Source organism: Chlorocebus sabaeus, chromosome 11, assembly GCF_047675955.1.
Source record: "Chlorocebus sabaeus isolate Y175 chromosome 11, mChlSab1.0.hap1, whole genome shotgun sequence".
NCBI lineage: Eukaryota > Metazoa > Chordata > Mammalia > Primates > Cercopithecidae > Chlorocebus > Chlorocebus sabaeus.
Window position 1 is genome coordinate 65,149,641 of NC_132914.1, and position 144,179 is coordinate 65,293,819.

General features: G+C 38.8%; 2 long non-coding RNA genes and 1 pseudogene across 2 annotated transcripts; all 3 read left to right on the top strand.

Moving 5' to 3' along the window:
- Nucleotides 1-624: 624 nt before the first annotated feature.
- LOC119623869 (uncharacterized) lies at nt 625-39,295 on the top strand. Its single transcript, XR_005239935.2, has 3 exons — nt 625-777; nt 3,630-3,742; nt 39,095-39,295. It is a non-coding gene; the product is annotated as an uncharacterized lncRNA (long non-coding RNA).
- A 14,581-nt stretch (nt 39,296-53,876) lies between these two features.
- LOC103238671 (uncharacterized) lies at nt 53,877-99,112 on the top strand. Its single transcript, XR_012094530.1, has 4 exons — nt 53,877-54,009; nt 60,322-60,454; nt 68,191-84,211; nt 95,985-99,112. It is a non-coding gene; the product is annotated as an uncharacterized lncRNA (long non-coding RNA).
- Nucleotides 99,113-102,433: 3,321 nt separating this feature from the next.
- On the top strand, nt 102,434-106,457 carry LOC103239507 (heterogeneous nuclear ribonucleoprotein A1-like; annotated as a pseudogene).
- The last annotated feature ends 37,722 nt before the right edge of the window (nt 106,458-144,179 follow it).

Consider the following 144,179-nt stretch of genomic DNA (forward strand, 5'->3'; position numbering starts at 1 on the left):
AGATGATATAGAAAACCTCCATAAAGACCCCAGGTTACAATGTTTACAATTTATTCTGTACTCCTTTTCTCTGGCAATTGATGACTGCTATTATTAATGAAGACATTACAAGGAATAAAAGGGCTTGCCTGCCACTTCTCACCACAAAACTGTGTGGCATCAAACAGAATGAAATCCTTCTGACACTGACAGCTGGAGAAAACCTTGTCACCACAGTGAGTGTCAAGTGTGGTGTGACATCTTTGTGTGTTTCCTTTGCACCTAATAACTTCGTTGCCAATACAGACCAAAATAATGAAAGAAAACCTGCTTTTGCCCGCCCAAAGGATTAACTGTACTGTTGAGAAAACTGCAGGAATATTTGACATGAGATCACAATTTTTAATTCTTTTCCCCCCAGGATTCTGTATGAAGTATTTTTCTATCAAGGATTTAAATAGAATTACTTTTCCTCACATTGGTCATGGAGAGAATTAAGACATTAACTGTTGATCCAATTTATACTGCCATTTGATCCCATAAGTGCTATACAGGACTCGGTTACTCATGGAAAATAGCTCCTGCCAGATCAAACACTCTCAGGGCCAAAGTCACAAGATTCTGACTTTACATGCTCTGTTCTGCCTCCTTTCATTTTGCCTCTTGGATTGTCATGAACTTCCCGAGCAAGGAGGCCATCCACCATGTAGCGTAATGTCTTGCTAAGAGAAATTAGTATTCAGTCTGCTCAGGTTCCAGCAAAGACTTTCTTTATGAAGCTCTTCAAGTGGAATCGAGGTAGGAACTGTTATCCTTTTAAACCCTTGTCCTATTCATTCACACCTTGGAACAAAAACAGAAAGCTGAACTCTGTGGAGGGGAAAATTGATACCACATGGTTTCTGGTGTATCTGCAACTTTTGGCTCTCCTTTGGAAAAGGATATGTGTGTCATGCACACGTGTCTATTTCATCCTCATATCTGACAAATACCTTTGTGAATTGCCTTGCGGACTATTTGGATGTTAGTGTAGGTTACAAATTTCTAGAAGGCTGGGAGATGTCCTTAAGTCTCGTAGGTCATGAACACTAGAAGTTTCGGATAAAAGGTGTCATTTTCAGATGAGTATGAGGAATACTTTATTTTCAGCCCTCTCTTTTAAGAGGCGTAAAATCCTTTAGTGCTGAAAACACTTGTACTACCGATAATGAAGAATTATATTTAATTTTAACTCAGTATGTTCCTAACTTGACTATGGAATTAAAAGTTCTTGTAAGATTCCACAGACCAGGTAAGACTTAAAGATTTGCCAACATTCAAAACCTATGAAAAATAACCCATTACTGGGCAGCTAAGTAATCTCCCTCCTAATTTATCTGGCTCTATTTTCTTGTCTCTACCATCACCAACAGCATCTTTCTAATCTCTCACTCAGATCTTCTCATTCCTCCATTCATTAGAACACTGGTTCATTTCTTCAATAAACATGCCAAATAGGAGAGGCTCAAACAAGATGGCAAGTTTTTTCTGATGTGACAGTCTGTATGTTTGCAGTCCAGCACCTGAATGGTAACAGCAAGAGGACAGAGGCTCCAGGTCCCTCTTTAGTGCCCTGCCATGTGTAGGGTGTTTCCCATCCAAATGTTCCAAGATGTCTTACCACTATGCCTGTATTCCAGGCAATGGGAAGGAGGGAAGGGGAAGGAGAGAGAATTTTCCTTCCTTGCAAGAGCATCATCTGCAAGTTGTGTTTCTGCTCACCCTCCATTGACCAAAGCTTTATTGCTTGACCAGAGCTAGCTGCAAGGGAGGCTAGGAGATATTGTTTTTGTCAATCTGGTAGCCTTTATCACACTACAATTTTTATGTTAGAGGAAAGAGAAAGAACATTTATTAGGGAATAGCTAACCATGTCTGCTACACCTATGACCTTCCATTTGGCTCTTACAATGATTTTGTGAAGTGAGAATTTTTATCCCAAGTTTTCCACTGAAAAAAGTAAAGCTCATAAAGCTGAAATAATTGTAATATTGTCATCATGTTAAGAATGATGAAGGGTATTAAATTTTATCTGCTTCCAAGCTAACAAGGGAGCCGCCACAATTGCGTGGATTCTTACAGAAGACACAGACTCCTGACTCAGACACAGAGGACCTTATCACTCATGGCACAGGAAGCAGCAACAGCTCCAATATTCATGTTGGTTCTTCTTGTCCTCCAAATCCTGTGGGGCATTAGGAGGTGGCCAAGGTAGATGCTGCACATGCAGTCGGTTTGCACCAAGCTTAGGAAACTACAAGCTTTTAGAGAGGCTGTCAGGAAACCTGCCCTACTTTTTCCTTAGGAGGAAAACTTTTTTTGGTATCCTAGTAAAGAAACAAATCTCTCTGCTCAAGAGAGACACATTGCCTCTAAGCTCCAAGAAGTTCACCATACAAATATTCTTGGAAGGCAGTCCCAAATAAAAGTCTCTTTGTTGACAAGGCTTGCAGAAACATGAGAGACCCGTGGACATTTTTTCCCAACACACAGATAGTCTTGCTATTTTCATTACAATAAATGCACTTCTACAAGAAGTCTACCACGTACACTCACCATGCCTCCATCAGGGCAGTTCTCACTTTTTATTGTAACTGTTTACACCTCTGGATCTCCATATTGGAATATCAATTCCTTGAAGGCAGGGGCTATGGCTTTTGCTTTTATATCCCTAGCACCTAACACATTACTTGGAATATGGAGCATGTTCAACAACTATTTTGAAGTAGATTAGAATAAGATTTACTTAAGGGATAGAACAAATCAGCAAGCATTACATGTTATTGAATCCACTTGAGATTCTCTTTGCATGGATCCTAGGGTAGGTGGCTAATTTTTATGATTCTGGCCTCAAATACCACTTCCCTGACCACTGTATTTAAAATATCATTCTAGATAAGTCTAATGATAAGCACTTGTCACTACCTGATACTATTCTGCTTGTTTATTTAGGTATCTGACTCCCCTTCTAGAATAGAAACTCATGACTTCAAGGACTTGCCTATCAAGTTCATGACTATATTGCTATACTCTAAAATAGTGTCAGGCCTAAAATAGAAGTTTCGTAAGTATTTTTGAACGAATAAGTGAATGAGTAAATTCAGCAAACATTCACTAAGTTTATACCATCTGCTAGGAACAAAATGTTTTACCGTGTCACAGTGGCCCACAAAGAATATTGTTACTTTGGGCAACTGAAATAATTCCATATCTGGGTTGAGTTGAGTGGCAGCATCACTTTTGTTGGGGTAATGAGCTTCCATTCTTCACTACAAGTATTCCACTGCTGGCTTGAACTGGGTCCTGAACACTGCCCTTTCCTGGTCTTGCTGGCAAAGGCATCCTGTGCCAGCAGGCAGCTTCATTGCCTTCCTCTCCTCTCTGAGTCCCTAGGTAGCCATCCTGCTTATCAGGTATCCACAGTTCTGGTAAGGTAGCCTCAGGGAGCCATCTGATTGGCTCTGTGGGCCCCACACCTCCAAGGACCCCATGCCCTTCATATGATGCTTAACCCTTTGTTTATCCTCATTCTCACCTGGGCAGCAGGTAGCTATCAGACCCTCTCTCACCTTTCCTTTACTCTTCTTCCACCTCTGTTTGATCTCCTGTAGCAGCCTTGCCCATAAAGTCTTTCCTGTGGCTTCACTGAGAAATTCGATTAAGTATTCCAATACTGCTCTGAAACAAAGTGATCCAATTCAGGTGAGGTAATTTGTCTTGCAAGGTGTATCAATAATCATTTTATTCATTATTTACCCATTTCCAAAAATGATGTGAAGTGGGAAAATATCAATGTTGAACAACAAAAGTAGTAAACTCTCTTTGGGGGGAAGATCATTATAATTTGTTTAAATGCTGACAAATATTGATATCAATGGTGAACATGGAGTTGGGGCATGAGGGAAATTAACAGAGGGCAATTGCTAGGATATTTTTCAAGCCATCATTGATTCAAAATGAATGAGAGTAGAGTTTTGCATGGAAAATTAAAGGCCTAATATTAAAAATAATTAAGCATTTTCTCATTTTCATAGATGAAGAAATTACCTCAGAGAAGTCAAATAATTTACCCAGAGTCACAAAATAAGCAAATGACGGAATATTCAAATCCAGGTCTTCTGACTCTACCTCCATTACACTGTCTGCCTTAGAGGTTTCCGAAGTATTGGTAAGATGGAGGCTGGAAGAGCTTGAAACAGACCATATAAAGCCAGGTCTGAGTTGGAAAAGCAAAAAGGCCCAAGGAACAGCACAGACTCTGACCAGTGGGGTATCTCTGTATTTTAAATAACAAATACAACAAAGATTCAAGTTGCACATGCACCTAGATGTTTCCATTATTGATCCATATATATATATGCCAATTTAAAATATTTAAATGGAAAACAATTTGTGTCTACTTTATTGTATAACTATGCTAGTTACAGGAATCGTCTCAGTACCAGTTATGTATCACTCATGTCAAAGAACCAGGGTCAGAAAAAAAAATCTCCAGTAAAGATCCTTGCAACTCAGAAACACTCTTTCTTCTGGATATTGCTATGAATTAGAGTTCAAAGAAAGCATTTTTAAAAGAAATATGATTTATTTGCTCCTCATGATAAACAATCAAAACATCACATTGTACCCCATAAATATATGCAATTATTTGGTTAACTGAAAATAAAATTTAAAAAGAAATAGAACGAACCTAAGTTAAACCCTGAGTTAAATGACTTTTTAACAAAATTCAATGAATTTAGTTTAAGTTCATGTTTGCCTATGTAATGAATAGAGTATTATTTATGATAACATCCAGAAGAACAGTTCTCAGGGGTTGGCTTCATTACAGTATGTTAATTTAAATTAATTCACCACTATTCCCTACAGTTAGTCTTCCCCTGAAGATTTTCTCACACACACACACACCCCCACACCACCTTCCAGAAATGTAAGAAATATCTTTACCCTCATCCTATCCTATCTTTAAGATGCCAACTTCTAGCTTTGCAGGTAGGAAGGATTAAAACATGAGAAAGAAAAGTAGGCCTAACTTGTCATGAAAGTAAAATATATGGTCAAAGCCCATACCAAATGATAATGCCTGTATTTTTCCAGATACGAAGTTCCTCTTTTTTTGCTCTTAAATGGGTTGAGAAATTGTGTTAGGTAGTTGGGGGAAAAAGCATTTGGGGCCCTGAGGTTGTCACGACGGTGTTTTTGCTACTAGAAAATACATGTCTCAATGGTGAATATTTTTAAAAAGGTACCATTTCAATTTAAGTAGACCCTTAAAAATAATAGAGGCTCATCAACAGGTGGCATAAAGAGAGGAACAACAAACACTGGGGCCTACTTGAGAATGAAGGATGGGAGAGGGAGAGGATCAGAAAGAATAACTATTGGGTACCAGGCTTAGTACCTGGGTGAAAAAATAATCTGTATAACAAGCCCCCATGAGACAAGTTTACCCATATAATAAACCTGCACATTTACCCTTGAACCTAAAATAAAAACAAACAAAAAAACCCCTAGAGGCTCACCTGCTTCCATTCCACGTGAAATGTCGAAATTTGTATTCTTTTCTCCCACTTAAGGAAAGTCTGGCGTAAAAAATCCAGAGTCCACTCTAGCATTTTTGTCATGTGTTCTAATAATGCATTTTTCACACCAGCAAAATCATAGAAAGTGTGGTGAAATACTGTTTTAAGTGACAGCCATCCTTCACCTGGTATGAAATGACCGTGCTAGATTCTGTTTCACAGCCAAAAATCATGATTATTGCACCGTGTGTATGGGGTTAACCTTGATTATTCTTATTCACCACACCAAGAAATTACTCCAAACCTAAACTGATCCAATTAATAAGACTGCAATTAAAACCAAGAAAAAAATATAAACTTATTTTCTAGTTCTCAGAAAATATATGAGAAGGAAAATTGACTCCAGAGACACAAATGGCCTAATGGAATAATTAAAATTATAATTAAATAATACCAAGTCATCCCAGGCCTACTTAGCTCTATAACTCCCTCCAGGATTATTGTGTCATTAGGGGAGGGAGGATGAAGAAATCACTTTTCAGGATTTCTCAGTGTAAGAGAGTTCTCCAGACTTTCAGAGCCTGAGAAGAGACCAAGAAATAAATAAATATCAGGACAGATGAAGCTGACATTACACCCCTGCCCAGTCATTTCTACTTTACCATTGATAGCTGTGTGGCCAAGGAAATTGACCTTGCACTTTTTATCTTTAATTTCCTCATCTCTAAAATTTCTGGGACAATAGCAACATGAATCACAGAGCTGCTATGAAGATTAACTATAACCATGTATAGTAAGTGCTATGGGCACTTATTCGGTATTGGATATCACTATTAATATGAGGAAGAGGAAGACATCAAATGGTGTAAAGAGTATTCCAGAACAGCTAAAGACGGTGACAAAATAGTGAATGCACTGAGTCAGGTGTTAATGGTAGGAGAGTTTCTGGAGAGTCGGAATTGCAAATTAGAAAAGCCTCCCTGTAAACTGAATGTGGGACTCTGGGAATGGAGGGAGGAGGTGAAGCCTCAAGCAACTTTCTCTGTCTCCCATTAAGTGCAGACCCCAGAAAGTCTATCACTGATAAGGAGTGGGGCAATGAAAATGGGGAGAAGCCTAGTAAGGAAAAGGGTTCCCTTTCCATAGGCCACATAATCTGTTCTCCCAGCTTAGCAAGTGACCCAAGGTTGGCCAGGTGTGGTGGCTCATGCCTGTAATCCCAGTACTTTGGGAGGCTGAGGTTGGCAGGTTACCTGAGGTCAGGAGTTCAAGACCAGCCTGGCCAACATGGTGAAATCCCATCTCTACTTAAAATACAAAAATTAACCAGATGTGGTGGTGTGCACCTGTAATCCCAGCTACTTGGGAGACTGAGGCAGGAGAATTGCTTGAACCTAGGAGGTGAAGGTTTCAGTGAGCTGAGACCGTACCACTCCAGCCTGGGCAACAAGAGTGAGACTATGTCTCACACACACAAAAAGAGTGACCCAAGGTCTCTAGCTTTCTATTTCTTTAAATTATTGTTTAAAAATCATTAGTGAAAAACTACCGAGGCTGGCACGGTGGCTCACGCCTGTAATCCCAGCACTCTGGGAGGCCGAGGTGGGTGGATCACGAGGTCAGGAGATCGAGACTATTCTGGTTAACATGGTGAAACCCCTTCTGTATTAAAAATACAAAAAAAAATTGGTCAGGCAAGGTGGCGGGTGCCTGTAGTCCCAGCTAATCGTGAGGCTGAGACAGGAGAATGGCGTGAACCCGGGAGGCGGACGTTGCAGTGAGCCGAGATCGCACCACTGCACTCCAGCCTGGGTGACAGAGCGAGATTCCCAGTCAAAGAGAAAAAAAAAAAAAAAAAAAGAAAGAAAAAAAACTACCTGTTTGGTACAATATATACTACTTGGGTAAAAGGTGCAATAAAATCCTATACTTTACCACTGTATAATTCATTCATGTAACCAAAACCTCTTGTACCACTAAAGCTATTGAAATATAAATTTTTTAAAATAAAAAATAAAACAAATAAAAATCATTAGCTACCACACTGATTAGGATAGCTAACCACAATGATAGAAAATAACAAGTGCTGGCAAGGATGTGGAGAAACAGGACCCCTCCTACCCTGCTGGTGGGAATGTAAAATTGGCAGCCTCTTTGTAGCACAGGTTGGCAATTCTTCAAAAGGTTAAACATGGAGTTACCATATAACTCAACAAATCTACTCCTAGGCATCAACCCAAGGTCACTGAAAACAGATTTCCACACAAAACCTTGTACAAGCATGTCCACAGAAGCATTACACATAACAGCCCCAACTCAAATGTCTATCATTGATGAGTAGATAAACAAAACCTAGTATATCCATACAATGGAATAGTATTTAGCCATAAAAGGGAATGAAGTACTCACCTTAAAAACATTATGCTAAGTGAAAAAAGCTAGTTATAAAAGGCCACATATGGTATGATTCAGTTACATGAAATGTCCAGAAAAGGCAAATCCATAGAGATAGAAAGTAGATTAATGGTTGCCAGGGGCTGGGGAAGGAAGGGTTGGGGATTGTTTGCTAATGTGTATGTGATTTCTTTTTGAAGTGATTAAAATGTTCTGAAATTAGATAGTGATTATGGTTGCACAACTGTGAATATATTAAAAATCATGGTGTGTGCTTTAAAAAGGCGAATTGTGAATTAGATGTCCAAAAAGTATGAGGAAAAAAATCAGTATCCCATTTAACAAATTATATTAAACTAAATTGAAGGCAAATAAAAGCCAAAGTTTTACAAATGGTTTAGTGAGCCTACATAAGTCATTCATTCCTGTTTCCTAATTTTCCTCAACGGGAGGAAGAACAGAACCACACTTGCCACCTACATTTGTGATAAGACCTGAGTACATTTTTAAAATGTCTGTGTTTTTCAACCAAAGGTTATATACAAATACTAGGTGTTATTATGAAACTGGCAACACTGAACACTGGGTAACTTTAAATAGAGTCACCATGTGGCAGTTGAGTCTTAAACATATGCACTGGTGTTCATTTCTCACAGCAACTGAGTGGCCCACTGGATGTACTGTGGCTCTGAGTGGGTCACCCGTGGGGGCAAAGCTTGGGATACACACACACACAGTTTTCAGATTCAAGCCCTAGTTGATTCCTCTAGTTATCATGGTGTCCAGAATATTAAGTTCTGTTTTCACAATAGACAGCCCACAAAATTGTCAACTCTGATGATCCTTTTAGAAAATAACCTAGGGCACTCATCATCGCACCTTGAAGAAGGATAGTCCTTAAGAGGTGCTGTTTACATCCCTTTTTGTGCAATCAAAAGATCTTGATTCTCTTCCTTCAGATTTCTTTCAAGGAAGTAGATAGAAAGAATAAGATTCTGGAATGTGGAAAAGGTAACTACCCCCTTTTCTTGATGGCAAATGTTGTTAGTTTAACCTTCTATGGAAAGGAAGGGCAATGTAAGAAGTGCAGTGAATCCTCAGTTCCAAACAGTCATTGCAAACTGACTGTCTACCCTTAACTCACTGTAAACAAGTGCATTTCTAACAAAATTATCTGCCTGCACCTCACTTGTGATTTACACAAATGAGTTTGGGATCCACACACTGTAGAAGCCAAAGCCACTGTCTACTCTCCCCACATTCTTTCTTTGTCCCAACCCCATCCCTTGCTGCTGGGCAGGTGCACAGGGGAGAGGGTATGTGCACATTTATACGGTGGAGAAGCACACACCTGCTTCCTGCACCCCCTGGTGTCTCTCAGAGCCACCAGCCAGAGAAGAAGTAAAGCTGAATTGCATGTTGCACTGAAAGGGCCAGGATCTAGTGACCCATCTCTCCACTCCAGTCCTTCACTCCCTTCAACACAACTAAAGAAGTGGAAATGAAAAAGAGGCAAAGACTGGTATGGAAATTTAAACTAAGCAATGAATGGTTTGTATCTTTATGGAAACTTTTGCCCTTCCCACATTTTCCTCTTATCTCAAAGAAGAAGGAATCTTCATCATGACTCTCTCAGAAACACTGTACAGGAAAGATCCACCATCTCAATTCCTCTTTATTTGCTCTTTTTTATAGAAATGGGAATAATAATGATTGGTTAATTTGCCTCAAATCAGGAGACTGGATTCTGCTGCTATCTAGGGTACTTGGAAGCAAATGGGGGCTAGGTTTGACAAACGCTGGATGCCTGTGTTCAGTGATGGTGGACATCATTGGTGGAAGGCTTCCAACCTTCATGTGACAAGCAGACCAAGCACTGGGTTTACGGGTTGGAGATAAGAAGCTACAAGGCAAGCAAAAACCAGCAGCCAAGGGTGGGAGTAGAGAGAAGGGGGAAAGAGGCAGCGTGGAGCTATTCTCGATTACATGACTTGTATACAGTTTATAACAGACTAGCTTCAGCTGGATTGAACAAAAAAACCAAATAACTATTTTAAAAACAGTTCTTTCCCTCTTCCGAAAAAGTTTGAAGATAGATGAGCAGGACGTGTAATGTTCTCCACAATCATCAGGGAATGAGAATCTTTGTTTTCCACTCTACCTACTTGGGCTGTAGCTTTTGTTTTCAAGGTCACTTCAAGGTTGAAAGATGGCCACTAGAGCTCTAGACATGGCACTGTGTCCCAGGGCAATGGGAAAATAGAAGGAGCCAGAGGAAGGACACACCTCCCGGCTGAATGAAAGTTACCCTGGGAACCCCACCCACCAACTTCTGCTTGCATTTCATTGGCCACTTCCAGCTGCCATGTAGATTGGGATGTGGAGTCTTATCTGGACACAGTGGTGGCCTAAATAACATCATCTGGGGTCACAGTGCATTAGTAAGGAAGAAATGGATGCCTGATGAGTTCCAGGGAGCAATCAGATTAACCACATCTGCTCCTATGGGGAGGAGAAAGCAGAAGATAGAGAGGTTAAGACTCACTCCATAGTACATTCATGAGAGATCAAAAGAATTAACAAAATTTTCTTTCTCTGTAATCTAAAGGTAAGCAGAGAATTAAGGGAGTTCTCTGAATAAATTAAGACCATTACCTCATTGCAAATACGTATACACACTTGAAAAAGTAGACCCACTTTTCAGGGACAAATGCCAAGAAAAGAACAAGGTTATAGAGGAAAAGGCTTCCTTCTACAGCTATATCTTCCCATAAAACATTGTGGGGTGTGTATGTGTGTGTGTGTGTGTGTGTGTGTGAGACAGAGAGAGAGAGAGAGAAAGAGGGAGAGAGAGTAATGGAGTAGTGGTACTATTTTATTCAGAGCAAGTTCTCAACTTTCTATGTACTTTTATATGTATCAACACACTCTAACCCTACTGAGCTCCCATTATAAAAATTGATCACCCAGGTTAGGGCACAGTTTGTTCTTGTGCAAGGACATTCCCAAAGAACAGATACGGGGAGGGCAGCACTTCCTCTGGGTCTTATCACTAAGTTAATGGTCAGAATTCATGCTGTGGAGTGAACAGCCCATCACAGTCTGAGGCATTACCGTGGAGGATGAGCTTTAGGGAACAATGGGGTAAAGACAGACCAGACAGGACAGGCCGTCCGGAACACTGCCCAGAAAAATTCCCACCACCTCTGCCAGCTCCTGAACTGCCCGTGTAGGGAGATTTCTGCTGTTACACAATCAGCTGGCTTATCTTGTCTGCATGGCATGTTGAGAGAAGGCTGTTTAGGGGCCAGCTAAGTCAGTTTCTCTGGCTGCTGAAATAGCAGCTTTCATAAAAATAGTTACAAAACTCATGTTAAAGCTTGGGCTGCATACTGTCTTTTTAATAAAAATAAGGATATTCTAAACAAGGAACAGTAAAGGTTTCGAGGAGAAAATATAATAGAAAAGTTGTCCTAGCACCCTTTGGAGAAGGTAATGGGACTCTCTTATGACCTTTATTTCAGAATTGCTTTGTAATTCTGGTAAGATAGACACTAAATTGTCATTTCTGGACTGTATAGACATGCTAAATTGTCATTATTGGAAGTATACACACACATGCAAAAATGGACCCATTTTAAAATGAGCAAATACAAGGGCCAAAATGTTTGATTACAGGTTCATGATGGACTTTTTTTTAATTACACAAATGCTTATATTTTTCTAACAATAATTTCATTTGAAGAAAAGTCAGTTGATAAAGTTTAAGGTTGTATTTATTACTCCCATTGGTTTTTGAAAAGTGTTCATTCAGCCTAGGTGTTTTTAGGGTATCAGCTTTTGAACTCAGGGTTCTCAATCTTGAAAGCATAATGGTAAAAGTCCTGCTTTCACGTATTTAAGTGTTCTCAGAGACTGCAATTGCCAATATAAATTTGAAAAGCAAAATTTACAGTACCATCAGTTTTTGTTAACAAATACTGTATGCAAATCCACTGTAAAACTGTCTTACAAATATTTTCTTAACAATGTTCTACAACTAGTAGTTATCTTTTGAGGTGCCCAGCAAAGAAAACAAAATCCATCCACTTTGTGCCAATCAGTAGCAACCACAACAGACCAGCTGATGTTGTTAACAATGCCCCTATTAGCTAAGGATCAGAAATTTTGTGATATTAGTTTCTGGGATCATTTCAGGATGGAATTAGACTGACTCATCTCAGGTCCTGGTGCTCTCTTAATTCTTTGGTCAGTAGGAATTAGTCCTATCAAGCTTTATCTTGGTCATACCCAACACTGTCCTCAAGCATAAGTTAAGTAGCCTTACTATAAGATCCTAATTGTCAGAAGTTTTCTTCTCTGTGCTTGGCTAAACTCCCATTTGCAAAAGGAGCTGTTTATGCAATTTGATTGCTTTTAAGAGCTGTCCCACCTCCAAATGCCGCCTCAAGGGGACTCTGACACCAACTGAGGCAAGTGAGTGCTAAGGTTTAGAGTTGCCCATGTTTGCTTTCTGATACAGGAAGAAGCTGAGTGCTGGATGAAAGTGAAAGAGATTATCAGTACCAGAAAGCCAGCTCTTTCCTTCTTCCCTGGAAATGGAGTTGTCAGCAGCCGGTTCAAAGCAGACATGTGAGAAAATCACCATGTCTATTTTAATGGAAATGACTTAAATAATTGTCTTGCAGTAAACACGTTTTAAAAACTGATCTTTCTGGGGTTGAGGGAAGCTGGCTATACCAAATGGGCCATGAGCGGGGAGTCAGCTGACTTATTACTGGTTTTACCACTTACTAGACGGGGGACCCTGATCAAATTTTTAGACTGTCTAAACCCTAAGTTTTCTCATCTCTAAAGTGGGAATCCTGCTGGATTACAGTGTTTGAAAAAAATGATCTATAGGCAGCTCTAAAACTCAGAGTAGAGTGCTTAATAACTTTTCCTTATCTCCCCTCAAGAGGAATATTCATTAGTAAATCAGAAGATGATATTATTAACTTATAGCATGCCCATGATCCATAGCATACATAGAGGCCAAATTGTACCTGATTTATCCAATTGCTTAGACAATGGTTTTAAACCAGATTCACATGGAACCCTTTATAAAAGCACATTGCCTCTCCATCCCAGGAGGTTGAGATTCTTTAAGTTTGGCGAGGAATCTGTATTTTAACAACTGTATTGATAATTTCAAAGTATGCCAAAGTCTGAAACCCTCTTAGGTTAGGAACAGGTCAATATGAGAGAAAATAGTCATTTTGATTTACTCTAATAACTTTACCATTTAGATTAAAAGATACACCCAATCCATGAATAAAAATGTTAAAACTAGGTTTTTTAAACTCTAGGTAAACATTGCCTGAATCCTTTAGTGCTTCAATTTAGCTAAACCATAAAGTAAGCAGAAACTAGAAAGCTTCCTGACTGTAAAAATGGTAAAATTCTAGTTCAAATGTCATGCCTCTCTGGGAAACCTCCCTGTAAATCTCATCGTCCTCTGTGGAACTCATCAAGTCCTCTTTTTGGTTCCTGGATAGTAGCAAATTATATTTAGATGTTTTATCCACGGCCACACCAATTGTGAACTTCTTGGGGGACAGACATGTTTCTCTCTCCTCCGTCAACAAAGCATCAAGCACACAGTAAACCTGAACAATGTGTGCTGATTTTCACTCTGTTACAGGTTTCCTAAAGTGATTTACCACTCAGTTTAGAAAATTATGGACACACAGAAGACTTAGATGGAATTACTGGTAACATTTTAAATATTTGTTTGAATTTGGAAGTACGTTAAACTCTTTAAGAAAAGATGTTTCCTAATCTCAAGTTATTTCTCTCAGGAAAGAAAAACGCAGTAATTTGCCTAAAAGCTTACCCTTAATTTAGGTGTTGATTTAGCGTCTCCTCTAAATACAATCCCCCTTCTCTGCCGTGTAACTGTTTTTAAAAGGATTGGCAATGGATGAATGAATAATAAACAACCCCTTTTACAAACATTTGAAGACCCCATCCAAACACATACACACACACAACATAAAATCTTTCCACGTCAATTTAGTAAGCCCTTAATTTTGCTTTCTAAGCACACAATATTATAAACCACAAAACACACAACCAGTTTAACTCCTGCTGAAATGACATAAGAAGATTCTACTGAAATGCTTAGGGAACTGGTAATTGTGTGCTGAATTTGCTATAGGCTGCACCACTAGAAGAGCTATAAGTAGCAACGGCAGCAAATGTTGAGCAGTCACTTTCCTCAACTTGTCCCTGTCCTTAGGGAGTTCACAGTATGTGATGAAAACAGATACATGAATCATTAATTACCATGTAAGGCAAAAAATGGCACATGGAAGAATATGCAGATGTGTTCTAGGAAGGAGGCAAAAAGAACTGCCTGGGGTCACGTTTGACAGACTAGAAAACATTTGATCTGCCTTGAAGGATGCATACGAGTTCACTCAAAGATATTCCACTAAGAAAGGTATTATGTTTATCCAGCTTGCTTTTCAGGTCGTTCAGGTTAAAACAGGCTCTAAAAATAGTTTAACAATAAAATATATGAACTAAGGAAGGATTAGATGCAAACAGCCCAGCCAGTACGTTTAGACCACATAAAATCCAGGTATGCTCATGAAAATGCAGGCAGCAGGATGTCCAATTTAATAGGAGAGGAAAAAAAGCAAGGGCACATAAAATAGAAAGGATTTATTCATTTTCCCCAATAAAGACTAAGCACCTGTGTAGGTTCTTGTTAATTCATGAACTTTCCAATTCTTATTCCAGGTACTCATCCTGCTATTCTAAAATAGCTGTTGCAGATAACGGGATTTTGTGTAGGCCACATGACCTTAATTTTTATTTCTGCCTCACTCAGCTCAATGTCTACTCAAATTTGTTGGTCATAAACCAGGTATTTAATTAGATTACTTAGCGACACCTAGTGACAGAGATCGGAATCAAGTGCTATTTTAATACAGTGGAGTGTGTGCCTCTGTTTTGTCATGCTTTAGCCCAAGACAGCCCTCATTATTCCAAGTTCTCTTTTTAACCTATTTCATTGCAATGATACTAAAGCAAACCCATGCCCAGTATGGCCTGAAAAACAACTAATTAGAGAGAGGAAGTGAGAAAGAGAACAAGGGAGAGAGGGAAGGAGGTGATTGAGGGACTGGGTTGGAATCGCAGAAGACACAAGATCAGCAATGAGGACTTCTATTTTTATGTATTTATTTGGCTGTGTTCATATCAAGAAAGGTAAGACTACCTTGAAGCGGAGGAAGCAATGAGAACCAGGGGCAGTCTAAAAAAGGGATCAATTAATATTGTGTTTCTGTCTTTTCCACTTGTATTTGAAAGGGCAGAATAAACACATTTATGATGATTTTGAAATTCAGGATACATCCAAATTTAAATGTTTTTAAACAAAAGACAGTTCTTATTGTCATAAATTATAAAATGCCTTCCTCACTTTGCAATTCCTGTTCTTGCATCCCTGTCTATTCATCTTTTCATATCAAATTTTTTCCCCACTAGGATCTATTTGGATGGAGTCATTACTGAGTTGGCATAGCTCTAAAAATAAGCTGATGATTTGCTATCAGCAGTATGTGCTATCAAAAAAAAAAAAAAATCAACCAAAGTAACAGAAAAGCAAAATAAACATAGTAATTAACATGTTAAAAATCAAAACATAACAAAAATACTAGAAGACAATGTGAGTCATGTGACAGTTTTAAATGGGTTGAAGGTGCTGATTCTAGGCAAATTATCCATCCAAGGGTTCAGCAGGAATCACACAAGAAAGCACTGCTACACATTTTTGAGAAAATACAGAGAACATGAACAATGCTAAAGGACTGAATTCTAAAACAGATTTTTAAGAATGCAGACAAGTGAGCCCTCAACTGTAAGCACGACACCGGCACAGCCAATGGAGCAGTGGTCTTTCCTTGCTGTGGTCCAGCCCCTTTGCCAACAGTGGGTTCACACCCTACAAGTTGAGACCCTTTAGGGCTCTGGGTCCACTGAAACATAAGGAGTGACTTGCTCCTTGGAGGTGGAATCCACAGATTATGTTATACAGAATAGCCCTGATTCCGAGGCCAGAGGTTCCAGGGGGCTCCACTGTTCCCAGGGTGCAGACATCGCACTGGACCATCGGTCTCCCTGTTTTCTCCCCCACCCAGTTAGCCATTATGTTTTGTTGTACTTGTACAGACATTTATATAGATTTCTACCATCCCATTGCATTATAATAATTTATTGTCATGTCTGTTTTTCTTCTGTTAAACTATGACTTTCATGGGTGGGGTCATGCTGTGTAGTCTTTGACTACTAGCCCAGCCTATTTAATTGTTAATTAAATGTTAACTGAACATCTAGTATGTGCTGTGCACTGAAGTGGGCTTTGGGGATACAATGAAGAAGATATATGTCCAGGCCTCAAACTACTTAAAATCTGGTGGAAAAATACAAGGAAGACATTACTTGGTATGTTTTAGTAAGTGCTAACATGGGGGTAAGCACAGAGTTCTGGGAGCACAGAGTAATGCCACTGGATTTACAGTTTGTAAAAGAGTGTGGGAAGGCTTCCTGGAGGAGGAGGGGCTGAGGAAAGAGCATGGGAAGGTCATTCTGGGCAGCACAAAGCCTCAAAGACATAAACTAGCACAACATACACTCTCACATGAGATCCAGTGGTCTGCCTGACTCTGGTCCCTTCCCCTACAAACCCATTCTCCACATTGTCTCCAGAGTGGTCTTATCAACATGCAGATATGCAATATGAAGATCTTTCCATGATCAAGTTTCTTTGATGCCTACCCATTACCTGCAGGAAAAAAAAAAAAAAATCAAGCTTCTTTTTTTTATTTTTTTGAGATGGAGTCTTGCTCTGTCACCAGGCTGGAGTGCAAGTGGCACGATCTGGGCTCACTGCAACCTCCACCTCCTGGGTTCAAGTGATTCTCCTGCCTCAGTCTCCCAAGTAGCTGGGACTACAGGCACGTGCCACGATGCCCAGCTCATTGTTTGTATTTTTAGTAGAGATGGGGTTTCACCATGTTGGTCAGGATAGTCTCAAACTCCAGACCTCATGATCCACCTGCCTCGGCCTTCTGAAGTGCTGGGATTACAGGCATGAGCCATCTTGCCCGGCCAAAAATCCAGCTTAAGATAACCTATAAATCCCATCTCAACTCACTGAGCCTAGGTGCCCACTGTGGTGCAGTGCAGTACATTGTACAAAATATTTTTGGATGAACAAATGAATAAAAGTTGAACGGCTCATGAATTGTAGACGGGAAGAAAATAGCAAGAATACAAGAAGATTATTCTATTTCTATAGGCCATAATCCTCCCATACCATCCTCACAGGGCTTTATCAGGTGGCCATAAAACATTAGAGTAGTAAAGGGTCAAAACATTATTAATGATAAAAGTACACTTTAGGTTATTTCTTTCTTTGCAACTCACTTTAGTTTGGAAATGGCTTTGAGTATCTGAAATGCTATTTGTACTTTATACTTTTGCTTAAGATTTCTTCAGTACTTACTGTACACCATAATATCCTAGGCATTTTCCATGTATTTATCTTAGTAAAAATCCATAAACTAGAAATGAAAGAGATGCTATGGAAACCTCAGTTTTTTCAGAGAAAGAGATGAACATTTAGAGGTTAAGGGACTGACAGAATGTCACAGTTGATAACTGGTAGAGCAGCAATTTGAACCCAGGACCGTCTAACTGTAGCACCCATGTTCTTAAATATTCAGTGTGCTGAACGGATCCACTTGATGTAAGCCCAACATGGATCAGGAGAAGGGGGCACTAAGGCTGTATAGTTATGACATGAGGACTTGCTCCCAAAGGAGCAGCAACCAGAATTCTAATCTCTACTGTTGCAAGCCCAGGCTCCATGCGAACCAGCCTCAGTATCTATATGCAGGGGAATCCAATCCAGCAGCTGGGATGCAGAATTGGAGGCAATTCAAATATAAGCGGTCTTCAAGGTCACATTAGTACTTGGGTCATGGTTTCCAGGGACACAGCTATGTGAAGTTGTGTCTCCACAGTGAACTGGGACTATGAAACCCAAGGTTTGAGACACAGAGGAAGGGGCTAGAAATAGACAGGGAACCAGCACCACCCTCCCCGTATATCATCAAGCCAACTTGAAATTCAAGGAACTGCAATAGACAGAAAGTCAGTAGGAGAGTCCAGTTCATGTAGGCACCAAGTACACAGGGGCTGGTAGAAGGCTGATTTAGTGGGTACCTTGGTGTTGTCATTTGAATGTATCCCCGAAAATTCATATGGTAAAACTTAATAATTAATGTGATCAAATGAAAAGGTACGGGGGTGAATTAGTCTTGAAAATGGAGCCTTCATGAATGGAATTGAGGGCCTTATTAAAAAAGATTTGAGGGAGCTATCTCTTCCATTTTGTCTTCCATTTTCCATCATGTGAAGACTCAGTGTTCAAGGTGCCATCTTAGAAGCCTTCAACAGACAACGAGCTTGCCAGCGCCTCTATTTTAGACTTTCCAGCCTCCAGAACTGTGAGAAATAAATGCCTACTATTTATAAATTATCCAGTTTCTGGTATTCTCTTATAGTGGCATAAGCAGACTAAGACATGAGGTGAACCAAAGTGGTTACAGACACCAAAATACCAAGTTTATGGCAGCAAAAGTAATACTAACTTCCACCTGTTGAAATGTGACATCTACTGGTTTCCCTATCCTGGTAACATAGTCCAGAAAGATGGGATAGGGCTGAGTCAGGTTACAGTGAAGGATTCAGCATCTATGGCTGAGAAGGGCTGAGAAAGGCAGAGAATGACAGTGAACATTGTTGGTGTTTAGCCAGGATCTCCCCAACAAAAAATCCCATGAAACATGACAGTGAGGTTTCAGGTGGGTGTGGGAGATATTTTGGGGAGAAAAGAACTATTCTATGGTGTCCTTAAATAATATTTGTGTAAAAGGTCCTTATTTTTGGAAGACCCACTGTTACTTGTATTTTCAACAAATGGGTCCGAAACCCCGCCATATTAACATCATATTGCACCATAGCCAGATGCTACAAACTATGACCTTTTTTTCAGTTTTATGAGTGAACATCACAAATACTTTTTTTAAAAAAAGGAAGAATAATTTTAATTCCTTGGAAAAATTCGTAAAAACGTTATCAATAAGATGAAAAGATTCAGAACACATTTACTTGTATGCAGCACACACTGAGGACCGAAGCATTGGCTAAAATGAAATACACCTGTAAACAAATGTCTTAGGGAGAATTTACAGGCGGTCAACTCCACTGTGCAAGGTATACAGCTCACACCCTCTTTCTGAATAGATTTTTGTGATAACTAAAAAGGTCCGATTTTATCTCAAAACATGTTAATACATTTTTAAAAGGCTTGAAATAGGCCAAATTATAATTACATATATTAAAATAGCACAATAATTTGCTTCACAAAAATACTGATGAAAAAATATATTAGCTCTATCTATTAAGAGAAGAAATGTTTGACACATGACTTGAAATAGGGGACATAGATATTTTGGTATAAGCTTTAAAAGATAACATATTAATTTCTGGTTCTACAAACAGACTGACATTTACACTCATCCTATTCTATTCCACAGAATGCTTTGGTACAACTTCAATAAATTCTTATATACTTTAATTTGAGCCATAAATCTATGTTGCTGCATGTTGCTTTTTAAAAGAGTGAAGTCCGGGGTTAACGCCAACCCCTCAACTCTTACACCATGTATTCACAACTACGTCTTCTGAAACCATGCAAGTTACCAGCATCAGTGATTGACATTAAAATTATTCTTATATTTGAGCAGAAAATTATTAAAAAAAAAGATGCTATGCAATTTATGGTTAGTACAATTGCTAAAATTTAAAGTAGCTTAATTGCTTTAAGATGTAAAATTCAATATCTCCCTGTATTTATATAACATCTAATGAATACTTTATCTTCTGAAAGAGATAATCCTCTGTCAAAGAACATATTGCAGTTTTCCTTATGAAAAATTAGTTTGAATATAAGTTCTCAGCCTAAAAATCATTAAATTTTAATAAATCATGGAATTTTAAATTCAGAAAGGACCTTGGAGATCACTTAGTCCAACTTATTCTTTTCAGACAGGACAAATGAGGCCAATAAAGGGGAAATGACTTGTCCAAGGTTACACAGTAGCAAAGGCTAAACCCTAGCAATCTCAACAGCAAGATATCTTGGCAAGCTATCTTTCCAAACTTCTGGTTTTGTTTGGCTCATTGATTAAATTTAAAAACATCAGGCACACAGCAATATGATAAACAGACTTTTACTCCAATTTTAAAGTCAGAACATTAAAATGATTCCTGAGAGTTTAACTACCTGCATTTTATTGAGAATGCAGTCAAGAGTAAATTATGGCTAGCTATTGTGATTGTCCTCAAATACACATATAAATTACCTTAATGTATTATATGGGGTGGCATAAATTCTGCATTTCAGGTATGTACAGTGTGGCAGCTTTTATTTATATTATGCTTGCCTGTAAAGTATTATAAGCATAACACAAATTTGACCTTTAATTCAATATCTCATGTATTAAAAATAATCAGGTAATTAGATACCAAGTAAATAAAACTAACTCAAAATCAATTTGCATCCTTTACTTTTCTGAATACTCCAGAACAGAGAGATCATTCGTTTGTTCTTATTTCTTCCAGATATGCATACTATCTGCATCTAGGATGTGTTATAAATTTGTAAACCACATTTGAGGGTACAAGGACAAAAACCAGATGCATGTTCATATTTAATAGTCCTATCTTCAACTGGTGCCTTTTCTTAAATAATACGGGACAAATAGTAACATTTTATTAATTATTTTTTGGTCAAGAGGTTAATATTTTCAAATTGCATAATACAATTAAATATTAAAATAAAAACATACATTACATTATATAGAGATTTAATACCAACCTTTAAATCCTCTTACCAGCATTTACAAGAAAAAAACAACCCCATCGAAAAGTGGGCAAAGGATATGAACAGACAGTTCTCAAAAGAAGACATTCATACAGCCAACAGACACATGAAAAAATGCTCATCATCACTGGCCATCAGAGAAATGCAAATCAAAACCACAATGAGACACCATCTCACACCAGTTAGAATGGCAATCATTAAAAAGTCAGGAAACAACAGATGCTGGAGAGGATGTGGAGAAATAGGAACACTTTACACTGTTGGTGGGATTGTAAACTAGTTCAACCATTATGGAAAACAGTATGGCAATTCCTCAAGGATCTAGAACTAGAAGTACCATATGACCCAGCCATTGCATTACTGGGTATATACCCAAAGGATTATAAATCATGCTGCTATAAAGACACATGCACACGTATGTTTATTGCGGCACTATTCACAATAGCAAAGACTTGGAATCAACCCAAATGTCCATCAGTGACAGACTGGATTAAGAAAATGTGGCACATATACACTGTGGAATACTATGCAGCCATAAAAAAGGATGAGTTTGTGTCCTTTGTAGGGACATGGATGCAGCTGGAAACCATCATTCTCAGCAAACTATCGCAAGAACAGAAAACCAAAAACCGCATGTTCTCACTCATAGGTGGGAACTGAACAATGAGATCACTTGGACTCGGGAAGGCGAACATCACACACCGGGGCCTATCACGGGGAGTGGGGAGTGGGGAGGGATTGCATTGGGAGTTATACCTGATGTAAATGACGAGTTGATGGGTGCTGACGAGTTGATGGGTGCAGCACGCCAACATGGCACAAGTATTCATATGTAACAAACCTGCACGTTATCCACATGTACCCTAGAACTTAAAGTACAATTTAAAAAAAAAAAAATCCTCTTACCAGCAAAAGATAATGTGTTCCATTATTCCTCAGAATGGAATCTGACCTGTACTGTCTTTTACCATGGAGTTATTTTGAATGAAAACTTGCTTGGTTGAATGACAATATACAGTTGAAGTATTTTGTCACCATCAATGTTAGAAACAGCCATCCATAAATAAATATATTTATACAAAAATAAATTTTTATATAAATATAAAAATCCATATATAAATATACTTTTTGAGACAGTCCTGCTCTGTCACCTAGGCTGAAGTACAGTGGCACAATCTCGGCTCACTGCAACCTCCGCCTCCAAGATTCAAGCGACTCTCCCGCCTCAGCCTCTGGAGTAGCTGGGATTACAGGTATGCACCACCAGGCCCAGCTAATTTTTTATTTTTAGTACAGATGGGATTTCACCACATTGGCCAGGCTGGTCTCGAACTCCTGACCTCAAGTGATCTGCCCACGTTAACCTCCCAAAGTGCTGGGATTACAGAGGTGAGCCACCATGCCCAGCCATAAATATACTATGAAATGCATCAGATAGGATGGATTATAGATTGATGGGGGAATGACGGATGCATAGATATGTGGTAGTGCAAGTAAAGTAAAATGTTCATAGCAGGATTGAGATGGTGGGTACTTTAACGTTTACTCTAAAATTCTTTCCACTATGCTGTATGTTTTAAAATTTTCATAATGTGTTGGAAAAAAGAATCAGTTGGAAATAAGATAGAAGCTTAAAAAATCATGGGATTTCTTCAAAATTATTTATCAGATATTTATTGTCTACAGTTTAAATAAAAATCAAGGATGGCTAAGAAGTCTCATAATCCTGAAAATAAGTCAACACAGAATGATCTTTTTATGAAAAAAGGGAGATTTTAAAATATCAAAACAATTCTGATGAACTTTATCTTGAGGTAATTCGGATAATATGCATATTACCTGATATTTTGAGGTTATACATATTTACCTAAATTGTGATTATATATATATTTTTACCTGAATTATTTTGAAACTTGATATAGATGTGTGTGTGTGTTTGTATGTATGTACAAATGTACTAGAAGCTGCAGGGAAAGAAGAGGAGTTAGAGAAAAAGTAAAAGAAACCATGAAAGAGATTGTAAATGTTTAAATAGGTCGGAGGGATAAGGTTTGATCATTTTAGATTAGAAAAACCACCAAAAAAGTTCCTGAAATATGTTGAAGAAAACCCAGGATGGATTGTTTAACTATGACACATGCAAGATATTGGTATCAATATCATGTCCATGCATGGTATCAAGATCAATATACACGTCCTTATTGCTACAAGAACAGCCTGTTAGGGTCAGGGGGATTTAATATGGATTCATTCGCCCTGGCAATGAATTAGAACCACTGGTGAGGCTCTAAAAAGAAACCCTGAAGGGTTTACCCTTCTAAGATTCTGATACCATAAGTCTGAAATGATACTCGGGCATATGAATTGTTCTTAAAGCTAGAGGAGATTGCCATGCACAGCTGGTTTCAAGTACAATTTCCTTACCCCTTAAGATGCAGACAGCAAATTATGTCTTAGTCATTAGATCAGTAGACCTATAAATTTCTCTTTAAATTATTAGTCCTTGCTGTGGTCTCCTCCCATTTTGTTCAACTCTGCTCTTAGATGAAAGGATGTTATTTCCTCGAAGGTTCCAATAAACCATTGTTTCGCACTCAAGGAATATACATTTATAAGATTTAATTGTAGTCTTTTTCCCAAAAGACTTGAAATAGACAAGAAGTTAGTCCATTGGGGTTTGCAAAGGGGCATAGGATATAAATAGAAGAAAGGAGAAGGGTAATGCCAATTCAATAAACCCTGGTGGAACACTTTTATCTTTTATCATGTGAAGAACTTTCCACAGATTTGAGGTAGAATGTCATCAGCTAGCCAGGTCCAGTATAGTGAAGGGTGGTCATGAATTCTAGCATGCCTGGGAGAGTGCTGGTTTGTGACTACTCTCCCAGTATCATTAATAATGTCTCTTTCACTCTTTAAAGTACCCTGGACTTTAGACAATAGTTACATGGTCACTGTAAGGTTAAGAGTGTTTTGAACTGGGTGCAGTGGCTCATGCCTGTAACCCCAGAACTTTGGGAGGCTGAGGCAGGCAGATCATCTGAGGTCAGGAGTTCAACATCAGCCTGGACAACATAGTGAAACCCCATCTCTACTAAAAATACAAAAATTAGCTGGGGTTGGTGGTGTGTGCCTGTAGTCCCAGCTACTCGGGAGGCTGAGGCAGGAGAATCACTTGAACCTGCAGGGTGGAGGTTGCGGGGAGATGAGATCCCACCACTTCACTCTAGTCTGGGCAACAAAATGAGACTATCTCAAAAACAACAACAAAAAAGGTTGTTTTGGAGATCAGATTATAAATATAGATCTGGCAAGTTTCTTAATCTTACTGAGCCTTTGTACCTTCAATTGTGAATTGTTAATATTATCTTGAAGGTTGTTGTAAGGGTTAAATTAAATGATCAAGGTGAAGTGCCTGGTCACGAGCCTAGATCCCTGTGAAGGCTCAGCCATCAGTAGTAGTTAATACCAGGATGGATAGTGCAGACTTGCAGTCTGCCTGGATATAAATGAAGGTACTATCTATCACTTCGTAGCAGTGTGACTTGGAACAATTTTCTTATCTTCTCTAGGCTATTCCTCAGCTTCTTCTCTGTGAAATGGATATAAGGGGAGTCCTTGCATATACTGTGTGTTGTAAGGAATAAATAAAGTAGAATATACATAGGGCTTTGAATAATACCTGGCACATAATACTCAATAATATATTATGATCAAATAAACTCAGATTTTTAAAATAGTTTTATTAGTGGACAAAAGACTGGTGGGCAATCTACTGCCTACAAAATGACATCTGACTTCATATGAAGGTGTTTCTGTGGTATAAACATATTGACAGTAAAACAGACTCACAAAATGTTGGCTCCTATTTTGACCTTTGCCATTCTATTATTTCACTTTCATGAATTATAGTTATTTTTGCTCTCTTTTTTGTTTTGGCATGAGTGGTCAGAACCTGTTCTAGTTTGTTCTCTTGCTGTCATTGTCTTAACTTCCATTCTGAGCAGGTGAGACCACGGAATTAGACTGAGGCATAACCTTGGGACTGCCTTCTGGATGAGATGAAGGGTTGGGGAAGAACCAAAAGAGCATGGACCATGTGTTAAGACAACTTGCTCAGAAGCTAACTAATAGAAAAACACTTGTTTCAACCGCAGATTCCAGTCTAAAGGAGCTACAAGGTAGCAAAGTGTAAGTACCAGGCTTGGGGTGGTAGGGAGGCGGGAGAAGGAGGCTGGCAAGTTTTTATGAAAACCTCCAAACTAAGTTTATATTTAATGTTTCCATCCCTTGATATAATAAAATAAGATGGTAGGCTAATAGCACAGAATGAAGTAGTGCTAATTTATTCATATAGGTGTATCTTTGCAGGGTCAGGTAGAAAACTAATAAAATTAAACACGATACTCTAATCTGAATGTTTGTGTCCTCCCCCAAATTTATATGTGGAAAACTAATCACCAATGTGATTGTGTTCAGAGGAGGGAAGCCATTGGGAAGTGATTAGATCATGAGGGTGGGGACTTTGTGAATGGGATTAGTGCCCTTATAACAGAGGTCCCAGAGAAATGCCCTGTCCAACCATGTGAGGTCAAAGGGAGAAGGCACCATCAATGAACCAGGAAATGTGCCCTCCCCGACACCAAATCTGCTAGTGCCTTGACCTTGGACTTCCCAGTCTTTAGAACTATGAGAAATACATGTTTGTTATTCATAAGCCACCCAGTTTATGGTATTTTGTAATTCAGCCCAAATGGACTAAGACACATGGCATTCTTTGTCTAGCAAAAAAAATTTTGTTAGCTCACACTGAAGTATCAATATAGCTACTTCTATTGAATCAAAGAAACATATGTAAACTGTAACTAGGTTATTGAAATTGCTGAAGTTGGTAAGATGCAAACAGAAAGCAACTTTATATTTCTTAAGTAATCTCTTAACTTGGTCTTCCCCACCCCTTGGTTGCTCTCAGATAAGAAATCTCATTTCTTTTTCAACACACACATACACATCCAATCAGCGTAATATGAAAATTTCAAACTCTCACCGAATTTAAACCTTTTCTCTTTCCCTGGGCTGGGTCTGCTTCATGCTTAGGAACCTGCCAAGGGGAAGGGGTGCATATAAAGCCCGTTAGTTAAGGTTCTGGAACAGATAAATCCTGAAATACAGTGGCTTGGCACAATGAAAATTTAGTTTTTCTTATAAAAAGTGGAACTAGCTATAGTGGGATAAGGGCAACTCCACCAACTGTCTGCTGCTGGAATTCTTGTGAAAGGAGAAAAATAATCCCCTATTATTTTAGGTTATTAAAATAACCAGAAAGAAGAGATCATACTGGATCATACTGTATTAACAAATAATGTGCTGGAGACAAAAGGACTGGACGGTGCTTTTGTTTTGATGTATTTTATTATTTTGTTTTTTCTGTTTTGTTCAGAAGGATGATTACTCAACTGAAAAATTATGGTAAAAGCATTTTTTGGAGCAAATCAAAAATCAGAATAAGTGGCAAGATTGTAAAGAACACTCGGTTGCCATAGATGAGTTAAAAGTATCTTAGTCTAGGGGAATTACCCAAAACACACAAGTGCGTTCTGATAGAGCCACTGAACCACCCTTTGTTTAGAGCTCAGCCAGAAGCTGATCCGTTACAGGGCCTTTGTGTCCAGTTTGCCCCCTCTGCTGGAAGCACCTATGCCCCACAATATCCTCATTCTGCTGGGTAGTTAGTAACTTATACCTAGGGCTCCGCTGAGGGTGCATCTTCTCCAGGAGGCCTTTCCTGGCTCCTGAGGCTGGTGCAGAGACTACTGCTGCACATTCCCTGAGCACTGACTGTACTGTCCTCAAGAGACTCATCACAAAACCCTGCCTGTAAATTAACTGTAAGAGGACTGTACCTCAGTCCCTGTTGCATCCCCTGGATTTGGTATAGTGCCAGGCACTACTGGAACTTAAGTGTTCAGCAAACATTTCTTAAATCAATGAATTAAACACATTATTGTATCCTTCTCTATCCTTGCTCATAGGAGAGTTTTTCTGCTCTAAGGCCAAAGCTAAATAAATCATTTTGTCTGAGCATGGAGTCATAGTCTGAATGGTAGTATACAGAGATACCTGGAGGAGGGAGTATAAACATATACTGTCCTGAAAACAAACAAACAAACAAACAAACAAAAAACAACAACAAAAAACACTTCATTAGGTCCAAAGCTGCAGCAGTGATATCTGGAAAAATATTCAATTCTTATGCCACTCAATACTCAAACAAGCAATACACACTACAATAGTTTCCCTTAACCAAGCACTTAGTTTGTCAAGATTTGTGCTAAAAATTTTAAAGTTTTAAGTCCTAACAGTCCCAAAAGATAAAATTATTCTCTCCCATTTTACAGCTGAAGAAACAGGCTCTGAGAGATAAAATGACCCGCCCAGGACCTCACAGATGGCAGCTTCCAGAGGTGATCCTCAACCCAAGATCTGCTTAATCCTCAACTCTTATACCTTGTGTTGGCTTATTAGGGCTGCAGTGATAAAGTACTGCAAATGGGTGGCTTATAAAAATAGAAATTTATTCTCTCACAGTCTGGAGGCTAGAAATTTATAATCAAACTGTTTTTCCCTGAGACTCTAAGTAGAAGCCTTCTTTGCCTCTTCCTAGCTTTTGGAGGCTGTCATCGAGGATGGGCATTCTTCGGCTTGCAGCTGTGTCTTTCAAAGCACTGCCTGTCATCACATGGCCTTTTTCCCCTGTATCTGTCTTCACATTATCTTCCCCATAAGGACACCAGTCACATTGGATCAGAGCCTACTTTAATGACCTCATCTTAACTGATTACATCTGAAACGATTCTATTTCCAAATAAGGTGACATTCTGAGGTACCGGGGGTAGGACTTCAACTGTGTGGACACAGTTCAACCTGTAACACACCTACCCACTATTACACTTCCTCTCTGAGAAATGTAGGGGTGGCATGATTTTCTTAATATTGAGAGCACAGAAAACAAATTGTTCTGAAGAGGCACAACAGAATAACAATAAAGTAGAGGGAATCCTGAAAAGCACATGTAAACACCAATTGCATTATTCCTAGTTTCCATCATGAAATTTCAGTCAATAAAATATACTCCTTAAACTGTTTCCATATTAATAAGGATGCTACTGCCATGAGGAAGTTTAACAGAAGCAGAATCTTACACTTAAAAAAATGTTAATGTTTACATTGGGGATTTGACTTCATTATACAGAAAAAAATGTTAATTTGATCAATGTAAGCAACAAAAGCAGACGTGTGAGTAGGGTTTCATGCAGCTAATTGTCTAAGTTTAATCAAAAGATTGTGTAGTATTTGTTGTCAGCAGTGGGAGATGAACCCAGCTATTCCCATACAATTTGTGCTTCCTCTTCCAGAGTGTGGAGTTGCCACTCAGAGGTTACATCACTACTCACCAATGGGATGTGAGTTGAAGTAATGCGTCACTTAAAAGTTTCATACTCTCATTTCCCATCCATTGGTTAGAGGTGAGAAGATCAAAGATGTAGAGGCTTAAGACAAAGGAGTGCCCTAAATTAGCGTGTAAAGGAAAACTGCCTAGCAACCGGGACATATATTGGTTAGGTAGAAATAACACGTTAGGGTTTATGTGTTACAGCAGTTAGCGCTATCCTAATTAACACAAAAATATATACCTTATAGAGCATCATCACAATTAAAAATATTATATTGGATTAAAGGTCAAGTGTATGCAATGAGAAAATGGATAACACAAGCTGGAAAAAATGGAAACCAGTATTATACAGAGACAAAATATTTGGCAAAATTGCCATGTGTCATAATTCAGGCAGACCATATGTCTACTGAGCATGTGGCTTTAAGAAAAGTGGTTGAAAAGACTATTAATGTAGGGTATTTTTCTTGCTACTTTTAGCAAGACATTATAAAACAAACAAAAAAGACCTTTAACAAGTCAGCAAAAATTGGCTCATTTGAAATCACAGTTGGACATATGTGACTTCACAGGGAAGGAAAAGCTAACTCCTAGAATCTGAGGAAAGAAAGACTGAAAAATAAAATCTTAAGAGGCCTATTGTGATTTCTCAGTTGAATCAAGTGATTCAGTCCCATGGCAAAAACCACCATAAGGCTATTTCTGTCCCACCCAAGCCTGTTCTTTCAAACACTCCAAAGCAGTTACTATAAAGTTGAAAGATAGGGACACAGGGAGAGGAAACAGAAAAAGCAGACGTGTGAATCTACCTTTAGGAGATAATTTGGGATATGATTATTGGTACATGGGACTGACTGAAAACAAAGAGATTAGAAGCCTACTGTATTTCTGAGGAATCTCTACTGCCAAAGACATCAGTAAAATAATATGTATTAATCTGTACTCACACTGCTAATAAAGACATACTGAGACTGGGTAATTTATAAAGAAAAAGATTTAATGGACCCACAGTTCCACATAGCTGTGCCACAGTGCCACAATCATGGCGGAAGGTGAAGGAGTAGCAAAAGCACATCTTACATGGCAGCAGGCAAGAGAGTTTGTGCAGGGGAACTGCTCTTTATAAAACTGTCAGATCTCATGATACTTATTCACTGTCATGAGAACAGCATAGGAAAACCTGCTTCCATGATTCAATTACTTCCCACAGGGTCCCTTCCAATGACATGAGAATTATGGGAACTACAGTTCAAGATGATATTTGGGTGGGGACACAGCCAAACCATATCATATGTTGATTATTCAATCTTAAAATCCATGGGACCTCAAACTTCCATAGGGAAAATATAGACAGTGAAAGCACTGCCGATCCTGTGGAGAGTATCCTTCTCAATGCCCACTTCAGATAGGCCAGGGAAAATACCCGAAAAGAAAGATTTTTCATAAAACAGAGCCAGGCTCCACAGAGAACAAATGAGAGGAATTTTCTTCCTGAGAGAGATTCAGGATCTGACCTAGGAAATTCTCTCCCCTTTAGTCTGCCTCCTATATTCTTTGACATGTCTCTTTTTTTGGGAAAACTCATGTTCAGCTTTTTCTGGTTCATCTTGTACTTTTTCTGTTCCATTTTAAAATCAGCCCTGAAATCACATATTGTTCCAAGGCATCCAGCTTTCTCTTAATGGGGAATACCTTTCAGTAATCAAGATTTAGTGTGGTGTGCTCATTGTAATTGGAATGATTTCACTTCTAGACCCTTTTGCAGACACCAAGGGTTGAGGGGGATGAGACACACACACACACACCACACACACACATCCCTATTTTTCTACATCTATTACTTCCCTGGATGGTGCCATCTCAAGAGTTTGTATTTGTAGTGATGGTTTTTGCTGCAGCTCTGGGGACTGTAGAGCCCCTCGATATCTACAGCCAGTTCCAAATGTTCTTCAGTAAGCTCATGTTTGATCTGTGATCTGAGGGACTCTGTGATCTCAGGGACTGTGGAAAGCTTGTGGGGGTAGGCTCCCTCACCTAGGCTATGATGGAGACCTCTGGTTCCTCTCTTTTATGTTGTCCTTTAGGATGAGGAAGATGCAATTTTCAAAATTCCTCAGATGGGGTATGTGGGTGATATGCTTCCTGAATCCAACCCTTACATAGCCACAGATATCTGTCACCAGGTCAGAGGAGCCATATCACATGGCTGAGTTTAGTTAGATCCCCGAGTTTAGTTCTTTTTGATGTAGATGATTTACTTCTGTCTTCTGACTTGCAGCTTTGAGATATACATATATAGCCACCACATATATTGATACTATGTACCAGGCACTGTTCTAAGCCATGTATCAATTAACTACTAGTTAATTTAATCCTCACAAAACATTATGGATTGATATCACGATCATTATTTTACTATAAGTAAACTGAAATAGAGTTAAGTAACTTACTCAAGACACACAGGCATTAAATAGAGAGATGTGAAATCAAAACTAGACTATGTGACCCAAGCCATTATTCTAAACTGGTATGATATGCTATCTCACAGGTAACTTTAATCCTTTTCTTTTAGGGGGGTATCTTGTTTTTTCTCTCTGCTAGCATACAAATTTTTCTTTTCCTTCTTGTGGTTCAAGAATTTTGCTATAATATACCCAGGTATGCTGTTTAGTTTTGTTTTTCTTACCAAACTTGCTTGGAATGTAGTATCTCCTTTCAAACTACAAATTCAGGTTTATGTTTAGTCTAGAAAATTTTCATCTATTACCTGTAAAATCATTGTCTCTTGCTTATCTTTTACATTTGTCTCTTTGTTAAAAACCTATTATTCTCACTCTAAGTCTTTGCATCCATGTGTTTCCTTCATCGCATCTGTCTCTACAATTTTGTTCATTCATTGAGGGATTTCTTTTATTTGTCATTTATGGTCACTAATGCAGATATCAACAGACTCCATTCTTTTCTTCAATACACCTATTGGCTGTTTCTTTGTTTGAAAATCATGCTTTTTTTTTTTAGTTCCAGAAAACCTTTGGGGTGGACTCTCCACTCCGATTTCCCAGGGATCTGCAGTAGTGCTCTTTATCTGGGCACCTACCTCTGTGGTTTGGTCTTTCTCTGAATGAAGGGACCACAACACTATATTCTTGCCATTTCTTTTCTTGGCTCATTTAGGCACATGACTGATATTTCTGGTACCGTAAGTGATTGTAGTTCACTTCGTGGAAGGCAAAGCATTTTCTAACTTTAGGGACAGAGAGGGGAGCCAGGAGGAAGCCTCCCTGCCCTCTGTGTCCTCACACAGTAAATGCCAAGCCCACCTGCTTAGTTTCCCTTGTGCCTCTTGGGGATCAGCAAGAAGAAACATACTCATAGTATCAGTGCCAGTTTTACCTCTGGGATCCATAAATTCCTTAGGGCCCTCTGGTTCTAATTCTTGTCCTAGCGCTCCCCAGTAAAGGTTTAGAGACTCCTCTGATGCTCAGGGAGAAAGATCCACACTTGCTTCATGAAGGGCATCACCTAGAGCCTAAGACCTGCCACCCCGATCCTGTAGACAGACGGAACTAGGAATAGAGGGAAAGTACAAAGCGCTTAGATTGTCTGCCATGTTTCCAGAATCTGTCCTTATATTCAAAACAACTGAAAGAAGAAAAAATTCAATACAGTTTCCTCAATATCAAATTTTCATGCTTCTATTATTCAAACATCAAGAAATTTCATTTTTATGTTTTAAAAAATATTAACCAATTGGAATATTCTAATTATGCATTTGATATACATACCAAAACATGTATAATTTAGCTAAAGATAATTGTGAGGGCCAAGGTCAAAGAAAAATGTGCAGGAGGAAGAGAATGCTTTCAGGGGGTGTTTTGCTTCATTCAGTTCCTCAATAACCATAAACCATTGATGTAGGCATCCCTTAATATGCAAAAGTGGTAAAAATTTTACAGGTACTAGTAGATCCAGGCAGGGCTTAATAGCAAATTGAGCTGGGGCAGAGTTGAGACTCTTGAAAATAAAGTGCATCAGGACAACCACTTGGACAGATGGTCTCTTAACTGTGTTTGGAGATGAATTAAGTTAGGGTATGTTAGGCCAAAGTTCTCCTTAGAAAACATTTACTGAGTCTACTGTAAGCTAGAGATAAATGAGAAGTCAAAGCCATAAAGTTCTATATCATGTTCATAATTTTAACCTAGAAAAATGTTGAGAAATATAAGCAGACAACCACTTTGGCTACATAAAATCTCAATGAAGCACCCACAGAATTCTTAACTTTAAACAATGATACTTCCTGATATAGTCTCTAAGATGAACTGTTCACAAAATGTGCATCATAGAAACCAAATGAAATTGTTTTCTCCTTTTCACCTTATCAGAAATGTCTTTTCTAACCACGCTACTCCTTTCTTGGCTGTTCTTTGTTCCTTGTACTTACCACCATCTGACACATATGTTTACTTGTTTATATGTCACGAGCAGTCTCCTCCCCAGTAGATTGTAAACTGAGAGTAGGGACTTTGTTTCCCTCATTGCTGCTTACCTAGTCCCTAAAAGAATACCCAAGATATGATAGATAATAAGTATCTACTGAATCAACAACCCATGGATGGACTGACTGAATTATTATTTCTATACTAGGCAAAAGCTACATAGTATCTTCACAAATAGTGATTTCACTTTTGGAATATTAGATTTGTAGCATTATCTTCTTGAACTTACTAAATGGCAAGATCATTCACCTATGAAATCCACTGCTGGATTTAGATATTAGACCCTGTCTTCTATTTATAAGGAAATTTGTGTTTTTACTCTTATTGAGGTGGGTTGGACCCAAAGATTGGGAAAGTACACATCAGGTTATCAAAAAAGAACTTTATTTCTTTTATTAAGAAATAACTTTTATAACGGCAGGCCAGAATTCATATTTTCCCTTTCTTGAAAGTATTAAATTAGCCATCCAGAATTCTTCCTATTTCTCTTCCTATTCCTCTTCCTCCCTCTCCTTTTTGAGATCTCAGACTAATGGACATTACTCAATTGATACATCTTAATTTCACCTTGGTAAGAGGTGAAGATAAGGTCCGATGTTTAGTATAATTTACTTCTAGCATAAACTTTTACTGTGTACCATAAATCTATATCAAAATTGCACATTATTCCAAAATTTTAAATAAAAACAATCTTTTTAATGTAATCAAATATCTCCAACACAAAACAGCAGTTAATGTCAAAGTCTTATGAAACTGGATGATAAGACCGTGTTCCTCAGAACAGTTGTAAGATCTGAGAGCTACAGAATAGTAAACAATAAAAAAATGAGAACAGAACATGAGCATCTGCAGGGCTTGGTTTATCACTGTCATTTTCATTGAAGTCTCAGAAATTTCAGAGATATAAGCAGTAAGAAATACAGAGAGGAGATTTGATCTCATAAAATTTGCAGATTTATTGCATCTGCCATAACACAATTACCATTATGCTCAGTAAATAACAGTGTTTCTTTTAAAAACAGTAATTTTATGCCAAGTTAATATTTTGAAAGATCTCAATTCTTGATGTGTTTGTGGTTTAATGACATACCAACTCAGTTAATACACTTAGGACACTTATCTGATAATTTCTAAGGCAGTGAAAGTAGTTGAAAATGTTGCCTTCAGAATTAGAAGGCGGGGGAACTGAATCCTGTTTCTGCCACCCATTTGCTATGCAATCTTGGGCGTGTGGTTGAACGTTTTTGTCCCCGCTGTTTCCCATCTGTACAATGGGGGTGGTAAGAAGAGCACTCACAGTATTGGATTGGATTGTTCTGAAGATTAAGAATTAATCCATCTGAAGCACCTGAGAAAATGCCTGGCACATAACGGAGCACAGGATTTTTCTGGATTCCTTTGACTTTCCAAGAGGAGTCAAAAGGATTTCTGAACTACAAAATACTGGATTTTCAGAATTAACTGTATCTGCTTCATAAAGTTTCATGGGGCATAATAGATTCTAGTTTAGGTTAACTGGCTTTGGTTGCGTTTCTATTTCCACTTAATTTCTTAAATTGTCCTACATGGCTCTCTGGAAAGCAGGAGTGACACTTCCATTCTACCATATGATTGGCAAAAGTCTTCTGGCCCTTGACCGAGTAGATTCTACTTAGAACAAGGATGTTTTGTTCCTATTTAAAAAATATATATTGTACAGCTCAAGACTAGAGCTCTAACAGAATCACTGATTTATTAATTTCTCCTTTGGCCAACCAAAGGAAAGAAAAGCAAAGTTTGAGGCTCTTGTCTCACCTCAAAGAAGTGCATTTTATAGTTCTTCAGAGCTTTCAGATGCCAATTTCAATACATTCTTCTCTGACAACAAATTAACATGCAGTGTTTTAAGATTAAAGCTTAACATTCCACAGGAGACAGAGTTTAACTCTAGAAGGCCAGGTTTCTCCCAGGGGACCTCTTACCAATATCTTTGCAAGGACATATTCATGGTAACTAGAGACCTAGATTTTGTTCTCGTGAATGTTATTGACCTTCAATTTCACTAAGCAAGTATCCTCTAAATAGCTTTATGTTTAGAATTCTGTTTTCTTTTTACACCTACAAAAACAGTGCTCTTCTCTGAGCAAAGCCCCCTTTACAAACAGTAGTTAACTAGTATGCCTAGTTTTTAGGCTACAGAAATAATTTTATTTGCCTAGATTTATTCGGAAGTACAGTTTCTAAAGATATCTAAGACTCAATAAGATAAAGACTTTTAAGGAAGGCACATTAAAGCTACTCCTCCTCTGCTTCTGTATTTTCCTTGTCTTAGAGTATGCGTCTACTGGTGTGCCATTGGTCTGAAATAGGTCATGTGGAGACAGGAAACTGAAATATTGACCATGGAGCTGCCAATGATATACTCTTTAGAGGTGATGCATGAGATGTTGTCTGTTGCTGACCCAAGTCATTTCTGCCTCTTTCCAGCTAATAGAATCCCAATTTGTTCAGATAGGGACCTTCGCCAGGGATGAACCATGATTGAGCTAAGTAAACCAGGCTTTCTACTGTCATCTCTCTTGGATGTAATTGGTCAGATGATGAGCAGGTGACCTAGTTCAACTGCAGGTGGAGCCACCTGGGGAGGACTTCTTTTCCCGACTAAAAAGACAAAGCTGTGCAAAAAGGAAAGCTTTAACTTTCTCCCCTTCTTTCTTCCTGGAATATGGCTCTGGTTCCTGAGATGCAACAGATGTTTTGTGACATGAGCAAAAAGTCGAAGGATGAAAGGTAAAGATGAAGATGGTAAAACAGAAAGACAGAAAAGCCCTGATTCCTTGGTGGGATCATGGAGCAGTTGAACCTCCTCTAGCAACTGTAGGCCACTGGAATTCTCCTTATAGAAGAAAAATAATCCCCTATTCTATTAGGTTACTGAAGTTTGGGTTGCCGTTTCTTGCAACTGAATGCCTGACATAGATGGGTTCTCCTGAGGCTTGTTGTGAGACTCTATTGCTAACATAGTAAGTAATTTGGGTGTTTTCATTTGGGTTCCCTCAATAATAGACCTTATGACAAGGATTAGGGTGCAAGTGGTTCACTTGAGAGGCGAAGGAAATATCAATAAGCAGTTAGGGAAGTGAAACAGACAAAAAGCAGCCAATAAAGGGTGCATTATCAAGTCGGCTACCACTGTGAAGAAACTCTACAAAAAAATGGAAAACACATGCCTCAGGGGTAAAGTGGCTAGGGTATTTGCATACCAATTCATTTATCAGTTGAGGAATGCTTCCAGGGAACATTAACTCCCTGGCGTATCTGTCTACCATGTAGGAGGCAAACTGGGCTTTAACAGTCAGAGAAACCCTCAGGAGAAGAAATGCAGGGATTGATCTTTGAAAGTACAGATAGCATGCATTGAAAAACTAGGAGATATGGAAGGACAATCAAGAGCATCTGCCGCAACTAATGAGCTGCTGTTACAGGCAAACACAGGTATTAACAGCTATAATCGCTGCATTCATCTCTAATAAGAGACATTTTAAAAGTACCTTACAGACACATGTGTCTCCCTGCTAACTCCAAGTCTAAGTATAATCAGACTCCTCCTTCCCTGATAAATCCCCATAAACGTGCCTTAAAAGTCATTGACTATTTCTTCCTGAAGTCAAAATTGATAGTAAAATAAAAAAGGTATGCATTCAACATGCCCTTTGGCTCTGACTTATGTTGGCCAAGGAAGGAAAGAGGATTGGGATTTAAGTGAAAGGTGAACAAACAGTATTCATCTTCCATCTGTATTTAGTCTCATATTTCCTCCCTACCCTTCCCATTCTGGTTTCGAGAAGTAACACCTGCCAGGCGCGGTGGCTCATGCCTGTAATCCCAGCACTGTGGGAGGCCGAAGCGGGTGGATCACCTGAGTTTAGGAGTTTGAGACCAGCCTGACCAATATGGTGAAACCCCATCTCTACTAAAAATACAAAAATGAGCCAGGCATGGTGGTGTACGCCTGTAGTCCCAGCTACTTAGGAGGCTGAGGCAGGAGAACTGCTTGAACCCAGGAGGCGGAGGTTGCAGTGAGCCGAGATAGCCCTCCAGCCTGGGGACAGAGACTCTGTCTCAAAAACAAAAAAGTTACACCCTACTCTATTTTAAAGGTTTACTCATTTCTCTTCTCTTTCTCCACCTTCCTGCAATAAATCCATAAGACCTGACTCACCTGTTTCATAATTCCTACTCCATGTTAAAAATAAAACATTATGATATGCTCCATGTATCAGTTCATTTTCATGCTGCTATAAAGAACTGCCTGTGACTGGGTAACTTATAAAGGAAATAGGTTTAATTGACTCACAGTTCAGCACGGCTGGGGAAGGTCTCAAGAAACGTACAACCATGGTGGCAGGTGAAGGGGAAGCAAGAGACCATCTTCACAAAGCGGCTGGAAGGAGCAGTGCCGAGCGAAGGGGGAAGAGCTCCTTATTAAACCATCAGATCTCGTGAGAACTCACTCACTATCACGAGAACAGTGTGGGGGGAAGGGCCCCATGATTCGATTACCTCCACCTGGTCTCTCCCTTGACAGGTGGGGATTATGGGGATTACAATTCAAGATGAGATTTGGGTGGGGAGGCAAAACCTAACCATATCATTCCACTTATGTTTTATTGGATTTACATATTTGTTGGAGGTGGGTTAATATGGTTGATAAAAGTAGCATTGGACTAGAAATTTTATGAGACCTGAATTCTTGTACCAAATGCATAAATAGACTAGCTGAAAGAACATGTGCAATGCACTTACCTTTTCCATGGCTCAGTTTCCAGATGAAGAAAATTCAGGGTTTGACAAAACCAGCTCTAATGACCCTTCTTACTCTGAAGGTCTAATTCTTCAGTTGACTTGGAGGCTGGCTGCCTCTGTCTATGTTGTGTTTGTTTTATGACTCAGATTATTTCCTCCTAGAAGGCTTTCTATGGAGCTAGTCTAACTAGGCAGTGAAATAGGAAGCTAGCCCCATGGTCCTATTGAGATGAAACTAAGAGAAGGAATCCTTTCCCAAGTTCAAACCCTACTGCCTGTTATTCTACCAGTATAGTTTTATTTTATCATGTAAAGGATTAGCCAGTTTTACTAAGTATCATTCTGGAGAATGGGGATTACTCTTTAATGAACAGATATCATATCAATTAACACTACAGCAGAAAATAATGGGGGTGGGAAGGGTAATGGCAGATAGAGTAATAAAGACAAGAAGAGAAAAATAAAGAATGAGGCTAAGAGGGAAGATGGAGGATTTAGAAAGACCAACTTTGCTTACTTTGTCATTTTATTCTGCCTGACACCTCCTTTATACAATGTCCAGCATAGCCCCAAGTCATGTGCGGGTGAGTGATTTTGATGGGAAAATGACATGACACTTTTAGTTAATGGTATTTATGGAGGACAGAATTACTTGGGAAGAAGAATGAAATTAAATCAAAACAAAAATGAGTTCCTTTTTTCAAAAATAGAATCTTATTTTCATACTGAATGGATCAGCATCCATACTTTGAACTTTTAATAAATACATGAGAATGTAAAAAACATAACTTACAGCAAAATTCTACATTTGTTAGCTTTAAAGTTATTACCGAGTTCTCACCTTCACTTATATAACACCTGTCATTTTTCAATCTAAATCAGCCATATGTGCTTCAAAGGAGAATAGCCTGCTATTTAGAGCTTCCTAGCCATTATCACAAAATCAGACCACCACTCAGCATGCTGTCACTCAGACAGAAAAGAAATGCCATCTTATCTGTGCAATTTGTCACCCGAATGCTCTGAAGCTCCTTTGCTTCACAGCTAGGGTGCAAGTTAATTCATCCAACAAGTCAGACATCATTTTCCTAAAAAGGTCAGCTTGATACACTCAGAGACCATAAGCATGTATGCAGCAAGCTTCCAACAGCCACCTTGATATCTTTTCAGCACTGTCACATTTGCACATGATATAAGGAACTAGCTCAAGAATTGGTGGTGAGTCTATGGGCTGCCAGATTCTCCTATCTGTGCTGAAAGAAACAATGGAATGCCTCTTTGATCCAAATTCTGTTCATGCAGTTGGTGTGAATTTTCATTTGGCCTCTGTTCCCCAACTATAGCCTGAAATCTTAGAAACACTGTATCTTAGAAACATAGAAACTATGATCATGAACATGACATTTCTTTTGCTCTTTAGCATAGCCCATCTGTATTCTTTACACTAAGGCAAGAGGCAAGCAGAAGACAGAGAGAAAGAAAGACGCTTTCCGGGAAAAGAAACCCCCTTTTCAGTCTGCCCAGGCAAAAGTGGATTTACTCTGAGGATTCACTTCAAGGGTGAAGCTTTAGGAGTCCTTCACTTGCTCTGGTTTCATAAATATTCACCTTCTTACATACATTTGGATTAAATTTTCATGTTTTTTCTAAAAGAAGTTGTACAAACCTGAGGACCCATGAACTTAGCTTCACCCCTCCTACTAGGGAATCCAAGCAACTCCAAATGGCCTTTGTCACCATCTGATTCTTCAATTCCAATTTCCACATTGTTGTGTAAAAACAAGAAGCTATAGACAACAGTTGAGTTGTAAAGTTATCTGGTGTACTTTATTAATAGCAGTGATTGATGTGGATAATTGACAATCTGGAAAATCCTGAATACTTAACAAATAATATTATTTATATCTATCCATTTTACTTTACTTACATAGATGGAGGCTTTTTTAAAGAGTGTTACTTGTGAAACATGTTTTTAAAATTATTTTATCCTATTTAATGTTATTAGACCCCTGAGAACTCAAGTTAATAGAGATTAGCAATATGATTTTTATAAATATTTTTAAGTATTTACCTTCCAGACCATTGTAAATGGGATGGGCAATAATTATAAATTTATCATTACAATAAAAAGAATGTTAAGAAGAATATAAAAATTACAAAATCCCAATCCATCTTTTCACAAATTGACTGTCAAATGCATTCTAATGGGAAAATGATTAGTAAAAAAAGACATAATATACTGACATTGAGCCTATTTTATACTGAACAAGACTGTTTAAAATTCTTCACATAGCATGTTCAGGCTGCATTTTAATTAAATGCCATGCGGAAGTGCTCAGCTTTTAAACCTGCAATATTCCCAGGACAATAGTAAATTTCCAGGGAAAATTTGAGCTGCTAAAAAGTTATTTCTGAAAATGTCCTCTGTTCCTTATGATTTCAATGTAATGACCTTGCCACTCAAAAAAATCCATTAAAATATTTTCTCTCATAAATGATAACTTTATTTGATAGCAAATGTCTTGGAAGCATAATAAAAACTAATATTCACATCACATCATGTTATTTAAAATTATTTTCATGTACTTTGTCTCATTTAAACAACATATCAACCCTATCAGTTTTATTTTTTATTTTTGTATTTTACTTTAAGTTCCAGGATACATGTGCAGAACGTGCAGGTTTGTTACATAGGTATACATGTGCCATGGTGGTTTGCCGCACCTGTCAACCCATCATCTAGGTTTTAAGTCCTGCATGCACTAGGTATTTGTCCTAATGCTCTCCCTCCCCTTGCCACCCAACACCTGACAGGCCCTGGTATTGTTGTTCCCCTCCCTGTGCCCACGTGTTCTCATTGCTCAACTCCCACTTATGAGTCAGAACATGCAGTGTTCGGTTTTCTGTTCATGTGTTAGTTTGCTGAGGATGATGGCTTCCAACTTCATCCATGTCCCTGCAAAGGACATGATCTCATTCTTTTTTATGGCTGCATTGTATTTGTACCACATTCTCTTCATCCAGTCTATCATTGATGGGCATTTGGCTTGGTTCCATGCCTTTGCTATTGTAAATAGTGGTGCAATAAACATATGTGTGCATGTGTCTTTATAGTAGAATGATCTATATTCCTTTGGGTATATACTCGGTAATGGGATTGCTGGGTCAAATGGTATTTCTGGTTCTAGATCCTTGAGGAATCGCCACACTGTCTTCCACAATTCCACAATTTACATTGCCACCAACAGTGTAAAAGTGTTCCTATTTCTTCATAGCTTTGCCAGCATCCATGGAAGTGGATGCTGGGCTCCATGGAAGTGGGACCCATTGAGTGAGACCACATGGTTCCCTGGCTTCAGCCCCCTTTCCAGAGGAGTGGACAGTTCTCCCGTCTCACTGGAGTTCCAGGCACCACTGGAGTATGAAAAAACTCTTACAACTCAGTGCATGCCCGAACAGCCGCCCAGTTTTGTGCTTGAAATCCAGGGCCCTGGTGGTGGTGGCTCATGAGGGAATCTCCTAATCCATGGATTGCCAGAATCTGTAGGAAAAGTAGTGCTCTGGGCAGGTAGCACAGTCCCTCACTGCTTCCCTTAGCTGGGGGAGGGAGGTCCCCTGGCTCCTTGCACTTCCTGGGTAAAGCAATGCCTCACCTTGCTTCTGCTTGTTCTCCATTTGCACCCAGTGCCTAACCAGTCCCAGTGAGATGAACTGGACACCTCAGATAGAAATGCAGAAATCACCTGCCTTCTGCATTGGTCTTGTTGGGAGCTGCAGACGGGAGCTGTTTCTATTTGGTCACCTTGGCCTTTCCCGCCCATCAGTTTTATTACCCTTGGTTTTCAGATAAGAACATTGAGACACAGAGTGGTTAACTAGTCCTAATTTTTAAGTCACGGGATCAGAATTACACAATTCCAAAACTTTCTTTTTCTTTCTTTTTATGAAATAATGTTAAAATTTATTATTTAAAACACTTGAACTCTAACACATTTTGAATAAGAGTAACAAATTGTTATGCTAACAGTTAAAATGTGAATCCTACTCAAGAACATGCCGTTCTAGGCCGGGCGCGGTGGCTCAAGCTTGTAATCCCAGCACTTTGGGAGGCCGAGACGGGTGGATCATGAGGTCAGGAGATCGAGACCATCCTGGCTAACACGGTGAAACCCCGTCTCTACTAAAAAAATACAAAAAACTAGCCGGGCGAGGTGGCGGGCGCCTGTAGTCCCAGCTACTCGGGAGGCTGAGGCAGGAGAATGGCTTAAACCCGGGAGGCGGAGCTTGCAGTGAGCTGAGATCTGGCCACTGCACTCCAGCCTGGGCGACAGAGCGAGACTCCGTCTCAAAAAACAAAACAAAAAAAAAAGAACATGCCGTTCTAGTCTTTGAAATTGAACTCTCCACCCTGATAACTGTTCTTTCTTCAATTTCAAAAATGAGATCAATTTTTCATCAACCTTTGCTATACAATTATTATTGCCCTTCCGTGGAGAATGTGGTCATTTTTTCCTGCATTATTTCTACCACATAATCAGTACCTAATAACTTGTTACTCTACCCCCCATAAAAATCCCAGAGTCCTGAGGGTTTGGCCTGTTCTATATCATGGTCAGCTGGTAGATAATTTCTTTCCTTTAACCCACAGTGCCCTCCTGTGAGGAGAAAGGCACCCTGAACACAATAAGCACGATGAATGGCATCATCAATTTTGTTCTCAACCTCTCTCAAGTGCTCTCTCATTCAGACAATATTTAATTTTCAAAGGTAGAGTCTTTCTTCTTCCAGGAACCTGGATAGAAACAATGCTCACCTAATGAAATGGGTCATATCATACAATTGGTTCTTTACCAGAGACCAGAAGGAAAGGCCTGTGATCACACATTTGATCCATTCTCACCCATTTCAGTTTCTTGCTATTTGCACTTGGCTCTCTACAGTCCAAGGCTCTTCCCCTTGCTCCAACATGGAGATACTACCCAGGTCAAAAAGAGAGATTCACAGGAAGATAAAGTACCTGTAGTTCTCCAACATCACATCTCTGCATAAAGCTCTCTGAGGAGAGGCTCCAGGCATGACCACTTCTCCCAAGAGGATTCCATGGCCACATCCCTAAGCGTCAGCAGTCCCGGAGTAGGAGTCATCCCTGACTTCTTTTGTTTTCTCTTCCTCCTCTTCTAAGCTGCTTTCTGATGTGGAGGGGGTGGTGTGGGGATTTTATGGAAGCAGGGGTTGGTGAAGCACAGGTTTAATCTAGACAGAGGGACACTCAAGCCCCCTGGTGTCACCCTCACTCCATGCAATTCGTTTCCCGGACTATCCTGAAACTTTCTATCAAACCTCAAACCACCTTTAAGTTACATTACGTACGATCTCATAGTAAAAATATAAATTTTCAAAACTTGCCACCATAACCACTCTTGACAGTTCTTCTATAAGACTTTTGTTACTGTCCCTTCATTACTCCAAATAGCAGGACTCAAAAAATAACTTTTATTTCTAATATCGATAGAAAAGCACCAAATGAAAAGAGCCAGGAAATGTAAAACCGAAATAAATACTATGTAACTGATATGGTTTGGCTCTGTGACCCCACCCAAATCTCACCTTGAATTGTAATCCTCATAATCCCCACATGTCAAGGGCAGGACCAGGTGAAGGCAATTGGATTATGAGGTGGTTTCCCTCATGCTATTCTCACGATAGTAAGTGAGTTCTCATGAGATCTGATGGGTTTATAAGGGGCTCTTCCCCTTCGCTTTGCACTTCCTCTTGCTGCCTTGTGAAGAAGGTGCCTACTTCTCCTTTGCCCTCTACCATGATTGTAAGTTACCTTAGGCCTCCCCAGCAATGCAGAACTCTGAGTCCATTAAACTTCTTTCGTTTATAAATTACCCAGTCTCGGGCAGTTCTTTATAGCAGCGTGAGAATGGACTAATACAATGACGATTCAAAATTATGCTTTTAGTTGAAAGGGTAGAATGGGGAGTTATTGTTCGATGGGTACAAAGTTTCATTTTTTTTCAAGATGAAAAGAGTTCCACATGGATGGAGCTGGAGGTCATTATCCTTAGCAAACTAACATAGGAACAGAAAACCAAATACTGCATGTACTCATTTATAAGCGGGAGCTAAATGATGAGAACACATGGACATATAGAAGGAAACGACACACATTGGGGCCTATCAGAGGGTGGAGGATGGGAGGAGGGAGAGGATCAGGAAACATAACCATGGGTGCTAGGCTTAGTACCTGAGCAATGAAATAATCTGTACAATAAACCCCAATGACACAAGTTTACCTATATAACAACTCTGCACATGTACCCTTGAACTTAAAATAAAAGTTAAACAGAAAAAAAAAGAAAAAAAGAAGAGTTCTAGAGAAGAATGGTGGAGGTGGAGATGACTGCATAACAATGTGAATGTGAATGTACTTAACCTCACTGCACTGCACACTTAAAAATGCCTAAAGTGGTATATTTTGTTATTTAAAAGATAAATAGATTAAAATATTAAACTCATGGGGAAATAGGACTAACTACTAAGGGCACTGTCCCATAAATGTAGTTGTTTACATTTGACTTGTACAAATGTAAATGGACTTTCATTTTTTTTAAATTTAATGACTTGGGAAAATATTCATGATGTAATATTAAAGTGGAAAAAAACCACAAGATACAAAACTATATAGAACAATGTTGGTTGGAATGTAAACCAGTACAGCCACCATGGAAAACATTACAGAGAGATTTCTCAAAGAACTAAAAATAGAACTACCATACAATCCAGCAATCCTACTGCTGTCTATTCACACCCCCAATAAAAGGAAATCAGTATATCAAAGAGACACCTGCACCCCTATGTTTATTGCAGCAGTATACAGAATAGCAAAGATATGGAATCAACTAAATTGTCCATCAAGAGATGAATGGATAAAGAAAAGAAAATGTGCTATTATATACAATGGAATAGTATTCAGCCATAAAAAAGAATGAAATCATGTCACTTGCAGCAACATGGATGGTAGTGCAGGACAATATGTTCAGTGAAATAAGCCAAGCACAGAAAGACAAATATTATAGGCTCTCATTCATATATGGTAGCTAAAAAAAGGTTATCTCAGGGAGGTAGAGAGTAGAATGACAGATACCAGAGGTTGGGAAGTGTGTATGTGGAGGTGGAGGAAAGAAGAGAGGCTGGTTAACGGCACAAACACACAGTTAGATAGAAGGAATGAGTTCTAACATTCAATAGCAGAGTAGGGTGACTGTAGTTAACAATCATGTATTGTATTTTTCAAAATAGCTAGAAGAGAAGACTTGAAAGGTTTCCAACACATAGAAATGATAAAGAAGGTGGTGGATATTCTAAGTATCCTGACTTAATCATTACATATTCCATACATTTAACAAAATATCACATTTTTTATAAATATGCACAAATATTATATGTCAATAAAAACTATAAACAGCAGTATCACAGCCTTTGTTTTCTTACACATTTGCACTAGTGCTCAATAGAGATTGGAAAGAAGAGGCACCAAAATAATGGTGGTTATTTCTGGATTAAGGATCAACCAAATTTTTCTGTAAAAGTTCAGATAGCAAATATTTTAGGATTTGTGAGCTGCATAAGGTCTGCAGAGAGGGGCGTCCCTCTAATTTTGGCTATATCTTGTAGATCAAAGTTCATGTTCCCTCTGCCTTCATAGAAGGTATAGACAACTCAGTTTATTTTTTAGTTTACATTAGTTCATTTTTGTCTTCTTGAACCTTCCAGTAAAACTCTGATTCTCCTCAACAACTTTCTTGCTTTTTTACATTTTTTTGTTATCAGTCCTCATTTTCTACTTCTTCTGTCAATCCCAGTACAAGTGATCAGAAATTCTTGTGCCCTAGAACCGAAATGTCTGTGCCTGCCAATCAAGTTTTACAAAGGCATTTTCCTGAATATCTGAATTCCATGAAACAAAAATGTGACAGGAATGGAATACCGTCTTTGAGACCTTTTGGGAACATGAGAGTGATCGTCTGGTTTTGTGGTGATGCTAACCAAGCAGTGGCAGAGCTTTCCCAAGTCGCCACTGCAGCAGCAGGGGGTTTAATCACAGCTCCGAGTAAGTCAGGAGTCATCTGACTTGGACAATGACTAGGCCTTTTACTCACAGGTTCCACAGACATTTTAAAATAGTAATCAAAATAATAGAGAAGATACTTATCTAGACTACCATTTTTGCCAAGTCATGGCTTCTTGATTATTGAATTCTTGTTCTTCAGAGGAGACAGGGAGAGCTGCCTGAATTAGCCACTAAGTATCACCTTCTCATACGCTTTGGTTGTGTAGAATCTGCCCCAATTAAAAATGATTCTTGGAAATGCTTCTAGGATCAGAGACTTCGAAGGGGATTGCATTAGTAGGAAATAAATTAAAGCAGCTGCCAAACAAAGATATGTTCCCATTTGTCTTTCTCCTTGACCATTCCATTCCCATTAAAATTAACTCTCAATGCTTTTAAAAGGGTTTGTTCCTGGCCTTGCTTTTAGAGAACATGCCCTTTGTTGTTGCGCTCTGAAAAGATAGCAAGGGGGTATTCAAGGATAACTCAAACAAATGAATCAGCCTTGTATTCAAGCAGGCATGGGGGCAGGAAAGCTCCAAAGTACACGGAGAACACTCTAAGCATAGTCAGATGGGCTGAACTCAGGGTTTTACAGACTCATTCACAATTTGGAAGTCATTATCTCAAGCACATCTCTGTTGTCATCTCATTAAATAGCAGTCTAAGCACATCTCTGTTGTCATCTCATTAAATAGCAGTCTCATGCTCTCTATTTTTCTTTTTTCTGTTTTTAAACTTTGCATTACAGCTTTGAAAGGGAAGTCAGCTTTATCACCAACAGATATACCTATAGAACTCAACATTTTACTGCCTTTCTTTTCAATTCATCTTGGCTGTGCTGGCCTAGTGGGGCCGTGTTCTCTGGCGATGCTCCAGGGGATCCCAGGACTGACCCCATCTACCTGTCATTGCTTCCTTGGTGGTTTGATGATTTCCCTCTGGTTTTTCCTGGCAGCAGCTGCTCTCCTAATTGAAGCCACCTGTTTGGTTGCACGTCCTCCATTCCCCAAGAGGAGCTAAAACTCCACATGCTGCTCTATTGTCAGTTCACCGCTGTCTATATTTGAATTAGATTGCAGAAGAGGAGCACAGTGTCAGCCTGAATCCAAATTAATCCTGCTGTGAGCAAGTGTATATACGTATTGCCCTGTGTTACAAGTGTGCCTTGATTTAAACAAATTGAAGTACTCAAAAGTATAATTTTAAAAACTGAAATATCCAAGGTGATAGTTCTTAGGAACATACTTTTTGAGGCTGAAGGAAACTTAAAAGTCACATAATTCAACCTTTTATCTAATATATAAATTCCTCTTACAACACCCCCTATAAGTGGCTCTCAAGATATTACTTGGCACATCCAGTAATAAGGTACATATTCTCTCAAGAAGTAGTCCTTGCCATTTTCAGAGAGAGAATGGAATTTCCCCTGTATGTCAAACCAAAATCAGTCCTATTTAGCTCATTTTCTTAAATGCTGACACCTGCAACCAGATAGAAAAAAATTTCTGCCCCAAACTTCAACCATTTAAAGACAACTATAATGCTCCACAAATATTCTTTTCTCCAGGATATTTGTGGAGTGTTATAGTTTTCAATGTTTTCTGATAATATCACGATTTGCAGATCTTTCCTTCCTTCATCATAATGTTTTTTTTCTTCAACAAAATTGTCTCTCTTAAAGTGTGGAGCTTAGAAGCAAACCAGCAATCTAAATGCTTAGTGTAGAAGGGAGTTACCATTTCCCTTCACCAGAGACCGTCTTCCGTGATGGTGGTCTAAGATCCTGTACTGGTTAGAGAAAGCCATGTGTGTTGCCTGCTATAGTTTGGATATTTGACTCTTCAAACCTCATGTTGAAATTTGATCTCTAATGTTGGAGGAGGGGCCTAATGAGAGGTGTTTGGGCCATGGGGACAGATCTCTCCTGAATGGCTTTGTGCCTTCCTCCTGTTAATGAGTGAGTTCTTGTTGTATTAGTTCCCAAGAGAGTTCTCCGAGAGCTGGTTTTTAAAAAGAGTCTGACACCTTCCATCTCTCTCTTGTTCTGTCACCATGTGACCTCTGCACACTCTGGCTCCCCTCCACCTTCTGCCATAAGTGGAAGCAGCCTGAAACCCTCACCAGAAAGCAGATGCTGGTACCATGCCTCTTGTACAACCTGCAGAACTGTGAGCCAAACAAACCTCTTTTCTTTATAAGTTACCCAGCCTCAGGTATTCCTTTATAGCAATACAAAGGGACTAAAACATTGCCCCAACAAACAAACCCCCAAAACTCAACCATAGTAAAAGTTTATTTGCTAACCCTACAGTTGGATGAGAGTCTGAAAACCATTCTCCATCTCATAGCCAAGCCAGTAGGTCCCCATGGCTCCAAGGGTCACTTGGAGCTGTGGAAGTGAGGACTGGAGGGTCGCTCTGATTTTAAAGGCCAATTTGGGGAGTGGCTTACATATTTCATTAGCTAAAACAGTAGATTTCCATGAATTTCCAGAAAGAGGAAATGCTATGGGAAACACATAACTGTCTCCACCGCCGATCTTGTTAGCTTTCTTGCCATTACAGCCTGAAGACATCTTTGAAAACTGAACCCAGCTTATCTACTGTCATTCTCACTTAACATGATAATAAATTTTATACCCACAGGAATCCTTATAAGTCAATATTATTATTTTCATGTTATAAACGAGGAAACTGAGGTTTAGGAAAGTTAAATAACACAATTGAGTTCACATTTGGGTATTTTACAAAAATTTTTAAATAACCAACTTTCTTTCCATACTGAAAATTTAAGATACTAAAGCTCTTATTGCATTCAACATTTAAGAGCCCAAGATATACAGATATTGCAGAAACTCTAAGAGATCATTCAGTACATTAGTGCTTATCTCTATCTGACCCAATGCCCTCTTTTAATAATTAATACTTTGTAGTACCTTCTTGGTAAACATGAAATAAAATTAATAATAAAATATAATATTCAATAGGCAAAACTAGACTAGAAGAAAATAAGAAAATGAAAGTAGCTGAATTAGTCAATGATTGTTGCATTACAAACCTCAAAATCTCAATGGTTTTTAAAAGTAAGTATTTATTTTTCATAAACTTGAGAGTTAATGGAGACACCTTTGCTGAGGTGACTCCTCTCCAGGAGATTCTCATGCTTTTCCTGAGACCAACAGACAAAATGGAGCACTGTCGTCTGTTGACTATGGAAACAGAAAAAGTAGGAACAAACAAGGCCTCTCAAGGTGGCATGTGCCACCCTGCTTGGCTAATATTTAAATTGTTTTGTAGAGACAATGCCTCACTATATTGCCTTTGTTGGTCTTGAACTCATGGGCTCAAGTGATCTTCCTGCCTTGGCCTCCCAAAGTGCTGGGATTACAGGAATGAGCTACCATGGCCTGGCCCAGCTTGGTATTCTCTGGCTTGTAGATATATCACTCCAATCGCTGCCTTTATCACTAGGCTCAGGACCAATGCCATATCATGTCTGCTCACATTTCATGGTCCAAAGCAAGTCACTAAGTCAAGGGGCAGAGAAAGTTACTACCTCGAGTTGGAGGAGTGGCACAGTTACGTGGCAAAAAATATGGATACAGGGAGGGATGGAGAACTGGGTCCTCTAATTGATCTAACTCAATACGTGGAGTATTACTAGTCTTTCAAGACCCTGATCCCCATGCATCCAGCTTCTGTTGGAGCCCTGTATTAGTTGCTAGGGCTGCCATAACTAAGTACCACAAACTTGGTGGCACAAACAACAGAAATGTACCCTCTCACAGTTTTGGAATCCAGATATCTGAAATCAAAGTGGCAACAGGTTTCATTCCTTCTAAGGACTGTAAGAATCTGTTCCATGCCTTGCCCCTAGCTTCTGATGATTTGCTGACCATCTTATCATTCTTTTTTTTTCTTTTCTTTGAGACAGGATCTCTCTCTGTCACCCAGGGAGGAGTGCAGTGGCACGATCTCAGTTCACTGCAACTCCTGCCTTCTGGGCTCAAGCAATCCTCCCACATCAGCCTCCTGAGTAGCTGGAACTACAGGTGTGCACCACCATGCTTGGCTGATTTTTAAATTTTTTTGTACAGATTATATCTCACTATAACCCTTTCACGGGTTTTAAACTCATGGGCTGAAGCAATCCTCCTGCCTCAGCCTCCCAAAGTGCTGGGATTACAGGCCATGAGCTACCTTGGCCTGGCCCAGCTTGACATTCTTTGGCTTATAGACACATCGCTCCAGTCACTGCCTTTATCTTTCCATGGCATTCTTCCTGCATGTGTGTCTGCAAACTCATTACCCCTTTATGTAAGAACATCAGTCATATTAGATTAGGAGTCCTCCATACTCCAGTGTGACCTTAATATAATTACATAGCCAATGATCCTATTTCCAAATAAGGTCACATTCAGAGGCACGGGTGTTAAAAACTTGTGATGGCTAATTTTTTGTGTCAACTTGGCTGAGCTAAGGGATGCCCAGATAGCTGGAAAATTTATTTCTGGTTGTGTTCATGATGGTATTTTTGGAAGAGATTAACATTTGAATTCATAAACTGAGCAAAGAAGAACCACTCTCCCCAGTGTGGTTGGGCATCCAATCCACTGAGGGCCCAAGTAGGACAAAAAGGCAAAGGAAGAGTGAATTCACTGTCTCTTCCTGAGTTGGGACATCCATCTTCTGCCCTTGGACATCAGTGCTCCTAGTTTTCGGGCCTTCAAACTCAGATTGGGACTTACACCATTGGCTATCCTGGTTCTATGGGCTGTGGGCTTGAACTGGAACTATACCATTAGCTTTCTGGGCCTCCAACTTGCAGATGGCAGATGGTGAGATTTCTTATCCTTCATAATCACACAAGCCAGGCCCTCATAATAAAGCTGTTTTTATATATCTATATTTTAATCTACATCTTATTGTTTCTGTTTCTCTGGAGAACCCTGACCAACACAGACTTTAGCATATAAATCTGCAGGGCAGGAGGTGGGACACAATTCAGCCCCTAATAACCCCCAACTAATTTTGAAGTGTGAAGGGAATGAGATGGTGGAGGGGAAGTAAAGGCAGGATCACTGTGCTAGTACATACTAGTCATAAGCCTGGTCAAAAATAAAATGAAGGAAATGTTTGCGTAGCAGAGTCCAGAGGAGATAAGAGGAGGTGAAATCACATGCGTCGGTGAAAGATTTGTCTTTACAAGCAAAACAAATTTTAAAAACCTAATCAAACACAAATTTTAAAAAACCCTTTATATTCTCTGACGGGACAACTTTTATCTTACATGAAATATTCATTAACACATACTGGGTGCCTACTGTGTGTCAGGCATATTATCTCATATCCCACAATAACCTGAAAGGCTGGCACCACTATCTCCACTTTATATGTGAGAAACCTGAAACCGAGAGAAATTAGAAACATAGTTTGACTCACAGTTTATAAAGCACCAGGTTGTCCAACCCCAAGCATGCCTGTTTCATCTCAACCACTTGTCTGTTGTTGAGTTACTGCTGCTTTTACAGAACTTGAGAAAATCCCAGATGTCATTGATTAGGGAATGATGTACTGAAATCCCTCCTGTTTGGTCAGTGTTTCCCATGGGATAAGAAATAAGAGGACAGCTTGATTACCCTTTTTTTTTTTTTTTTTTTTTTTTTTTTGCCTCTGAGGTCCACCTTTAGGAACACCTTTAATCATAAATTCTTAACACTTTACCTCATCCAGGTAGAATAGTAAAATTTCTCCTCTTGTTCTTGAGACCTTTTCCAGGCTTTCCTTATAACATTCATCATGTACTAATCAATTTGCTCATTTGTGCTTTCCTTTCTCATTCAACTGAAGTCCAGAATTTTCTTTTGTCTTCGTATCTTCAATGCCTAATATAGTGACTGACACATGTTGGGGGAGGGACTTAGTGGGAGATGATTGGATCATAGAGGCAGTTTCCCCATGCTGCTCTCCTGATAGCGAGTGAGTTCTCACAAGATCTGATGGTTTTCTAAGGGACTCTTCCCCCTTCACTCTCTCTCTTCCCTGCTGCCTTGTGAAGAAGGTGCTGGCTTCCCCTTCTCCTTCCACCATGATTGTAGATTTACCCAGCCATGTGGAACTGTGAGTCAATTAAACCTCTTTCCTTTTAAATTACCCAGTCTTGGGTGTTTATAGCAGTGAGAAAACAGACTAATGTATCAACATATGCAAACAGAATTTGCATATGTTGGAGACAGAAAATCTCTCTCTCTCTCTCTTTCTCTCCTATTAATTCAATTAATTTTCTCAAGAACCCTGTCAGGAACATGCTCCTATTGTCCACATTTTGAAAAAAAACACTGAGATTTAGCAGAACAAAGTATCTTGCCCAAAGTTACCCACGTAATAAGTGGAAAAGCCACTCAAGGCCCTTGGTCTGCCCGTGCCTGCCAGTGCTCTTGATAACACAACATGGAAAGTGCCCTTTAACAATGATTGGCAGTCAATTAATTACTTTAGAATTTCATTCTAACCTTAGAAAATCTTCCTTTCCCTTTTCCAATAACGGATATAAGATAGAGGAACCTCATTTGTGTTGAGGACAGGAACCCGACACTTCTGTCTGTGTCAATAGTCTCTGGCTTGGTGACTCCCATATATGGGTGCTCAGTAAATGTGTAGGAGCCCAATACAGGACATGTTCAGTCTTTATGCTAGAGGTGTCTTGGGCACAGAGGGCCAGGGTGACCTTTCCAAGATCAATCCCATGCCTCTTGGCTCAAACACTGATCCATCTCTAGAACCTGGGGATATGTATTATATAATGTTCTATATACTTTACATAATTTGTTCTCATGATACTTGCTTGGGTAAGTATGAGAATTATTTCCATTCACATGAAAAAAGGTGGTCTTGGAGAAAGGCTAAATGACTTGCCCAAGTTCACACAGCTAGTAAGTGGCAGAGCTAAACTTTAGACTCAGTCTTCTTTTTCCCCAGCCCCTCTGCATTTTCTCCAGCATAGCCTACCAAAAAATCAGAACTGTTTACTTGGAGATTTTCAAACTGGCCGTGACGTGACTTGTTGAGGCCACACACATATAAAAGAGGGAGGGAGCTGTATTCTTTACTCTGTGCCAGATTTTGCTCAGATATGAAAATAAAGCTACTGAAAAACTAGAACAGAAGCTGTTGAAACTTTTTCCTCAAAGACGGGTAATAGGTCTTTAACAATCCAGACACATGTTGCAGTCCAGTTGATCTACAGCCAAGAGTATATTTGCAGGATAGCAGCTAGCTATGGTCTCTCCAGTCAAGGAACAGGATTAACCTAATTAGCCACTAATGTCACCAAATGCATGACCTGAAAAGGCAGGCAGGGGCTGCCCAAGCTGGAATAGCCAGCCACCAACAGTCATTTAGAGTACCTCATACAGAGGAGGGGACTTATTTCAGTGGGATTTCAATTGAACACATCAGTAAATCATACAGACACATGCAAATATAAAAATGCAAATTTGAAATACAACATTTTCTTGTAGGTGATTTTGGGACTGAAACAGGTGAATGAAACTTCACACAACCACTGTTTTGTCCCCGGTGGATTCCTAGGGAGTATCTCAGTGCCTTGCACTCAATACTGTTTATTGAGTAAAGGAATCAATGAGTACAAACATGTTCTTATGAAAGCAATCACCCATAAGGCTACACACATCTCTAATTCTCATTTGGTTTTAACTTCCCCATTGCAATTAAAAGTCTACCTTCATTTACATGCATATCAACCAACATCCCCCAACAAAAAAAAGAAAGTTGCATGAAAAAAAAAATAGAAAAGCTATGAATTTCCACCATGTCCCAGATTTTCCAAATAATCCTGCCGTTCGGAAGCCTGTTCATAGCCCCCAAAGTACTGAAAGGCCTTGCAAAATGCTCATAGGTGAAACAGCGGAAAGCATCTAGAGCCATCTCAGAGGGAGCCTTCTGCTTCCAGAAATAAAGTCACACATTCACAGGTGCTTCCTGTTTTTTCAAACACCTTGCCCACCTTCTGCACACCAAGCGTGGATTCTGCAAAACGTGAGCCCAACAGGAAGCTGTCTGCAATTTCAGGTAGCTTTTCTGACTCTTAAAGAGATCTCAAGTATACTTTCAGAGAAATGCCAGCAAAAACTGAAGTCATTCGGGAAGGAGTAAGTCTGGAAGAAAAAGATACAGTGAACTAGCACAACGAGGGTGAGAACATTTTTCATGAAACTGCTGTCTGTAAATTACATTTTTAAAAAAGTAAATGTGTTTTCTTTAGGTTTTTAGCTCCTGTGGGTGGAATTAGGAGAACCGACTGTAAGCGGGTGGTGTTTGTCATATCTGCTGTGAGGGAGGAAGAAGAAGGAGGAAGGCTGGGGTGGAGAGGAGGAAGGAGACCGGAGACCCACGTGGCTGGAATGTCTCCACTGAGCTCAGGGGGATGAATTCCTCTGAGACTTCTTGCATTTGAGGAAGCTCACAAACCCTTCCTGAGATCTCAGAATAACCTTGAAATGAACATGTAGAACACTGATTAAGTTGTGTGTTCACAGTAAGCTTTGATTGAACTATTCTAGTGAATTTCTTCTTAACATGGTCACAGGTGGATGAGTTGGGAAGAAAATGCCACGGGGGCTGTACTCAGTTTTAAAATGAATTCAGAGAAGTTGTTCAAGGTGATAAGCGCCATGTCACATATCATAGGTCTTAGATAATTTAGGGTGATTTTAAAAATGTAATTATAACTGCTAATTGCATAATTACTGCTAACAGTACTGGTTCAGTTCCAAGTATGTATTCTCACATTTGCTTTTGTTTTCTTCTATATTTTCCCATCTGTCTTGCCAAATTAAGTTAAATCATGTAAATAATTTTGCTCATTAAATTGACTTCTTAATGTTCTTTTTATCTGAAATGAAATTAAAAACAATATCTACAAAGTTAAGTTTCTTCAACTTAACTGGTAAAAGGGCTGCATGGGAGAATGTTTCTCCGCTGAAATTCAAAGAAATGTCTTTAATCTACAATGGTCAGAACTGGTCCATATAAATCCTCCCTGAGCTTACCCTTAGCAGGGAATTAAGGGAACAAAGTTAAGAGCAATTAACTTTGTTTTGCTTGTAGTAACAAAAACAGAAACACCTGAACATCTTATATGACCAACAGAAGTTTTATAATCCTTTTTTAAAGGAAACTTTATACACCTAAAGGTTTGAAATACATTAATACTTTTTTTTTTTTTTTTTTTTGAGACAGAGTCTCGCACCGTTGCCAGGGCTGGAGTGCAGTGGCGCGTCTCGGCTCACTGCAACCTCCACCTCCCGGCTTCAAGCGATTCTCCTGCCTCAGACTCCCAAGTAGCTGGGATTACAGGCACCCGTCACCACGCCCAGCTCATTTTTTGTATTTTTAGTAGAGACGGGGTTTCACTACATTGGCCAAGCTGGTCTCAAACTCCTGACCTCATGATCTGCCGCCTCGGCCTCCCAAAGTGCTGGGATTACAGATACGAGCCACCGCTACATTAATAATTTTTAAAAAACTTTAAACTCTGTTCTACACAAGAAACTATTTCTCTTCTACCTGTCCTATGTGGTTTGGTGAAGCACCATGTCACCATGTGCATATGGCTATTGAAGATCCAATATGCACATGCTATAGATTCAAACAAGTTGCTCTCCAGAAAGAACCTGACACCTTCTCAGGACACACACATGTCACAGTGAAATGATACCAGATACTGGCAAAGGAGGGGTAGAGTCTAGTCTTGGTTCCATTATTTACCAAGTGTCTCTAGGTTTCCATTTTCTCATTAGCAAAAAGAGCAAATTGGACTATGTGTTCTGTAAAACCGCTCCTAGCTTTAAAGTGTATTGATTCTTGGGTTTTAAGAAGACCTGAAATAAAAGACAGCACATACTAAATGGCAGGTAAGCTGCTATAATGGATCTGAAAAGGAAGCGACTGCATAGGTTTGGAGCATCTGGGAAAGCCTCCGTGGGGCTGAGAGGTGTGGCTGGCTCTAGAGAATGGGTGGAACTTAAGAAGGTAGAGATGAGGGGGAGCAGGTCACAGGGCACACTCAGGAGACCGGGAGATGCTCGACTGTGGCTAGATCCAGACAGACCCCCGATGCACATATGAGTGCTAGAGAAAATCTTGTTCTTTGCCACCTTAATGAATGAGGATATTAAGATCACTTGTGGGAAAGTTTTAGTAGCTGAGACTGCTGATCCAATGGGCACAGCATCTTCAAAGGAAAGCCAGCAGGATGGGCCGTGTTAAACCCAAAACTTTCGCCAAGGCTCTTTGGCTGTTCCGCACTGGGGAGGTCTCAGTCAGTGCTCTGTACTGCAACTATGCCCTCACATGACTCCTCTCTTTTAAATAGCTGGAAGGCCCTTAAATAGGTTCAAAAAACAAGACTTCCTAAAAGAAAACTAGGCAAATTCTGCCACCTCTGAGCTCTGTGACCTTGAAAAGTTTGTTTTAAATGAAATAGCTCAAGGATAGAGAGAATCATCTAGATTGAAAGAATAAGTGTCCATGTGCTTGTCATCCAGCTTTGTTACATGTTATCGCTCGTATTTTCTCATAGTTATTTCAGATTTTTCACAAGGAATGAAAGGTTAAAGTTGACGCTAATTATGTACTACCTTTCAAGCCAATTCTCTTTCTCTCCCTCTCTTTCTCTTTCTCTCTGTCTCTGTATCCAGGAGCAAACACATTTTGAATTTGATGTTTATCTTCCCGTGATGTTTCTGTATTTATGCTACCTAGACATCTACAAATAATATTGAGTATTGTTTTGTGTTCCTAGATGTTATATGAATGATATCGTACTTTGCATATCTTTTAATATCTTGCTTTGGTAATTCACCATTAAATTTTTGAGGTTTATCCATGCTGATACACATTATTTTCACTGCTACATAGAATTCCATTGAAACATTATTCTAAAATTTATCAATCTATTGTCTTGTTAGTGGCATCTTGGGTTGTTTAAAAGATCTTTCTATCTCGAATAATGTTGCAACATTGCCCTCACACGTGTTTCCTCCACATAGGTCAAAGGTTCCCTAGGAGCCGTTGGAGGACACATTTACTGTTGGTTTTAGAAGGTATTATATAACTGCTCTGTGCTTTTCTAACAGTGAGGACTTCCAATTCTGTATATCCTTGCCCACGTGCAACATTTTAATCCTTTTCAATTTGATAGGGATGCTGTTTTAATGTTCATTTACATGCCATAAAAGCCTTTATGCTCCATTGTACAGAATACTAAAGTGAAATCTTTATTTCTCTTGCTACATACCCCAGTCTAGTTTCTTTTAGGACTAATCTACTTCCTTTCAGTTTATGGTATTTTGGTTACCAAACTAGACACTGTTTTTCTTTGAGTAAATATAACTCAAAGCAGGTGTTGACTTTACACAGTAACAAAGAAAGGTAAATTGTTTGCAAAAGTAGAGATAATATAACAGTGCCAACTTTAAGGTTCAGAAAACATCCCTTGATTTTATATCCAATTTTCTTTCCCTTTGGTCCTCCCACCAGTTGATAACCACCATGAACAGCCAAAATACGGCATGCAAAATTATATTTGTGATATTTGCAGCTTGACTTAAGAAACTGAAGTAGCTGAAAATCTGACAAATATGTCCTCTTGTCACTTTCCTGTCCTTGTGCAGTGGTGAGGGATTTCAGACACAAACAGGTCCCCATTAGGCTTGAATCACTTTGATAAAGCTCTGATAAGCATCAAGGTTCTGGGGCTTTTTACAGAAAAGAATTTCTTTTTCTTTATTTTTTAATTTTCTGAATTTCAATGGGCAGATTAAAGTTCTTCTGTTTCTTTAGAAAATCACTCTCTGTTTTTTATGCAGTTCACGATGTACTTTCTTCTTTCACTCAGACAGGATTTAGAAGAGCAATCTGGCATTCATCTCAGTGAAAGCATCAAAATATCTAACACTGTCAGATCATTAAATAGAACACTATATAGTTATAAAATATACATCCTAAACCATTTCTAAAAGGTCATTGAGGAATCTTAAGTGATCAGAAAAATGTTCATGAGATAAGGCTCAGTCTGTGGAAATAAACTATATGTATATGGGCATATCAAAAATAGTTCCATCTCTATCTTTCAATCTATTTATTATCAATCTATCTAGATAAAGGGAATATACCAAAATCTTAACAGTGAATATCTTCCAGTGAAGAGACCATGAATTATTAAACACTTAAAAACATATTTCTGATTTTCCAATAGTTCTACCATGAGCATATATTATTTTTATAACCTAAAATGGTTAGAACAAAAGGCACTTATTAATAAAAAATATAATGTACCGAAGTTCTAAGAAGACAGTCTTATAGTATGGAGGCTTGATAAAGAAATTTAATATAGTCGTTATTTTTCTTTTGACTTTCCTTTTATTTTTCTTTTTGCAAACTCTTTCTGAGTTGAACACAGGTTTGGGAAAATAACAGAATTGTAACTTTCCACATATATTTTTTAAACATACATTTAGTAAATATAGACATGTACAAGCATGTCTAAATGGTAGCCTGTTGGGGTTTATTTGCATAAAGGGCAGAGGGTCTCAGTAATAACAAGTTATTATTTTCTTAAGGTTGATGGTTAGTACCACCGTACTCCCCCCAAAACCCCACTCACTGTGGCATGGGAGAATAATTTAACCTTCCAAGCATTGGGAGGCATGTCAGTAGAGGAAGGCAGTCATCATCACAGGAGAGTTGTTGTACACAGGTTGAACTGGGGTTATCCTTGGGCTAAAGAAGAACTCAGTTGTACCTTCATACAGCGACAACAAGCTTCCTACCCCTCCTTCAGAGAAGAGCCATGGCCCTCAGTAGAGGGAGCTATAATAGAGAATGAGTTAAATGAATGCTTTATTAACCAGTGTTTGTGCAAATCAGTAAGTCACAGAGCACCCAGTTTCATTTGTATCCATCAATGCATCATTATATCCACATGGAAGCACAGCAAAGAAGGACAGTAGGTGGATGATGCTGTGGGGATCTCCTACCCCTTCTGAGTTCCTATTACATCTAGTATAATCACAATCATACATTTATTTCTTGAGTAAACAAATTTGGAGATTTTAAAATATGCTGCTTTATCCTAACTTGGTAAAACCCCTATATACAATTACCTAAAACTAGGAGGAGAATTTAAATACAGCTTTCAAAGCAATTTAGCAAGTGTGTATGAAATGGCCACACAATATGTCTGGCACTATTCGAAACATTGTAAGGCTGAAGAAATAAGACACTCCTCCAAAGAGAACATCTTAGGATCTTATCTGGATGATGAAATAGATGTACATGAAGCACACAAACAACATTACATGTTCTAGGAGGTACAGTAAAATTAAGCATCATAAGTGATGAAAGTGATCTACTGCAGATTTAAAGTATGAACTCTGGAATTGGCTCCCCTGAATTCCAATCTTAGTTCATTTGATTATTGGCTGGGTTTAAAGAAACTTAGGCAAGTTACCTAACCTCTTTATGTCTCAGTTTCCTCATCCATAAAGTGGTGAAACTAATATCTGTTTCATAAAGTAAATTACATATAATATGCTTACAAGAGGGTCTAATACACAGATGAAGCTCAAGAAACAATTACTTTTATTACTATCAAATGTCAAGAAAACTAGTTTAGAGACTACGTATGATACTTATAAAATATTTATTGCCAGGGTTGGACCAGACTTTTGAGAGAAAGTGCCTTTTAGAAATGGCAGAATGGGCCGAGCGCTGTCTCAGGCCTGTCATCCCAGCACTTTGGGAGGCCGAGGTGGGTGGATCACGAGGTCAAGAGATCGAGACCATCTTGGTCAACATGGTGAAACCCCGTCTCTAGTAAAAATACAAAAACTATTTGGGCGTGGTGGTGCACACCTGTAGTCCCAGCTACTCGGGAGGCTGAGGCAGAAGAATCACTTGAACTCAGGAGGTGGAGGCTGCAGTGAGCTGAGATTGTGCCACTGCACTCCAGCCTGGCAGCAGAGCGAGACTCCGTTTCAAAAAAAAAAAAAACAAACAAAAAAAAAGGCCACGCGCCTGTAATCCTCACACTTGGGGAGGTCAAGGCAGGCAGATCACAAGCTCAGGAGATTGAGACCATCCTAGATAACATGGTGAAACCCTGTCTCTACTAAAAATACAAAAAATTAGCAAGGCATGGTGGCACGTGCCTGTATTCACAGCTACTCGGGAGGCTGAGTCAGGAGAATCACTTGAACCCGGGAGGCGGAGCTTGCAGTGAGCCGAGGTGGCGCCACCGCACTCCAGCCTGGGCGACAGAGCGAGACTCCGTCTCCAAAACTTTCAGGTTGCATTTTATAAAAGACTGAGGATTATTTATCCCAACAAATGCAAAATAATTTCCATAAAGAGTAGAAAATATAAGTGGTAGGAAAAAATATATCAGTTGATTATTTTCTTTAAAAAAAGAATTCAGATCACTCATTTGATGTTTCTCTTCAGAGTTTGAAAAGTTCATGACAGCTCACAACTCACGATGGTGGCGATCTTAAGGATACAGAAAGCTCATTCCTCATGCAGGGAAGAAGAAAATATTCTAAAGAAGAGATAAGCATATTCCGCGAAATCAAAAAAGGTAGGAAAACAGTATTTATTCATTCACTCCTTCACTCACTCAACAAACGTATATTTAATGCCTACTATGCGTTAGGCATAGTACCAGAATCTGGAATCCAAAATTAAATGAGTCTCTGTCCTCAAGAGTTTACAAGACAGAGCAGTAAATAAGTGATCAAAATACTGTATGATAACAATTAGTACAAGGCATGGAGCTGAGCCTGGATAGTAAAGCAGAGGTCATGTGAGTGAGTTCTGTCTTTAGTCTGATACAAATGGGAATCCATTGAAAGATTTAAACAAGGAGAATGCTATCTAACTATTTTCATTCTTAAAAGGTTACACGTTTTATAGTGGGAACAAATTGAATGGTGAATCAGAGCTGAGATTTTGTTATTTTTATAACTGCAAAATCTTGTATAGTTTTCTATGTCTATAAAGTACAATGAGTTCACACCCTCTTAAATCTATGTAGCTGTGGGTCCCCTCCAATGCTATTATTCATCTAGCAGTTTCCCTTCTGCTCCCACTCATTTCTCTACAATGAATAACAGAACTGCAAGTAGACAAAGAAGGATGGAGAATGAACTTGGTTTCTCTCTTTCAAATGCAAGCTAACAGAGAAGCTCAGGAACTCACACCTTGAGGAGAGGGTAATATGCAGTGGTTAATAACATAGAATATTGATTTAAAAACTAGTGTTGTCCATTGCTCATTCTGTGACCTGAGGCAAACTTGTCGATATTTCTGGTCTTAATATCTTTACTTTAAGATGGTAATAAAATTATTTCTATCTTTTATTTGTCAACTCGGCTAACTGCTATAACAAATAAATCAAATCTCAGAGGCTTAACACAATAAAAATATATTTCTGGTTCAAGTTAAGAAAAGGCATTAGCTAAAACAATAAGATAAGTTATTATAATATAAAATTGCAGGATAAAAACATTACATAGATAACTTATTATTTTAGATACATAAACAATGTTTATTTAGATGTTATAACAGAAAAATCATCATTTATAATAACAACAAAGAACATGAAACACTTTTAAATACACTTAAAAGGAAATGTGCAAAAATTGTGTAAGGAAAGCATTTGTGAAAGATATAAAAACACTGAAGAAGAGCCAAGAAAACACTTACAAAGAAAAACTAGGAGGAAGAACTAGCCCTATCACACATTAAAACATACTACAAAGTCTTCATAATTAAGATTCTGGTATGTAGGTGCATGACTAGAAAAATAAACTGAGAGAATAAATTAGAAAGCCCAGAAATCAACTCAAGTACATATGGAGATGTAGTATATGATAAGTGACATCACAAAATTACTGGGGCAAGCAAATTTTAATAGATAGTTCTGGGACAACTGGATAGCTATTGGGAATGAAATAAGTTTAGATCTGTATCTCACACCATATATAAGCATAAAGACCCAATGAAAAATAGATATAATATAAATGTAAAACAAAAAAGATTTTTTAAACATACTGGAAGAAAACAAGGGTGAATATTTCTATTTAACGTTGGTATAGGGAAAGATTTTCTAAACATGACTCAAAATCCAGAGGCAATTAAAAAAAAAAGATTGACAAGTGGCCAAATAAAAATAAAAATTTTTATGCATGACAAAAACACCATAAACAAAGTCAAACAACAAACAAACTTTTAAAAAATGCCTGCAACATTAATCTTTCTATAATAAAGCACATATACTGCTAATATATTAAAAACTTCTAAAATTGAAAGAAAAGGGATTTAAAAAAAATTGAACTAGGTAAAGAAACAAGAGTAGACAATTCACAAAAAGATATATTAAAAAACCTTGTAAGATAGCAAAAAATGTTTGATATCATTCATAACTAGTGAAATGCAAATTAAAACTTTATAGGAATATTATTTTCCACCTATCAGATTAGCAAAAAATTAAAACCATGGCAGTCATCTGTAGGGAAAGAGATACTCTCACACACTGCTGGTGAGAATGTCAAGTGGTACAAGCCTTTCAGAGGGAAATTTGGTAATGCCTAAGAAACTACATATACACTTATTTTTTAATTCAGCAATTCCACTTCTAAGAATTTACCCAGAAGATACACCTCCCATAAGGCAAAAATACATTTGCACAAGGTTATTAATTGTGACGTTGTTACTGCAAAATATTGGAAACAGTGTACATATCTGAATATAAGAGAGTAAACAAATTGTGTACCTCTACAGGCTCTAAGAGAAAATAAAATAGAAGAGGATTCCTGTGAAACAATTTGGATTGTTTTTCACAACACATTAAGTAAAAAAGAAAAAAGACAAAGTGCAAAAGAGTATCTATTATGTGTCAACTTTTATGAAAGAGAGATTGAAAAAAAAAAAAAACAAAAACGCAAAAAGGTTAACCCAGGAACTAAGATTGCTTATATATAGGGATAAGAGGAAGGAGTAGAGGTACAAGGGATGATGGGGGTGGGAAAGGAACACCTCTCTGAGTATAACTCTTTGTACAGTTCTGACTTTTAGAAACCATGGTAATATTTCTTTTCTTTTTTTCTTTTTTTTTTTTTTTGAGACGGAGTCTCACTCTGTCGCCCAGGCTGGAATGCAGTGGCCGGATCTCAGCTCACTGCAAGCTCCGCCTCCTGGGTTTACGCCATTCTCCTGCCTCAGCCTCTCGAGTAGCTACAGGCGCCTGCCACCACGCCCGGCTAGTTTTTTGTATTTTTTAGTAGAGACGAGGTTTCACCGTGTTCGCCAGGATGGTCTCGATCTCCTGACCTCGTGATCCGCCCGTCTCGGCCTCCCAAAGTGCTGGGATTACAGGCTTGAGCCACCGCGCCCGGCCGGTAATATTTCACATACCAAAAATATAAATAAATGACAAAAATCAAGCAGGATGAAGGGAGAACCCAAAATTCAATACGAACAATAACAAATAAGCCTAACTCGATTACAAACCACACTGGAGGGGATGAGGAAGAAAAGAATGAACTAAAGGCAACTTTGAAACCCAATGTATTATTACATACGTGTATTATTAATACAATGTATATATTATATGCTCTAAGACCAAAGACCAACAGGCATGTACACAAGCAATGTTCCCCAGACCCAAAGTTCCCCAGACCCAAAGAGGAATCGGTTAGTAATTATAAAACAAGTTCATGTATATTTTAGGATTGTGCAAATAAGTAAATAATATTTGGATAACAAGAGGGATATTTCTCACTTTTAGAGAAATGAGTTACTAGTAGGGAAAGGAGGAAGGCTAGAATTAACCCTGTAGTATTGTATTGAAATCAAATGTATTGGTATGAACTGATGGTGATAGATAGATAGATGGTACATAGATAGGCAGATAGATAGGAGATAGATAGATAGATAGATAGATAGATAGATAGATAGATAGATAGATGATACAGAGATAGAGACTTAGATTGTGTATATGTACACATGTTTATTAATAGATTTTCATCTAGCTTTGTCTGATGAGAGGGCCTAAAAGTAATGACACCAGTAGCAATGAACACAGCACCTAGATCTTGCTTTCTAGATGACATTATTTAATAAAAGAAACCAAGGATCCTTGAGAAATGACTGAGCTCACGGCTGGGGCAGGGGAAGTACTGTGTAAGATCATCCTGGAACAACTTGTGCTAGAAAGAAAAGTAGTAAGAACAAAGTGGTGGACACGTATTGAAAGATCACAGAAGCCAACTTGAAGGGGACCCCATTGGTCAATTCTGAGCCAATTTGAAGAACAAAGTAAATTATGATAATAATGGATTATAGCATACAGAATAAAATAAGTATTCATGACTCCATACTGATATACTTCAATAATGAAATAACTAGCAAATGGGAGAAAAGGGAAAGTTCTTCTTTACAGTAGAATTATAATTAATAAGTGTCAAATAAATTATTAAAGTAAAAAAAATCACGAGTTGGTGATGAGTGGGGCAATATATAAGAAACAGGATATTTACATAGTCCTAAAGTCTCTCTCTACAAAGTCCTTATTAAATACAAAGGTAAACACAGTTCCTTTACAGTGGAGCAGCCTGCCAGACACCACCTAAACAGAGTGTTCAAGGCTAATATCACCAATAATAAGAAATATTCAACAAAAAGTACCCCTGATATATTAAGAAGCCCACAGTACCACTTCTGTGATAGTCTTACCAAATATGTATAAGCTGAATTAAATAATTATTAACTTAATCATCATCTGGATCCTGGCTATAAAACAGGCATTAATGTGATACTTGGCAAATGTTGAATAAGGTCTGGGGTTAGTTAATGGCATAATATCAATGTTAGTTTCTCGCTTTTGAAAATTATCCTGTGGTTAAGTAAAATACTAACACTTGGAGACGTTCGGTAAAAGGTATATGGGAGTTCTGTGTGCTACTGGCAACTTTTTTTAGTCTGACATTGTTTCAAAATAAAAAGGCAATAAAAATATTAAAAAGAAAGAAAAAGTATTTTAAAACATTTCTACCTATGATTACAAAACTTCATTTTAAAAGACACTCTCAAAATATATTTTCTTCTCAAAATAAAAATGTTGGCTGCATGCAGTGAATCATGCCTGTAATCTCAGCATTTTGGGACGCTAAGTTCGGAAAATGGAGAATAGCTTGAGGCCAGGAGTTCGAGACCAGCCTGGACAACATAGTGAGACCCTATCTCTATAGAAAAAAATAAAAATAAAAAACTAACCAGGCATCATGGTGCACACCTGTAAGTCCCAGCTATTCAGAAGGCTGAGATGAGAGGATCACTTGAGCCCAGGAGTTCCAGACTGCAGTGAGCTATGATTGCACTACTGCACTCCAGACTAGGCCGCAGAAGAAGAACTCGTCTCTTAAAAAATAATTAAATACATTCTTATAAAATACACATGGAAAAACATATTTATTCCATAAATTATCCCCCAGATCAATACTTTCCTTGCTCTGACCCATTGTTTTAATTTTTTCTGCTATTGTTCATATTTTCAGAAGATATTACCTGGGTAATGAAGTAATTTTTTTGTAAATTAATCCTAGTTATATTACCTCGGTGAATTTGAGCATCTTACAGTTTAATTTTATGTACAGATATATGTTTTTCTAGGCAACAGATTTAGGGAGCTTCATTTCTATTCAAAAAGGCCTGGCATCCAGTTTGAGACCAGCCTGACCAACATAGTGAAACCCCGTCTCTACTAAAAAAAAAAAAAAAAAAAAGAAAGAAAGAAAGAAAAATTAGCCAGGCGAGGTGGTGTGTGCCTATAATCCCAGTTACTCGGCAGGCTGAGGCAGGAGAATGGCATGAACCCGGGAGGCGGAGCCTGCAGTGAGCTGAGATCACGCCACTGCACTCCAGCCTGGGCGACAGGGCGAGACTCTGTCTCAAAAAAAAAAAAAAAAAAAAAGGCGGCAGGTGGGGGCCTGGCATCCTTACTCTATAAAGGATAGGCACATTTTATAGACCACAAGACTCATCACTACTCAATAGTTACCTCAAATTCCTAGTGTCAAACCCGAGCACACGCATTCACACACATATATACTCGCACATACACACACACACACGTATAATGTATATATATGTGTGTGTGTATATATACATTTTCAATAACTTGCTAACCATGATAAATGCTGTCTTAACTTTTTTTTCAAACAAAAGTTTTCACATATTTATTACTGAACCAACCTAGTGCAGAGCACAGAAACAAAGATAAAACATTTTTTCCATTAAAACATGTCCAACAGGACAGATAGTGGCAACGTTTCCAAGTTGATAAGGTAAGAGGCCAGTGACCCCAGTATAGCGTGAATCTGAGTGCCATCTCATGTGCAAGTCCTTATAGACCCAGCAGAGTCTTCTTCAATGTCTCCTCTTGGAGTCGTACGTGTTCTTATTACCAGTTTTCATCTGATTCCACTAGGGAATGGGATGATTTTGCTTTTGTTTCTTGGCCAGAAATCGCTTGATACTGAAAAACTTGCGAGCAGACATGGTGAGGAATGGAGTCAACCACATACACCACAATGGCAGAGAAAGGGAGAGAGCCATCTTATTTTATTTTAATGAAATATTTTGCTTTGGAGAATTCAAAGAAAAATATAGGAGGTCACCTGATTTTACCACCAGAGGGCATAAGACATTAAGAAATAGGGCAAACAATGCCCACTTGCTTGTGAGATTCTCTGATTTCATGATTTGAAATCTCTAGGTGGCCACTTCAAAAAATGAACTCAAACCCTAACCTGAACCAGAACACAGACCTAAAAACAAAGGTTTAATATTCTGCTACTGAAACATACCAGGAGGGAAAGCAGTTCACAGCATGCACTGAGGGCCAAAGACAAACAAGCTACCTGCAAACGAGGATAGGAAAAGGTTAGGAGGGGAAAACTATCTTTTTAAAATCCTCAACTATGTTCTCAAAAATGTAATTTATTTACATTTTTTAATTCCATTACTGATTTAGGTTAAACATTGAAATGAGTTGGCAGTGTTAAATTTCGTGTTTCCTCTCCTGTTGATGTTTGAGAAAAATATTACCTGGTTAATGCAATCTCACCTAGCAAAACAGGGATGAGCTGATCTAGAATCAATGAGACCAAAGTCTTGAGTTCAAATTGTGTGTGAGTCAGTGAACCTCTCTCTAAAACAGGGCCAAGCCCTTCTCCTAAACCAGCAAATGCACATGGTGGGTCACAGGGGGAGTGGTGACAGAGCACGCATGTGCATAGCACAGACCCAGCATTGCCCTGGAGAACTGAAAATCAAACTGCACATTCTGCTGATGTTGTGTCAATGGACTCTCCCCATAAACAGTATTTTGATCTCAGAGTCAGATAATTTAAATTTATCCTATCCCTCTCACCACCCTCCCCTCAACTCCCACCTTTTACATTTCTATGTTCTTCCCCACCTAAGCCCTTACCCTTTTAAAAATCTTTGCTAGGGTGCATACATGGAAAAGGGGGTGAATTACTTATTTTCATGATTTAAAAATTATTTTAATTCTGCCAATAGTTTTCCAAAGTAGAAGCAACTTGGATGGGCAGGAGATTTTAATCTTAGACATAGACCCAATTGGTCTATCTCTATTCTCTGCATGAGATGGCACCTTATCCATTACAAGGATATCATTTCCTACCTGCCCCCCCCTTGCTTAAAAAACTCTGGAGTTCATTTCATAGATGAGGATTTTTGAGGGAAACTGCATCTTATTTGGAATTAACATGATATTACTATATCCAAAGGAGCCCTCCTGGGTTTGAGGATAATCATGACTGATGCTGCATTTGTGCAGCAGAAAGTATCAGTGAGCCATGTGTTGTCATGTGCTGCGTTCAAGTATCTCTAAGTAGGTAAAAGTAAACTGGAGAACTGAGATAATCATCCTGACAAGTCTGTCAAAATACTCCATATTTATTCTAGATGTAAGGACTGAGGGTGTGTGTTATTTAGTATGTTGCTTTACACTTCTAAAATACTTGAGATAATTGCAATGTTTCTTTTTCACTTTTTAATAATAGTACTAGGTATAATTGCATTACATAAATGTTCTGTTATCTTAAAATTACTAGAGTCCATTTCTGACTAAAATATCTCATTGTTTCATTTCTACTTCCTCACCTCCAGCTTTTTAATCAGTCTTTTATTGTCAGATTTCATTTTCCTCTTTAGAAATGGGTGAGGTGGAGCCCCAGTTGTGCTTAATGGGTATATGAAAACAATCTTTTGAATCTTCCAATCCAGGCTGTTCTTATTGTTGTGATACCTTGCGGAACACAAATGGAGTTCAGTGGGTCCCAGAGGAAAAGCCTACCCAGAACCTGCTCAATGTGAGTTCATAGTTCACAGATTCACAGAAGCTGATCCTATTCCTTTTTTTCTTTTTTTTTTTTTTTTTTTGCACTGGGCACCTGATTAACCTCCATGAGTCCACACTAGAAGTGACACTGAGAAAGAGTTCAACTTCTCATTTCCCATGTGTCCCTTAAGGGTCCCTCATCACCTTCCCTTCCTGAATTCGGGTCAGATGGATTTCCTCGTTTCCCAACCTTGAATGCCTCCATTGCGCTAATGCTTACAGAATCCACATTAATTTGGGCATTATCTGAGGCTGTGTTTGTTTATATGTGGCAACAGTTTGTAAGTTTTTCTGACATTCAAAAACAGGACCCTTGGGTATACTGGAAAAAGTATCCTAGGGATCTGGATAGAGGTTGAAGCCATACGCCCTCACACCTGGGTGGGCTTGGGTAAGCCCCTGGGGTAGTAGGGATAAAAACTTCAAATGTTTGAAGAAAATGCAGCTCCTCTGTTTTCTATAATAGATCTACTCTTCCTCATAAACATCTACCTCATTGAGTACCAGTGCATGGACAGCACCCTTTTATACTTGTCAATATTCAGTATTAAAGTCTCTTCTCTTTTAAATGGGCTCCCCCATGATGCATTTACTTTTGCATCTTCCCAGCTTTCTCTCTCTCCCCAGAGGGTCTTCCCAGCTTCCTCTGGATCTTCCCAGATTCCTCTCTTCCCAATGCTGGGTCTTCCCAGCTTCCTCTCTCTTCTCAGAGACTGGGGCTAATATAATCATGTGACAGCAAGGGAAAGACATGCCAGAGCCCTCTGGATCCTCAGTGCATGGACTAGTCCCCTCCCAGCTGATATGTCACTCAGTCTACATGGGTTTTTGGAGTATTTTTCTGGCACGCCCTCTGGTCCTGACCATTTGCCTCTGGTTGTGCCTTCCTTCTCTACAGCCTCTGTGTATCTTCAGACCTCTGCCAATTCCCTGGTCTTCTTAGCACCAGTATGTCTGCTTGTTAAGGCTCGAGGAAGTTTTCAGAACCCATACGATCAAGACTGTCACCACTATCTCACCTCACATATTAACAAAGAGTCTTCCAATATGGTCTTTTTCCCCCAGTGCTCCAAACAGTGATGGGGAAAAATTGGACTCTTCTTTGGGCTTTTCTTAGCAGGATGCATATACTAAAAACCTGCCTCTCCAATTCTCTTTTCTGTCTCCTTTTTTGCAGTCCACTGGCATGGAAGGATAAACATCCCACTTCTTTTTTAACACCTATAAGGGACTTCTTTATATATATATCCTCTTTACATATCCTCTTTTCATATCCTTTCTGAGGTGACATTTGTAGTCTCCTAAAGAAATCATGGTGGACAAGTTGCAGAGACAGAAATCTAGTTCACCCACAAAGCAAGATGTATCTGGAGAAATTCCAAAAATATTATCCCTCTTGCACCTAATTTTTCTAATTCTCAGTTTCCTCAGAAAAATTAAAGGTGGGGGCAGGTAATAATGCCTGCATGTACTCTCTAGAGGGAAGATCTCTGTGTGCCTCTTGAAATGAATTTGGGTTAAAACTGCAGGAACTAGAATTTCTCCAGATGCATTTATTCCTTGGAGGGTTTATACCCTCAGAAGGCCTATACTGACAGACAATCCTGTCTTCTGACTTAGCCACGATACAGCATGTAAAAATGTGCATACGCATGCATGCACACATGCATGTGTATACACACACACACACACACACAGAGCCATTCTCCCCTTGTGCCCTCCTTCTCTTTGGAAATGTCCTCCAATCTGTGTTAGGCTCAAACAGGAAAAAATCCCAAAAACCAAACCAAACCAAAACAATGATCTTTAAAGTCTCAGTGTAATTACAAATCCAATATGTTAACTTTTCTTAAATGATTCAAAAATCCTAAGAACAGACCACAGTTATTTATGTATTCATTCAATAACTTGTCCTGGATGCTTGAATACCTCAGTAATCAAAATAGACCATGACCCTTGCCCTTACACTTGACAGGATGGGAAAGAGTGGGAAGAAGGGAGGCAGATAATAAGCAATATGCTAAATAAATAAGTAAATAATATTGTACATTAGAAGCAGAGGAATGGAATAATATAAACAGAATACACAGGATGGAAATATTTATTATTATACCTTTGCTTCTCATATTTAAAGTAATTCATTTATTCATGTTTCTCTAGTTAGTTTATACCTTCCCAGGGTTAAAATAACCTTTAACCTCCAAGAAAAGGAATATTATCTCAGATCAGCTAAGACGTAGGTTGTGGGTTGCTGATCAATGAATTCTTAGGGCCTGGGGTCTGCCTGAAACTTCTTGAGGGATTCAAATTTAATCCAGTAACCATCTCTCTACCTTTTCCCCCTCCTTCCCTTCTTCCTTTCCACTTTCTGGAGTAAAATGTTGGAGGAGAAGTCAGTAGCAAGCAGCTAAGACAACATGGTATATTTGCTGAATGCATAAGATACTTGGTTTGTCACACACTAAGGAATTTGATTTTTACCCAACAGGTCATCAAAGGACAAAAGTAACAAGGTGGTTTTAAGAAATGTCTCAGGAAACTAATCAGCAGAGTAAATTTACAAGATAATTTTCAAAAAATTTCCTAACTTATTTATGACATCAACCTTGTATAAAGAGTTCTAGAAAAAAGTTAAAGAAGGAAATTTTTATGTATAAAACATTGAAAAACAAATTCCAGATTTTTTTTATAAGCTAAGATTAATGAGTCAGATTCTAATGAAACCATCAGTATTTAGCCATCTCCCTCACTCATGGAGGAAGGGATCAGACATACCCATTATGCTATTGTCTGGGAAGAATTCTAAGACAGCCCCATGATCTCTGCCCAGGTGTTTCATCCATAATTGGGTTACATTACAGGTGAAAGTAAAGAGATTTGGAAAATATCATTAAGGCCCCAAATCAATTGAAAAGTTCATCAAAAAGGAAGATTATACTTGCTGGGTCTGACTTAATTAGCTGGAAGCCTTTTTAAAGAGGGTTTGGACTTCACTGAGTCAGAAAGAGATTCTCCTGCTGGCACTGAAGGAACAAGCTGCCATTGGTTCTGCAACTGCAAGGAACTGAATTTTGCCATTAAGCATGAGTGCTTGAAAGAAGACTTTGAAACTCAGATGAGACCCTAGACCCAGCTGATTCCTTGACTGCAGCTTTGTGAGACCCTGTCCTGACGACCCAGTCAGGCCAAGCCTGGACTCCTGACCCATGGAAACTGTGAAATAATAAGAGCATGTTGTTTCAAGATTCTAAAATAGTGATAACTTGTTACAAAGCAATAGAAAATGAATATACCCTTAGAATGATTTTTAAAAATCACATGGAACAGTGCTTATCTATAAAAACAGTCAGTGTGTGTAGTAAAGGCACAGAGCCTAAAGCCAGACTACATGGGTTCATGTTCCAACACCACCCCTCCTTGTTGTGTGACCTTGGGCATGTTCCCGTGTGCTTCCATGTCTTAATTTCCACATTATGAAATGAAGATAAACACAGGACTCCACTCAGGATTATTCTGAGAATTAAAGGACTTAAGTTATACAAAGTCCTTAGAAGGGCAACTGGCACACAGTAAGTACTCTGTGAATCATTAACTATCCTTATATGATGCAGCTCTACTAATTATTGGTGGATCTAGATACATCAAAGACTTTCTTCACATACTCCCTTGACAAATAAGAATGTCATCCTATTATAAACACTCAAGGCATTTGACGAGATCAAATTTATCCCTGTGTTGAGTTTCAATAATCTATTTTAGTCAGGAAAAATAAATAATGGATGAAACGATACAAGAAATACAATCTCAATTTTAAACTGAAAAAATAGCTGGTGGAGACCTAATCATTCCTGAGAGTCTCTTAATGCCCTCTCTCCTCTAAGATTTAAATAGCAGACACAGTTTCAAATTAATCACTATAAAACATGAACAGCTGATGAAATCTCATGGTGTAATTGCCACATGTTATTTTCAAGGAACTGCACAATGCAAAACCTCTATATTTATACAATAAAATAGAAGGAAAATACTTTAGGGAAGGCTACTTAGCCATGATAGATAGATAGAAAGACAGAAGAATAGGAAGGCAGAGATAAAGAGAGAGAGGAAGGGGGAGATGGAAGAAAGAAGGAAATAGATGACTTGGTATGCTCATCATGAGATGATACATCTTGAATCCCCTGGGTCAAATGGGTTGAATCTTAAAGAAATAAGTGAAGCTTCTTCTGAAGCAATAGAAATTGTTGAGCTATAGCTTTAAAAAAAAAATCAGGCAAACTAAAAATAGAAAACCATTTTCTTACGATATCCAACTAGAAGAATTTAGCTAGGAAAAGGAAAAAGTCAGTTGTGATATGAAGTGCAATACTGCTAAAGACTAGCCACCTCAGAATTGCATGGGGGATCTTTTAAAAATTAGAGATACATAGTCTTTATCCCAGAGATTCTGACCTAGGAAGTCTGGAGTTCACACCAGTAAACTGTATTTTTAGAAAGCTCTTTATTAATTAAGGTAAGTTTTAGAAACAATCAAATTCCCAGGTGTCAGTAGATTAGCACAATAGAAATTAATTTCTTGCTCATGGGATGGCTCATGGTGAGATTGGTAGGAGTCTTCTCCACATGCAGTCATTCAGTGATCCAGACTCTTTCCATCAGTGGCTCTCCCATATGCTAGTGTTTCACAGTCATCTGCATCTACCAAGTAGAAGGGGAAATAGCATGGAGGAACACTATGGGAACTTGTAATGGACCAGACTGAAAGTAGCATGAATTTTCCTTTTTCCTCTCTTTCTGTTAAGGAGATCTCAGTCACAGGGTGACAACTACCTACAAGGGAGGAAGGGAAATACCATCCAGATGGTGTTTCAATAAGAAGAGGCAGTAGATTTTGGTGAACAGGATGCAGTCTCTGCTACAAGCACTCCATGTGATTTTATGTACAACTGGTGCATGATTAAAAGTTCACAGTCGAAAATACAACTTTTGAGTTCAAGTAATCTAAATTCCAAACGTGGCCATTTGACAGCTATGTGCTCTTAGGCAAAATATCTCCCCTCCTTGTGCCTTGGTTTCTTCAGTTATTCATCTTTTAAGTAAAGATTAAAAACATCGTACATCATAAGGTTCTTGTGAGACTGAAATAAGACAATATGTTTAAAATAATTAGAACCATAACTGGCACTTAATAGTAACACATATTTTATTTTAACTGTATTGTTTAGGAATCAAGGTGTTCTGCTATTTGAGATAAGAACTCAGATGCATCAGTATCAGAATATATATTTTGTCCCAGCTGAATTATTAGATTGGAACAGTTTTTTGTGTTTTTGTCTTGTTTTGTTTTTTGAGTCAGTCTCACCCAGGCTGGAGTACAGTGGCCCAATCTCAGCTCACTGCAACCTCTGCCTCCTGGGTTCACTGCCATCTGACTTTCCTGATTCCATCCAAGTTTACCTTTAAGGTCTTGTTCTTGGTTAACGAACTCTTGATGACCATAAAGCTGATCAGAGCCTGGCTCCTCATGTGCTCAATTTACAATATGGTAGTCAATGTTCTGAACATAAGAATATAACCTCCTTCCGTGTTCTTGCGTTGGGCTGAACCATTCTCCTGCCTCGGCCTCCCAAGTTGCTGGGACTACAGGTGCCTGCCACCACGCCCGGCTAATTTTTTGTGTTTTTAGTAGAGACAGGGTTTCACCATATTCGCCAGGATGGTCTCGATCTCTTGACCTCGTGATCTACCCACCTCGGCCTCCCAAAATTCTGGGATTACAGGAGTGAGCCACCGTTCCTGGCCTGGAACAGTTTTTAAAGGTAGAATTTTAACACACTAGAAGTTGGTTTCTTGCTCTTATAAAAGTTCCTGGGCAAGTGGGCAGCTCTCCTCCATGCAGTCATTCCAAGATCTTGTCTTTTTCCATCTGGTGGCTCCCCCATCCCTAGGTTTTATCATCATCTCCTCCAGTGTGTAGAGATACACTAGGGAAGCAGTACTCACTGTGGTCAGAGCTAAGAATTTGGTGCTGCAGTATTAAAATATTTGAAGCCCACTGAAAGAAGAATTGCTGTGTTTTTAAAATAAAATAAAAGCAACTTCCAAAATTAAGAAATTCAAAGTGTTGATAGTTGATATCTCAAGCTGATCTTTATAATAATCTGATTATTTTAATTCAGAGTGTTTCAGATATTTTTAGATTTAACTTTGCCACATACAAATGTTTACCACTACACCCAAGGAACTCTATGAACACCTATGGAATAGGACCTAAGTTTTATGGTGCTAATCATTTGAAGCAAGCGAAACCATCATTGATGAGCTTGATGCTGTGTCATTGAAAGGATTAATTTACAGAGTGGTTCTGAAGGCTGGACCACTATGAAGGCACTGTCCAATCAGTGAAGTTATCTATTTGAAGTAGAGATGACCTTTGTTCAGCATTTTCAAAGCTGAGTCATGTATAGGCCTCTTTAAAGAAAAATAATTTTCACTAAGCCACATGAATATATCCATGGTTTTCTGGTCTTCAGATGCCAATTTGAGGAATACATCCCTAGTCAAAATAATTCAGCACAAAATAAGTCTCTGCATGCCTCATCTTCTTACCTCCCCCACCCCTTGCCATAATCACACACTTTTTGTGCTGCCCTCCCCAGTAAGCATCTCAGAACATGTTGCCTTCCATCTGACTTTCCCGATTCCATCCAAGTTTACCTTTAAGATCTTGTTCTTGTTTAATGAACTCTTGCTGACCATAAAGCTGACCAGAGCCTGGCTCCCCATGTGCTCAGTTTACAATATGGTAGTCAATGTTCTGAACATAAGAATACAACCTCCTTCTGTGTTCTTGCCTTGGGCTGAACCACATGTTAGGGAAGTGGGAGAAAAAAAATGTTTCGGATACCCTTCATGTGCCAGGCCTCATAGAATCATTTCATTTTTTTACCCTTGTGCCCTTGGGAAATCATTCCAGCATTTCAGCTTCCTTTTACTCCTATGCAAAAGGAGGATGGTGACAATGTCCTAGGTTCAAATAATAGTTACTCTTTCTTTAGTTCCTTACTGTGTTCCTGGTTCTTTGTCAGGGGTTAGATGTATTATCTCATTGAATCTTCAGACACTGCTATGAAGTAGGTTTTTAGATGAGAAAACAGGCCAGAAAAGGTTTTGTAAATGGATCAGTCCATTTGGGCACAGTCCTTGGAGCTTTGGAGTTTTTCAGGTGATATTGGCTCAGCTGATATACTTGCTTCCTAAGGCACAGTAACAACAGGAAACTGTCATGACTAGAGGCATATATACAATAAATAACCATCTCATCATGCTCTCAGTTTAGCAGCACTTGTTTGGTGGTTCTTTGCCACATCAGCCCACTTTACAAGTAGTCAAGTAAGGTAAACTTAAATTTGACCTAGTTTAATCAAACTGTGGGTTGTGGTTCAATTATTCAACAATTGACTACTAAGAATTTAAACAGTTTTAACAACCACTATAAGTGCAGTCTTTCTTTTGTGGTCTCTCTCAGAAGCTAATGTTGCTATTTCTGACCACCATGTATATACTGTAACTCCTCCAAAATAACCTGAAAATGCAAAATGAGTTACATTTTCACAGACACCATATTTCAAAGAGCATGAATAGAAAGAAGGACCACGGAACTGATCTTGAGATAACGTTCCAGCGAATTCATGCTCCAAATATCATCCTCGATTTTGCTCAATAATAACCTATATTGTTTGCTTCCCACTTAATGAGAAAACTCAAGTACAGACTGAACTTGGGAGTGCTGGTGTCAAGAGAACCATCAGACCGCAGCATGCTGAGACCAGTTGGTCTCCACTACTAGTACCATGCAGCCAAAGTGAGAGGATTGGCAAGGGCCAAAATCAGTGGTATTGGGGACTCACCAAGGCAGCCCAACCTTATGAGAGCCAAAAGTCACCCCTGCTCAGCCTACGAGGAAAGAGGCACTTCTTGTAGGTAAGGATTAGAGAGAATAGAGAAGCTTCTCCAGCAGATTCCAATGCTGTTGCCTTCCAGTTTCCTGGCTTGGATTTTGCAAGCCTCCTTTAGTTACCCTGGAATGTCAGAACAAGCAATCTGCTTTGAGTTGGGGAAGGTTTGATTTTTTTTTTTTTTTCATGTGGGGGTGTTAGTTCATCAGAAAGAAAAATGAAAAAAGCCCGCCTCCTGCACTCGGTAGTGTGGCATGGAAATGTAGCACATCCTACTCTGATGTTTCTTTCCTGCCTCCCTTAGCCCTAGTTACTAGATTGCGGTTTACAGGTTGTTTTGTTTTTTCTTTCCTTTTAATTGGTTTTACTCTTCATGCCAAGTTGCTTTAAGGATCTAAACTTTTTTAAGTATAGGGAAAGCTTTGATCCACCACCTGCCAGGACTGGAGAGACGAGTTTGCAAATGTTCCACCTTCATGCTTTGCCCCACATGAGGCTCTCTTCTATCCCATTTGCATTCAGGGGAGTTACTCTAAGTTTGGTCCATGACAGCCACTGGCCAGGAAAGGAAACGAGGACATGCAGCTATGTTAGCCTCAACAGAGAAGTTGTTCTGGAAGGCAGGAATAGACTATGCTCAACCAGAGGAATGCTGCCTTCACTTCTCCCTAAAATGAGGAGAGGAAAGGAGAGTAAAGGAATGAGAGGAGCACATGCAACCAGCTTCCTTCTCCCAAACACTTTGCACAAGAAGTCATGTCAAAGCCACAGACACAACCTGGGCCAGTGGTTTGAGGGGGTGAAGAATCTGGATTCCCTCTGTTGGTTTGACTTGTATGAACTCAATTCAATTCAACAAGCTTAAGTTTATATATCACTAATTATATCTATTATCATCACTTCACAGGCATACCATAGTTCCAGCCTTTAATTAAGGAAAGACAGCTAGCAATGCATAGAGTACAGGATTACGAGGTCTTTGCCATCAAGTGCAGAAAGAGAACAGCAAGCATTCTATAAAAACAACAACAGCTTTGCTCTTTCTGTGGTTTACCTCCTTTTGGTTTTGTTTAGAGGTCCCTTGGGGATAGAGAGGATGCATGAAGTGGCAAAAGAGGGAGGTTAAATGGCATGAAGCAGATAAATGAAAACAAAAGCGGAAAGAACTCTCAAGAGAGCAAAGTGATAGAACTGGAAAGACCAAGCCTTGTCCAGGGCATCTCAGCTCACTGCAATACAGAGGCTTTAACCATTTTGCCTGGGATTTATTCAAAAACCCGTGAACCACTGAATATATCGTTATCCGGTTTTATTGAATTAGCTCGCAGCACATATTTTCAGCACTTAGACAAACATTTCTGTGCAATTTAGATCTGAAAGTCGGGGTTTAGGATTTGGGATTTGTAGGAAAACAACCCTAGCCCCACTTTCTCTCAATGCATTGGTGGAGGTTGGGGCTGCAAGGTGAAGGACCACCTAATACAAGCTGCCCTGCCTTCCTCTGGCAGCAATTACACAAAGCCAAGCAGTTGTCTTGACCTCAGAAATTCTCAGTCTTTAGCAGATGAATGTGCAATATGGCACTCCAAGAGGGAGGTACAGTAGGTTACATGTCACAAATACATTTAACCTTTGAATTCTTCCCCCTTAATTTCACTTAAACCTCTTAATACCTTCTACAGGGTCCAATTTGAAAAACATTAGGTGGGATGGTTAATTTTATGTGTCCCCTTGGTTGGACCACGATGGCAGCTATTTGGTCAAACATTATTCTGGATGTTTCTGTAAAGGAGTTTTTGGGTAAGATTTGCAATTAAATTGGTGGACTTTGAGTAAAGTAGATTGCCCTCCATTTCATAGGTGGGCCTCATTCAATCGGTTGATGCCTTGATCAGAACCAAAGGTTGACTGTCCCCAAGTAAAAAGGAATTCTGCCAGCAGATGGCTTTCTTTTTCCCATAGGACATTGGGGTACAGGTGGTGTTTGGTTACATGATTAAGTTCTTTAGTGGTGATTTGTGAGATTTTGGTGCACCCATCACCTGAGCAGTATGTACTGCACCATATTTGTAGTCTTTTACCCCTCGCTCCCCTCCCACTCTTCCTCCCAAGTCCCCAAAGTCCATTGTATCATTCTTATGCCTTTGCACCCTCATAGCTTAGCTTCCACGTATCAGTGAGAACATACGATGTTTGGTTTTCCATTCCTCAGTTACCTCACTTAGAATAATAGTCTCCAATCTCATCCAGGTCTCTGAGAATGTCATTAATTCATTCCGTTTTATGACTGAGTAGTATTCCATCATAATGTTTACCACAGTTTCTTTATCCATTTGTTGATTGATGGGCATTTGGGTTGGTTCTGTGATTTTGCAATTGCGAGTTGTCCTGCTATAAACATGTGTGTGCAAGTATGTTTTTGTATAATGACATCTTGTCCTCTGGGTTAGATACCCACTACTGGGATTGCTGGATCAAATGGTAGCTGTACTTTTAGTTCTTTAAGGAACCTCCACACTGTTTTCCATAGTGGCTGTACAAGTTTACATTCCTACCAGTAGTGTAGAAGTGTTCGCTGATCACTGCATCCACACCAACATCTACTGGTTTTGTTTTGTTTTGTTATTGTCATGGCCATTCTTGCAGGGGTAAGGTGGTATCATATTGTGGTTTTGATATTGCATTTCCCTGATCATTGGTGATGTTGAGCATTTTTTCATATGTTTGTTGACCATTTGTATATCTTCTTTTGAGAATTGAGCAGACAGCTTTTGAACTTCATTTACAACATTAGCTCTTCCTGGTTTGCCAGCAGACTGCTTTTGCACTTGAACTGCAACTCTTTCCTGAGTCTTCAGTCTGCCAACCATCTCCATCAGATTTTGAATTGGCCAAACCTCCACAATCACATACACCAGTTCCTTAAAATAAATGTACTATACACACACACACACACACCCCCTATTTCTTTGGAGAACCCTAATACATTACATTAATGTAAATTTGGAAAATAGAGTGGAGTCTATTTTCAGATGGTCAGATTAATTGTAATTCTTGGTGAAAAGAGCAATGCACATTTCTAATGTACTATACAAACAGATTTTGAGATAAAGGGCAACTAAAAACCCAGGAACCAAGATCGAATGAATATAAAACATGTTAGAACAAACACAATTTTTGAGAAAAGCATTTTCCTAGCCCAGGGCATGGCCCAGGGCAGAGCAAAAGCACCTGGAGAAGAAGAAAGGGCTCAAAATACCAATCAATACCAATCAAAAACCTCAGTAAGAGGTCTTATCTAAGGCAAGCCAGATGGACACAAAGCTTTTAGCTGACAATGCAGGCAGGGGCTTCAACTCAGGGCTGGATTATGTGTTCACATTCTAAAAGTAAGGCCACAGAAGGAGGGATGTGGGGTCACATGCTTCTCCATGATAAAGACATAGGCAGAGGAAAGCTGCAAACAAGCCACCCCTAAAGGGTAGAGTACATGTAAGGTTTGAAAGGGAAGGACCAAGACAAGATCCCAGGACACTTGCTGATCTTTTCACCCAGGGTGAGATAAGGTGTCAGAAGCAAGCAATCTCACCCCTCTGGCAGAGGTTTCACCTTCTCATCACCTCATATGTGCTACTTTGAAGCCTCTAAAGTTCTTGAAGCTTCTGCTAGAGATTTCCCATTTCCAAGTATCCCAAACAGTGCAATTTTTCCTTAACTATTGACTACCTCAAATATTGACTACATTTATTTGATTTTAATACTATGTAGTCTCCCAAAAAGACTTGATGTTTATAGTAAAAATAAAAGGACATATCTTAAAGAAGAGTCAAAAACCAAAGTCAACAAATAAAGGGGAAAGAAAAGGTCGTAAGAACAAAGCAATAGAAAGATCAGCCAAGTTTGAAATTCAATTCAACAAGTGTTGACTACAGATGTGTTTCCAAATCTAACTTACCCACCAGCGTAGCATGGAGGTTAAGAGGGCTGCCACTTACTAGCTGTGACCCGAGGACAAGTTACTTCACTGTTTAGTGCCTCCATTTTCCTATCTGAAAACTAGAGATAGGAAAAAATAAATAATTAAATAAAATAAAAATAACCTTTCCCAGAAATTGACAGAACTTCAAATTATTGTCTATCTCGCTCATTCCTAATCTAGTAAAAGTTCTTGAAAGAGAAGTCTAGGAGAGGGGAAAGAAACCAACATTTATTGTGTACCTACTGTATATTAACTCTATAAATTATGCATTTAGTTATCATAGACTTGTGAGAAAACATTTTTATCAATTATATAGACAAAATGGAGTCATGGAGTCTCCAAGGCTTAGATCAGAAGCTACAGGAGACCTCAGATTTCCTCTCTTGTGATGCACACTATGGAGTGATGCTTCGCACAGTGGGACTCCTGGGCTCTCTGCCTCAGAATCACTCAAAACCAATCACTTGTTAAAACCAATGATTTCCAGGCCCACACCCAGACCTATTTAATTACAGTTGCTTGATGGTAGTGGTTTTAATAAGTCACCCACCACCATGATTCCCCTGTACACTCAAGAGCCATTGACTCTGTGGTTACGAGCATGGACTCTGAAGTTGGGCCTGGTCCTGGTGTCACTATGTTCGAGGTATGTGACATTGGGCACATTACTCAACCTCTCTGAGATTCTTTACTTCATTCCAAACATGGAGATTACAGAACATCCTTCATATGGTTGCTGCAGTGATGAAATAATGAATGTCAGGTGCCAGGTTCAGAGTCTGGCACTTAGTAACTATGATCATTTCCTTCACATGAGAATAACTTAATTTCCTCTTTGCTTTCTCATTCAACTTCACAGTTCACTGTATTTGCTTTTTTCTCCACCATTTAAGTGAAATCAGCTGAACAAATATGACCTTCTTGCTAAATCCAATCGCCTCTTTTCTGTTCTCATGCAGTTTTGTAGCCACTCTGTCTATCGCTTAATCATTTAGAAATGTATTGTGGCTCTGCCCTGGGCCATGCCCTGGGTTAGGCATAAGGAATGCCATGGTGAATGCAGCAGGCATAATCCCTATCCTCATGGAACTTTCAAGCTTGTGTTGGGGCCATGGATCGCTATAAGTAACCACATATGAGTGTAACAAGTTTTGATATGAAAGAAAAGAACAAAGTGCCCTACAAGCGAATGACAGAAGGGACCTTTTGTCAAAGAGGATCAGGGAAGGTCTGAGACCTGAGAAAGAGCCAAATGGAAACTGTCATTCACACAGAAGGAACAGCAGCAGGTAGGAAGACCCTGAGGTGGAAAAGAGCTTGTCATATTGGAGGAAGCGAAAGAACATCCATATGGCAGGACAAGAGGAAGGGTGGTATGCAGTAAACCTGTAAATAGGCATGGGCTTAACTGCACAGAGCCTTGTAAACCATGGTGAAGGTTTGGATTGAATTCCAAGGGCAACTGGAGGCCATGGGAAGACTTTGAGCCAGAGTATGATCCCATCACTGTAGTGGTGATTTGGAGAAAGGATTAGAAGGGGGTTAGAAGGGAAGGTGTGAGATCATTTGGTTTGCGGAGGCTTGGATTTGAGGCCTGGAAGCTGAGATGAGAACTAGTGAAAGGATTGGACGTGAATTTTTGGTGGAGAATTGAGAAAATTTGGAGATAAACTGGATGTAGAAGATAAAGAAAGAAGAGGTGCCAGGAATTACTCTCAGGGTTCAGTTTTGAATAATGAGCCATTTACCATTTTTGGTGGAGCCGTTTACCAAGGGAAGGCACTAAATCCCTCTCTGGGGAATATAATATAATCTTTACATTTCTAGAAATCTTCCAGATGACTCTGATGGCTAACCCTAGTTAAGAAGGCTCAATCTAGAGAAGTGGCATAGAGAATAATGGTTACATTTAATGGCTAGTCATTATATCTTTCTTTGGAGGTAGCTTGTCTTGTTCAAACCTAGTCATGAACTGGCCATATCACTGGAAAAGTTAGTTTAATCGTCTATGAAATGGAAATAACTGGTTCATATGGCTATTGTAATCTTATAAAACATTTGGAGTACTTCCAAGCTACTATTTTAGATTATTCAGTTGAATAAGCCAGGTGTTTTCACATCTGTAAGCTTTAGCTCATTCCCTGCCTTTTGCTTGATGTGTTCATCTCCCCTTGTGATAATTTTCTATTTCTTATCCAGAGATAGCTTTCCTCTGACTGGTACCTCAAACCACCACCCGCCCAAGCCAGTCATCTGGGCCATTTCTCCTGCTTGCCTGGGCTCACAGTTCTCTATGGATTCTTCTACCATAGAACTTACCACATGGGTTAGAGTTATGTATTTATTTATTTATTTTTGGTCTCCTGAACAAGACTTAGAACTTTTGGACGTTGCTGATCTTGTCTTATACGAATTTATATCCACAGAACCTAGTCTGTTGTAGCTTGAGGCACACAATGAATTAGATGGATTTAATTGAATTTAACTAAATTAAAAGCATGATACCCTCAGGGAACTCATCGCACAAGCTAAGCCTCTTGCTTAATTAAAGTAGCCTATGAATGCAGTCACAGCGAGCTATAGCCAGCAGCCAGCGTATAGAAAACCTTCACCCTACATGGCTATTTAGGGTGCCCAAACTTAAGCCTAAACCAGTCATGCCAGACATAACACCTTTCTTATCTGTCTCTCACCTCTGCTGTGCTCTTCCTGAGCAATGTGGGGCCCATGCCTTTCTGAGGAACAGAGGAAGGAGGAAGGTGGGGTGGAGAGGAAGAAATACTCCTACAACTTTGCAAAACCTTCCTTCACCCCTCAATGAGGGACAGAAGATAGAGTGGCTGTATGTGCTGTATTAACAGGCATGCTCAGGCTGGTTTGAGTCTTTTCTAACCACCTGACTTTGTGTAGAAGGTCCGAACACCATTAGGCAAACCCCAATAATGTTACAAGCACAGTGAACCATCCCAGAGCAAGTTTTCTAAGAGGATCCATGGTTTTTACCATGCCTTTGAATGGAAGCAGAATTTGAACTCTCTCATACTAATTCTTGTGGAGCCTTCAAGAATTGAAGTACCCATAAAGTGTGAGGGAAGTACTGATCATACATTTTAAACTAAAATAATTTGATTAAGGGTTTGGGTCTCGGAGAAAAAAGTTGAAGAGGACTATTCACTCTATAATCTCGAGGCAAATGGACACAGCAAGAGGTAATCTGACATGTAAAAATGGAAACCTTTGCAGCCAAGCAGATCTGGATCTAAATTCTGACTCATTTACTCTTTAGTTCTGTGCTCATTAAAGTTAATAATGATGACAATGATGATAATCGCTAACACGTTACATGTGCTTACTACGTTTCAGGCTCTGTTGCAAGTGCCTTGCATGTATCAACTTATTGAAGATACCACCATCATATTTTATAGCAAAGGAATCTGAGGCACAGAAAAGTTTTGCAATGGATACAAGTTACTAAAGAGCTGAGCCAGAATTCAAACCCAGGCAGCTGGGCTGCAGATATCCATGCTAATAGCCACTCTGCTTCCCTGCCTCCCACGTGCCTCTGGAGCACAGCGTCTGGCTTTCAGAATCTGAGTTTCCTTCCCTGTAAAGTGCATATGATGACGCCAACCTTGGTGAGGTCTGAAGGAGATAGTGTACCTCGAACCCTAGACACCAGAGGGGCACCCACACTAGAGTAGGTGCCTCTAATTTCAACATGTACACTCACAATGTCCTCTCAGATTTCTAAGTAAACTCTAATAAAATTCTGAGATATCTAGAGTCCCCAAGAACAGCAAATGTGTGGGTGGACTGAACAAATTGGAGGCTTTAAAATTTACTGTTTAGAATCTTCCATTGATCCAGAAGGCAGTCATAGTCTGTGATGCCCGCTATCTCAATATTTCTAAATTAACTATGGCTTTTGTTACAGGCTAGAAGCTCAGCAACTGCTAACAACCAGCTGGAGGGGTAAGTCAAAAGCTATGAGAGCCCAGAAGGAGAACAATTATTTAGAACTGGAGGGGCCAGTTGGGAAAGTCTTTGAAGGGTCTTCAGAAGATGGCCCAAAAGAAAAGAGGAAAAGTCATTCTACTGAGAGGTGTTTGTGTAATCAAAGCAACCGAGGTCTAAGAACTCACACAAGATTTGAAAAGGGTGAAGGATGCCTGGAAAGCTGGACTAGGAAAAGGTTGTGAAGGGCCCTGAATGTTGCTTGTCACATGTTGCCTACAGCATGCAGAATCAAAACATGATAAATCATATCTTGAATTATGACATATGAAGCATGACACATGAATCATGGCATGTGACATGTTGAATGTCACATGTCACATGCCATAGGCAGCCATCAAGAGTATTTGAAAGGGAAGTATATAATCATGCCTGTTCTTTAGTAAGACAATTTGTATAGTGTTCAGTGTGGATTAAAATGGAGAACACAGGTATCAGTTTGACATCGACAGCACAGGAAACCATTTGGGTTTCTTGTACACCAAAATATTAAAACATACATGCAAACACACCAACACATTAAAATCTTGAGAGAGAAGGGCCAAAAGTTCTTTGTCACTGGACTACAAGTGGAAATAAATGTTTACAACCTCTAAGGTGGATTAAGCTAAGAATTTGGAGTTATTGGCAAAACTGCCACATAAAATTTCAGACATGCAAAGAAATGCAATTGTAGACTTATGCACATACTTCCATCAGAGAAGGGAATCTGGGCAGAGTGAGTGAAGCAAAAAGCATGTTCAAAGGTTAAGAAATGCCTTGCTCTTACCAAGAAGAGCTAACAGCATTTTCTTTGAATCAGCTCTCATATTCCTTTAAAAAGAAATTGATAGTGTTGTGGAAAACTAACCTATTGAAGAGAAAACAAAATCAGCAACCCAGTATGAGTTAACTGGTATTATGTTATAGGGACAAGTAACTGTACTTTTGACACACACCGTCTAAAAGGTAGGGTGGCAGTGTTTCAAAGAATCAAGTCTGAGTAATAGAAAAGCATATACCACTTCCCCATATACACATTTGAGCATGGGGGACCGGGAGGCAGGGTAATTGAATGCAGTTGTGCACATTGGCCATTCTCCCATCATGTACCATTTCTTCGATGTCTCTACCAAAATTCTCCTTCTAAGTGACACATCCCTTTATTGATCATCTTTCCCCATGCTGATCATCCTCAGCAATCATGTGAGTTATTAGTCTAAGTATTTGTTTTTCTCAAATATGGTCTTTTAACTACTCCTTAAATATATTATGCATACATAGTTTGTTTTCCAATGTAACTACAAGCATTTAAAAAATGGAAATATTTGTCTATATTTCTGTAATTTTTCATCATGCCTTGTGTGGTATATAAAAATCAACAGCAATAAAACAACAACAGTAATAATAGCTAAGACATTTTGAATGCTAACTGTATGTTCAGCATTATTTCAATAGCTTTACAGGTATTAACTGATTTAATTATTACAACAACTGCATGAAGTAGATACTATTGTTGTCATCAGTTTGTACTTGAGGAAACTGAGTCATGGGAAGTTTAATTATCTTTTCCATAGTCACAAAGCCATTAAGTGTATGATCAGACAGTCTGACACCTGAGCTGTGCTTCAATGTACCTGTTAAGATATTCTTTTTCTTGAATTCAAATTCTGAAAGGAAAACAGAGTTGAAAATCAGAGGCCCTAGCTAATCAAGTAAAGTTTTGCTTTAAAAACATCGAGAAGCAATCTTCCTAAGGTCTCTGCACGATTTCGTGGCCCATCACAGAACAGGGTCATCTTTGACTTCCACACCAAGGAAAATGTGGCTTTTGGATTCTTGGATAGAACCTACTGCATGGCCTCTATCTTCATACACCCTTGCTGGGATTTGAAGATAATATGAATCAAGTAGACTTAGTGGAAGTGAGGAGAAGAAACATCCTGAACAAAAAGCACTTGTTCCACTTGGCCAGCTACCTATATTCTCATCAAGGGAGAGTTGGCCACAGTTAATACCACATCAAAGTGCAAACTCCGTACCAGCTTGCACCTTTACTTATTCCTACCTTTAACACACACATTGCATAACATGTATAATTCTTATTCTGGGTATAGTTGGTGGTAGGAAGGTTTTCATACATTTGAGATTCTATTTGGTGAGTATATAGTAACAACATAAGAAATGTGCCATGAGACTACTGTTCAGCAGTTTACAAAGATGGCTACAACAATTCTTGTGATTCTTATGCACATGTTTTTGCTATGTAACTTTGTCACCCTTTCCCATCAAGATATACAGTCTATTTCTTTTTCCGTTTAATTTGGCCCTGTGACTTGCCTAAAACCAACAGAAGGCTGCAGAAGGGACATCATATGACTTCAGAGTCTCAGCAGCAAAAGGCCTTTCAGCTTCTGCTTTCAGGCTGTCATTGCTGTGAGATAGGAAGCCTGGGCTAGCCTCTATGAGAATGAGAGACCACACCTGGTCAACAAGGAGAGCCAACCTGCAGCCATGTGAGTGAGACCATCCAGCCTCAGTTAAGCTGCCAGATGACTGCAGCCAGATAAGTGGCTACAGGCAAGACCAGTAAAAGAACAAACTGGCTGAGCCCAGCCCAAATTGCTAAGGCATAGCAATTTAGGACAAGATAAATTATTGTGTTTTAAATCAGGATTTGTTATGGAGAAATTGATAACTGACAAAGCTCCAAATCCTAACTGAGACGAGAAATTCAACATCTTTTATATTACCATGATACAAACATTATTTTCTTAGTAGTCATCATTAAAGCTTTGTATGTTTAACTGCCCTTCCACTACGGCAACAGCTACAGTGCTGGTGCATTCACATGCATGCATACACATAAAGACACATTCTCCAGTTTCCCAACTAGTTACTCATATACTCTTACAGGCTTTCATTTCTCAATATTGCTATACTTCCAGCTCAGTCCATTTAACTAGCTTCATTCCCATATCTAACTCTTCCTGTCTATGAAGAGTAGCTTACCGTTACTTACTATGTGCCAGGAACTATTTCTGACTATCACTTTATCAGGCAGATAGTTCTCTATCAATAACTACTGAACAGGTGACTTCATCTAGTCAACCATGACATTAAAATCAATTGCAAGATAGAGATAGGAATCAAAGATAAGAGATAAATATGTTACCCTTATTACTTATTTTTAAAACATTTATATTGGAAAATATGATTGAGACACCTACTAACCCACACAAACACAGGAACATTTGGGCAGCCACAGGCCTCCTCCAGTGCCGATTGGTGTGTGAAAAACTCACAGCATGGAGGATTAAAAAATGTATATTCTCTGAAGGCAGATATGCCTTTCCAGATACAAGAAAACAAATGAACCATTAATACTGAGTTCTTTCTCCCAAGCTGACCAATCAGTTATGACAATTCTTCTCCCCTAGCAAGAGTCACTCTTGAGAAGTCACAATTGTAACATTGATGGAGGTTTCCTATACAAACATAAAGACTGGGGAATATGTGTTTCCCCTATAACAAATGGTGACTTTCCATTATGTCTCCAGCCTCAACATCTTTCCTGAGCCTCAGAATTATATGTACACCTGTCTATTCAGTCTTTGCTTGGAAGCCTAACGGGTATTTCAAACTCAACATGTCAAAGAGGATACTCCTCATTTTTTTAAAACTATCTCTTCACTCCTGTTTTGTTTGCTAGGGTTGCCATAACAAAATAAGTCTGGGAAACTTAAACAGCAGAATTTTGTCCTCTCACAGTTCTGGAGGCTGGAAGTCCAAGATCAAGCAGTAGTTTCTCCTGGTATCTCTCTCCTTGGATACCTTCTCACTATGTCCTCACATGGCCTTTTCTTTGCACACACACATCTCTGGTGTCTATCCCTTCTTATAAGGAATCAGTCATATTGAATTACAGACCCACTCTTATGATCTCATTTAACCTTAATTACCTCCTTAAAGGCCCTCTCTCAAAATATAGTCACATTAGAGGTTAGAGCTTCAGTACAGGAATTTTAGGGGTAGGGCACAATTCAGTTCCATACCACCCCTCTCACAATCTTTCCTATTTTAGGAAATGGCACCACCACTGATTAATTTCTTAGGCTAAATTTTAGGAATCATCTAAGATTCCTCTTCCCCTCATACCTCACATCCAGTGCATTAGGAAGTCATGTGTGTTTTACCAATTCCATATCCCACCACCTCCACTATGGACTCCAGGTTTTGCCGTCTTGTTCTGCCTGCTCTACTGTAATAGTCTCCTAAATGTTTATACTGGTTCCTTTCCTGTCCTGCTACAGTCTATTTCTCATACATCCATCAGAGTCAGTCAGATACTGTTGAAAGTAAATCAGATACCATTGCTTCCCTAGTTTGCATTCTCTAGTGACTTCTCATTACACTTAGAATAAAACTCAACTCCAGTTTACAACCCACCTTCATCTACCCTTGCCCACCTCACCATCCTTACTACATATCACTCTTCCCCATCATTCACTCAACTCCAGTCACTTTGGCTGCCTTGACTTTCTTCAAGCATCCAAAGCTGTTTTCAGTGTCACAACCATTGCATGTGTTCATCCTTGTCCGTCTACCTGGAACTCTCTGGATGTGTCTCCCCACTTTTCATTTCACTGATACCTCTGCTCAAATGTAACTTTCTTAATAGAGCTTTCCTAACTCTATTTTAAACACACCTCATGACTTTCAACTCCTTTACCCTCCTTTATTTACTTTCAAAACATTTACAACTGCTTGAAATTGCATTGTATTTTTATTTGATTGTTTATTGTCTAGTCTTCTCCACTAGGTTGTAAACTTCCCGAGGCTTTTTGTTTCTTGCTGTACCTGTAGCACTGAGAAAGGTCCTTGAAACAAAATAAACCCTCAACACATATGCATTGAATGAAAATAATTTATGCAATCTAAATCATTCTGATTTGGAAATTTGATCATGCCACTTCCCGTCTTAAGCTCTCCAATGACTTCTCATTGCTCTGTGGATAGACTCGAAGCATCTAACATGGTATAGAAGACCTTCCTACTTTTCAGTTTTACCTCTAGCTACACCCACCATGCAGCTTGAGCTCCAGCCCTCCCTAACCTTTTTCATGACAAGAACCGTGCCGCTTCATTTTGTAATCGTTGGATTCTAGCACAATATCTGGCACAAAATGGTCACAAAGCAGCTGGCATTAAGTGACAGGAATTATGCTATAAAACAGAGAGTGTACAGAGTCTTCATTTTACATTTCACTAGACGGTTACTATATTGACAAAATGGTGATAATAAAATCAGCCCTAGCTATTTGTCACAGGTACTTTAAAAATCAAATTTATATAAAAAATATTTATAGAGCACCTACTATGTGCTGGGCACTGTCCTATTTGTTGAGGGTACATTAATGATTGAAATAGACAATGATTTCTGCCTTCATGGAATTTATATTCTAGTAGGTAAAAGACTACACACACACACACATACACACACACACACACACACACAGGTAATAAGTTCAATAGAACTAATTTAGAGAAGGAGAGTGAGGAGGGCCTGGTGCAATGCATATGCACATTTTATACTTGGTGGTCAGGAAAGGCCTCATAAAGATGATGACATTTGAATAGAGACTAAAGGGGTTGAGGGAATGAACCATGTAGACATTTGGGGAAAGAATATTCCAGTCAGAGGGAACAATAAATGCAAAAACCCTCAGGCAAGAACATGTCTATAGTGTTCAAGACCATATATTCTGGGCCATAAAATAAATCTCAATAAATTTAAAAGAATTCACACAATATAAAGTGTGCCCTTAGATCACAACAGAATTAAATGAAGCTCAATTTAATAAATAAAAGTAAGTAACAGAAAGCATCTCTGGATAATCCTCAAATATTTGGAAACTAAAAAACACATCTCTGAATACCTCATGAATCACAGGATAAATCAAAGACAATGAATTGAATGAAATTGAAAACAGAAATTACTGAAATTTGTAAGATACATCTAAATTTATGAAACTCAAACACCCATATCAGAAAATAAGAAAGGTTTGAAATTAACAACCTTAGCTTCTGCTTTAAGAAATTAGAAAAAGAAGAGAAAATAAAACCTGACCTAAGGAGAAGAAAGAAAATGATAAAGATTAGAGTGGAAAACGATGAAATAGAAAATAGAAAGTGATAGAGAAAATCAATAAAATTAAAAACTTGTTCTTGAGAAAATCAAACCTGATAAACCTTTCGCAAGACAGATCAGAAAAAGAGAAAGAGAAAACACCAACTACCTACATTAGGAATGTGAGAAGTGACAGTCGAGATTTGACCTGGAAAATAAAAGGAAAATAAAGAAATACTATGAACAACGTTATGCCAATAAACTTGACAACTTTGATGAAAATGTACACATATCTTGAGTAGTATAAGCTATCAACATGGTTTTGACCCACGTCCCCATCTGAATCTCAAGTTCAACTGTAATCTCCAATGTTGGAGGGAGGGCCTGGTGGGAGGTGATTGGATCATGGAGGTGGGTCCTTCATGAGTGGTTTAGCACCATCTTTTTAGTGCTGTTCTTGTGACAGTGAGTTCTCATGAGATCTGGTTGTTTAAAAGTGTGTGGCACCTCACACATCATCCTTTCTTGCTGCTCTGGCCATGTGATCTACCTGCTCCCTCTTCGCCTTCCACCATGATTCTGTTTCCTGAGGCCTCCCCAGAAGCTGAACAGATGCCAGCACCATAACTCCAGTACAGCCCGTCGAACCGTGAGCCAATTAAACCTCTTATTTTATTTATTTTAAAAAATGTTTAATTTATAAATTACCCAGTCTCAGGTATTTCTTTACAGCAATGGGAGGACTGACTAATACAGCTATCATAATGCATTTAAGAAGGAACAGAAGACATTAAATAGCCCTGTACCTATTAAGGAAATTAAGTTTATTTTTTTAAGTTCAATTTATAAAGAAATATATGAATGAAAATACTTTCCACGAAGTAAATTCTAGGCCTGAATTATTTCATCTGTGAATGCTAACAAACACTTAAGCATGATATAATACCCATTCTATGTGAACTCTTCTAGGAAGCTGAAGAGGAGTAAATACTTCCCAACTCATTCCACAAGGCTAGCATTACTCTGATACCAAAAGCAAAGGCATAACTAATGAAAACCATGGACCAATTTCCCCTGTGAGCGCAGATGAAAAATTCTTAGCAAATTTTAACAAGTTGAATGTGAAATATCTAAAAGAAGACCAAGTAGAGTTTATCCCAAGAGTGCAGAGTTGGAGGATAAACAGGGGACACTGTGGCTAGGCTGGAATGAGCCAGGGAAGTGAGATGAGATTTGAGAACTAATGAGAACTAGATCATGTGGGCCAGAGGATTTGTTCCAGATCATCATGACCCTGAACTCAAACAATTAATACTAGTAGTGTGAATTTTAGGCCTGTCTACAGGAGAACAGGGAAAATTGAGGGGCGGGGGGGACTGGTAAATACCACAGAGAGAATTGTCAGCCTCATTGCAAGGACTTGATTTTTAATCTGAGTGAAATATAGGAAAACCATTAAAGAGTTTTGAGTAGAGGAGTGATATCATCATTTTACTGCATTTTAGCAATCTATTTTATTGACAATATATTTTAGTGAAGTGAGACTGGAATCAGGAAGACCAAATAATAATATGTAAGTCAAAGTATTCAGTAAATTAATAAACAATTCACATACCAATAGTTACTCAAATATTGCAATAACTTCATCATTCTTTGTCATAGTTTAGTGTACCATTTCTGACAAGCTGCTTTATGTATACTTACTTTTTTACAGATAACAGTCTTTTGATAAAATACATTTTGCTAGAGAGGACTCTCAGAAGAATGTGGGGAACTCTGCTTGGTTATAGGATGATCACTGAAGCCCAGTGGAATTTTACCCAACCCTTTTATTACACATCCCTCAGTTTTATTGTCAGAAATAAAATGTTATGCTGAATGGTAAGAGCCTAAAATAATACAACATTCCTTTATGCGAGGTACTTGGTCCCAACTTGATTGTGATGCCAGAAATACACAATATTTAACCTTTTTCCAAGGAGCTGGTCTCCCTTGAACCAGCCCCCTGCAGTCATTGTTCTCCTGACTGATGTTATTAGAGATCCTATGCAGGATCTAATTCCTACTCATGCCAGAGCAAGCCAGAAGAAGCTCTACAAATTCCTGGGAGCTACAAAGCAATAGGTACCCAGAGCCTAAAACTATTGGAAATGATGTTTGTCTAAAATGGCCAGAGACAACTTTTATAAGCTTCCAGGAAGTGGAGAACCATAAAAACTGACCAAAAAAAAAAAAAAAAAAAAAAAAGCAAGCCAAAGCACACAAGGTCAAGGGAGCTGAGAATCAAAGACTGTGATCACAGGCAAGGCTGTGGATATGGAGTGCACACGAGAATTCTCTTTCATAAGGGATTGATGATGTGCTTGGGGGGCGGGGTGGCCATTTGCACTGAGTGGTTCAAAAAACGTACAAAGTCCAACCCATGCCTAAGTGAGTGTTGTAGCTCATAGCAATTTAATTTGTTTTGCCACACTTGAAAGTGCAGTATGATAGTGAGAGTATTAGGTGCCTTTGAAGGCGGGCAGGGAAGATTATTTTGGAGGAAGTGAACACCATGTAAAGAATTGTCGACCTCATCCACACTTCAAGTCAATTCTGCTGACATGAAAATGTTTTTCACAGGTCGAGTGTGCGGTTTCCATTTAGCACACAGGCCTTCCACCTGGGAAAGTCCAGCTTGGCAGCAGCATTTCCATCCATCTCACCAAGTTACCTATCCACGGCTGAGTGCTTTTAGCGTGATGTTTCTACAGCTGAGAATTATTCAGAAAACTATGTATGTTCATCTGTACTGAAGCAATAGTGATAGATCAACTACCTCATACACGTCATCTTGAAATCTCAGGAGGAAATTACTGCCTACAGCACACACACACACGACTAGCTTTTAGAGTTTTGAGGTTTCAAAAAGTTCTATTAAATGGCTTCGGAATGTTTGAAATGTACAAAACATTTCCTAGGAATTTTTGTATCAATGTTTTTCCTACAGAAATGTCTGTGAACTAGAATTGTTTTCTTCTATTCTCTGTATATTCATTTGGTAAACATGTATTCAAGTCTATCCTTGATACTCAGCATTCAGATATTTATAACAATGAAAAACTGAAGTCCCTGTGCTCAAGGACTTTGATTTAGTGAGGGATAGAAGTACATGCAAGTAGTTACAATTCAAAAAGGCAAGCTGATCAGAGAAGTACAAATAAAGCACTAGGAGTTAAAGAGAAGGAGGTCACTAACTGCCAGGGTCATTAGAGACCAACAGAGAAAATTATATATGATCTGGATCTTGATGGACTAAAATAAATTTATGATGGGGAGAAGCAGAAAGAGTAACATTTTAGGCAGAAAGAATAAAACCTGGAAGTATATAATAATGCTAAGACTTATATGCTGTATTAGTCCGTTTTCATGCTGCTGATAAAGACATACCAGAGACTGGGAAGAAAAGGAGGTTTAATTGGACTTACAGTTCCACATGGCTGGGAAGGCTTCAGAATCATGGCGGGAAGTGAAAGGCACTTCTTACATGGTGGCAGCAAGAGAAGATGAGGAAGCAGCAAAAGCAGAAACCCCTGATAAACTCATCAGATCTCATGAGACGTATTCACTCTGACGAGAATAGCACAAGAAAGACCAGCTCCCATGATTTAATTACTTCCCGCTGGGTCCACAACACATGAGAATTCTGGGAGATATGATTCAAGTTTAGATTTGGGTGGGGACACAGCCAAACCATATCATAGGCCATACTGAGGAAGTCTGCTTTTGATAGTCTCAATATCAAGCACCTCGCGAGTGCTTAATTTTGACCTGTTCTTTGTGGGTGAAAATGATGGGATCAGTTTATGTTCATGAAACTGATGGTGATAATAATGATTAAAAATAGGATCTTTCTATGGATCTTGGCCAACATGTCCATGTGGCTGTGCTAACCAATTATTTACTATTTTATCAACCTGCTTGCATTTTCCTATTTCTAAACCCCTTAGTATTCTTTGAGAAAGGACTATCATACATCATGACTGTTAGTAGAGCCTAGAAGATTAAAGATTTTCTCCTTTGACGGTCTTAAATATAACAGTTCTTCTGAAATAAATTCATATATTCAACTTAATTCCTGCCAAAATTTCAGACACACACACACACACACACACACACACACACACACACGGCAAAATTGTTATAAAATAAACTTGGAAAATAATAGAGATGAGAAAATTATGAAAACTAGTGCAAATACTAAAATCGAATTAGTACTAACAGATATAACATATTGCAACATGTTACATAGACTCTGAAATAAAAACGATTTGTTACTAGGCTAAAAATAAAACCTGCAGCCCAGAAGTAGAATGTATTACATATAGCACTATAGTTTCATAAAGGAGATACCACTGGTCAATCAGAAACCTGAAGGTTTAGTCAGTAAGTGTTCTATGAGGGATCAGTTAGCAATTTGCAAAGAAAAATTAATTTAGAGTCTCATCTCATTTCATAGGTCAAAATATATTTTAGATAAAGAAGTAAACATTAAAAATGAAACAACAGAAACTAGTAAAAAAAGTGAAATAAATATTTATCAAATGTCTAGATTCAAAAGGACTTAGCCTAGAAATGATAAAAGACTTAAGAGAGAAAAATAAAGATTGAGCCATATACAAATTTAAAACTTTAATATCTAAACTCTAAAAACCATAAGACAAGTATCAAATTTGGAAATGGCTACAGAAAATACTAAAAACATTAATAACTATTGTATTATGAACTTGTATTAACTGACAAAAAAACATAAGAAAAACAGGGGAAAATACAAATAAATACAAAATTAACTAACTACAAAGGGAAATTAAAAATAATTATGGTTTTTTATTATATAACTAATCAACAAACATAAAAAACCTATATTCATTCTCAGTTGTGATGGAAATTCAAAATAAAACAACATTAAGATATAATTGTTTTACTGGCATAAGTAGTATTTTTCTCATTGATAATATTCAATGTAAATGCAAAGACAGTACAGTGTAGAGTTTGTGTTGGATAATTGGCTGGTCATTACTTTTATCTTCTTGATTTTATTTTTTTAAATGTCTTTAATGGTTTTTTTTTACTTTTATAATTGAAAAAAATTAAAAGTGACAAAATATATGTATAGTAATTAAGAAAAATATCTTCTCGAATTGGAGTGAATTTGTAATCCTACACACTGGGCCAACTGGCATCAGAACTTCCACTGACTATTGTTAAAGAATCTGCTCAAAAACAATAAGATTTTTCAGTGAAGAAGGGTTATTTCACTTATCAGGATCTGCTGAGGCAGCAGAACAGAGAAATATCTGTTGTCAATCAGCTCAAAATGCTTAATAACAAAATAGGTGTTATTCAGTCATCACGAGTCAAAGGCAGACTTTTTTATAGAAAAGAACAACTAATGATTGAAACCTGCATATTCAGCAGACATTTACTCCACAGAATTCTAGGCAGCAAGATAAAAAACAAACAAACAAACAAACAAACAAACAAAAAAACCAGCGTTGCTAAATTACTAAAAGCCTAGAGGTGAATCGTGTGTGTGATAAGTGCTTCAGAAAATGTTATCATCTATTTTTCTTGTCTTTGCAGAGAAAGTCCCTGACGTACAATGGTTTGACTTGTGATTTTTCAGCTTTGCCGTGAGTTTAATGGGACATAACCCCATTGTAGATTGAGGAACATCTGTACTTATGAAACACCTCCACCTCTACACAATTTGTTGTTGGTGGTAGCAGTAGTGGGGGCATGTTATGGGGGTGATTCTTGACAGCTCACTGATATCTATATGAAGGGGTGGATAGAATGATAAATGGTAGGTGTGATGTGTTGATGGGACAAAGGGCCAAAAAGTTCAGCAGAGAGGTTGGGAAGAGAAGTGTCATGAAAGGTGACAGAAAGCTCCACATGCCAGCTTATTCCCTGGGCTAAAAACCATTAATGACTTTCCCTCTGTCCTCTCAGCTTGTGTAAAATACCTAAGAAATAAAATCAAGGTTCCTCTTTTGAAATTATTGTGCTAAACTCTTGAGTCAGCAATGCTGTATGAATTTGCATCTCTACTTTTGCAAGAACTATTTATTTAGAGAGCACTATCTTGTGAAGATGTTTTGTGGGATGTATGACCATCAAGATCAAGTCACTGTAATCCTGATGATAACCAGTCAGGGGTATGAAAGTGGGAAGGTTGGCCCCTAGGTGTATTCTGACTGCTCAAATCAGTCCTGTAAAATTGAAACTAACCTACCTGAGCCAGCTCCTATCTACCTGATAGGATACAAAGACGACTCACGGGCCTGTGGGTTCTTACATACAAGCTGCTGTTTTTCCCCTCTACTGATCGTGGGAATTTCCAGCTCAGGAGTTGTGTTGGCATGCTGTCCTGGACAGAGTGAAAGCAGGAGGACCTGGCCACACATGTGCTTAGATACTGCTTTCCTTTGTCCAGTGAGAGGTTGGAAAGGTGCTTACAGAATCACAAAAATAGAAAATAAGAATGAAACTAATTTGAACTTGGTTGTAAGAGGATTTGTCATTTACTATATCCTTCCTGTGTCTAACTCAGAGTTAAAAGAAACCACAACATTTTCCCCCAAACCTGATGAAGACTAAATAAAACACTAAACAAGAAAATAATCAGAACAAATAAGAGTTCATTAAGTGGCTTCATACAAAACAAATAAAAATTGATGGTTTTCCTCTATACTAGCAATAACCAGTTAGAAAACGAATACAGAAATAGCACATTCCCCCCAAAATAGGAGTGGGAATATTGAAAACCTATAAGAAGAAGATTATACTGAGAGAAAGTAAGTAGAAAGATATTTTTATAAAATGGTCACTCCTCCCCCAAATTAATCAATATTTAATTCAATTTAAATCTGATACAAATGTTTTTGGTTTTTTCAAACAAACTGAAGTTGTAACATTAATGTAAAAATTGGTATGGGAGATTGCCTGGAAACTTTTACAAAAAATAAAATTGAGCAAGGTAGAGTTGGGTACTTGCTATGAAGCTCTTAAAACTGTAAAGGTACCATGTTTAGATAATTTTGATGTCACTAAAAGAAGAGTCAAATCAATAGCATTCAGAAAAAGATTCATTTATCTATGGCGACTGGATATATAGCAAAATTAACATGTTCAATTTAGTGGAGTAAATTCAGACTATTTCATAAATGATGTTAAGATTGTTGATCCATCTAGAAGAAAGCAATTTTTTTAAATTTTACTTTAAGTTCTAGGGTACATGTGCACAGCATGCAGGTTTGTTACATATGTACACATGTGCCATGTTGGTGTGCTGCACCCATTAACTCCTCATTTACACTAGGTATATCTCCTAATGCTATCCCTCCCCCCCCCCTCCCACCCCACAACACGCCCTGGTGCATGATGTTCCCCACCCTGTGTCCATGTGTTATTGTTCAATTTACACCTGAGTGAGAAAATGCGGTGTTTGGTTTTCTGTCCTAGTGATAGTTTGCTCAGAATGATGGTTTCCAGCTTCATCCATGTCCCTATAAAGGACAAGAACTCATCCTTTTTTATGGCTGCATAGTATTCCATGGGGTATATGTGCCATATTTTCTTAATCCAGTCTATTATTGATGGATATTTGAGTTAGTTCCAAGTCTTTGCTATTGTGAATAGTGCCACAATAAACATACGTGTGCATGTGTCTTTATAGCAGCATGATTTATAATCCTTTGGGTATATGCCCAGTAATTGGATGGCTGGGTCAAATGGCATTTCTAGTTCTAGATCTTTAAGGAACTGCCACACTGTCTTCCACAATGGTGGAACTAGTTTACAGTCCCACCAACAGTGTAAAAGCATTCCTATTTCTCCACATCCTCTCCAGCACCTGTTGGAGTCTTTAATCCATCTTGAATTGATTTTTGTATAAGGTGTAAGGAAGGGATCCAGTTTCAGCTTTCTACATATGGCTAGCCAGTTTCCCCAGCACCATTTATTGAATAGGGAATCCTTTCCCCATTTCTTGTTTTTGTCAGGTTTGTCAAAGATCAGATGGTTGTAGATATGTGGTATTATTTCCGAGGGCTCTATTCTATTCCATTGTTCTATATCTCTGATTCGGTACCAGTACCATGCTGTTTTGGTTACTGTAGCCTTGTAGTATAGTTTGAAGTCAGGTAGTGTGATGCCTCCAGCTTTGTTCTTTTTGCTTAGGATTGTCTTGGCAATGCTGGCTCTTTTTTGGTTCCATATGAACTTTAAAGTAGCTTTTTCCAGTTCTGTAAAGAAGGTCATTGGTAGCTTGATGGGGATGGCATTGAATCTATAAATTACTTTGGGCAGTATGCCATTTTCACAATATTGATTCTTCCTATCCATGAGCATCGAAAGTTTTTCCATTTCTTTGTGTCCTCTTTTATTTCTCTGAGCAGTGGTTTGTAGTTCTCCTTGAAGAGGTCCTTCACATCCCTTGTAATTTGGATTCCTAGGTATTTTATTCTCTTCAAAGCAATTGTGAATGGGAGTTCACTCATGATTTGGCTCTCTGTTTGTCTGTTATTGGTGTATATGAATGCTTGTGACTTTTGCACATTGATTTTGTATCCTGAGACTTTGCTGAAGTTGCTTATCAACTTAAGGAGATTTTGGGCTGAGACGATGGGGTTTTCTAAATATACAATCATGTCATCTGCAAACAGGGACAATTTGACTTCCTCTTTTCCTAACTGAATACCCTTTATTTCTTTCTCTTGCCTGATTGCCCTAGCCAGAACTTCCAACACTATGTTGAATAGAAGTGGTGAGAGAGGGCATCCTTGCCTTGTGCCAGTTTTCAAAGGGAATGCTTCCAGTTTTTGCCCATTCAATATGATATTGGCTGTGGGTTTGTCATAAATAGCTCTTATTATTTTGAGATACGTCCCATCAATACCTAGTTTATTGAGAGTTTTTAGCATGAAGGGCTGTTGAATTTTGTCGAAGGCCTTTTCTGCATCTATTGAGATAATCATGTGGTTTTTGTCTTTGGTTCTGTTTATGTGATGGTTTACATTTATTGATTTGCATATGTTGAACCAGGCTTGCATCTGAGGGATGAAGCCAACTTGATGGTGGTGGATAAGCTTTTTGATGTGCTGCTGGATTTGGTTTGCCAGTATTTTATCGAGGATTTTTGCATCGATGGTCATCAGGGTTCTTGGTCTAAAATTCTCTTTTTTTGTTGTGTCTCTGCTAGGCTTTGGTATCAGGATGATGTTGGCCTCATAAAATTAATTAGGGAGGATTCCCTCTTTTTCTATTGATTGAAATAGTTTCAGAAGGAATGGAACCAGTTCCTCTTTGTACCTCAGGTAGAATTTGGCTGAGTCCATTTGGTCCTAGACTTTTTTTGGTTGGTAGGCTATTAATTATTGCCTCTGTTTCAGAACCTGTTATTGGTCTATTCAGGGATTCAACTTCTTCCTGGTTTAGTCTTGGGAGGCTGTATGTGTCCAGGAATTTATCCATTTCTTCTAGATTTTCTAGTTTATTTGCATAGAGGTGTTTATAGTATTATCTGATGGTAGTTTGTATTTCTGTGGGATCGGTGGTGATATCCCCTTTATCATTTTTTATTGCACCTATTTGATGAGGAAAGTAAAATTTAATTTCTACATCACAACTAAATAAAAAGTTTCAATTGGGCATGTGTATATGTGTGTGTGTGTTATAATTTGTTTTTTCTTGTATATTGGCTTTTTAAGTAAGTCTATATACATCTAACTCCTTGTTTAATGGAATTTGTATATAACAATAAATTTTGAATGCAAGAATTTATTTAACTATTTTTTGATGGACATCTGAAGTGGTTCCAGTTTTTTAAGGATGCATTCATAAAAGTACAGTTGCTGAAATAAGAAAATCTGAGCATTTAAAATATTACTAGTTGTTGCTATTATATTTGTGGCACAAAATTCTGGAAGGAATTTCTCATTTATTTATTAAGGGGTTATTCTTAGTTGATTCATGGATGTCATAACTTGCTCACTACTGTGCTTGATCAGGATAACAAGCATTAACTTGGCACTTTCTTTGCTCCTGACAGCGAGCAAAGATCAGGATCAGGAGGCATAGGAATGGTGGAGGGGTACAATAGAAACTCCTTACCCTTATGCTCTTTCAAAAAAAAAGTAGGGAAAAGTGCAGATTTATAAGTACTAAATTGGGTGATAGTGCCTATTACATGTGCTTTAAAAGAACCAGAGATTAAAAAAAAAAAGATTTTTACAAGATAAAATTAGGCTATTTTCTGCAACTGTATTCCCCCCAAAATGATTATGACTCCAAATCCATTTGAAACATAATATTTATGGTGATTATTGTGAATATTAATGTCCCTAATAATTAACTGGATAAAATAAATTCTTCTGCACCATAAGAAAACTCAAATGATCCTGGGACAAAGCTAATGAAAGGGAAGGAAGAAATGTAACCAAAACTTATTTATTATGTACGTGTACCATGTGTTAGGTGCTTTGATTACATTCTCTTCTATTTTGTCCACCTCCGGCCTGACTTGGAAGGACAATGCATTGCCAGGAATTCTCCAAAATGAAGGACAGTTTTAGGGGCAGGAGATTTTTTTTAAAAAAGAGCTAGCATCTATAGAGTTCCTGCTATATGCCAAATACTGTGCCAGAATCTTGAAGCACACTGCTTCTGTTTCATACATGCTCAATCCTCTAAAGTGAGCTCAAAGATGCCTTCTAACCACATGCCAAAGTAGGAAGTCCTAAGGAGAGAACAAAGTCCTCAGGCACACAGTCTTAAGGGATGAAAGTTTTTAAGTGAAGTTTAGAAGTTAAAAGTATGTGAAAATGAACCTTGGCTGACAGAAGCCTCCTCACCCAGATATGCCAAGGAGATTACCCTCCCACCAGCACAACCACCACCTGCCCCACCACTTCCCAACAGTGAATGGCTGACTTATGAATGCAGAAGTCCAGTCTGCTTCAAATCATGATAACTCTGCTATACTATTTATGTTCCAGAGTCCCCTGTTGATCAGGCCAAGGCTAGACTTCATTAGATGATATCCTTGATTGGTAATTTGCCCTTTCCTATGTCACTTCTCTTTTTCTGTTATAGGTTTGGCCTGAAGAACACATCCTCCATAAATCCCTTGTCCTCAGTTTCTGACTCAGGCTCTGCTTCTGGAGAACCCAACATAAAATGAAGAAAATTTGAGTTCCTGACCATACTTCGATTTATCACACCTAATGATTTCTAATCTTCACAATGACTCTTCAAGGTAGGGATTATTAATCCCATTTTATGAATTATTAAGATAGGTACACTGAGCTAGATTCAGCAAAAAGGTAGGTCCCAGGAAGATAGTTCAGATAGACACTGAACTGCTTCAGTAGTTCCTAAGGAGAAGCTGATCAAGGCTGCCTTTAGTAGGAAGGTACTTGGGGACCCAACTCCAGGGCCCTAGGCTCTAACTTCCCACAAACCGATCCCTTCAGAGGGAAGGCAGAGGTGAGAGGACAGAAACTGTATCTTTTTTCAATCCATGTTATATGGTCACTGTTCTAAATCTCTGAAAATTAATCTTAGTCATTCCCGATGCCTGGCAGGTGGAATACGTTAAATATGTTTTCAAATTAACATACACCTAAGGAGTCCAGGGTCCAGATCGCAGTGCAGTTTCTCTCAGTTTGGAGTCTTCATTATGTGTCTGTTTCCCCGGAGCTAGGATTCATCCCTGTAGTGAGCCTTCTGACTGCAGCTGATAGCATTCCTCTACCTCACCTTCCGATGGGGTGGTTCAGGACCAGTAGTAGATTCATAAGTACACAAGCCTGGACATCTGAATGAGTTGGGACTTTCTGGATCAATTATCCAGGCTTGAGGTAAGCTTTCAAGTGACTAACAAACATGGCAAGCATGTGCTGCATGGGAACCTACTGACCAGATGGAAGAAAACTTAATTGAACACAGAGTCGATTTTCAAAGTTTAGAATATGGCGTGTTGAGATACATTTGTTAGCTTTCTCCTTTCTGCTAGGGGATGCTGTTGAGGAAGCATTGTCAAAGTTTCTCTTCCCACTGCTGTCGTGTCTAAGCCGGAGTCTCCTAAACAGCCTGAATGGCTGTGGAAGCTCCTCATTGGAGGGTTGAGCTTTGAAACGACTGCTGAGAGCCTGAGGAGCCATTTTGAGCAATGGGGAACACTCACGAACTGTGTGGAAGTGAGATCCAAACACCAAGCGCTCCAGGGCCTTTGGGGTTGTCACAAATGCCACTGTGGAGGAGGCAGATGCTGCCATGCATACAAGGCCAAACATGGGGATGGAAGAATTGTACAATCAAAGAGTTGTCTCAGGAGAAGATTCTCAGAGACCAAGTGCCCACTTAGCTGTGAAGAAGATATTTGTTGGTGGCATTAAAGAAGACACTGAAGAACACCACCTAAGAGATTATTTTGAACAGCATGGGAAAATTGAAGTGATTGAAACTATGACTGACCAAGGCAGTGGCAAGTAAAAGGGCTTTGCTTTTGTCACCTTTGATGATCATGACTCCATGGATAAGATTGTCATTTAGAAATACCACATTGGGAATGGCCACAACTGTGAAGTTAGAAAAGCCCTGTCGAAGCCAGAGGTGGCTAGTGCTTCATCCAGCCAAAGAGGCCAAAATGGTTCTGGAAACTTTGGTGGCAGTCATGGAGGCAGTTTTGATGGGATAGACAACTTTGGTCATGGAGGAAACTTCAGGGGTCATGGTGGCTTTGGCGGCAGCTGTGATAGTAGTGGATATGGTGGCAGTGAGGATGACTCTAATGGATTTGGTAATGATGGTGGTTATGGAGGAGGTGGCCCCGGTTACTCTGAAGAAAGCAGAGGCTATGGAAGTGGTGGAGAAGGTTGTAGAAACCAGGGCAGTGGCTTCTGTGACAGCTATAACAACGGAGACAGAGGCGGCTTTGGCAGTGGTAGTAGAAACAATTGCAGAAGTAGTAGAAGATACAATGATTTTGGCAAGTACAACAGTCAGTCTTCAGATTTTGAACCCATGAAGGCAGGAAACTTTGAAGGCAGAAACTCTGACCCCTATCGTGGTGGAGGCCAATATTTTGCCAAACCACGAAACCAAGGTGGCTATGGTGGTTCTAGTAGCAACAGTAGCTACGGCCATTGCTACTGTTTTGTTTTGTCTTTGTTTCTGTTTTTGTTTTGTCATTGTTGTTGTTTTGAGATGGATTCTTGCACTGTTGCCTCCAGGCTGGAGTGCGGTGGTGTGATCTTGGCTCACTGCAACCTCTGCCTCCTGGGTTCACACAATTTTCATGCCTCAGCCTCCTAAGTAGCTGGGATTACAGGTGCCCACCACCACACCCAGCTAATTTTTTGTATTTTTAGTAGAGATAGGTTTCACTCTGTTGGCCAGACTGATCTCAAACTCCTGACCTCGTGATCCGCCCACCTTGGCCTCCCAAAGTGCTGGGATTACAGGCATGAGCCACTGTGCCCGGCCAGAAGATTTTAATTACTGCCACGAGACAAAACTTAGCAGGAGAGGACAGCTGGAAACGTGACAAGGAAACTACAGGTTACAACAGATTTTTGAATTCAGTCAAGCACAGTAGTAGCAGGACCTAGCTGCTACAAAGAAGACATGTTTTTGACAATATTCATGTGTATGGGCAAAAATCTCAAGGACTGTAGTTGTGACCAATTGTACAACAGTTTATTTTAATTTCTGTTCTGTAGAAAGTGTAAAGCTTGTCTATAAAAGGTTTTAATGTCAATTACTTTTTGCACCCATGCTGTTGATTGCTAAATGTAATAGTCTGATCATGATGCTAAATAGATGTGTCCTTTAAAAAACAATACAATGTGTTTGTTGTAGTACATTGGTTGGCTGACATTAATGAAAAGACCCACCTATTAACCTTGATAACTCAATCTGGACTTCTCTCTATAAAGCTACCCGATTGAGTCCTACTGGCCGAACTTTATATGCCTCAGTGGCCTCTTAACAAAAGACTGTCTCTAAATTAGACTAAGTGTCTTAGAACCCTGTGGTCCAGAGAAATGAAGTGAAATGTAGTAGCTGGGAGAAACGGGACATTATACGTCAAAGAGAAGAACTATCTTTCAAAGTAAACTAGCACCCCATTCTAGCCCAGCGTCATGGCTAACTCTCAGAGCATCATATTTTCCACTGATGGGCTGGAGATTCATAAATGTAGTAAAACACTAAAAAGTCTTCATAAGACTTCTTTAGAAAATTCCTCATGGTACTACATTTACAAGGTAGAGGGCTTGTCTTCCGCTCCCTCAACATCTCAAATTTTTTGACACATTCGGTACATGCCTGTTATGTCTTTAATCCCAGAACACGTGTGTTTTCCCCTTCCAAATGATTTCTTTGCAGATGTCACAATGGAGAAGAGCTGTCAGAGGTGGAAGTAATTATGCTGTCACAAAGATATTACTTTTTTCTTCCAGGCCTGGAAGGCAGTCAGGAACAAGCTATGCATTAGTCTAAGAGCCATGAGATGTATAACTCCAGGTTTTTAAAGCTTAGAGTAGAAAATGAAGAGGGGGCAATGGCATAGCAGGTGAATGCATTTGGGGTGTATTACAGACCAAGCAAGAATCAATCACTTATGTCTGTCAGACCAGATGGCTCTGGAAATAGTTCAATCCTCAGGGCCAATGTGATATGTTGTGATATGTGATATGTCACAATAATATGTTTTCCCGCAGGTTTCAAGCCTATGTTTTTTCAAAAAAAAAAATTTAAAACTTGAAAGGAAGACAAGTGATCAATATTATAAGATTAATACAGAAAATAATGGTAATCGTATTTAATAAACTTCAATTTATCCAATAAACCTGTATGTCAGTCTTTCTTGCTTCAGGCCTGTTTGCATCAGAATTATCCTGGAAGCTTCTTAAAACAACAAAAATGAACACACAAACATCTATTTAACCATAAGGGAATTTTCACCTAAAATCATCTCCCCCTGTGATGTAGATTCACACTGGAGTTGAGTATAATAATTTTGCTCTCATCAAAAATAATTGGAAAGAGAGGAGCTTTGGGATATGTCATTTTGATCTAAGAAAATGTATTGGCTTTCTTGCTGCTTCTTTGGATTCTTTTTTGCATCTCATCTGGCAAGTGAGCAGGTGCACAGCTCTGATAACCAGGAAAGAACCCCCGACCCGCTACCACTGCCTTAAAGCAAACACTCAATAAACAGTCACCGCATTTCCACCCCCGTCCCTACTCCCACCCACCAGGCAAGAAAGCTTAAACCTACTAAAGTCTCTGAGTGCTCAACATGAAATGGAAAACCCAGAAGAGCAAGGTTGGAAATCGTGACTGGGAAGTCCCAGGTTCTCTAGTTCCTCCTGGAAGAGGGCATGAAGGTCGCTTTTTGTAAATATGGGCATATTAATTTTTATTTGATGAGCCATAGAAAATTGGACAGTCCAGAGATAAATAAAGGAACTGGGAATGTTGGAATCCAGAAATATTGACCATCAGTTTGGGATTGGCAGTTTCTCTCCTCCCCATCTTTATTACCAGTTATAGAACTGTTACCTTAGATGCACACATGCTTTACAATAATGTTTTTGAAGCTGAGCCCTAGAGATTTCTCAGATATGCTTCCTATGTCTTTCTAGAGGCCCAAGCACATACCTCCCTCATTTATTGCCTCCTATTCAACTTGCACGGCTTTTATGTGGTTTACATATTAGCCTTCTGCTTAAGATTGTGTTTACAGGGTTTCACTGCACATCTCATTCAGGTTTTGAAAAATATTTAGATTTTAGGAGTTGCATTCTACTCTAAGTAACAACTCCAACCCTGCACCATATTTATTTATTGGGCGGTTTTTAGGCCACAGTACCATTTTGTACAGGAAGGTATCTTCTTATGAAACAGAGAAGATATGCTTTACTTCCTTAGAGGGTACATAATGTGATGCTGAATCAGACAAAGGTAAAGTTACTAAGAGACAAACACTGCATGTTAAGTGTTATAACCACACATCAGAAGACCATTTTAGATTGTGGTTTCAGAGTGCTAGAATATTTGAACCCTGTTTGCTTAGGTGACTAATCTAACTTTTTGGTAAGACTGGTTATATTTTTTTTCTGTATAGAGAAGAGGTGATGAGAGAAAGCATTCTTTAGTTTATTGATTCACAATTTTTTAAAAAGATCTCTCTAGTTACTACATAGAGAACAGACCTGGTGGGGGATCTGTTCATGCCTGGGGAGGCCATTTAGGCACCTGCTGCCATCATCAAGGCAAAAGATAAATACCTCAGTTTAAAAGCAAATTTATTTTTACAAGTTATAGATGTAAACAAGTCTCATATGCATGCATAATAGATCTACTTTATCCTACCAAAGGAGAAGGAGGATAATGCAGACATAGACACTAGAACAAGACTGCCTTGGTTCAAATTCCAGCTTTGTCATTCATTGTAGGACCTTGCTTGGACAAATTGCTTAATTTTTTAAAAGATCTCTATTGTCTTATCTTTAAAAGGAGGCTAATAGTAGTATCTGTCTTATAGGATTGTCAAGAATAAAGGAGTAAGTATATATCAAATGTTTAGAATAGTTCCTTCCAGTCAATCAATGGTAACTTTTTTCTTTTTTCTTTTTTTTTTTTGCCCACGCATAAAGAATTTAAATGGTGCAATGTGGCTAATGGCTCCTAGAGGGCAGCAGAGGCATAAGAACAGAGTGGACGAAAGGTTCACAGAAAGATGTCCTGTCTGATGGAAAAACAGGGAGAAGGGCACTGAATCATACAAAATGGAGACTGAGCTCAGGGCCATTTATGGCCTGCTTTGGGGACGTTTTCTAACAGTTCACAACGTCTTGTAGATAAAAAATCAAGGACTGGAATAAGTGTAGTAATGACAAGGATCCAGGCATGCATCTGAGAGCATACGTCCAGTAAACCTCACTTAAAAGCTAGCAAGAAAATCATGGCTGTTGGCAGGAATCACAGTTGATACTGAGGGCGGGGGCCTGGGTTCCTTTCCACTTGGCCCTCTCCATGCGACCTGGGCTTCCTCATAGCATGGTAGCTGGGTTACAGCATGAGTGTCCCAGTGAAATCAGGCAGAAGTGGGATCACGTTTTAATGACTCAGAAAAGACATGTATCACTTCTGCCATATTTTAATAGTTAAAAGTCTAAGAAAAGCCCTCTTAGTTCCAAGGGGATAGGACACAGACTCCATCTCTTGATGAGGGAGTAGCAAGTTTCTGGAAAACTATATAAACAGGAAATATTGTAGCCATTTGCATAGAATACAATCAGTCACAAAGTGCTTTCCCAGAAGTTCATACTGGATTCTTTCTGCCTCATTTTCACATGCAAAGCATCAGCAAATCCTAACAGACCAGGCTGCAAAATACTTTCCAAACCTGATCTGATCTCACCACCTGCACTGCTCCCACCCTCGTCCAACCCGACATGTTTCTCTGCCTGGATCACAGCAAAGTCTAGTGAGAGGTTCCTCACCTCCAATTTAAAACCCCATAACCTACTATTTATAGGGCAGCCAGTGAGAACTTCGAAAAAATGTAAGTCTAATCCTATTACTACTGCTCATCTTAGAACTATCCAATGGCTTTCAATTATGCTTAGAATAAAGGCCAAACTCCTAATGGTGACCCACAAGACCCTCCATATTTTGGCCCTATATATCTGTCTCATTTCATCTTCAGGCTTCTTTCCACCCACTCACTCTGACCTTCTTCCTCTCACTTTAGCTCCTGGGTATGTTTTCATCTCAGGCACCTCTGATCCCAAATCTCTTCATATCACCCTGTTCCATGATTCAGATCTGCTCGAACCTCACCTTCCCAGACCACCCAATATGAACGAGCATTGGTCCCATCACCGGCTATTCCTTAACCCTCCTTTATTTTCCTTAATGTACTTATCACTGTCTGAGCTTCCGTTGCGTATGCATTTAAGTCCTTGTTCATACTCTGCGTCTCCCTCTAGAATATTAACACTTTATGGGCAGGGTTTTGTTTACTACTTTATTAACAGTGCTTAGATCCATTCAATAGTTAAGTTGAATATTGAATAAAGAACGAAAGAAGAAACAAAACAAATAGTATAGCCTTTCAAATCAGTGGTGGTGTAAACGAAGATCTATTTTCACTGTTGTGAAAACATGTTTGTGTTCTTTACTGGATCTAAGCTATCCTTTCCTAGTGTCCTGTGGTTTCATGGACAAGTTTAGGAATGGTTGGTTGTTTCCAATGTGTAGCACTTAAGAAACTTTCAGCTTGAGCCTAAGTGTTTCCAGTGCTGAGGTTCAGTCATGTCTGGGCATGTTTGGTGAGTTGGTGGTGACAGACCTCAAATAATTCAATTCTAGCGAAATATTTGGCTTTAAGTGGATGAGGAGGAAAGGTACTGTGGCTTTGGCGTGGGTGTAGTTGGGGGTAGGTATAGAGGAGAGGAAGAGAACCTGAGGACAGCGATGTTCAAGTGAACATGTTATCACTCGTCTGGGCTTCTCAACACTGTTGAACACACTGCCTATATTTGGAGAATTCCCCACCTCCTCTGCAGCCAGTACACTGGTCTGTGACACAGACCCAGACAATGGCGTGTACCTCAGCAAGTTTTCTAATCACAAGCATGTGTTGCAAAGAAACAAGTGCCACCTAGAGCCCACCCTGGTGAGAATGGCAGCTGGTGAATTCGATTTCCAGAGGGAAGGGTGGCCAAGGTGACACCAGGACCCAGCACCAGCAGGAGTCTGTCCCTGGTGGAGTCAGCAGAGTTATTCCCACCTGGTCAGTTCCTTACTGTGACTCTGAGAATTGATCCTGGCTGGGAAACCTCCCAGCCTGCTTTCCAGCCTCCTGGGAAATCTTACATTGTTTAATAAATTCCTTTTCTGCTCCTACTAGATTTTAATTGGTGACAACTGAGAACTCTGACAGAAAAAGATGGGGTGCTTAATTCCAGTCTACTTCACCGATTAGTCCTGACACCTAGGGAGAAAAGGTGTAGAAGCCAAAATGTCAGGAATTATTTTAATAAGCAATTTTGTAAGACTTGGAGTTTGAACAGCAGTACTTTGCTCCCTAGGCAACAAAGTTCTGCAACAAGCAGGAAAATGAACACTTGCCCACTTTTCCCTAAAACACAGCAGGGTCCTGGTTCTGTGGAAGCTCTGGTGAAATCATCTTCAAACATATTTTAGAAGGCTGAATACTTTTGCATTGATATACACAGGACCCTTTATAAAACAGATGAAAGTGGACTGCTTTGATCAACGTGGCACTTGGAGCCCCTAAAGCCAGGATGGCCTGATAAAACTCTCAGTGGTGAGGCTCAGTGGCAATGCCTGGCCACAGGCTCCCCAAGTCTGTGACACCGAGCAGGAAAGGGACAATCTCCTGAGATGACACCTGAGAGATGCATGCCAGGAAGGTAACAGGTGCCACGTGAGCAGATTTATCTCTGAGCGTATGCTCTGATGGCTCCAAAAAGGCTGGCGGGGAGGCAACTTTGCAAGGACTTTGGGCTTTGTTTCAGGAATGAAGACAATTAACAACAGGATTTGAATATCCTATAATTAATGTATTTTCTAATATAATCTAGTGAAGCCTGGGGAATTTTTAGTTGCTTACCCTCTTTGCTCAACTATGTCTTAGCAGTGGCACATTATGCATATTCAAGTCACTGAAGTTGCCTAAACTTTCGTAAACTTGCTCATTAGTTCTGTTGCTCATTAATTTCTCCCAGCGTTGTGGGACAGCAGCTAAAGTTAATCATCACTACCTCTCCACCTGGCTCTCCAAGCGTTGTCCATGCCTATCCCCAACCCTTCACTCATCTCTCAACACCTCCCAGAGAGCTCTGGACATCTCTGGCATAATGTTCTGATCCAATCTTTGCCTATTGGACTTCATGTCCTCGCATCATTTTAGCTGCCTTTGTTAACCAAATTCCCGCAGGTATTTTATATACAAAGGACATGAGCTTTGGAAGATGAGTGAGAAGCTAATGATGATCTGTCATTGTCTCCCATCACCCCCAGATGGGACCATCTGGTTGCAGGAAAACAAGCTCTGGAGGCTGGGTGTGGTGGCTCATGCTTGTAATCCCAGCACTTTGGGAGGCCGAGGCTGGTGGATCACTTGAGGTCAGGAGTTCGAGACCAGCCTGGCCAACATGGTGAAACCCCATCTCTACCAAAAATACAAAAATTAGCCAGGCGTGGTGGCGTGCACCTGTAATCCCAGCTACTTGGGAGGCTGAGGCAGGAGAATTGCTTGAATCTGGGAGGCAGAGGTTGCAGTGAGCTGAGAACGTGCCATTGCACTCTGGCCTGGGTGACAGAGCGAGACTCCATCAAAAACAACAACAACAACAACAAAAAACAAGCTCAGGGCTCCCACTGATTCTATATTATAAGTTGTATAGTTATTTCATTATATATTACAATGTAGTCACAGAATAAAGTACACAATAAGTGTAATGCACTTGAATCATCCCAAAACCATCCCTACTACACAGTCTGTGGAAAAATCGTCTTCCAGGAAACCAGTCCCTGGCACCAAAAACATTGGGGACCACTGAGTTAAAGAAGGCTGTAATCTAGACAAAGGCTGGAAACTAGACAAAGATGTGAGATCAGGCCAGGATATGCTATACTAAAAGTGCAGACATTGAAAAATGAAGCAGTTTGTGCCTCGGCCAGGAAGACTTTTATATCATTCCTTTAGCAGTAGAAAGTGGTCCAGGAGACACTTAAAGAAGCGAGTGTGAGGACAGAGCTAGAACTCTCACAGCTCCCCACTGCCTTATCACCAAGTCCAAACTCTGTAGCAAGGCATGATCCAGCTCCTGCCTACTGCTTCAACATTCGTTTATGAGTTTGTGTCCTTTGTAGGAACATGGATGCAGCTGGAAACCATCATTCTCAGCAAACTATCGCAAGAACAGAAAACCAAACACCGCATGTTCTCTCACTCATAGGTGGGAACTGAACTGAACAATGAGATCACTTGGACTCGGGAAGGGGAACATCACACACCGGGGCCTATCACGGGGAGGGGGGAGGGGGGAGGGATTGCATTGGGAGTTATACCTGATGTAAATGACGAGTTGATGGGTGCTGACGAGTTGATGGGTGCAGCACACCAACATGGCACAAGTATACATATGTAACCAACCTGCACGTTGTGCACATGTATCCTAGAACTTAAAGTATAATAATAATAAAAAAATAAAATAAAATATCTCAATTATCCTGATTTGATCATTATGCATGATATGAATGTATCAAAATAGCAAATGTACCCTCCAAATATGTACATCTATTATGTATTAATAATAAAATGTTTCTTACACAGAGCCACGTACCGGCCACACACACACACACACACAAAATGCAGTTTCTCTACTGCAGCAGGCTCATTACTCATCCTTGTGTTGCCATAATTTGTATTCTTAATTCTGAAAGAGCTTTTCTACCATTTCTTCTCCCGGATAACTCCTGCTTTTCAAAATTGGGATGCTCAGGCATTCCTCTCCTCCCTAAGGTCTCCGTCAGACTGGATTAGGTGCTCCCGGTCTGCACCTCTAAGCACCCTTCCTGATTTCCCCATCATCATGCTGGTGGGACAGTACTATAGCTATCAGTAGCTTGATTGTTTCTCCTTTAATTGTAAGATTCTTTTATTATTATTATTATTATTATACTTTAAGTTCTAAGGTACATGTGCACAAAGTGAAGTTTGTTACATAGGTATACATGTGCCATGTTGGTTTGCTGCACCCATCGACTTATCATTTACATCAGGTATTTCTCCTAATGCTATCCCTCCCCCAGCCCCCCACCCCCCAAACAGGCCCCGGTGTGTGATGTTCACTGCTCTGTGTCCAAGTGATCTCATTGTCCAATTCCCAGCTATGAGTGAGAACATGTGGTGTTTGGTTTTCTGTCCTTGTGATAGTTTGCTTAGAATGATGGTTTCCAGCTTCATCCATGTCCCTGCAAAGGACATGAACTCTTTCTTTTTTATGGCTGCATAGTATTCCATGGTGTATATGTGCCACATTTTCTTAATCCAGTTTATCATTGATGGACATTTGGGTTGGTTCCAAGTTTTTGCTACTGTGAATAGTGCCACAATAAACATACGTGTACATGCGTCTTTATAGTAACATGATTTATAATCCTTTGGGTATATACCCAGTAATGGGATGGCTGGGTTAAATGGTATTTCTAGTTCTAGATCCTTGAGGAATTGCCACACTGTCTTCCACAATGGTTGAACTAATTTACACTCCCACCAACAGTGTAAAAGCATTCCTATTTCTCCACATCCTCTCCAGCATCTGTAGTTTCCTGACTTTTTAATGATCGCCATTCTAACTGGCGTGAGATGGCATCTCATTGTGGTTTTGATTTGCATTTCTCTGATGACCAGTGATGATGAACATTTTTTCATATGTCTGTTGGCTGCATAAATGTCATCTTTGAGAAGTGTCTGTTCATATCCTTTGTGCACTTTTTGATGGGGTTGTTTTTTCCTGTAAATTTGTTTAAGTTCTTTGTAAATTCTGGATATTAGCCCTTTGTCAGATGGATAGATTGCAAAGATTTTCTCCCATTCTGTAGGTTGCCTGTTCACTCTGATGATAGGTTTTTTTTTTTTTTTTTCTGTGCAGAAGCTCTTTAGTTTAAATTAGATCCCATTTGTCAATTTTGGCTTTTGTTGCCATTGCTTTTGTTGTTTTCATCATGAAGTCTTTGCCCATGCCTATGTCCTGAATGGTATTGCCTAGGTTTTCTTCTAGAATTTTTATGTCATTAGGTCTTACATTTAAGTCTTTAATCCATCTTGAATTGATTTTTGTATAAGGTGTAAGGAAGGGATCCAGTTTCAGCTTTCTACATATGGCTAGCCAGTTTTCCCAGAATCATTTATTGAATAGGGAATCCTTTCCCCGTTTCTTGTTTTTGTCAGGTTTGTCAAAGATCAGATGGTTGCTGATGTGTGGCTTTATTTCTGAGGACACTGTTCTGTTCCATTGGTTTATATATCTGTTTTGGTACCAGTACCATGCTATTTTGGTTACTGTAGCCTTGTAGTATAGTTTGAAGTAACATGATGCTTCCAGCTTTGTTCTTTTTGCCTAGGATTGTCTTGGCTATGTGGGCTTTTTTTGTTTCCATATGAACTTTAAAGTATTTTTTTTCAATTCTGTGAAGAAAGTAAATGATAGCTTGATGGGGATAGCATTGAATCTATAAATTACCTTGGGCAGTATGGCCATTTTCATGCTATCGATTCTTCCTATCCATGAGCATGGAATGTTCTTCCATTTGTTTGTGTCTTCTTTTATTTCATTGAGCAGTGGTTTGTAGTTCTCCTTGAAGAGATCCTTCACATCCCTTGTAAGTTGGACTCCTAAGTATTTTATTCTCTTTGTAGTAATTGTGAATGGGAGTTCACTCATGATTTGGCTCTCTGTTTGTCTATTATTGGTATATAGGAATGCTTGTGATATTTGCATATTGATTATGTATCCTGAGACTTTGCTGAAATTGCCTATCAGCTTAAGGAGATTTTGGGCTGAGATTCGGTTTGCCAGTATTTTACTGAGGGTTTTCACGTCGATGTTCATCAGGGATATTGGTCTAAAATTATCTTTTGTTGTTGTGTCTCTGCCAGGCTCTGGTATCAGGATGATGCTAGCCTCATAAAATGAGTTAGGGAGGACTCTGTCTTTTTCTATTGATTGAAATAGTTTCAGAAGAAATAGTACCAGCTCCTCTTTGTACCTCTCATAGAATTCAACTGTGAATCGATCTGGTCCTGGCCTTTTTTTGGTTGGTAGGCTATCAATTATTGCCTGAATTTCAGAACCTGTTATTGGTCTATTCAGAGATTCAACTTCTTCTTGATTTAGTCTTGGGAGGGTGTATGTTTCCTGAAGAAACTTCAGGTCACTGTGTGTTTCATATTTATATTCTCTTTTCTTAACATACGCTATGCTTGACATGTAGTCCGTTCTCAATATATTTTTACTATATGAATAAATGATTTTGGCTCAGGCTAAAGATGCTGGAGTGATTTCTAACTTTCCAGCACACTTAATAACCAAATACAATGACCAAAATAATTGATCACCAAGTTCACCCCTTATCATCCAAATTAGGATTTTGATTCAAATCTGAACTACTCTAACAGTCTCCTTATTGAATTTCCCAATATAACTCTCTACTTCAAATCTATCGTGCATGTAAATATCATATTTCTGTTCCCCAAATGTCATTTTTTTCTCAGCCATTTCACTGCTTCCAACTCTTAAAGAAGACTCAAAATCTTAAAAACTGTAGTGAGATAATAAAATTATAACATTCACTTTGGAAAACTATTTTGCACTATCTCATAAAGGTGAATAGACACATACCCTATTTCCTAGCAATCCCACTCCTAGATGTATAGCTTAGAGAAACTCTTACACAGGGCATGAAGAGGGAAATACAAGAAGGCATATGGGAACATTTTTGCAATGTGAAGAATCTCAACAAATTTGAATGTGCTTCAATAGAACAGAAAATAAAAAGTGGTATAGTCACAAAACGATATATCATACAATGGTAAAAATATACTTCAGTGACACAGACATAAATATGTCTTAGAAAAGTAATACAAAACAAGCAAGTTCCAAAAGCCTACAAACAGTATGACATCATTTTAGTAAAGCTCAAGACAAGCAAAATTTTATGGTTGTATATGCATGTGTGCTAAAATTATCAAGTAAAAGATGGAGGGGAATAACCCCAACTTACAGAATAACAGTTGCCTCTTAGGGAGAGGCAGAATTAGAAAAACACATGATATATTCAATGCATAGGTAATATGTCATTTCCCATCATTCATCATTCATTGATCATGGTGTTTTTTTTCCAAGGATTGTCTCATGATCCTTCTCAAAGCACTCCAGACAGCCATTGTCCATTGGGTTGGAACAGGAACTAAAAGTTATTGCTTGTAATTCTGGATTAACAGGATTATAGTCCTGTCATAAAGGCCTTCTAAAATCTGACCAAAAATTACCCTAACTCCCTCAGCTCCATTTGGAGTAGTCTACTCACTGCTCCTGAAATTTTCCATACTATTCCCACATGCTCATCTCTCTGAGCTCATTAAAGCAGCCCCTACCCATGCACACACACTCACCTACACACACACACCTGAAATGTCCTTTCTTTGTTTCTCTCTCCTGCTTGTATCCAACCATTTTCATAAAGCTTCCCTGACTCTCCCTGCCAGAACTGCTACTTCCCTCTTCTGAGGGCCTGATATTGACATGTCCTTTGGCATTCACGGTCTTGCATGAGTAGTTCTATTTTTAAGTATGTCTGTGTTATAATCTATGTGTTTTTTAAGCTTCTTGAGGACAGGGCTACACTTCTTTGGAGTCTCTACAAAATTAGCATGGTTTCTCACACTGTAGATGTCCACTGATATTTTCCTGTACTTAACACTCAGCCTAAAACATTAAAAAGACTCTTTAACTATAAGAAAGTCCCATGTAGTCCTCTGCTATAAAAAGAACAGAAAGAAGTAAGTGAATAAAGTGGTAGAACAGTTCAGAGAATATATGTTCTAATCGCATTTTTAATTGAATTATTCATTAGTAAATTAGTGTTGGTGTTGGGGGAGAGCATGGTGGGTACCAGGTATATTAAAGCAAGCAAGAGGATTAATGGGTGAAGTCCCAGAAAATTTTTGCATAATTTCCACATTTTCTCTCCTACCTATAATATATTTTGAGTGAAAACATCAGGGATAAATCATATAAGAGGAATTAATGCTTATCCTTTTGTATTTACAAAGATTTATTATCTTTATAATGCTCATAATAGAAAATTTTTAGAAACAGAAAATAATGGGGAAATAAACAGGAGTCCTTGAAAATCGTATTACGCAAAGATGACCACAGTTTGGCATCTATCCTTCCATTCTTTTCTAAATGCATATATGTATTCACAATACATGCTATTGACATTTTATATAACAGGGTCGTGTTTATTTACAACTTGCTTTTCTACCCAGGAAATCTGTCATAGAGACTCTTCTAAGTCGATGAATGTTACTATGCAACATCTGCCCTGATACCTAGATTGTACTCTGTTGTATGTGTATTTGGTTTCAAGTGATAGAACCCCAATATGAATGGACTTTGACAAAAAAAGGAGGCAAATCAGATTGTGAAATCCAAAAAAGGTTGAATAATTGAGGAAAAGATAAGAATGCAGTGGAATTTCAGGAAATACTAGAACCAGGGACCCAGACAACATTAAGACTGTTCTCATCTGTGTTTTTCCCTGGATCCATCTCAAGTTCTTTTACTATGGCGTGGCTCTCTCCACACAGCAGGTAAACTTTCTCTGACTGCACTGACTGTAATTTTGGGGATACAATGTTCATAATTTCAGGACACAGGCTCATTACTTAATTCCCACCCTGTGCTAATTAGCTGTTAAAGTATGGCAACTATTATAGTACATGTGACCGGGCAAAGCAGTTCCTATGAGAACATAGCTACTGGGCAGATAAAACTGTAGATGTTCACCATGATTTGCTTAACTAATATCCTATTAATAGACGTAAAGGAGGCTTAAAGTTTTTATTACTGAGAAGGTTTTTTTTTTTCTACTATTAATGCTTAATAAATATTTTAAGGATGCTATGAACTTTTCGTACATCTGATTGTTAGCATGTATCTGATAATATTCTTATTATATATTCCTAAAAGTTGGATTCATTTAATTAATGTATTCATTTAATCAATTTTTTAAGTATTTACTATATACAAGGCTCTACTCTAGGCACTAGGAATACAGCCATGAATAAAATAGAGAAACCTCTACTTTTTCAGAGTTTACATGCTAGAATGTGAAAACAGACAATAAACTAAAATACTTGGGAGGGGCAAGGATTGCTACTTTAAATAGATTCTAAGGGAGGGCAGCACTGAAAAGAGGCATCTAACCTGTGCACTGAGGGACATAAGGATGAGCCATGTGACTTTCTGAGGATAATGCATCCCAAGCAGAGGAAACTGCAAGCTCAAAGCTGTGGGGTGAGGAGATAGTTGGCCTATTCAGGGAAGGGGAGAAGCCAGAGAAGAGCTCAACAAGGTGAGGGGAGACCAGGCCATGGAGAGCCTTTCTGGCCCCTGCGAGGCCTTTGACTGCTACTGTGCAGGGTTTAAAAGCCACTGGGAGGTTTGAGGATGGAGCTGACAAGATCACATCCAACCTAGCACTGCCCAAAATGTGATGTGTACATCTATGCCAGTGCATGAGCAGTTTGTTACAGGTTCCAGACAAAACAAGGAGAGAAACTATGAGCAAGCATTTAGAACATAAGAAATTTAGGTTTCTTTTCATCATTTAAATGTAATTTTCTACCTGTTGAACCTGTAATAAAATGTCTTGTATTTTGCATGTCTTTTGAAATTTAATTTTTCTAGTAGTTTATTTTGTACCATATCTTTAAAAAGCTTCAATCCATGATGGAATGGAAATTATTAAAATCATTCTTTATCACAGATAAGTTTGAGAAGTACTGCCTTAATTTGCATTTTAAAATCATTCTGGCTTGCCCTATTGAGAACAAGCAGGGATGGAAGAAAGGAGAATAATAAGTAGTTGTAAGTTTGGGTGGATGGTGAGGGAAGGTGTTGTGTAAAAAAAAAATGAAGAAGAAGAAGAAGAAGAAGAAGAAGAAGAAGAAGAAGAAGAAGAAGAAGAAGAAGAAGAAGAAGAAGAAGAAGAAGAAGAAGAAGAAGAAGAAGAAGAAGAAGTTGGCAGATGCTGTGTATATTTTGAAGGTAGAGCTTTCAGGATTTGTTAAGGAGTTGGACATTGTGTAAGAGAGCGAGAAGAGAGTCAGAGTAACTCAAGGGTATTTGGCTTGAGTAATGGGGAAGACGAGGAGAGGAGCAAGTTAGAGGAGTTCGTTTTGGTGATGTTAAATTTGAGATACATGTTAGACTCCCAAGTGGAGCTTGAATTCAGGGGAGAATTCAAATACATGGAGGCTTGGAGATTGGTGCAACACAGAATATCCAGCCACAGAGCCTGAGATGGCCACAGAGGTAAGGAGAAAACCAGGAGAGTGATGCCTTCCAGGAAAGTAAAAAAAAAAAAAAAAATCAAGAAGCAAAGATAGACCAATTATGTTCAATGCTGATGATAAATAGAATGAGTATGGAGAGATGACCGCTGGATTTAGAGAAACTGGCAGTTCTTGGTGAACTTGGGAAGAGCAACTTCTGCGGCATTGGGTGGGAGGAAAACACCATTAGAATAGATTCAAGAAGGAATGGAAAGAAAAGAATTGGGACAATGAGCATAAACAATTCCACTAGGTTTTTCTTCCAAGGTGAACAAAGAAATGGGGACAGTGATAAAGGGAGAGAGGTGATTAAGAATTTTTTTTAAGATGGTAAAAATGAAATGCTTGCATGCTAGTGAGAATAAGCTACTATTAAGGAAAAATTGATAATGAAGGAGGATGAAACAATTGCTGGAGCACATCCTTGAGTAGGCAAGAGGGGAAAGGGTTCAGAGCACAAGGTGAGTATTTGGGCACAGAGGTAGATGAGTGGGGGGATAGGTGTGGGAGCAAGTGGAAGTTCACTTCTGATTCTCCAGCTGCCACAGTGAAGTAGCAAACAAGTTCATGGTTGAGCATGGTGTTTGAGGATGAGATGTTGGAGACGGGTAAAGAAAGGAAAATGTGTACACTGGTCATCTAAGAGAGTAGGAGAATTAATGGACTAGACAAGCATAGTATGTCTGCCAGACAGTACTAAGATACCTTTGAGATTCGTGATCATGGACTTCAAGTGAGCCCAGCCAGCCGAGTTGTTTTTCTCCAGCAATGTTCAGCTGTGCTGGTGAAGAAGTGAAGTACGAGAGAGTAGAATTTTACCAGGACTTTGGTTTTCTTAGGTGACAATAGCAACAGGAGAGAGAGGGAAGAGAGCTGAGTGTGGATACTAGAAGGAGATTCTAGTAATGGCTCATGGACTGCTATCTCAAATACCGCGCCTTTTTAAAGACTTTTAAAAGCCAAAATTTATGTTTCCATCACTGCTGTAACAAATTACCACAAACTGAGTGGCTTAAATGCATTAATTTATTACTTTACAGTTTTGTAGGTTAGTAGAAGCTGGACACAGGTCTCACTGGGATAAAAATACTGTGTCAGCAATGTTGTGTCCTTCTCAAGAGGCTCTAGGGGAAAATCTGTTTCCATATCTTTTCTAGTTTTTGGAGACCACCCGCACTCTTTGACCCATGATCTCCTTCCACGATCTTCAAAGCCAGCAACAGCAGATCAAGTCCTTCTCATATGTAATCATTCAGGCCTCTCCGTCTGCCTCCCTCTCTCACTTTTGAAAACTGCTGTGATTACTTGGGTTCACTTGAGTATTCCAAAATAATTCCCCTATATTTTAAATTTTTTAACTAATTAATTTTTTAAAATTTCAGCTAATCCCATACTTCTTGGAGGCTTTGTTCATTTCTTTTTACTCTTTTTTCTCTACTCTTCTTGCTTCATTTCATTCATTTGATCTTCAATCGCTGATACTCTTTCTTCCAGTTGATCCAGTCGGTTACTGAAGCTTGTGCATTTGTCACGTAGTTCCTGTGTTATGGTTTTCATCTCTATTAGTTCTTTTAAGATATTCTCTGCATTGATTATTCTAGTTATCCATTCATCCATTCTTTTTTCAAGGTTTTTAGTTTCTTTGCGCTGGTTACATAGCTCCTCCTTTAGCTCTGAGAAGTATGATCGACTGAAGCCTTCTACTCTCAACTCGTCAAAGTCATTCTCCATTCATGTGTCTGTTGGCTGTATGAATGTCTTCTTTTGAGAAGTGTCTGTTCATATCCCTTGCCCACTTTTTGATGGGGTTGTTTTTTTTCTTGTAAATTTGATTGAGTTCGTTATAGGTTCTGGATATCAGCCTTTGTCAGATGAGTAGATTGCAAAAATTTTCTCCCATTCTGTAGGTTGCCTGTTCACTCTGATGGTAGTTTCTTTTGCTGTGCAAAAGCTCTTTAGTTTAATTAGATCCATTTGTCAATTTTGGCTTTTGTTGCCATTGCTTTTGGTGTTTTAGACATGAAGTCCTTGCCCATGTCTATGTCCTGAATGGTATTACCTAGGTTTTCTTGTAGGGTTTTTATGGTTTTAGGTCTAACATTTAAGTCTCTAATCCATCTTGAATTAATTTTCATATAAGGAGTAAGGAAAGGAAATGGTGCTAGCCAATTTTCCCAGCACCATTTATTAAATAGGGAATCCTTTCCCCATTTCTTGTTTTTGTCAGGTTTGTGAAAGATCAGATGGCTGTAGATGTGTGGTATTATTTCTGAGGGCTCTGTTCTGTTCCATTGGTCTATATCTCTGTTTTGGTACCAGTACTATGCTGTTTTGGTTACTGTAGCCTTGTAGTATAGTTTGAAGTCAGGTAGCGTGATGCCTCCAGCTTTGTTCTTTTGACTTAGGATTGTCTTGGCAATGTGGGTTCTTTTTTGGTTCCATATGAAATTTAAAGCAGTTTTTTCCAATTCTGTGAAGAAAGTCATTGGTAGCTTAATGGAGTATGGCCATTTTCACAATATTGATTCTTCCTATCCATGAGCATGGTATGTTCTTCCATTTGTTTGTGTCCTCTTTTATTTCACTGAGCAGTGGTTTATAGTTCTCCTTGAAGAGGTCATTTACATCCCTTGTAAGTTGGATTCCTAGGTATTTTATTCTCTTTGAAGCTATTGTGAATGTGAGTTCATCCATGATTTGGCTCTCTGTTTGTCTGTTACTGGTGTACAAGAATGCTTGTGATTTTTGCACATTGATTTTGTATTCTGAGACTTTGCTGAAGTTGCTTATCAGCTTAAGGAGATTTTGGGCTGAGACGATGGGGTTTTCTAAATATACAATCATGTCATCTGCAAACAGGGACAACTTGACTTCTTCTTTTCCTAACTGAATACCCTTTATTTCTTTCTCTTGCCTGATTGCCCTAGCCAGAACTTCCAACACTATGTTGAATAGGAGTGGTAAGAGACGGCATCCCTGTCTTGTGCCAGTTTTCAAAGGGAATGCTTCCAGTTTTTGCCCATTCAGTATGATATTGGCTGTGGGTTTGTCATAAATAGCTCTTATTATTTTGAGATACATTCCATCAAAACCAAATTTATTGAGACTTTTTAGCATGAAGGGCTGTTGAATTTTGTCGAAGGCCTTTTCTGCATCTATTGAGATAATCATGTGGTTTTTGTTTTTGGTTCTGTTTATATGCTGGATTACATTATGTTGCTGCAAAGGACATGATTTCGTTCTTCTTTATGGCTAGTATATACATGATAGTATTCCACAGTGTATATATACCACATTTTCTTTATTCAGTCCACCACTGATGAGCACCTGTGTTGCTTTCATGTCTTTACAATTGTGAATAGTGCTGCAATAAATATACAAGTGCAGGTGTCTGTTTTGTAGAAAGATTTATTTTCCTTTGGGTAGATACCCAGTAATAAGATTGCTGGATCAAATGATAAATCTATTTTTAGTTCTTTGAGAAATCTCCTAACTGCTTTCCACAGGGGCTGAACTAATTTGCATTCCCACCAACAGTGTATAAGCATTCCCTTTTCTCTGCAACGTCACCAACATCTGTTCTTTTTGACTTTTTAATAATAGCCATCTGACTGGTGTGAGATGGTATCACACTGTGGTTTTGATTTGCATCTCTCTGATGATGCGTCATGTTGAGCATTTTTCATATGTTTGTTGGCTGTTTGTATGTCTTCTTTTGAGAAGTGTCTGTTCATGCCCTTTGCCCACTTTTTAATGAGATTGTCTTTTTTTCTGGTTGATTTAAGTTCCTTATAGATTCTATGTATTAGTCCTTTGTCAGATGCATAGTTTACAAATATTTTCTCCCATTCTGAAGGCTGTCTGTTTACTCTGTTGATAGTTTCTTTCATTGTGCAGAAGCTCTTTCATTTAATTAGGTCCCAATTATCCATTTTTGTTTTTGTTGCATTTGCTTTTAAGGACTTAGTCATAAATTCTTTGTCTAGACCAATGTATAGAAAAGTATTTCCTAGGTTTTCTTTTTGGAGTTTTATACTTTGAGGTCTTACATTTAAGTCTTTAATCCATCTTGAGTAAATTTTTGCATATGGTGAGAAGTAGGGGCCCAGTTTCATTCTCCCATATAGGGTCAGCCAGTTTTCTCAGAATCATCTATTGAATAGGGCATCCTTAGCCATTATTTATTTTTGTTGACTTTGTTAAAGGTCAGTTGGTTGTAGGTGTGTAGCTTTTTTTAAGGATTCTCTATTCTGTTCCTTTGGTCTATGTGTTTCTTTTTGTCTGAGTACCATGCTGTTTTGGTTACTATAGTCTTGTAGTATAGTTTGAAGCTGGATAATGTGACGCATCTGACTTTACTCTTTTTGCTTTGGATTGCTTTGGCTATGCAGGCTCTTCTTTTGGTTCTATATGCATTTTAGAATAGTTTTTTCTTATTCTATGAAAAATGACATTGGTAATTTGATAGGAATAGACTTGATCTATAGATTGCTTTGGGCAGTATGGACATTTTAACAATATTAATTCTTCCAATCTATAAGCATAGAATGCTTTTCCATTTGTTTGTGTCATCTATGATTTCTTTCAGCATTGTTTTGTAGTTCTCCTTGTAGAAATCTTTCACCTCCTTGGTTAGATGTATTCTTAGATATCATATTTTTGTGTGGCTATTGCAAATGAAATTGTGTTCTTGATGGGTTTCTCTGCTCGCATGTTATTGGTGTATAGAACTGTTAGTGATTATTTTTATATGTGAATTTTGTATCCTGAAACTTTACTGAAGTCATTTATTAGGTCTAGATGTCTTTTGGAGGAATTTTTAGGGCTTCCTAAGTATAGGATTATATCATCAGTAAACAGAGATAATTTCATATCCTCTTTTCCTATTTGGATGCCCTCTATTTCTTTCTCTTGACTGATTGCTCTGGCTAGGATTTCCAGTACTATATTGTATTAGTCCATTTTCATGCTGCTGATAATGACATAGCTGAGATTTGGCAATTTATAAAAGAAAGAGGTTTATTGGACTTACAATTCCACATGGCTGGGGAGGCATCACAATCATGATGGAAGGCAAGGAGGAGCAAGTCATATCTTACATGGATAGCTGCAGGCAAAGAGAGAACTTGTGCAGAGAAACTTCCATTCTTAAAACCATCATATCTCCTGAGACCCATTCACTATCATGAGAACAGCACAGGTAAGACCTGCCCCCATGATTCAACCATCTCCCACTGGGTCCCTCCCACAACACATGGGAATTATGGGTGCTACAAGATGAGTTTTGCATTGAGACACAGAGTCAAATCATATCATATCTTGAATAGGAGTGGTGACAGAGGACATCCTTGTCTTGTTCTAGTTCTTAAGGGGAATGCTTCCAACTATTGCCTATTCAGTGTGACGTTGGCTGTGGGTTTGTCATAGAATGGTGGTATATTCCTTTGATTCCTAATTTGCTGAAGGTTTTTAGCATGAAGGGATGTTGGATTTTATCAACTGCACTTTCTGCATCTATTCAGATAATCATGTGATTTTTGTTTTGAAATTCTGTTTATGTGGTGAATCATATTTATTGATTTGAATATATTGAAACATCCTTGCATCCCAGTAATAAAGTTTACTTGATTGTGGTGAATTAACTTTTTTATTTTAAGTTCCTGGATGCACGTGCAAGACATGCAGGTTTGTTATGTAGGACATGTGCCATGGTGGTTTGCTGCACCTATCAACCCATCAACTAGGTATTAAGGCCTGCATGCATTAGCTATGTATCCTAATGCTCTCCCTCTCCCCAACCTTCCAGCAGGCCCCGCTATGTGTTGTTCCCCTCCCTGGATTCGTGTGTTCTCATTGTTCAGCTCCCACTTATGAGTGAGAACATGTGATGTTTGGTTTTCTGTTCCTGTGTTAGTTTGCTGAGGATGATGGCTTCCAGCTTCATCCATGTCCTTGCAAAGGAGATCTTGTTCCTTTTTATGGCTGCGTAGTAGTCCATGGTGTATATGTATTACATTTTCTTTATCCAGTCTATCATTGATGGGGATTTGAGCTGATTCCATGTCTTTGGTATTGTGAGTAGTGCTGCAATAAACATACACGTGCATGTATCTTTATAACAGAATGATTTATATTCCTTTGGTTATATATCCAGTAATGGGATTGCTGGGTCAAATGGTATTTCTTGTTCTAGATCCTTAAGGAATCACCACTCTGGTTTCCACAATGATTGAACAAATTTATATTCCCATCAACAGTGTAAAAGTGTTCCTATTTCTCCATGGCCTTGCCAGCATCTGTTGTTTCTTCACCTTTTAATAACCGTCATTCTGACTGGTATGAGATGGTATCTCATTGAGGTTTTGATTTACATTTCTCTAATTATCAGTGATGTTGAGCATTTATATGTTTGCTGGCCGTATAAATGTCTTCTTTTGAGAAGTGTCTGTTCATGTCCTTTGTCCACTCTTTCATGAGGTTATCTCTTTTTTTCTTGTAAATTATTTTAAGTTCCTTGAAGATTCTGGATATTAGACCTTTATCAGATGGGTAGATTGCAAAGATTTTCTCCCATTCTGTAGGTTGCCTATTTGTTCTGATGATAGTTTCTTTTGCTGTGCAGAAGCTCTTTAGTTTAATTAGATTCCATTTGTCAATGTTTGCTTTTGTTGCCATTGCTTTTGGTGATTCCATCATAAAATCTTTACCTATGATATCCTGAATGGTATTCCCTAGATTTTTCTTTCTGGGGTTTTGATGGCTTGGGGTTTTACATTTAAGTCTTTAATCCATCTTGAGTTAATTTTTGTAGAAGGTGTAAGGAAGGGATCCAGTTTCAGCTTTCTGCATATGGCTAACCAGTTTTCCCAGCACCATTTATTAAATAGGGAATCCTTTTCCCAGTGCTTGTTTTTGTCAGGTTTTTCAAAGATCAGATGGTTATATATCTGAGATCTCTATTCTGTTCCATTGGTCTATGTGTCTGTTTTGGTACCAGTACCATGCTATTTTGGTTACTATAGCCTTGTAGTATAGTTTGAAGTTGGGTAGTGTGATGTCTCCAGCTTTGTTCTTTTTGCTTAGGATTGTTTTGACTATATGAGCTCTTTTTTGGTTCCATATGAATTTTAAAGTAGTTTTCTTTTTAATTCTGTAAAGAATGTCAATAATAGTTTAATGGGAATATCATTGAATTTATAAATTACTTCGGGCAGTATGACCATGTTCATGATATTGATTATTCCTGTTCATGAGCATGGAATGTTTTTCCATTTGTTTGTGTCCTCTCTTATTTCTTTGAGCAGTGGTTTGCAGTTCTCCATGAAGAGGTCCTTCATATCCCTTGTTAGCTGTATTCCTAGGTATTTTATTCTCTTTGTAGCAATTGAGAATGGGAGTTCATTCATGATTTGACTGTCTGCCTGTCTGTTGTTAGTGTATAGAAATGCTTGTGATTTTTGCACATTGATTTTGTATCCTGAGACTTTGCTAAAGTTGCTTATCAGCTTAAGGAGTTTTTGGGCCGAGACAATGGGGTTTTCTAGATATAGGATCATGTCATCTGCAGAGATGATTTGACTTCCTGTCTTCCTATTTGAATACCCTTTATTTCTTTCTCTTGCCTAATTGCCATGGCCAGAACTTCCAATACTATGTCAAATAGGAGTGGTGAGAGAGGGCATTCTTGTCTTGTGCCAGTTTTCAAAGGGAATGCTTCCAGCTTTTGCCCATTTAGTATGATATTGGCTGTGGGTTTGTCATAAATGGCCCTCATTATTTTGAGATATGTTCCATCAATACCTAGTTTATTGAGAGATTTTGACATGAAGGGATGTTGAATTTTATTGAAGGTCTTTTCTGCATCTATTGAGATAATCATGTAGTTTTTGTCACTAGTTCTGTTTATATGATGAATTATGTTTATTGATTTGCGTATGTTGAACCAGCCTTGTATTCCAGGGATGAAGCCAACTTGATCATGGTGGATAAGCTTTTTGACGTACTGCTGGATTTGGTTTGCCAGAGGACTTTCATATTGAAGTCCATTGGGGATATTGGACTGAAGTTTTCTTTTCTGATAGTGTCTCTGTCAGATTTTGGTATCAGGATGATGCAAACCTCATAAAATGAGTTAGGGAGAGGGCCTCATTTTCAATTGTTTGAAATAATTTTAGAAGGAATGGTAACAGATCCTCTTTGTACCTCTGGTAGAATCCAACTGTAATTCTGTCTGGGCCTTTTTTTTTTTTTTTTTTTTTTTTTTTTTTTTTTTTTTTTGGTTGGTTAGTTATTAATTACTGCCTCAATTTCAGACCTTGTTATTGGTCTATTCAAGGATTCCACTTCTTCCTGGTTTGGTATTGGGAGGGTGTATGTGTCCAGGAATTTATCCATTTCTTCTAGATTTTCTACTTTATTTGCATACAGGTGTTTATAGTATTATCTGATGGTTGTATTTCTTTGGGGTCAGTGGTGATATCCCCTTTATCATTTTTTATTGTATCTATTTGATACTTCTCTCTTTTCTTCTTTATTAGTCTAGTTAGCAGTCTATCTGATTTACTAATTTTTTCAGAAAACCAGCTCCTGGATTCATTGATTTTTTAAAGGGTTTTTCATGTTTCTATCTCCTTCAGTTTCACTCTAATCTTAGTTGTTTCTTGTCTTCTGCTAGCTTTTGGATTTGTTTGCTCTTGCTTCTCTAGTTCTTTTAGTTGTGATGTTAGGGTATCAATTTGAGATCCTTCCAACTTTCTGATGTGGGCATTTAGTGCTATAAATTTCCCTCCTAACACTGCTTTAGCTGTGTCCCAGAGATTCTTGTACATTGTCTCTTTGTTCTCATTGGTTTCAAATAACTTCTTGATTTCTGCCTTAATTTCATTATTTACCCAGGAGCCATTCAGGAGCAGGTTGCTCCATTTCCATGTAGTTGTGTGGTTTTGAGTGAGTTTCTTGAGTTTTAATTTGATTTCTCTGTGGTCTGAGCGACTGTTTGTTATGATTTCAGTTATTTTGCATTTGCTGAGTAGTCTTTTACTCCCAATTATATGATTCATTTTAGAGTAAGTGCCATGTAGCACTGAGAAGAATGTATATTCTGTTGTTTTGGGGTACAGAGTTCTGTAGAGATCTATCAGGTCCACTTGATCCAGAGCTGAGTTAAAGTACTGAATATCCTTGTTAATTTTCTGTCTCGATGCTCTAATACTGACAGTGGGGTGTTAAAGTCTCCCACTATTATTGTGTGGGAGTCTAAGTCTCTTTGTAGGTCTCAAAGAACTTGTTTTATGAATCTGGGTGCTCCTGTATTGGGTGCATATATATTTAAGATTGTTAGCTCTTCTTGTTGAATTGATCCCTTTACCATTATATATGTGCTTCTTTGTCTTTTTTGATTTTGGTTGGTTTAAAGTCTGTTCTGTCAGAGACTAGGATTGCAACCCCTGCTTTTTTTCTACTTCCCATTTGCTTGGTAAGTTTTCCTCCATCCCTTTATTTTGAGCCTATGTGTGTCTTTCACATGAAATGGTCTCCTGAATACAGCACAACAATGGGTCTTGACTCTATCCAATTTGCCAGTCTGTGTCTTTTAATTGGGGCATTTAACCCATCTACATTTAAGGTTAATATTGTTATGTGTGAATTTGATCTTTTCATCATGATGCTAGCTGGTTATTTTGCATACTAGTTGATGCGGTTTCTTCATAGTGTCATTGGCCTTTATATTTTGGTGTGTTTTTGCAGTGGCTCATACCAGTTTTTCCTTTCCCTATTTAGTGCTTCCTTTGGGTGCTCTTGAAAGGCAGGCATGGTGGAAGTAAATTCCCTCAGCATTTGCTTGTCTGAAAAGGATTTTATTTCTCCTTCGCTTATGAAGCTTAATTTGGTCAGATATGAAATTCTAAGTTGGAAAATTTTTTTCATTTAAGAATGTTGAACATTGGTTTCCACTCTTTTCTGACTTGTAGGGTTTCTGCTGAGAGGTCCATTGTTAGTCTGATGGGCTTCCCTTTGTAGGCAACCTGGCCTTTCTTTCCGGCTGCCCTTAACATTTTTTCCTTCATTTCAACCTTGGAGAATCTGATGATTATGTGTCTTGGAGTCGACTTTCTCATGGAGTATCTTACTGAAGTTCTCTGTATTTCCTGCATTTGAATGTTGGCCTGTCTTGCTAGGTTGAGGAAGTTCTCCTGGATGATATCCTGAAATGTGTTTTCCAACTTGGTTCCATTCTTCCTATCTTCTTCAGGTACTCCATCAGTCATAGGTTTGTTCTTTTTACATAGTGCCATATTTCTTGGTGGTTTTGTTAGTTCTTTTTCATTATTTTTTCTCTAATCTTGTCTGCCTGCCTTATTTCAGCAAGACAGTCTTCAAGCTCTGATATTCTTTCTCCTGCTTGATCGATTCAGCTATAGATACTTGTGTTTACATCACAAAGTTCTCATGTTGTGTTTTTCAGCTCCATCAGGTCATTTATGTTCCTCTCTAAACGGGTTATTTTAGTTAGCAGCTCCTGTAACCTTTTATCAAGGTTCTTAGCTTCTTTGCATTGAGTTAAAAATGCTCCTTCAGCTCAGTGAAGTTTGTTATTACCCACCTTCTGAAGCTTACTTCTGACAATTTGTCCATCTCAGCCTCTGACCAGTTCTCTGCCCTTGCTGGAGAGGTATTGCCATCATTTGAAGGAGAAGAGGCACTCTGACCTTTCGAGTTTTCAGTGTGTTTTCATTGATTCTTTCTCATCTTCATGAGTTTGTCTAGTTTCAATCTTTGAGGCTGCTGACCTGTGGATGGGGTTTTAGTGGGAACTTTTTGTTGATACTGTTGTTGTTCCTTTCTGTTTGTTTGTTTTTCTTTCAACAGCCAGGTCCCTCTTCTGTAGGACTGCTGCAGCTTGCTGGGGGTTCACTTCAGGCCCTATTCACCCGGGGTTCCTCCTGTACCTCTAGGTGTCACATGAGGAGGCTGAAGAACAGCAAAGATGGGTGCCTACTCCTTCCTCTGGGATCTCTGTCCTCCAGGGGCACCAACCTGTTGCCAGTAAGAACACTCCTGTATAAGGTGTCTGGCGACCCCTGCTGGGGGAGTCTCACCCAGTCAGGGTACATCGGATCCAGGACCCATTTAATGAAGCACTCTGATTGCCCCTTGGTGGAGTGGGTATACTGTGCTGGGGGAAACCCACTCATCTGGGATGCCCAGATTCCTCAGAACTAGTGGGAAAATACTAAATCTGCTGATTCATGGAGATCACATCCAACATCCACCCCTCCCCTTAGGGTCTCAGGCTCAGGGAGATCAGAGTCTGCCCCTAAGTCCCTGGCTGGGGTTGCTATAGTTCCTTCAGAGAGGCCCCGCCCAGTGAGGAGGGATGGGTCAGGGTTCAGCCTAAAGAGGCAGTCTGGCCACAATCTCCCACAGCTGGTCTGCTGTGCTCTGGGGAATACCTCTTGGGACCAAGCTGTCCAGCATCTTAGGTAGCTAGCAGCCCCAGTGATGGCTGCTGTTCTTCCCCCAGGGAGCTCAGACAGCTTAGGCAGCAGACAGCTGCAATGATGATGGATGCCCCTGCCCTCAGGAACTCGGTAGTTCGTGGCAGACTCCAGCCTAGTGACTGTTGAGAATCTGTGCAGCTCTGTGGTTGGGGCCCAAGGCCCTGGTGGTGTGGGCTGACAAGTGGAATCTCCTGATCTTCAGGTTGAACAAATCTGTGAAAAAAAACACGATTTCTCAGGCTGGGTAGCATGCTCACTCACTGCCTCCCTTGGCTGGAGGTGGGGGTGCCCTTGCCCCATGTGGCTCTCGGGTGGGCCGACGCACCACCCTACTTTTCCTTGCTCTCCGTGGGTCACACCTAGTCAGTCGTGATAATAGAACCTTCATACCTCGGTTGCTGGTGCAGGATTCACATGTTGTTTTGGTTCTCAGTGGAAGCCTCCAACTGCAGCTGCTTCTAGTGCTGAATTAATGTGCTGCTGGATTCGATTTGCTAGTATTTTGTTAAGGATTTTTTGTGTCTGTGTTCATCAGGGAAATTAGTCTGTAGTTTTCTTTCTCTGTTGTGACTTTGCCAGATTATTGTATCAGAATGAGACTGGTTTTTTAGAATGAGTCAATACCATTGTATCAGATAAAATAGACTTTAAATGAGTTAAGGAGGAGCCCCTCCTCCTTGATTTTTTGAAACTGTTTCGGTGGGATTGGTACCAAATCTTTGTAGATCTGGTAGAATTTGGCTATGAACCCGTATAGTCCACAGCTTTTTTTTTTTTTTGGTTGGTAAGATTTTTATTACTGATTCAATTGTATTACTCATTGTTTCTCAGTTCAGAATTTCTGTTTCTTCCTGATTCAATCTTGGGAGGCTTTGTGTTTCTAGGGAATTTATCCATTTCTTCTAGATTTTCTAGTTTGTGTGCATAGAGTTGTTCATAGTAGTCTCTGAGAATCTTTTGTATTTCTGTAGGATTAATTACGATATCACCTTTGTCATTTCTGATTGTGCTTATTCGGATGTTTTCTTTTTTTCCTTTGTTAATTTAGCTAGCAGCCTATTGATTTTATTTATTTTTTCAAAAAAATCAACTTTTTGTTTCATTGATCCTTTTGTATGTCTTTTTGAGGTCTTAATTTCATTTAGTTCTGCTCTAATTTTAGTTGTTTATTTTCTTCTGCTAGCTATAGGTTTAGTTTTTTCTTGTTGTTTTAGTTTCTTTAGGTGTGAGATTAGGGATCTTTCTATCTTTGACATCTTTCTTCCTTTTTTTTTTCCTAGCCACTGGACAACCAGGGAACTAAATTTAGCACTATAAACTTCCCTCTTAACACTGCTTTTGCCACATCTCAGAGGTTGTGGTATATTGTGTCTGTATTTGCATTTGTTTCAAAAAAATTTTTATTTCTGCCTTTTGTTGTTTACCCAGAGGTATTCAGGAGCTGCTGTTTAGTTTCCATGTGTTTGTGGTTTTGAGAGTTCCTCTTCATATTGATTTCTATTTTTATTCCACTGTGGTCTAAGAAGATGGTTGGTATGACTGAAATTGTTAAAAAAAAATTGTGACTTACTTTAGAACTGAGCATGTGGTCAATCTGATAGTATGTTCTGTGTGCAGATACGAAGAATGTTCATTCTGTTGTTGTTGGGTGGAGTATTCTACAGATGTGTATTAGGTCCAATTGGTCAAGGGCTGAATTTAAGTCCAGAATTTCTTTGTTAGTTTTCTGCCTTGATGATCTGTCTAATCCTGTCAGTTGGGTGCTGAAGTCATCCATTATTATTGGGTGGCTGTCAAAGTCTTTTCTTAGGTGTAGAAGTAATTGTTGGTTGTTTTACCCTCCAAATCTCATGTTAAATAGAAGAATTGTTTTATAAATCTGGGTACTTCAATATTTAGTGCATATATATTTAGAATAGTTAAGTCTTCCTGTTGAAATGAACCCTTTATCATTATGTAATGCTCTTCTTTGTCCATCTTTACTGTTGTTGGTTTAAAGTCTATTTTATCTGCTAAAAGAAGACTGACTTCTGCTTTTTGTTTGTTTGTTTTCCATTTGCATTATAGATCTTTCTCCATCTCTTTACTTTGAGCCTATGAGTGTCATTAAATGTAAGATGGATCTCTTCAAGACAGCAGAGGATGGGTTTGGTTTTTATCCAATTTGCCACTCTATGTCTTTTAAGTGGAGTGCTAAGGCCATCTATGTTCAAGATCAATATTGATATGTGAGGTTTTGTTCCTGTTATAGTGTTGTTAGCTAGCTCCTTTGTAGTCTTAATTATGTACTTGCTTTACAGAGTCCATGGGCTGTGTGCTTTTGTGCCCTTTTGTGGTAGCAAGTGTCATTACTTTGTTCCCATGTTTTAGTCTCTGTTAAGCATCTCTTGTAGGACTGGGCTGGTGGTGACCAATTATCTTAGCAATTGCTTGTCTGCAAAAGACTATTTCTATTTTGTTTGTGGAGCTTAGTTTGGCAGGGTATGGAATTCTTGGCTGGCATTTCTTTACTTTAAGAATGCTAAAAACAGACCCCCAATGTTTTCTGGCTTGTAAGGTTTTTGCTGAGAAGTCTGCTGTTAATCTTAAGGGTTCTCCTTTATAGGTAATAATAGCCCTTTTCTCTAGCTGCCTTTAATATTTTTTCTTTCATATTGATCGTGGATAGTGTGATGACTATGTGCCTTGGGGATGATTGCTTTGTGTAGTATCTCACAGGAGTTCTCTGGATTTCTTCTCTCTGTGTGCTGACATCTCTAGCAAGATTGGGAAAAATTGTCCCTAAAATATGTTTTTCAAGTGCTTGCTTTCTCTTGTTCTCTCTCAGGAAGGCCAATAAGTAATAGATTTGGTTGCTTTACATAATCCCATATTTCTTGAAGGCTTTGTTCATTTTTTAAATTCTTTTTTCTTTATTTTTGTTGGACTGGGTTAATTCAAAGGTCTGGTCTTCAAGCTCTGAAATTATTTCTTTTGCTTGTTCCAGTCTGTTGTCAAAGATTCCAATTGTGTTTTCAAACAACATTAGTGAATTTTTCAATTCCAGGGGTTTTATTTGGTTCTTTCTCAATATAGCTATGTTATTTTTCAAATCTTGGGTCATTTTTCTGGCCTCTTTGGGTTGGATTTGAACTTTCTCTTGAACTTTGTTGAGTTTCTTTTCCATCCATATCCTGAATTCTGTATCTGTCATTTTAGACACTCATTTTCTGGTTAGAATTCATTGCTTGGGAGCTAGTTGGAGCCTTTGGAGATGATTAAATACTCTTGGCTTTTTGTATTGCAGGAGTTCTTATTATGATTTCTTCTCATTTGAGAGCTGACACTTCTTTTTTTCTTGAATTTGCTATAGTTTGGATGGGGATTTTTTATTGTTGTATTCTTTTTCCCCTAGGGGTATGACTGTGGTGTATATTGTGTATGATTGGTAGGCTTCATTTCTGGGTGCTTTCAGGGGCTAAGGCTCTGTACAGGTTTCTTGGCTACAGACAGGTTTGTGCAGTGACTTTCTCAGGTGTTGCTTGTAGCGATGTAATTTTGTTTTGTGGTGTAATTCAGGCTGCATTCCAGTAGACGGCACTTAAGAGTAAGAGCCTACAGGTAGGAGCAGGAGTGGAGGCAATGGATTAATGAGAAAGTGCCCTTCTTTAGTATGCATTCATCTTCAGTGGGGGTGGAGCCTCTGGAGAAGCCCAAGAAGTGGTCTCTTTTGGCCCACACTCCCCAGGCCGGAATGGGAAGAACTTGCTGAATTCATAACAGTGCACTGAGGAAGAGTGTGGGGAGATGAGAGATGATCCCTTTCCACATTCATTCCTGGCGTTGGTGGTATTGCCTTCAGCAGCTGGTTCTGCCCTTATTTTCTTTGACCCTAGCGGGGCTTTGGCAGGCTGCACTCCCCACTCCCTTGGAGTGAACCACATTGAGTGTTATGTTTCCAGGGCAGTGGGGCCCACCTCCCTCCCACTCCTCAGAGGTGATGGGGCACTGTCCCCTAAATGACCAGGGGAGTAGGCTGAGGCACCCAGAAATAACACATGCAGACTGGTTTCAGGTCACAAAGCTGTCCCTGGATGCAAGTCTCACTGCCCAGGAGAAACCTAGGCTTCAGCAACTCTCCTCCTGCTCCAGTACTGCAATGGGAGAGAACCTAATTCCAATTCCTACTGCTGGAGCAATCTCCACATTCACTGCTCAATTCTGGCTGTGGGGGGTCCTTGCCCCATTCCAGAGAAAGTACTCTGGTCTGTGGCCTAAAACTAAAATAGTTACTGTGGCCACCAAAATTGCCAGGTCACGAAACAATGTCTCTAAACTCTCAAAATGGTGCCAGCTGTGGGCTTGTGACCAAAGAGGGTGGGACCTCTCTCAGGTGAGCAGCATGGGTGAGAAGCTGTGAAGTGTACTCAAATCTCGGTCTCACAGTAGCTCATAGCAAGGCAATGAGTATTAACTGAGGTATATGTAGGAGAGCCTGACTTCCCTCCCCCTCCTTGGCTTGGCAGCAGCTGCAGCTGCATCAGCCCAAATTCAGGTAGAGGGTGGGGCACAGCTCAGCATTAAACTCTCAAAATAGCAAATCTCTTGGGCCTGAGATCAGAGAGAGCAGGGCATCTCCCAGGTGAGTAGCATGAGCAATATACCATGGGGAATGTGGTTGACTTGTGTGTCAGTCTCATAGCATCTTAGAGCAGGGCAGCAGGGACCGTCTCAGGGGTGCATTGGCATGCACATCTTCCCCTCTCCCTCCTTGGGGCAGTGCAGCAGTGGCTGCAGCCATGTCCGCAGATCCCCAGTGTGTGGGGTCTCAAAATGGCCCAGCTGATGCTGCTCCAGGCACAGATGCCTGTGGAATTCTGTGTGGGTTTCCTTTCTGGAGCAATATCTCCATGCAATCTTTAGGCAGCTCTCTACGTCAGGCACAATGACCTAGTGGGTCCAAGGTTTCTCCCATAGCCAAGATCACAAAACCCTATTTCAGAGCTTGGGGGATTTCTCTGACTGTTTCCCTGCATCCAAGGGTCTTTCCCAGCTCTTAGTCACTTCCTGCTAAGTAAGCTGCCTCAAACCCTCTGTTTACTTAATTCTGGTGTTTCCCATCTCTTCTCTGGTGAATCCAAGCATTCTTTCCTAGATGATCTGTTAGAAATATGAGTATCTACTTACGATTCTGGCTCTTCTCCATGGAGCAGTCACACACTACCTGTGTCTAGTCAGCCATCTTGATCTGTTCTTGTCTTCAAGCCAGCTGATTAGCAACCTTAATTCCATCTGCAACCTTAGTTTTCTCCCTTGCTCTGGAGCATAACATATTCACAGGTTTGCAGGAATAGAATGTGGATACCTTTGGGTTCAGGATTCTGTCTACTGCAATACGTGATGGCAAAGTGGCCCAAAGAAGCACCACATTCCCTCTACCACAATATGAAAGGGCTTATCATCACGGCTTTGCTAGCTCTAGGCATTGTTTTCCTTCATTTTGCCAATTTGTCAAGACAATAATATCACAGATGATCTTTGTTTGTGCTTATTTGATTACTAATGAGCCTGAGCAACTATCTTATAGGTGAGAACTTTTTGCTTTGTCTTCTTTGGTGAAGAAAATCCACGACTTTTGCACAGATTTTAAAGGTCTTTTTTGCTTTCTTTTTTTTTTTATGAGTTAAGAGACATTAACTCTGCGTATGTGCTATAAATGTGGTTTTTTTTTTTCAGCTCATCATTTGTCACTCAATTCTTTTTATAGTTTTTTTACTACACCAATTTTTAATTATGATTACACAGTCAAATCTGTCAATGATTTTCTTTAGGTTCCTAGTCTTTTTATTCTGTTTGGAAAAATATTCTGTACTATGAAGAAAGAAAATTTCACCGGACTTTTCAGTATTCTTGTAAAGAGTTCTAACCTCCTGAAACATAGAAATGTTTATGGTCTAAAGATAGGAAATGTTTGCTTTCACTTCCCCTAGAAGGATTTCATACCATGACAATTAAATCTGTAACTGTTTATCTAGTTAATTGTTCTGCTCCAAGAAAGCCAAATGGTTACAGGCTGCACTAGGTCCCTAAGTTAGGCCTCAAGGTAAGCGGAAGATGGGCGCACTGTCTCCCTAAATATTTACACTTAAAAGGGATGAAATCCAGACTTTGGACACATATCTAGGTGAAAACAGCTGGATCTTTGGTCTTTGGAAGAATATATTTACATTCCAAAGTTAGAGAAAGAACCCAGGATCCTTCCCATGCTTTCTCTAAGGAGCGAAAGGATTTTTTTCTCTCTTTCTCCTTTCCGGAGGGAAGAGAGATGATTCTCTGTCTCTCTCCTATACATAAATGGAGAAAATCTGTTGTTCTCTCTCCCTGGCTAGCTGGAGTATCCAGCTACTCTTGTAGGGTATTCAATCTGTCTTTTATCACATCATCTCAGGGGTAAGGCCTGGGGAAAAGGGAAGTAGCTCACTCAGTATTTACTGTGAAGTAATCATAAGACATCTGTCTCAAACCCAGATTACTTCATATGTGCATTTAAGATGAAATTAATAAAGACGAATATTGAAAACCCAACAGCCACTCCAAAGTTATATGAATATCCTATCTTTTCCTGGTAATTTATAGTTTCATTTGCTACATTTAAATATTGATCCATCTGTATTTTATTTGGTGTATGGATGGAGTGAAATATAGATTTCGTTTTTCCCTACAAATGGCTCTCCAATGCCATAATGCCATTTCTGAAAATAAGCTTTTCCTCTATGATTTGAAGTCTCAGTGGGGTGGGAGGTATGGCAGAGACATCTTAGTTTCATTTTATAATTAGGAAATCCAAGAGCCAGAATGGTTAAATGACTTGAGTTTATTGAGAAATATTGGTGAGCCAGGACTTAAGTTTTTGTCAAAGTCCTCCTTTTCGACACCCCACCTCCCCCAGAAAGAGTGTTTTTGTAGTTTCTTTCTGGAAATCAATGACTTCTTATACCTAAAAATCATCTATAGGGGAAAATGATCATTAAGGCTATAGATATATAAAGTGATGATTAAGGCTATATATCACACTGTATCATCTTGAACAAAACACAGTATCAGTGGCAATTTCTCCTTACTGCAGATTCTCAGAATCAGTTCCGAAGTGACTTTGTGTGTTTTTCCTATCAATAGGCTGTCTCTGCCAATAATCTATGGTAAAAGTTTAAGAAATTTTTAAAGATATGAATAAACCACTATGCTTGCTTAAATACCAAATTAAAGAAGAAAACTGGTGCTTTTAGAGGCCAAGGCAGGAAGATTGCTTGAGCCCAGGAGCTTGAGACCAGCCTAGGTAAAATAGGGAGACCCCTATCTTTACAAAAAATAAAAAATTAGCTGGGCATACTAGCATGCACCTGTGGTCCCAGCTATTTAGGAGGCTGATGTGGGAGAATCACTTGAGCCTGGGAGGTCGAGGCTGCAGTGAACTGTGATTGAGCCACTGCACTCCAGCCTGGGCCACAGAGTGAAACCCTGTTTCTAAAAAAAAATAAAAAATAAAAAGAAAGAAAGAAAGAAAAGAAAAAAGAAGAAGAAAACTGTTGTAACTCTTGTCAAAAACAAAAACTTTGACTTCTTCCATGTGAAAAACTAAGGAATTTTAAAAATAACTAACCTATGAATGACTTTTCTCCAAGGACCATTATTCAAACTCCCTAAGAAGATGGAATTTTCTCTATGACTAACTTCACACAATCACTAGCACTTTATTTTTTTTTATTTTTAATCTTTAAAAATGTATTTAATACCTTGGAGTGATTTGTTTGCATCTTTTCCTGAAGGACTATCTATGCTTTCAACTGAAATGGAAAAAAATATCTGGAAAATGTTTCTGCCTCAAGCTGAACACAAAATTTGTAAGGGATCACTTACAGAGCGAACACTGAGATATGTGTGTACTCAAAAATACCAAAGTCTGGGTCACTGGCAATATGAGCTATGGATGTGTGAAGACTACCGCCCATTGATACCTCTATTCTGTCTGCTTAACTTTAAGTCACCAGTAAAGGCATGCTTGATGAGGGTTTTTTTTTTTTTTCCTTTTCTATTTCTTCAGGAAACATTATAATACATTAAGAAATATTAAAGTAAATGGAAAAAGATACATGCATACCATCTTTATGATGTCATAAGACTTTTTTTTGCTTTGTTTTTAACTCATTTAACCAATGTTATTAAACATGTTTTGAGTTTCCTATTTGTTATATATTTTATATAGTAGAAATCATAGAATACAAACAAAAATGTTTTAGTCATTTCCACTTAACATTACTTTGAATATTACATTTTCCATGTAGTCAGATTTTTTATTTTATCATACATTCAGTGGTGATAAAATAGTCCATTTAGTTATAACATATAATTGGCTTAACTGTTTTCCATTGATGTTCATTTAAATTTTTGTCAGGTTTTTGCTAGTAAAAAAAAAAATGTTACAGTATGCATGGAGCATATTGGCCCATATAAGTTCTTATTAAAATAATTAATTTAGAATAAATCTCCAGAACTGATATCAAAGTGTCAAAAGTTCTGCACATTTTTAGGACTCTTACTACCAAATTATTTCCCAAGGATTGCTACCTACTTACACAGCTATCAACAAGGTATAAATATACCCACTTCCCTGGATAATAACTGACCTTGGTTTTTTAATATTAACTCTTGGGCGCGGTGGCTCAAGCCTGTAATCCCAGCACTTTGGGAGGCCGAGACAGGCGGATCACGAGGTCAGGAGATCGAGACCATCTTGGCTAACACGGTGAAACCCCGTCTCTACTAAAAAATACAAAAAACTAGCCGGGCGAGGTGGCGGGCGCCTGTAGTCCCAGCTACTCGGGAGGCTGAGGCAGGAGAATGGCGTAAACCCGGGAGGCGGAGCTCGCAGTGAGCTGAGATCCGGCCACTGCACTCCATCCTGGGCGACAGAGCGAGACTCCGTCTCAAAAAAAAAAAAAAATTTAACTCTCTTGAATGATTCTTCATTGTCCAAATTAATTTTTTTTAGTGGCAAATGTGAATGCTTTCTCAAATACTTCTTATCTGAACTTCTTTTTAAATGAACAGTTCGTGTGCCTTTTTTCATGTACCTATTGGGATACTGTTGGAGTTCTTGTAAAGCTGTAAAAACTTTTTACATACCATCATGTAGAGTTTCTCATCCTTGGCTCTACTGACATTTGGGGCCAGATGATTCTTTATTGTGGTGGGCTGTCCTGTGATTGTGGGATGTTCAGTAGGTCTCTACCTACTCAACTGGCAGCAACCCAAGCAGTGACATCCAAAAATGTCTCCAGACATTGCCAAGTGTTCTCTGGATGCAAAATTGCCCCCGGTAAAGAAGCACTATTATAGATCCCAATAACAATAATAAATAGAAATGCTGCCATTGATAATAATAACAACTACCAATTAATTGAGTGGTTACTATATGTCAGACAATGTTCTAAGTGCTTTATCATGCATCTCATACCTACAGCAATACTATAAGCGAGGTACTATTGGCCTCCCTTCACAAAAGGAGGAACTGAGGTACAGATAAGTAACTTATGCATGTTCACATGTGTGGTGGAGGCAGGATTTGGACTCAGTGGCCTGACTTCAAAGTCCATGCTTCAACTACCATTCCTAGAACCCTGTTGTTCCCAGTATAGGCTGCCATTTTTGCATTCTATCGAATACTATTTTTTGTTAGTGTTTACTTTATAAACAATTTTACCTAACCAAAACTGTCCATTTTTTTTTTCATAATTCCTTCTATTGCTTTAAGTCTCTCACAAGCATCCATCTCTGTTATATCTTGGAATTACTCTCTTTCTTTCTGCTTTAAAAATATTTAAGTTAGACATCTATTTCAAAATAAGGCATAAGAGTAAACATAAAATAAGACATGAGTAAACATAAAAATTTTCTTTATTATATAATTATAAATATATTTTAATGTTACATATTTATTATAATAGTTTTTAAAGTTTCCTATAATCTAATTGTATTATATATGTACTATCATAAATTGATAAGAATCTCTATTATATTGCACTAAACACTTAAATACTTTTAGTGTTTATATTACATTGTTTAAATAATAATAGCATGTGCTATTATCTGTTAGGTCCAGTCTTCTCTGATTCTTCATTTTCTTTAGAATATTCCCTGATGTTTTTCTTCTTTAATTCTCAACACAATTTAAAAACCATTTGGTCTAGTTCTGGAAAGAATGATATTAAAATTTTTTTTGACATTAAAGCCATAAACTAACTTGGTTGAAAATTGTCATCTTTATAAGATTGATTTTTACCATCCAGAAAGTACTGGGTAATTTTACAAAATAAGAAGAATAAAATAATGGTGTTCACATGAACTGAAAATAAGTATTAATATTATTCCACCTAGAAATTTAATGTGCAAAGTGATTCAGTACATATAAACACCCTGACTTAGACATTTGAATTCTAAACACTCATTTGAGAGCTGATTTTTTAGACATCAAAATTTTTGCTCTAAAGGAAGAGCATTATATAAATGTTAATTTGGTTCCTGGATAGCCCACACAAAAACTCTCTCTTAACATAAGGAAATACCCAAAGAGGTCCATTACTCTGTGAAAAGGGCACTCAGTAAAATGGGTATAGTTTGGAGGTTTCCAGAAATGAAAGTTTCTTCTTGTGACAAAGGGACTCTCTGCTTTTATTGCCCCTGAGAATTCCTACCCACTATCGTAACTGGAGGCAGTTTAGATAACTCCACCCTCCAGCATCAAATCAAAGAGAAAGTACCATAGCCCTGTTAGACTCTTGGGACCTATTAGAGCAGGACACATGACTAAGGGAAGCTTTCCAAGCCTTCATGCGCCTTTTTAATTATTCCACATTATTTTTCTTAGCCTCTGACTTTTTCCTATTGTTATTAGAATAATCTTTAAAATAAGAGATTTTCATCGGAGCAACTCTGTCCTGCTTTACCAGCATGGTGGGAAGGAGCCAAGGGTCAAGTGAAGAAGCTCTGTAGACTCAGTCAGTGATGTCTCTACCGAGGATGAAAAATTCGATGTGACCTTTGGGGTTGTGGCAAAGATAACGACACTACCCACTTCACAGGCAGGAGGCGATAGCTAAATTAGTTCATTTATGTGAACACCACTTAGGACAGAGCTTGGCACATAATTGGGGCTCTAAAAAGTTAGTTGCAGCTACTTAGGACTAATCGTGATGCTTTGAGAGCAGAAATATCTTCTTTTATTTTCCCCCATAAGGTAATCGAAATTAATTGATATCACCTTTTCAGCTGCCTCCCTTACCATTTCTTACGTATGGTAACTTTCACTCATTGTTCTCCAAGGTCTCCAGTGCCTCTCTCTCAATGTTTTATCTAGATATTACATATCTGAGGGACACCTAGTTAGAAAATCTTTAAGAGACGATTTAATATAGATTAACACTTCCTTTTTTATTAATGAAGCATTTTCTTCTATAAAATTCTTTGCTGCAATTCTCGAAAGAGTCAAGCAATAGCAAATGTTGCAGAACTTTCCAGAGTAAAACGAAGGCTAGCTTGAAAACTTAACAACAATTTTGTGTTTTTTTGGTAAAATGTATCTTGTTACAAGTGGTAAAAATAAAACGAGGGAGTTTATGAAACATTTCTCCCTAACATTGCTACAGCAGTTGTTAGCTTCACATTGTAACACCTGAAATCCTCCTGTGACGGAGCTACTCTCTGTCCTAACTCTATTTCCCTTCCCAGACTGTCCTACCCACCTCCACTCAGTGATATTATATACTAAAGTAAAACCAGAAAAGTAAACTGCAGTGCACCTGGACAGGAATGTGCAAACTTGGGGAAGATTCTTCACTGGGGAGACAGGCAGGAGATGCCTTCCTTTCCTCCAGGTGGTCCAGGCCAAGTATTCATAACATCAGGGTTACCTGTTCATGGCCGTGTGTGTGTGTGTGTGTGTGTGTGTGTGTGTGTAGTCATGAACATTAAGGGGAAGAATTGGAAGCAAGTCCAGAGATTCTTACTCTTAAACTCTCAGCTGCTACACTCCCCGTAGCTCTACTAGAGTCCCCTGGTATTTGGACACGTAGGCTATTTCCTAATTTTTGCTGTGCAAATAATGGACATTTTGACTGTAAACTTTTTTCAGCATTTAGGAAAGCTTCCAATCATATTTTCTCAGACTGTGTATCAAAAGATATACATTATAAAAATAAGTTGTATCATGTGTATTTAAGGTATGCATATAAGTAGAAAAATGGTTACTATAGTAAAGAAAGTTAACATATACATCATATCACATAGTTATCCTTATTTCTGCGGTAGCACCAGCTAAAATCTACTCAGTAAACAAAAATCCTGAATACAAAACGATATTATTAACTACAGTCCTTATATTGTACATTAGATCTCTAGACTTTTTTATCCTCTATATCTGCTACTTCAAATACTTTGACCTACATCTGGCCATGGCCCCAAGCCCCCCGTCCTTAGTAATCACTGTTTTATTCTCTATCTCTGTGTGTTTGACTTTTTTAAAAATTAAAGTTTCACATATAAGTGAGATTATATAATTTGTTTTTCTTTCTGTGTCTGGCTTGTTTCACCTAGCATAATGTCTTCCAAGTTCATTCGTGTTGTAGCAAATGACAGGATTTCCTCTTTTAAGGCTGAATAATATTGTACATACACACCCACACATCACAGTTTATTCATTTGTCCCTCAGTGGACAGATATTTATTGTGTATAATATTGCAGTGACCATGAAAATGCAGATATTTTTACAAGGTGGTGATTTTATTTCCTTTGAGTGCATACCCAGAAGAGAATTGCTGGGTCATCTGGTAGTTCTAATTTTAATTTATTTGGCAACCTATATACTATTTTTCATGATTACACCAATCTACATGCCCATTAACAGTTCCCTTGTCTCCATATCCTCACCAACACTTGTTATCTCTCATCTTTTCATAACAGCCAAAGGGATATACATCTTTAAGGTACTTTTTTATATTATCAACTTGCTTTCTAAGAGAATTATACCAATACATGTTAAGACTGGATACTTTGGTTTAAGAAGGAAGCAGTGCCAGGCAAGCAAGAGACAAAGCTTATGAACCAAAGGTATGACAGTGGCTACCCTCAAAGCTAAAGTGATTTTAGATAACATTGAGAATATTCACATTCAAAACAAGGGAGATGGACTGGGTGTGGTGGCTCACGCCTGCAATCCCAGCACTTTGGGAGGTCGAAGCGGGTGGATCACTTGAGATCAGGAGTTCGAAACTAGCCTGGCCAACATGGTAAAACCCTGTCTCTACTAAAACTTAACCAGGCATGGTGGCAAGCACCTGTAATCCCAGATAGTTGGGAGGCTGAGGCAGGAGAATCACTTGAACCCTGGAGGCAGAGGTTGCAGTGAGCAGAGATCAGGGCACTGCACTCCAGCTTGGGCAACAGAGGGAGACTCCATCAAAACACACACACACACACACACACACACACACACACACACGAAAAACAAGGGAGATGATGGGTTCATATTGAGACTGGTCAGATTATACCCAGGGTGTTAAGTTCAGTATAGATACTACATGGATGTAAACAAATAACACAAGTAGAGAAAAGAATCCAGATTGAGAGGAAATTTCAAATGATACTTGTTGAGAATTGTTAGCAGAATTGTGGCTTCTTAAGCTGAAGAAGAGGGAAGGTAAAATGAACTCAAATGTATCGATATGTCAAGCTCTGTGGTAGTGTTGATATGTGAAGCTCTGTCGTGTCCATTACCTTATTTCTTTTCTATCACCTTAACTCCTTAAAATACCTGGTCTTTTCTAAACACTGGAGCTAAGCAGGATCAGGACTAGCTGGACCTTGATGGGAACTTTCTTATATAAAAAGGCTGTCTAGGAAAGTGGTTAAGTGCAACTGTGTGGCCATCCGCAAGTTTCTAAGCCTCTTTGCCTCTGTTTCTTCAACTGAAAAGTGGGGATAACATTGGTATCCACTTGTTGGGGTTCTTGTTAGAAGTATGTGAAACAATGTAGAGACCTGACTAACAGTAATATAGCCAGTAAGGG